Genomic DNA, 144,179 nt, shown 5'->3' with positions numbered 1-144,179 from the left:
GCATGTGTGTATGATTTTGTCCAAATGAAACCACTACTATGTATAACTACACAGTTCTAATCTTAAAAAAGAATTATAGGTTAGAAAATCATTATGAAACCTAAAAAGGCAAAAACAAATTTCTATGGAAGTTTGGCTATAGGTGGGAGACACATACTGGCCTAGAGCCTGTGTTTTCCAATGTCATTTATAGTAGGACAGGCTTTACTATATTTTTATATTTTACATGATCCAACTGACAAAGGCGGGAGCTGAGACATTAATAGACAAGCTGGGTTTACAGGACTTAGAGACCTAATCAGGTGCTTGGCTTTTTAGTTGGTCTTCCTTCCACTTCACTAGGCTCCGTCTCAGTATCACAGACCTTCCACACTCTCTAAAGTGGGTTCCTTTTCTTCACCTAGGGGGACCTCAGTATGTGGCACAATGCTCCTGTCCCTAAGGAAACCAGGGCTGTGGAAAAGTGCTGGGTGGCAGGCACATTTATTCCACGTGGTAGACATCCACTTGTGCCCCAGTCTCTTGCCTGCCTCTTCATATCAGCATGTTCACCAGATTTCTCTGGCTCTCTTCAATATCCAGCCTCTATCTTGCCTCCCTAGTTTTAATTGGAGTGTTAACAGAGGCCCCACTCCCCAGCCTCTTGACACAACATTCCGCTCTGTGTCTTCTGTTTTGACTTTTGGGGGCACCAATGGATTCACACTCTCCAATCACCTCCATGGCCATATCCTCAATCACTTCTGCTCAGGTTTCTCAAAGTCTGAGCCTTGAAATTTTCATGCCAGATAATCTTGGGTCATGTTAATCCTTACTTTCTCTGTTGCGGTGAATACTCATTTTTCAGATAATGACCTCAAGTGCCAGATGAAAGTGGACTATTTCATGGACTTTTTATTATGGCCTGTAAGTAAGATATATCTGTAAACTGCTAAGCTCAGTACCCAGCTGGCAGGAACTGCTCAGGATACATTAGGTTGCTGCCTTGCCCTTTTGGAGCTGCCATGGTGGGTGTGGTGTTAAGGCTCCTCTTCACTTCCTCCTGACAGGGCTTCCCTGTCACTGTTTTCCCATGTACCAGCTGAGATGCAGCAGCCTGGCTCAGTCCCTGCTCTTCCTCTTGTTCCCAGCCCCAGAAGCCTGAACTGGAACCTGGCTCTGACCCTCACTCCTCTTAGCAGGAACTCCTTTTATTGATTGTATTATAAAAGTTCAACAAAATGTAAACTGAGAAATTGAACCCAAGTTCTTCTGAGTGTGCCAGACCTGCCATACTCTATAGAGTGGTTTCTTTTTCTTCATTCTACCACTGAACTGCACCCTAGACCTTGATAAATATTTTAACATATACATATTTCACATATATGCATATGTATATGTATTTTCTATATGAATGTCATTTTGTGCATATTTAAGTTTCACTACAAGGCATTGTACTAGAAAGCACATAGAAAATTATACACAAAGTTGGTTTATGAAATTGTACCTAACAAGTTTTTACTGGAAGTTACATTCATGTGGAATATCCATCCATCAAACATTTTTTCTTTCAAATAAAAGAAACATAAAAATCTGTTAACTTTTGCTTTTCTATGTGACATATATGGGCTAATGATATGAGAGGGAAGTCCTGGCACCTTAGATCTTGTGTGGTGAAGGCTAGACTGTGCATGATTTGGGGTGCAGGCTGTTTGTGATGTCCTAAACACTGGTTGTTTTTACTCCCTAGATTCAGTTATTTCCTCTGTACTTGGGGTGTTGTCATAGATTTTCTAACTCTGGTCCTCCACAGCTCTTCTTTCTCTTCTCCTGGCTCAGATACTGTCATTGTCACCAGGACAAATGGTATAAATATGACAAGTAAAGGGCTTGGACACAATGAAGGGAAATTATTAATGCAAATAGCTGTTGGTCCTCTGTAAGTGTGTCATGTGAATTGAGAAAATTTTCTGTGCGCAACATCCTTTTTCCTGACAGAGAAAGCATCGTCCATGTTCCTTGACTCTTCTGTGGCTGCCTTTCTTCTCATTCTTCTTCTTGCCAAAGTTGTCCTATTGCTCTCTTTTGGTCATTGCCCTGTACACATTCTTATTCAATTGTCTATGCCTTTTCTATACAGAAAACTTTCATGTTTATAATAGTGTCCTGAATAGCCCACTTGTCGAAGAACACAAAATTTGTTATGTAATGATGTAAGAAAGATTATAAAAATAAAGAAACCAAAAGGTGTCTATGGGCTTGACCCACCCTGCATTTCTGAAGGCTGCCTTTCTTGAACCTGGGCTCTTTCACTGTCTCTGCACTGGTGAGAACTGAGGATAGTATCATGAATAACAGCAGATCTTTATTATTGTGGTTTTCTTTTTCAGAGCTGGATTCAAATGATCCTTCAGGAATGAAGAACTCTCTGAAGCTAGAGGGTGATTCTATGGATGGCTCCTTCGCCAACAAGCATGGCCGCCACATCATAGGCCACATCGATGACTATACTGCTCTCAGAGAGCAGATTGGGGAGGGGAAACAGCTGGTTGAAAAGATCCAGTCTCTCCTGAGGCCCACATGCAACTTCCTGGGCCTTGAAGCTCAGAGCTCAGAGGTAGTCACACCTGCAGCTCCTGGGTTCACCCTTTCTTTGTGCCCTTTGTCCTTAATTCTAGTTTCTTCTCCTCTATTTACTTTTGTGGCCTGCATCTCCCAATGACAGAGAAAGCATCTTCCAATAATTCTAGCCAAGCCCTTGCTTCCCTATCTCCTGATTCATTCTATGTTCTACTCTGTGGTACAGGAGGCAAACTAGATATTCTCCCTCAGAGCCACAGAGATGTCTGTGCAGTGTTGCCACCATCCTCAGTAAAGTATTTTTTTAAGAGTTGATGCCCATATGATGTTGAAATCAGCACTGTTTCATGGTTCATTATCTGTTACAGTCATGCTGGCCCATGTGGATTAAAATCAGTCAGATGGACAGGTAGTGAGGGATTTGCATCCTTGTATGTGGAAAGTGTAAGAACCTGGCAATGGGAGGGAGGCAATCTGCAAATGCTTCTCAGAGTACATCTCTGTTCAGAGACAACAAGGGCCAATGGCTGTGCTGTCTGAGCCACCAGAGACCCATGGATGTACAGACAGAGCCTTGCATCCAGGTAACCCCCACTTCAGGGCAAGACACAGACCCCTATTTATAAACCAACTAATGGGCCACAGGCGCAATGTGAGAAGTCACCTCTTGTGCCTCAAGTTCACTGGTGCAGAGGGGTCTTTTATTGCATGTGAGGAAGGGTAAAGGTCTGTAGAGGACATGACATGGAAATGAGCTTTGATAGCCTTATATATGGTGTCCAGGTGAGGAGTCATTCCAGGTAAAAGGAGCCACACTTCAGTCCTGGGACCTCAAAGGGATGAGCTAGGGTTTTCCAGGTTCAAGCAGCCCATGCTTTGTGCCTCATCAACAAAGGAAGCTTGAGTCTTGTGCAGGGCTGCAATGTCGTGAGCCCTGAGATGTCTCAACTTCAGTGATGTCCATGGCTCCCTCCCACCTTTCCACAGGCACCAGGCAGCAAATGTTTCCATGAGCTAAGAAGCAGTGCTCATGCCCTGCAGCACACCCTAAATGAGTCAGCCTCACTCCTGACCATGTTCTGGAGAGCAGCTTTACCAAGCTTCCACGGCCCCGGGCTGCCTGGCAAAGTGGTAAGAGGCCAGTGTTGTCTTCTGGTATAAGCCCTGCCCTTCTGCCCCATGAGATTCTATATTCTCAGTTCCAGGGCTTTCTGAGGGTCAGAAGTTACATAGGTTGTTAGAATGTGCTGGATCTTAATGTAGCATCCTGGAGGGAGATCCCTGGTGGATGTTTTCATTGAAACTCTGATTCCCTTACTTTGTCCTCACACCCCAAACCCCAAGATAATAATTCAAAGAGAAGAAAGGAAATGGAGAAGCACAGACGTGGATGCTCTGGTAACCTATAAATATCTGCTTCCAATAAATCTGAAATTTGAGCTAAAATTCAGGGGCCTTTGAAGCTTCTCCATTCCTCTGAGCTTCTTGGTCAAAGGATCAAAGGAAGTCACTGTGATCCTGCAGCTTCTTTCAGTCATGCTCCTAGAATCCCAACACACCATTTATCTCTGTTCCAGTCTGGGGAAAAGGCAGAGCCCCTAAAGGATTGTCCTGCTTTTGGTGGGCTAGTCTCTGAATCCCCTCACCAGTTTTTATTTCCATATTAATATAACTGGTATGTTTGGGGAACAAATTATGCTAATTACAAGGAAGCACTTTACCATCTTCAGGTTCGTACAGACATTTTGAAATGTGAACACTGTCATCAGGTAGCCCTGTGTCCCAGACATAGTATCTCTGAAATTCCAAGTCCTTCATGGATGGGAGAAGGGTGAGACCAAGCTTCTTCAAGGACTGATTTGGAGGTCTTGTTCACAGTTGGGAGTAGCTGTGGGTCTGGAGTCCAGGTCTCCTTGCTCACAGGAATGTAGGCCTGTGCTAGTCTGATTGGGGGCTTACAGGTTCTCAACATTCCTACCTGTGGTCTTTTTCTCAACTGTTCTGAACTGAGGGATTGAGAAGCTATAATGAGGGAAACTCAGTCTGCAAGTGCTCAGAAGATTATATAGAGTTCTGCTTGTGATTGGTAGGAACCACAAAGAACTGGATATGTTTGGTCTCCAAACTGTTGTCTGAGAGGCTGTCCTTCTTCCCCAGGATGAGACAATGGAAAGGGAGCTCCTGGATCTGCGAGCCCAAGTATCCAAACAGGAGAAGCTCCTTGAGAGTACAGCTGAGCGTCTGAAGACTGCTAACCAGCAGAAGGAGAACATGGAGCAGTTCATTGTCAGCCAGGGTAGGTGCCCCTGAGCTGTGGAGCAGCAGAGGAAAGGGCTGGTCTTGCAGATGTCCCACTTGTGCTGCAGATAAACAGTGACCACAGAGGCACTGGAATGTTTGGAAGGGAGAGTCTGATGCACTGGGCCAACCCTCCTGTGACATGAGCAATTGAGGTTGCAGAGGGAGCGGGGTCAAAGGGGTCAGCAATAGGCCATGATTGAGGGGTGAGAAGAAAATGCTCTAGAAAAGGCATGCCCAGCAAGTAGAGCCTAGCTGGAAATTCCTTCTTTGTGGGGCTCTTTTCTTCTTTCAGTGACCAGGACACATGATGTTTTGAAGAAGGCAAGGACTAACTTGGAGCTAAGGCAACGGTTGCACTTTACACAGTCACAGAGCCTGCTTCAAATACATCACCATCTGACATCAGATCTCTAAGTGACCCTGACCTCCTTTACCTTCTAGGAGATATCTGGTCCACCGCACAGGTCTTAGCTCCTGGATAGTCTCCTCTTGAGATTCTATCCCTTCACCCTCCTCTCCACTCCGCTTTCTACCCTGTTATTATTCTCCTCTTGTCACCATCTCTCCCCTTTAGCCCAATTTTCTCTCTTTGATGTCAGTCAAGCAAGGAGTCGGAGAAATGCAGTTCAGTTGGTCATTGAGGGAAGAAACTTTCAAAGTCTCTCTGTGAATTAGTTGTCTACCAAGAGATCTTGAGGTCATATGTGGATTCTGGACTTTCCTGAACTAGTTTATGAAAAACCAAATAAGGCATAACCTTATAAATTGACTTTAGTGCACAAAATTAGGTTAAGAACAGCAATTTTATTTTAACACCACATTTTTTTTTAAAAAACAAGAAGGAAGATCCACTTGGTCTCCTGGATATAAAAGAAAAAACTGATAATGAAAAAAAGACACTTTAAGGGAAATTTAAATATATATATATATATATATATATATATATATATATATATATATATATATATCAGATATTCTCTACATTTACTTAAATGCTGTGCTATTAATTCCCTAGAAATCCTATTAAGTGAAACTTGATGTGTAACTGATTGTTTTAAATATGAGACATGAAACCTTTAAACTTATAGGGTAAATATCAGAGCAGTTGAGCCTTCTAGGAATGTTCCTAAGTTGTACCCTGAGAGCCTTGACACACACAGTGTGATCAAGCATGGGATGTATATTAACTAGCTCTTACTTTCTAATTCCCTTTGGATCTTCTCTGAGGAATGCTTTCGTTCCTGAGCCTCTTATCACAACACTTAGAGGATTGGCTCTGTACAGCCTCCTCCTATTGCTGCCAAGTTAACCCACAGCCTCCAGTTCCTGCTGGCTCCCTCCAGTGTGCAGCCCACCCTCTCCTTATTCATGATTTCTGGTCTCTAACTCCAGGCTTAATGTTAATTGGTTGTATGCCTTTGGCTGGCCCCTTTGCCTCTGTGAGCTACTACCCTTCATCTGTTAAAGGTGGACCTAGACTTAGATAATCTCTGAGGTCCCTGCCAATTTGACTTCTCCTTAAGAAAAATGAGACACAAACTTAACAGGGGAACTTGCCTCAATATGTCCTCTTCAGTACAGGCTGTTTCTACATGTGTATGTTTCATGCTCCATATTTCGTTTCCTGGAATATGACAAAGGCCTATATTTTTCTTCAGACCACATAACATGTAGTATGAACTGGGTAATAAAAGGACAGTAGTAGGATCTGACCCTATGACATGCAGTAGGGCTATGGCTGGGGCACCAGGTATTTGGGTGCACAGGGAAGCTTATCCTCTAAGCTGGAACCTGGAATCTCCTCCAGACCTAGTGCATCCCCTTGACTCATTCTTTTTACCACCTCCCACCATGTTTATGCCTTCCTGCATGCTTTGCCCTAATTCCAGTGTCTGGGCATCATAAGTGGGGTCTAACAGTTTCATCTGAACAGGATTCTTTTGTTTACTTGCAGGTGAAATCCTTAAGGGTCCTTCTGTGTGCTCCAGCATTGAGACCCTTGCCTTCCAGGAGCCACAAAAGAAGCAAAGCCACCACAGGTCCCTTAAACACGAGGAAGCCTAGGCCTAACCCCCCTCACCACAACTGAACAACTGTCTATATGCTAAGGAGCACCTGGGCCCTATTTCTTCAAATCTGGTGCAGGTCTGAAGAGGTGATCAGAGATGTCTACTACTAGGGTAGTCAGAGAGGCAGAATGACTTCCTGGCAGTGATGGAATACCAGTAGTCAAATGCCACCAGGCCTCTCACTAGATAAAGTGCACCTAAGAGTGCATGCTAAACCTTGAGACACTGCTTCTGAACAGCCTCAGTGACACAGCACCTGTCACAACACAGTTCTCACCTCAGCAGCTCTCCTCAGAAAATCAGCTCTGGGGAAATTGTTGCCTCCTACACAAGGGTCATGTGGTCCCAATGTAGAGCTCCTTGGCAGTTCTAGAAGCACCCTAGTGAGCAGCAGGGCACTGCTGGACAGTGTCAGTGAAACTCAGCACCTTTCACAGATCCACACCTGACCAGGTAGCTCCTCTAGGCCAAGCCAGTTTGGACTTTGCACTGCACCATCAGGTCTGACCACTTTGAGTCCATGTGAGGAAGGAAATTGATGACTTGCTAAGAGGCCCTCTCCTTTCTAGCCTAGCACAATCTGCTTCCTTTATTCACTCATTCTCCAAATCTTACTGCCCCCACTCCTCCACATTAAATATGCTGTGCCATTTTGCTAACCTAACATCCCTCCGGGGAATATGAGACTGATGTCCACACCAAGCCTATGCAAAGTCTTGCATATGGCAGCCTCTACTTGTTTCTTAGTGGTGTGGTTTGTATAAATAGTTTCTTTCTTTCTTTTTTTTTTTGTCTTTGTTTCCCATTTCTACATCATTCCCTAGAACAAGTGTTAAGAATAGAAAATAAAATAAGCCATACCCAAAAAAACAAAGACTGAATGTTTTCTCTGATAAGCAGATGCTGATCTATAAAGCGGGGTGGGGGGAATAAAGGAACCTTGGATTGGACAGAGGAGAGGGGGAGGTAAAGGGAGGGGTGTGGAGGTGTGAAGGATTGTGGAATGGGAGGGACTTTCATACCCTATGTACATTTGTGACTACACTACTGGTGTTGACTCTGCATCACGTTCAGCCAGAGGAAGTGCTCCATTTGTGTACAATACTGTCATGTATAATTAATTAGAATAAATTTAAAAATTAATATTAAAAAATGATAAAAATCTTTAAAAGAATAGAAAATAAAACTGTCGTGAATAAATTTATTGGCTAATTCTGAGGCCTAAGTTTTAAAAAGTGACAATTTTTCCTCCTTGCCGTTTTTCAAGAATTTGTAAGACAAGACAAGTGATTCTTAAACTTTTGATGTGCCTTTACAAATTCACAGGGAAGGACATATTTTGCTGTTTGTTCTGCAGCATTAAAACTCAGGAGTCAGTATGGCAATGGAGAATTGGTTTCTTCCCATCCTGGGTTTGAGCAAGATAGAGAAGAACATTTTCTTTGACCTGTCTTCATCTTTGATGACTGTGAGGCATGGAAAGCTTTTATAAAAAGAGGACACAGTGTGGGGGAAAGGCAGGAAATGCCCAAGTGTGTATTCAGCTAGAGTGTGTTAATCAGGAACCTGTCTCAAAGTGTATGTTCCCCTTTGCAGTGCCCAAGAGGGCCAGGCAGTCCATCAACCTTCATCGTCAGTTTAAAGAAAAAAATTTAAAAAGAATTTGAAGATTTTCATTTCAAAGGGGATCTGTTTCACAGTCAGCTGTGGGGATCATGGTAGCGACTCCCTGGGCTGCAGTATAAAGCACTTTAGTGGTTGTGGGACTCTATTCAAGGATCTGCCTCTTTGTGTAAGTATCCCAGGTGATACTGATGCAGACACAGTTTAACAAACTGATGATTCTGATACAGGTGGGCCACAGATGACAGTTTAACACACATTATGCATGTCATTGAGTCACAATAAATTTATTTAAGAACCTTAATTGATAATGATCATTCCATAAATTTTGGAATAAAATTTTTTTTAAATAATCCTTCCGAAAATTTTTGTGTTCTTTCTCCTTGCAGAATTAAAATAAAGCTATTAGTCTATAGTTATTTCCTAGAAATAGTTAAAAATTAACACAATGACAGAACAAAAACTTATAATCATTATGACAAAACCACCACCATTACCAGCAGCAACAACAAAAAACCTTCAATAGACCTCCCTGTGTAGAGACATGGCCACTCCCTTGGGAAGATATGAAGTCAACCTGTGCTTTACACTTGAGAGTTTTAAGTATTTGCATGAATGATTTTGGCTTTGAAATACAGGAATTTGCTGGCAGATTTAGCTGAATGGTTGGAAACTGCTCAGACCCATTACTGAATCTAAAAATAATGTAGTCAATGGTAAGGACGTGCCTGTATAGTTTCACAGGGAAGGGCATATTTTGCTGGTTAAAAGATACTATTATGTATTTTAAGCGCTACAATAGGTAGCACTTTTCTGACCCTGAGTTTATTGCTGCAAGCCTGCATATTTCCTTCTTTTATTTCTGAACTTCAAGGGCTGGTATCCTTGATGAAATAATCAATGGTCACAGGACCACTCAAATATTTCTTCTTAGTAAGGCAGCTTACTATGAAGCAACTTTACCATGACAATGGCAACATATTACCTCTTGTAAGTCTGAGACTGGTGGATACAGTTCCCAGCTACTTTTGGAGAAAACTTTTAAAAGCTATTGTATTTCCCCATTTATGATTATAAGAAATAATTCAAAATATCTGTTTGAATTAATAATTTTTTAAAAGGCAACAGCAAAAGCTGGAGTTGTAGCTCAGTGGTAGAGCATTTGCCTCGCAAGTGTGAGACACTGGGTTTGATCCTAGCACCACATAAAAACAAAGGCATTGAGTCCATGTACAACTGAAATAAACAAAAGGTGACAGCAAAATATTCTTGAGGCAGGTTCTCCAGTATTTAATTTTTTATAAGTATATTCTATCCCTGTTGTGGCAGAAACACAGCTCATTCTGTAAGAGATAAAAAAAAAAAGAGGAGTGGGAGGCTGGTACAGTTCATAAAGTTCAGTTCATAGAGTGCTAACCTTTGCAAGCACAAGACCCTGGATTCAAGCCCCAGCACCAGGAAATTAAAAAAGAAAAAGGAAAGGAAAGGGGAAAACCTCAGTCATATATGACTACCACTGTCTTCCAAGTTTTTCTAGTTCAAATAAAATCCATGGAGAATTCTTTGAGGAAAATAGGGTGAAAGTCCATAAAGGGAGACAGAAAAGCAAATAGGACAGGTACCTATTGTAGCACTTAAAATACAAAATACTATGTCTTGACCTGCTGTCTTAAGACCTTCAGAATTTACAGAAAATTTATCATAGGGTTAGGGTTAGGGTTATGAAATAATACTTGCCACAGTCTGGCTGGGCACAAAATAACGGAGCCGTCTCACAGCCTTGTAGGTTCAAAACAGGAACTCCTTTATTCTCTGCACTCCTGCGAACGCCAAGCATGCAGCCTTCTTCCAGGACACACCACACACCAACCAGAAATCCCTACTCTGGAAATCCCTCCTCCTGCACTTCCCCAACCAACCAGAACTCACCAGGAATCCCCACAAGAACTCCAAAGTTGCAGGCCGAGTAGGACAGCTGGGGTCTAATATACAATTGAATACACAGCTTAACATAACCTCATCATCTCAATGGCTTGCTGGCATCACCTCTCAACCACTCCCTTCTGTCAAAAATGCCATGTGTCATCCTGACTCGGCTGTGGCCCTCAACAAATACTCTATTTTTAATGGTGAAGTAGAAGAACCTGGAGAAGAAGGAGGAGGAGGAGGAGGAGGAGGAGGAGGAGGAGGAGGAGGAGGAGGAGGAGGGGAAGGAGAGGAAAGAAAAGGGAAGAGAAAGAGGAGGAGAGAAAAAGTTAAAGAATGAAGAAGATATGCTGTGTTCTTGGAAATCTGCTAGGGGCTCCATTGCCTTCCACATACCTCCAGGATTCTAATAAATATAGTCATCTCCCCCCTCAATACAATGGCAGCCCTTTCAGAACTAAGTCCAACCACCCCATGAAATTACAATTTTCTGCCCTGAAATTACAATTCTGCATTTTTCTCCATTGGTGGCTCCTTCACCAACAAGTCTTCTAATCTAGTTCTGAAATCAGGAAAGAGGAAAACAAAAACTCATGCTTCATACAGTTTTAGAAAATTAATTTGGAGACACCTCCAGTACTGTGGTTTCCTATTGAAATAAAAGAAACCTCAACTCAAAACAGAAAAAGGAAACTCAAGATTAATCACTAAACACCAACAATTAACTTGCAAATAAGAGCTTTGTAGTTGAAACAATCAAATATTTTGTCTTTTTTCATTAGCACCTTAAAATTTATTTCCCTTCCACCCATTGAGTGGTGCCCTGATCTCCTGCCAACTGAGCCATTAACTTATGTTATTAAGTTCATGAAGTGCTTACCTTGCAAGCACAAGGCCCTGGATTCAATCCCCAGCTCAAACAACTATTTAAAATTTTAATGTGACTCACTGTTTCTTTGATTCAAACAGCAAAAATCTCATCTTCCTATTTCTTATGTTAGCCAACATCTTTTTTTTCCTGAATTTTCATTTCTTAAACTCTGTGCTGTGAAGAAAAGAAACAAATGGCCCTGAAATACTACCAGGATGGACAAAGAAGGATATGCCCAGAAAACCCACATGTGGTGCTTTGAGAAATAGCCCTGAATCTGCATACGCACATGCACATTTTGTTCATGGAATATGGCACAACCGTCATGCACTGTTCTATAGCCTTTTTCTTGCAAGTTTCACATTGTTATAACACTTGAAGTAGATTTCCTCCCCTTGGTGTATAATCAGGGAGAAAGGTTAAGAATCCAACCAAATAAGCAGGGAAGATTCACCAACTTTGCGTTTTTAAGTCAATAGATAATTTTATGGTTATTCATGGGGCACAAAATGATAATTTAGTACATTTATACAATGTGTAATGACTATAATCAGGGATGTTACCATTTCCATTCCCTAATAAACTCAACAAATTTTTAAAATACTAATTATGTTTACTGAACACAAAATTATGTTATAATAATAGGTATCTATGAAATTACCACATATTAGAAAGACAAATAATATCCTTTTAAATAATGCAAATGAAAGAAAAAAATCACAAAAGTAAGTGGAAAATTCTTCCAACTTAGTGTCAATGACAGGAATATATTCTAAAATTTGCAACCAAAGTGGTACTGACAGGAAAATATATAACTTTATGTCAACATCAGAGAAGACAGTTTAAAACCAATGATCTTAATTTCTATCTTAAGAATCTAGAGAAAGACAAGCAAATAAAATACAAAGTAAATAGCACAAAGAAATAATAAAGAGCATATATCAACCCAATGGAAAACAGATAAACTACAGAAAAAAATCAAGTTTTTGAAAAGATTAATAAAACTGATAAATACCAAGCAAGAATAATTGAGAAAAATGACAGAAAATAAAAATTATCTTTAGGTGGTATCCATAGATTCTACAAACATTAAAAGTGAGATAATCATGGACTATAATGAACAACATTATATCCAGAAATACAATAACTTAGGTGAAGTGGACAAATCTCTTGAAAAATAGATTTCTCAAGACAGCAAGATTATCCTTCTATGAAAAAAAAATTTCATTTATAATTTGGAAAAAAAATTTCAATATTTTGGGTTTTTTAGTTGTAGTTGGACACAATAGCTTTATTTTATTTATTTATTTTTATGTGGTGCTGAGGATCAACCCCAGCACCTTACACATGCTAGGCAAGCACTCTACTGCTGAGCCACAACCCCATCCCATAATTTGAAAATTTGACACAAATAAAATTCTAACTCTCAAAGATTTCACAGATTGAATTCTTTCATTTATTTAAAGAAAAAGTGATTCAAATAGTCACAAGTTAAGGGCTGGGGTTGCGGCTCATCAGTAGAGCCCTTGCCTAGCACGTGCGAGGTCCTGGGTTCGATCCTCAGCACTACATAAAAACAAATAAACAAAATTAAGGTATTGGGTGCAACTAGAAAACAAATATATTTTTTAAAAGATTCACAAGTTAGAAAATAAAAGGAGAAAAAAATCTCCCAACTCATTTCTTAGGTAGACCTAACCCTGATATCAAAACCAAATGGAACATATCTGATACCAAAAGATCTGATAACAACAATAAAAAAAATATGCACAAGTATTTTTCATAAACATTTGTGCAAAAATAAGTCCTCTACAAAAGCAAGCCAGACACATGTAACAGGAACAATGCAACCCAAACAAGTTTAGTTTGAGAATGTAAAATTTGCTCAATATTTGAAAATTAATGAATATTATTTACTTCATTAACAGAACAAGGAATGAAAAATAGATATACAATAATTTCAATAAATTTTAAAAAAGTATTTGACAAAATTGAAACTCATTCCTATTTTTTTTTTTTTTTGGAAAACTAGGAATAGGAGGTAATTTTTCTTACCTGACACAATGTGTCTATGAAGAACAAACAACTGATACAGTTAGTAGTGAAATGCTGAATGTTTCCCACCTAACTTCAGGAACAAGGTGAGGATTTCTCTCCATGTTCACTTACTCCAATGCTGGACATCTTAGTCCACAAAATAAGGAAAAATGAGGACAAGCTGAGAGGAGTAAGTGTGGAAATGAAAATAAGAAACTACTTTCATTTGAAAAAAAAATCCTAAAAAATCTTCTTCAAATTGTTTTTATTATTTTGTGATATTGACAGGGTCATAGGATTAAAAGTTAATGAACAAACACCCAAACGTGGTGACAAAGGAAGAGACCCTGCACAGAGAAGAATTAGGAGGCTTTAATGTTACCAAATAAGTTATTCTTCTCTTTACATCTGCTAAATTTCCAGTGTTAGTTGAAAAACTTCTCCCCAAGGCCAATGTTATCCAAATACTTTTAAAAATTATCTTGAAATTACTGTTTAAGTTATTATTATTATTATTATTATTATTATTATTATTATTATTATTTACATTTTGGGCTTACATTCATTTAGATTTTTTTTTTTGGTCTGATGTGTCAGTGCTCCAGCATGATTTCCTTCCAGAAGAGATTTTTTTAAAAGTTATCATTTCCTCCACTGATTTGATATATCATTAGCTTATTTGTTTATATGCCAATATAATCATATTTTTCAAGTTCAATGAATAGAATGTTTTATTCAGCTTTGTGTCACTGTGACCAAAATACCTATGAAGAACACCTTAGAGGAAGGAAAGTGCCTGTGCAGCTAAATATAAATGGAATAGTTTGTCATGCATTCTTTTCTATCTAACTCCTTTTGCACACCATAATATTTCTGAGATTCTTTTATGTTATTACTCGTATCTATAGTTTATGTTTTTATTGCGGAGTTTTATTCCATTTCAAGGATTATGATAACTTGTTTTATCCAGGCACTTGTTCATGGACATCTTGATTGCTTCCATTTGGGCACTACTCTGAGCATAGCAGTTCTGAAGTTCATGGGAACACGTAGTTTTCTAGTTTTATGCGTTTATGTCTGGTGACAGCATTGACAGGTCACATGATTAGTGTATGCTCATCTTCATAAGCAGCCACCAAACTGTTTTTCAAAGTGATAGTAACATGTATCCCTCTCAACAACAGAGGATGGAGCTGCAGTTGTTCTAAATCCCTGCCAACACTTGGCATAGTCATTTGAATTTTAGACATTGTGATGGATGTGAGTTGGTCTTCGTTTTTGTTTTCCTGATGACTCATGCTCTTGAGCAAATTTTCAGGTGTTCATTGATGCTTACATTCCCTTCTTTGTGTAGTATCTGTTGAAATATTTCATCCTTCTTTAAGTTGCTTGTCTTACTATTGCCAAATTTGAAGATGTCCAATGACCATAAATCTTGTCTGATACCTGAATACTGTTAAACTAATAATAATAAAATTTATTTTATTATTATTAATATTGTAAATATTATATGTGACTTATTTTATCATTTTCTTTTTCTTGATGGGAAATTTCAAACAGCAGAAGTTTAAGATTCAAATAATGTTTAATTTATCTCTTTTTTACATTAATAGATTGTCCTCTTTATCTCAAATATAAGAAATCATTGCCAGTATAAAAATTCAAGGCCAGAAAATTTTTTCATCTTAGTTTTCTTCTCCAAGGTTAAAGTAGCTTTTATTTCTAATGCAAAAACAATGAATTAGCACACTGAGAGATCAAGCTGAAGTCTTTCTCTAAATAGAGCACAAGGGGTAACAGCATCTAAAAGAAGAAGATAAAGAAGTATGAAAGGGAAGCTGAGGTAAATGATTCCCAATCTGACTTCTATAAAAAATAAAAAGACACATTGGGCGAGCACAGATAAGAAAAAATAACATAAACATAAGAAAAATGTCCTGGCTTGTCTTCAGATACAAAGACATATAAAACATTAAAGAAAATTTTAAATCACACATACATGTGTGTACACACACACACACACACTAAGGCATACTCCAATGGAAATTTATCATTTTAAAATGTTCTATAACCAGAGTAAAAAGAAAAAGCGCAGATTCTTCACAAATTACAGAGGAATTCACAATAGTAGTACATAATGAAAAATACAAAGTAAGATCTTATTATGTTATAAAATTACTAATAATATAACTGTGGACTTGATAGCAAATTTTTAAAAGAGGTGCATAAAATAGAAGCATGAGGTAAAGTATGTTATTAATAATCTCTTTAAAAAGTTTCACATGATGCCAACAAAATTGCAAGATGTTGGAGAAAATGGTAACTAATTATTGTGTAGGAAAACTGTGTTACCCAAGGCAATTTTTACTACCCCAGAAAGCATTTCAAACCCATGTAAAAGGGAAATATGAACTGGCCAATCTCCAACTGTTCTTTTCACCATGTATCAAAATCAGAAATCACCAACTGCACATTTCACTGTTGCTGTTTACTTAAGTTACTATTTTTATGGCTGGTCCCTAAGATCTGAGTTGGGAGAGGCAGAGGCTCTATTTTTACAGACCAACATCCCTAAATTATAGAAAAAAATATATTTTCTCTTTTCTTATACTTAATGCAGAATGACTTTTGTTCACCAAAATGGGTGTTGATATTTGATCCTCTAACAGTCAGTCAGTTCTCTAGTGGATACCCTCTGGGAGTCCTGTAATTCAATTCTATGCTGACACTTCCTAGAGAATAGGGTTAGATCCCACAGTTTGAGGGTGACTCTTATGAGGCTGTGCTCCACTTTGGATTCCAACAGCAAGCATAGGCTGTGACCTGTGCTCATGTATGTGGGGTGTGTGTTTGTGTGTGTGTGTGTGTGTGTGTGTGTGTGTGTGTGTATTTGTTTGTATATTTATATTTTATCATATAAACATTTTGTTTTATAAATCTATCTATTATATGTATAGATGGTAGGCTATAAATTGGGGTTCCTAATCCCCTCCTTACTTATGGTTAATTTGCTAGAGCAGCTCACAGAACTCAGGGAAACACTTGGGTTTGCAAATTTATTGGTCTATCAACAAAATATATTACAGAATAGATTGACATGAAGCCAGATGAAAGAGAGCACAGGTAAGGGAGAAGAGGGGCAGAGCTTCCGTGCCCTCTCCAGGAATGCCACTCTCCAGGAACCTCCCCATGTTCCACTACCTGAAAGTTCATTCAAATCATGCTAATTGCATTTTTAAGAGTAAAACTGAAACTACTTTAGGCCTGAGTTTGTTTGCTTTGTTGAATTCCGTAGCAAGAAATGTGACCAAACCACACCAAAGTCATATAAAATCAAAATATTAAAGAACAAGGCCTGAATGCCCAACGTCTTTTGGAATCAATAATGCCTCAGGAACTTTGATTTATTAAAACTTGTTCAAGGAATGTGGAAGAAAAGACTCTGGGGTATTACCATCTGTTATGGCTGTCATTGTGGTATGACATGCCTGAACCACATAGGGATAGGTGAGTCTCCTTCCTCACCAGCAATGTTACCTAACCAGTGAACTGAGCACCTGAAGCCCTCTCTCACTCTCCACCCTCCTTCCCAAATTCCCATGAAAGTCAACTTGAATGAGGTGCTTTGGACTCATTCCAGCTGTCATGACTTGTCTCACTCTGTTGGCCTCCCAAGCAAGAGTCCAGCCTCCCTCTCTGAGAAACACGTGGTTTACTCTACTCTGGATGATGTGGCCAGTGAGTAGACTGCTTACAAAAAAAGGTGATGGAATGGGGCTGTAGCTCAGTGGCAGAGTGCTTGACTAACATGAGTGAGGCACTTAGTTCAATCCTTAGCACTGCATAAAAAAACAAAACAAAACAAAACAAAAAAACAAAGGCATAAAAAAATAAACAAATAAAACTATCCATCTACAATTATTAAGAAAAAGAGAGAAAAAGCAACTGGCTGAGGAGTGCAAGCTGGCAGAGCATTTTGTAAGGTGCCCAGAGGACTTGCTCACAGGAAGCTGCTCCAAAGTTCCCGGCTCGTGAGAGATCCCACTAGGCAAGTGATGTTTGTACCTGCTCTCCTGGTATCTGCATTTTGTGTGTAGTCTTGAATGATGAGGACTGCCTCAGGGGGAGGACAGTAGATTCTTCCAGTAGGTAGAGGTCATACTATCCCAACACTGTTCCTGTCTAGACCAGGCATGTGCCTTTTAGATAGCAGGCAGCAACTACCTAGCATAGTTTCAGGAAAGATCATGTTAAAGATCATGGAGAATGTTTATGAGTATACTTTCTAAAGTCACTCCCAGGGTTTCTTTTAGGGAGTTGAAGTAGTAAAATCTGAGGGTGGGATGTAGTGTACACTGGAATACTAAAGAGGTGAAATGGAGAGAATTTTCCCTTGTTAAGTGATAAAAGCAGGCCTGGAGGGTCCTGTGTAGTTCGCAGATGCATGGAGTGTCATGGGACAGGGTCCCTGAAGAGGAACGAGTATGGTTTCTATGAAAGTCATATTGGGAGGTAAATCACTGTGCCTGGGAAGCAGCCATGTAGCAGGAGGTAGGTACAGCTGGAGCTTCCCAAAATTTACCAATTTTCTCCAGTTTCTGTTCATGTGTGGAGAAAAAGACATTTTTCCCTCTGCCCAGTTAAACAACTAGCAAGCTGCTCATGAGATCCATTTTATAGGGACTACTTTGTTTCATGGATAAGAATAGCTGGGCAGGCCATTTCTTTAAAGAAATGCATGAGATCTTTCTAAATTCATACCAATAATTTCTCTGTGCCATGATAGGCTACTGTGTTTTTAACGAGTGAGGTAGAATTGCTTAATATCTAAAGGGGCTTTTATAAATTCAGTAGTAGGAAATAGTGAAGAGCATCATGATGAAGAAAAAGCATTACTTGAGTCACTGGCCGCCAGGGAATCATCACGGGAGGGTAATTGTCAGACAAAAAGGAGCACAGAAAGAGGCCAAGATAGCTGCCAAGGTAAAAACCATCTGCTGGTGTCACTGGTTTCCTTTGCTAAACCACTCTGTATGGCCTGTTTTCTGTTGAGTATTTTTATCATCTGTCTGAGAAGTCTTGGGGACTTTCTCCCTTAAAAAAAAGTCAGTTGTTCCTTTAAAAGAACTAAAATGAGAATGACATGAATAACTTCTTTCTGCAGTGTTATCCCAAGATCCTGGACAGTTCTGCCATAGCAAAACAGCAGCTACACAAACAACACCAATATATCACATGATGTAAAAATATTGACAGGAAGAGGCCTAGAAGGCACAAGTTCTGTGGGACTTTCCACATGAAGGAAGCTACATTCACTTGATGGGAGAATGTAAAATTCAACTTTGGTTATGCATAACATCGACTCACTTCTATGGTTTTCACTCTGTACTCTTTTCTGTATCCAAATCTGCTGTCTTGCTCTTCTCTGTAACTTCCACACTGACACAGAGCCAACTCAGTGTCCAAATACTATAAAAATTATTTTTTAAACATATGATGCTGTTTCTGAAATCACACACTTTGCAGGCTGTTTTGCCCTCTCTTTCCAGCTCCCTCAGCTCCACTCCCTCTTCCTCCTGTGAGGCATGGTCTTCGTAAATCACTGGCACATGGATGCTTTTCTAACACCTATCTTTTAGAACAAGCGTAAGTCAATGTGTAAGTCTTTTCTTCATTCAACCTAAAATTTTTATACAAATTAAAAATTTAAAAAAAAATAAAACTGACAGAAGCACTGATTACAAACCCTAGAGTGCAATGTGGATGATAGGTGGGAAACAAACTGTTCTCAGGACAGTTTTCTTTTCTTCAATCTGCAGAGCTATGTGCAGGGCTCTGTATGTGGCACTTGTGGACTCATTGAAGGGGACAGTAACTAGAAGGCTTTAGATGACACTGTAAAGGGGCTTCATTGTAATAACTGTGATATGCAACCACTTTAAAGCATTCATTGAGTGTAACCTGCCTCAGTGCTTGGGCCTCACTGGAAACTGTGAACACAGAGATGGGTCGAACATAATCTTAGCTTATACAGAACTGTCAGTCTTGTGAACAGCAAGTGAAAAAATTGATAGTGGACTCATTGGTGAGTGTAGCCAGTGCTGTATCAAAAAAAAGTTGGTAGTCAGGTTGATCCCCCTACTGGTTGTTTCCAACAGGTCCCAGCATAATGATGGATGACTTCTCAGACCAACACCTGCTCTCCAGTTTGGCTCATAGAAATCCATATTCTCAAGATCTGAAGATGATTTTGATGACATCAATAGATACTGAGTATGTTCTGGCCAGCTGGAGAAAGAGGCAGGATAAGTAAGACACATAAGTTCTTCCTTGCGAAGATTATTGTGATGTTTTCTCTAGACCTCAGCATTTTCTGTCCACTTCCAAACAAACTAATATTGTCATTCCTCAAAGTTCAACTCTTGTTTTTACTCAAACTTCATTTCAAATGCAGGTAAATAATTGAAGTAATTTTCAGGTTTGCAGTCCAAATGGAGGAAGGTGTAGCTAAAAGCCTGGCTTTCTGACATTCAAGTGGATGAGAGTTGATGACTCTTGTGTTCATAGAAGCAGAATAAACTAACTCCCCTGCTTTGCTCCTCAGTTTACCCTGTGATGTGTATAAAATGTAAAATCTCCATGTATATAGAGAACTTACATTATAAGTGAGTTAAACCAAATGAATGCATTTGCTGAGCTTGGACAGGTAAAGCACTGGGCTCATTTCCTTGCAGCATGCTAGGAAGGGTATCCAATCCTTACTGAAAAGAGCTTAGTGTATCTGCTTCAGATTCAGCCGTGGTTCTCAGTAGGTGAGAACATTGATAGCAGACACCAGTCGCCTGACCTAGGGAAGGGAAGATTGCCATGAAGAGCAGAGTCAGCACTGGACATTATCTGCTTTGGACTTAGTAAGAGGGATCTGGAAAATTTCTTCCAATGAGTGTTCCACAGTTGAGGGTTCACAAAGACTTAGCGTGGCTCCCCTCCATGTTTCTATTCTCCTTTCCATGTTCCTATTGCCTGAGCCAATTGGAACTTTTATAATAAGTAAGGAATTCCTTCAGAGTCCTATACACCAACAGATGTCCCAGTGAGAGAAAAGAGGCCACAATAAAAATGGAGTATAACAAAATAATATTGAGAGAGTACAGAAAACAATTTCAAACACTCATGGTTTACTCTTTGTTCTGTATTTTGAGTGGATTTTGAAATAATGACTGCATATTCAGAGAAGAACATTATGACTATATTACATTGACAGTTTTGCATTGTTCCCTTGAGGAAAAGCCTTATGATCCACTTTATTATTAAGGAAATAATGAGGTGACCACTGGGTAGCCCTGTAGATAATTTTAACTTGTTGGGAAACCAATTTTACTTCGAGGATTCTCCACATATACCTGTAGGAGTAATGTGAAATATGGTGTTTGGAGAAGGGAACAAAGAAAAGTTGGTATCATTGGCATGAGGGTACACAAGTACTGAGACTGCCCAATGAGTGGCGGTCGACGTCTGTAGTGACCTTCTGAAGAAACCAGTGGGTCAGCCATCATGAGGCCATTGGAAGGCAGAGGCTCCCACATTCCATGACATCTCCTACCTTCTGATTCTGTTAGACTGTTACCTAGCGCCCTCAGCCCTACCTCCTCATTTCTGTCTTGAGTCCATGCTATAGACTCAGGTGTGTAAATCCTTCTTTGAAAGGTGAAAGAGTTTCAAGTGTTGTGGACTGCTGAGTACTTATTCTCAACCGTAAGTGAATCATGACAGCTTCTGTCTTCCCTTAGTCCTGATGAATGCTACTTCGGTTATTTTTTTTTTTTTTTTAAATATTTGGGTCAGAAGCACTCAAACACTGAGCCACATATGCAGCCCTTTTTTTTTTCTATTTTATTAAGAGACAGGGTCTCACTGAGTGGCTTAGCACCTTGCCATTGCTCAAGCTGACTTCTAACTCTAGATCCTTCTGTCTCACCTCTGAGCCTCTGAGATTATAGGCGTTTGCCACTGCAGCCAGCTCTTGGATTCACTTGTTTTTAACCCATAACATGTTTGGGTTTTCTTTGCAGGTCCTGGCTGTACATTTACTGTACAAACATGGCAGTATTCTTCAGCCCTTCCCCTGATGGAGGGGCTGAAATGAACCTTGACGGAGAGCCTCAGATAAAACTTAAAGAAATCATACGGGGACTACAGGCTGAATTGCAAGAATACAAACTGAATTTCCGAGATCTGGAAGAAAAATTCATCTTATGTCAATCTACCGTGAATACCCTGGCCAACCAGTTCCAAAAATATCGTAAGTTGCAGATAGGTTTATGGTCACTAAAGTGAGGTATGATTTTCTGTTTCCCCTCTGAGAAAAAGATTTTCTCCAAAACTTTTTCTCCTCTTTTCTTTCATCAAAAGGAAATCCATCATTTCCAGAAGTAAAGATATTGTTATTTTGCCTTCAGTTTACTAACAATGGAATAATGAAACACAAAGACTGTAACAACTTTTAGTTTACAGGGAAGTGTCGGGTGGGCATAGGTTAATTCCCAGTTAGTGATTTCTACTGGAGACATGAAAATGCCTTTTCAACCTCAAGAATAGCTCAAACCTTTTTTAACAGTATTCTGTTGTACCATATCAGATCCACAGACATATAACAGCCGTGTTGGTAAAGGTCTGGGACTGATGATTCTTCATTGAGTTCAGGCTTCCCCTGTGTTTGTAGTGAGTGATGTAGAAACTACTCATTGACTGACTGGACATTTCTGAATTTGATTTCAGGGAGTGGTGCAGAGGAGGAGAGTGGAAAAGAACAGGAATTACTGGCTCCCAGGTAACAATGAGTGTTAAAAGCCTGGGAAAGGATGGGTTAAATATGAGGAGGGTCCCCAGATGAACAAACCAAGAGGGACAAAGTATCTACACAATTCACATGCAAAGGCAAACACAACCTGCTGGTATGACTGCATTCCTCAACCATGGAAGAAGTCCATCTTTTAAGGAGGTGTTTTTCTTTTCTCTGTGGTTCCTGTCTGTATCCAACTAGAAGTAATCAAACTAACTAAATGTTTTTTTTTTTAATTTTTTTTTTTTTTTTTTTTTTACCTCAGAGAATCTACATCTCCTGTCTTGTATGGGTTCATTGAGTATGAGATATAAATCTGGTTTCTTTCTGGTTGATAAGACTTTTTGGCAGGAATGTCATAGCCTTGGTGGGGGGAATCCACATACACACACATATATAAAAATGCGTGCACACACACACACACAAAATCCATTTTCTGTGTATGCTGTGGCTCATGGTTGTATCACACAGGGAGAGTGGAGTCTCTGCCTTCAGTTCTTTTCTAGTTAGTAGATTGAGCCCCTCTTCCTATTTCCTGTCATGAAGACATGTGCACCCTGCCCACATCCTAGGAGGATCATTTTCTTTCTCTTTGAAAGGAGTATCCTCTTGCCCTTCTGTGACCACTCCCTTAGGCCTCTATTTAGACCAACTGGGACTCATATTTACTACTCTATTTTAATCGTACTCTTTATCCCTCCAGTCTGAGACAAGCCCCACAGGAGGTGAAAGAAATCCTGCAGGACGTATTGAATGAGGGCTGTAACACTTGCCCCGGTCACTCTGAATCATCAGATATCCACCAGGCTTCCTGCTTCAGTGCTGATCTCTTGGGTGAGCATGAAGTCTCCCTTTGTCTAGCTGCAGCTCATGACTACCCCATTAAAACACAAATGCACTCCTATTAATTATACTTCTGAGGGCCCAGTGACAAATTCAGGATGGTAAACCTAGAGCTAACAAGAGCAGGGAAGTTGTAGAGATTGTAACCTACTCACAGGCACCATTTATATGTGTGCATATCAGGGCTCTGCATGACCTTATTCTTACAACCTAGGACAACTGATCTCTCCTACAGTGTTCTTACTCATGTTTGATCCTTTGATTTCAAGCACAAGCCTATAATCCCAGCTGCTCAGGAGGTTGAGGCAGGAGGATCTTGGGTTTAAAGCCAACTCAGAGGGCATGGGATGTGGCTCAAGTGGTAGGACAGTCACCTAGCATGCATGAGGCACTGTGTTCAACTCTCGGCATCATAAAAAATTAAAAAAATAAAGATATTGTGTGTCCACCTAAAACTAAAACAATTTAATTGTTTCCTTTACTGTGAAGAAGCTTTGCGGTTTGCCATCCCATTTATTGATTCTGGCCTTCTTAGCATTCAGGCACAGAAACCAAAGCTGACATATCCATCACACTCATGATCTCTGTCACTGTAGCTGAATCACAAGCTGGTTTCCCCAACAGACAGGGACATAAGAAATGGGCATTCTGGGGGGAGGTACTAAAGAAAGAAAGAACTGGGATAGTTATGGAGCCCTCTTCTCTTTTTAGGTATCTCTGAGAAGGGCTGTCTCCAGCAGCCTTTGTGTGGGCATGTGAGCCCCAGTGTGTCAGAGATGCAAGCCTCAGATGTACACCTGGATGTAAATGCCCAAATGAGTAGTTGTCAGGGGACAATGTTGGATCACCAGTTAATCTATGGTGATGGTGGAGCCAGGCTGAGCCTTTCCTCTGCTCTCAATAGCTGTGTAGCCAACACTGACCCTAGAAAACAGTGGATGCTCTTCCCAGGTAGGAAAGGAAAGGTAACTTGTAAACTCTGATCCACGTGTTGGTTGTCAGAATATTGTGGGTGGCAGAGATGGTGGGCCTGTTCATGTTCTCTCGGTCAGACTTAAAGCTTCGATTCTCTGACACAGTGATGTGAGCTGGAGCCTGGGGCCTAGGGTTAGATACAGTCTCAGGTCCTGGGCTGGCCTTTACCAAGTGGGTATCTTAGGTGCTTTTATCTCTTTTATTGTTTATTAAAATAATTTCCATAGTACCAGTTCAATAAAAATAAAAACTTTTAATGAAAGCTTTTACTCTGTAATCTCAAATCCTCAGATAACTTCTAGTGATTTGATAAATATAATTTCACAAAAGATATTTTCATTTTATATAGAGCAATTTTTCAGTAATAGTATCAATCCTGGGCCCACAGGTCTATGTCCTGACATCCAGCTCACTTTTCTCCTTTCCTCATCTCTTTGAATTAATGTGACACCTGCACACAGAAAGTGAACAAATTGTCTCCTTGATGATTCCACACTGAGTCCATCCTCTCCATTCATCTGTCTCCATAGCCATGTTGTCATTGTCCTCATAAGGACTCAATTCTGCTCAGATGTGAAGACTGAGTTTCAGTCCCTCCTGCCCCCTTAATCTGGGTTGTGTGCATCTTGATTCTCTGTCTCCCTCAATGTCAGCTTCTGGAGCCTCTGGTTCTCATGTCAGGTGCCACACTCATCTGACAGATGTGGGCACCCTTGCCCTCATTACAAACCTCTGAGGGTCATGCAAGAGAAGAAACACCTGTCCTTCATGTAGAGCACTCCCTGCCATGGGCTCAGTGTGTGCCACTGGTGTGTAGTTCTTGAAGCACATGTGATAACTTAAGGAGGCTCACCATCTTTTCTTCCTGCTGGACTCTCTAGGATGCTCCCACAATCCCAGTCAAGACTCAGCCTACCGGCTCAATTGGGTGATAGTGTTCTGGTGTCTCACAGGGAATTTTTGAACATCTGCTTTTCAAACATCTCTCTTTTTTTCCTTCAGGTTTCTAAATTATTTCTGACTTCTAGTGGCCAGAATATTGATATTATACAATCCCACATGTAAATGTTCATAATTATCTGTTCATCAGATGTATCCATTTTATGTTAGGCATATACAGTAGTTCTATTAGTAATAATGCCTGTATATAAAATAAGTCAGTCATAGTAAGATTTAAAATATCCCAGGGATGATTCTTCCCTAGTTCTCTACTTTCATATAGTTTTCCTTCTACTGTGATTTTGCTTAACTTTAATAATCTCTATCTGACTAAAAGCTCTGTCTAGATCTGTAGTGGTATCATTGCCTTTTATACTGGGGAGCTATAGGTGTGTATAACTTCCATATTTCTTGAATATTTTCAAGAATTGGAAGCACACTTGCCTCCTGTCAAGTTTATCATACTGGATATACCAGAATCATCAACAAAATGAAAGTATCAGTCTCAATGTCTTTATTTTGATGTGGTGCTGAGGATAGAACCCAGGGCCTCATGCATTTGAGGCAAGTGCTCTAACTCCAAGCTACAACCCCAGCCCTGAAAGTATCAGTCTCTATAAGCTACACATCAATCCTTAGACTTTCTTGTGCAATGCTGCTTTCTTGATTAGGTGACTCTTTGGGGTCAATAGGTGTGTCACAGGATAATAGTTCCTGTTTTGTTTTCAGAACTGAATTTGGATACCTGCATTGAACTGCAGAACCTTCCCACGCTTGAGGGTGATGCCCTTGGAGGCTTGGCTGTCAAAACACCTGGATGTGAGCTGCGTGTCCTCACTGATACCAGGAGTGTCCTGAAACAGAAGATCATGAAAAGAAAACAACTCTTCTGCAAGTGGAGAATGGCATGCAGATTCCCAGTACTTCAAGCTTCGGGTAGAGTGGTGACAACTTTTGTGGCTCTGGGATGCACTTTCCCATTTTAGCTCTCTCTATGAGGATGTAGCTCCTTCTGCTGTGATTTCTCTTCACCATTGGTTCTTTCCAAAACAGATGGAGACTGTCTGGTCTTATGTCTCTATTTTATGGTCTCCCACCCTGAGAGGCCCTTCCATCTCCACCTCCTGTTTGCATTCTGAAGTCTGCTCTGTTCCTACATCTGCTGTCCTGATATTCCCTGTAACTGCCACAGGAAAGCCCAGCCTGATTGGGGGTCCTAATCCCATGAAGAGCATCTTTCAGACACATGCCACCTTCCCTGGAATCACACACTGTCTAGGTTTTTGATCTAACCACCTTCCTTGACTCCACTGCCTCTTTCTTCTGGGAACATGGCCTTCATAAGTCTCTGGCACATGGCTCCTTTTGGACCCTCCTTGGCAAACAGGACTAAGTCAACCCTGGATTCTTATCTTGTACACACAAAGGAAAATTGTGAAAACTGATGAGAAAGATATGACAACTGAACTTTATCTGGGCTATAGGTGGCAGACCCAAACAGGTCTGGAGTCATTTTGTCTTCACCCCTTAGCCCACTCCATTTTCCATGACTCCTTTTTCTGCTCATTCCTGATCTAAATTGTAATAACTTTCAAGATTTCCTGCAGATCTTATTCCTGTCTAGCCAAGGTGACTGAAGAACCCACAGGGGCTCTGTGTGGAAATGGGTGAAATAGCACTATGTAATGACTCCTGGATGTTTTTGAATTGTTTGCAGAAAACCATGAAAATGATGATGAAAAAGACCAAAATTCACTGAATTCCAGGTAACAACAAATAATCTGGAGATTGTAAGAAAGGGCAAAATAAGGGGTTCAGGATAACCTGAAAGAATAGACCATGAGGTCAAAAGTAGACACATTTGATGACCAAATGTAAAACAGACTACTGTTGGCACTGGTGATGTTGACTAAGCCCAGTGTGATGGAGCCCTTTAGCAAGGTTATCTTTTATCTTTCTGGTGCTGGTACAGTGAGTGTGACTGAGAAGAACTGCGCAATCAGTCTTGGGCATTTCTTCCTTTTAACAAAAATCACTTGTTTATTTTTAAGTTGAATAATCAGAATTAGAGGCATACTATCTTTCTATACTATGGCCTGATAATCGTAGAAAGGTATGTCATAGCAAGAGAAGCAGAAATACACTCCCTTTCTACCCCTTTCACCCCCCCCAACAAAGTATTATAACAAAAAAAAAAAAAAGGGTAGAAAAAGTTCTAGAAGGCACACATTCTTTGGGCACTCTATCATGTACCAGGCTGTATTTGCTGGCCATCTATATGTAAGTGTCAATATCAGTCATGCCCTAGGTTCAACTACAGCTTTGCTTCTCATTGTATGATCCTTCTGTAGTTGTACTTTATAGATGAAGTTGAGCCTCCTTTCTCATCAGCTTGTAATCTGGCCAGTACACTGGACACTGGTGGCTCTCCCTCTCTCATACCATGGCACCTGAACTATGTTCATCAGATGAAAATAATTTTATGGATCACTTTTGAAGGGAGGGATCTGTTTGGGGACTCCACCCTTCATCTTTAAATCAGGACCAACTGGGAGGCTGTAGCTTCTAAACCACCTTGATTTTTTTTCTGTTATTCTTCCTTGTCTCAGCATTCCCAATGGTGAACTTCTGGAGAAGGAGGATGCCCTCCTGCTGAGGAAAACTTATTTTCTACCCTCGGATCATCCTAATTCCTCTAACACACAAGAACTTTTCAGAAGCTCTGTCATTCCATCAGCTGAGCCTAAAGTCAGTCCTGCTGCAGATGAAGCCAGTGAGTACTCCTATCATAATTCAGATGAATCTAGCTTCTCTCCCTGGGAAAGCACAAATTCTCTGCACTCAACTCTACTGTGTAGACTGAGATATATGCATGTAGAGGCAGGAGACCCATTTTGTTTCAGAGTAGGTACAGAGGTCAGGTGGAACTTAAGCTTTGCTGTTTTCCTATGGCCTGGTCAGGTTTATTTCATTGTTGCCTTTTCTGTGTCAGCCATATATTTGCATGTAGGTTGCAATTAAGAGGGAGCACATCATGAGCACTTCAGAGACTCTGACTGATTCTGTCTTTAAAGTATGTCTGCTGTGCTTGGCATGGGGCTCAGGCCAAAAATCCCAGTGGCTTAGGAGGCTGAGACAGGAGAATGAATTCAAAGCCAGCCTCAGCAACAGTGGGGTGCTAAGAAACTCAGTGAAACCCAATTTGTAAATTAAACACAAAATAGGGCTGGGGATGTGGCTCAGTGGTCAAGTCCCCTGAGTTAAATCTCTGGTGTCCCCCCCTAAGAAAAATATGATGTTCACCATTTCTATTCATGATCTTTTCTGCCTGTGGATCAAGATCAATAAATTCCTTTTTTTGTCCCATGCCCTGGTGTCTCTGTAGAATGTTCCCTCCAGAAATAGTGAGTAAGATTAATCATATTTGGATAATAAACATGAACACACTGTTACTTTAAAGCCCTCTTTGTCAATCGGATAACTTTATTTTAGGAACTTTTGTATGGGTACCACCCACCCAAGAAATACCTAGGCACATGTACAAAAGGTGACATGTCCATTGGACACATGATTTCTGTCACTGTGCCTGGGTCGCTAGATTGGGTCAATTTGCAGGGACATAAAAAATGGGTTTTCCAGGAGTGGTTAGCAAAGGAAGAATTGGGATTGTTACTGAACCCTCTTTTCCTTTCAACTTCCTCAGAGAAGGCCCAAGGGCCTTTGAATGGATATGTGAGCCCATACATATCCTAGATGCAAGTTTCCCATGCACAGGTGGAGTCAAGAGCCCAAAGGAGTAGTTGTCCATCAGATAAATATAGAGATCCCTCTTGTGTGTATTACACATTGTTTATACTTGTGCTTTCTCATATATAATGGGTATACATGAAGTATATCATTATTATGCATATTTTTTAATTCCTTAGGATGAGTTTTCCTTTCTTTAATAATGTGTTTGTTTCTCCTTTGATTTTGCTTGATTTTTATTATCTCTTTCTTCTCCAAAGCACAACCTACCTGCACTCTGATTTTCTAGTGTTTGGCAAATATATCTGGGTGCTATTGGATTTTACAAATCCTGTCTTACTTGCACATACTTACAGAGCATGTCCTCAATGATGCCACAGGTGTCAGCCAACAGAGGATAATTACAAAAAAAATTCTGATGAGCAAGAGGAAACTAGCATGCAGATTCCCTGGCCTTCAGGCTTCAGGTATGTTGTCTCTGGGATGCACTTGACTCCTTTTAACTCTATAGAAGATTGTAGCTCCAACAGCAGATGGAGCCTCTGTTTGGTCTTATCTGTGTTTCCCATGGCCTTGTGGACCTGACCTGCCCTTCCATCTACATTTCCTGTTTACATTCTGAACTCTGCTCTGTTCTCACACCTGGTCTCCTAATATTCTTGATAACTGCCACAGGGAAGCCCAATCAGATTAGGGTCCCAACCTTATGAAGAGTATCTTTCAGACACATGCTACCTTCCCTTAAATTCTATACTTTCTAGACATTTTTGCCTTCTGTACCTGACTTCCTTGACTTCATTACCTCTTTCTGCTGGGAATGAGTCTTTCCTAAGTTACTAGCACATGGATCTCTCTCTGGGGGTTTTCATATGGAACAAGTCTAACTCAAACCTGGGTTGTTATCTTTTTTAAATATTTTTTTTAGTTGTAGTTGGACACAATGCCTCTATTTCACTTATTTATTTTTATGTGGTGCTGAGGATGGAACCCAGGGTCTTGTACATGCGAGGCGAGTGCTCTACCACTGAGCCACAAACCCAGCCCCCTGGATTGTTAACTTAAACATGCAAATTAAAGTGTCATTTTTTATTATGTTTTTTATTACTTTTTAGTTATTCATGAGAGTAGAGCCCATTTTGATATCATATAGAAGCATTGAATATATCTTAATCTAATTAGGACCCCAGGCTTTTGATGTACATAAAGGTGACATTCTCTGCATTGTGTTCCTATAAGTACATAGTAAAATTATGTCAGGTTCATTCCTTTTCTTACCATTCATTTCCTTTCCTTACCATACTCTTTTTCCTTCATTTCCCTTTGTATCATACCTGGAACTTTTATTCTTCCCCTCTTCCCTCCTTAGTGTAGATTAGCTTCCAAATGTCAGAGAAAACATTTGATATTTGTATTTGGGAAGATTGACTTAATTCACTTAGCATGGTAGTCTCCAGATTCATCCAAATACTGGCAAATATCATAAAGTTATTCTTCTTTATGTCTGAGCAATACATGTGTATTTATGTGTGTGTGTATATATATATATATGTGTGTGTGTGTGTGTGTGTGTGTATATATGGATGTATATATATATATATATATATATATATATATATATATATATATATATATATATATATTCACACACATATATAAATATATCTCAAAACCTAGGTTTACTCCATAGCTTAGCTATTGTGAATTGTGCTACTAAAAACATAGATGTGACTATATCACTATAGTGTGCTGAGGATAGCCTCTTCAACAAATGGTGCTGGAAAAACTGGAAATCCATATGTAGTCAAATGAAATTTAGTCCCTCTCTCTTAACACTGAACTGAAAGCATATCAAAGACCTTTGAAGTAGACCAGAAACCCTGCATCTACCAGAAGAACATGTAGGCCCAACACTCTAACATCGAGGCTCAGGAACTGAATTCCTTAAGTACACTCCTAAAGTTCAAGAAATAAAATCAAACACCACAAATGGGATGGCATCAACCAAAAGTCTTAAAACTGACGAACAATCATCCTGGATAAAAAGCTGTATTGCAAGTCCAGAAGATGGTGATATAGTAGCAAGCTGCATTACCTTGTCTCATGAGCATAGCAGCAGGAATACAGACACTTACTGAGGTTGATGCAAAAGGAATTTCACAAAATATAATAGTGTACATTCAATTGGACTAGGGAATCAGAAATTTGAGTACAAAAACAAAGAATAAGAATATACAGATGCCAACGCACCTTCCACATGGGTACTGAAAGCAGGAAAGATTCCCCACAAAGGGAGAGGAGAACACAGAGATACACAGATTGAGTACAGAAAAACCTGAGATCAGAAAAGCTGCCTAAACTTGGTTGATCCAGAGGTTGCAGTATATAAATTCTTAGCAATTAGAGAAATGTAAATCAAAAGTGTACTGAGAATTCACTCACCCCACTCAGAATGGTAAATATTAAAAATAAAAGCAACAGTAAATGATGGCAAGGTTGTGGGGAAAGAGATTCACTTAATACATTGCTGGTGGAATTGCAAATTGGTGCAACCATTCTGGAAAGCAGTGTGGAGCTTTTTTACAGTACTTGGAATGGAACCGCTATTTGACCCCATTATCCCACTCCTCACTTTATACCCAAACAACTTAAAATCAGCATACCACAGTGACATAGCCACTTGAATATTTAATAGCAGCTCAATTCACAATAGTCAAGCTATGGAACCAACTTAGGTGCCCTACATCAGATGAATAGATAAAGAATTTGGTATACATACAAAATGGAATACTACTCAGCCATCAGGAAGAATGAAATTATATTATTCACCAGTAAATGAATGGAACTGGAAACTATCATGCTTTGTGGAATAAGGCAGTTCCAAAACCCAAAGGCAGAATGTGGATGCTAACTCACAACAAGGGAGTGAAAGATTAGAGGTTCATTGGACTAAACAAAGGGAAATGAAGAGAAGGGGGGAACATGTAATAGGAAAGACAGGAGAATGAATAAGACACATCTTTCCTATCTTCATGTATGAATATACAAACAATGAAGTTCTTCATCATGTACAACCACAATAATGGGGGATCCTATTTTCAACAAGTTATAATTATTCTATGTATGTATAGTATGCCAAAATATGCTATTATGTAAAAATAATATTTTTAAAAAGAATTTTCAATAAAAATACTGTATTCCTAGATTTGGGGTTGTAGCTCAGTGGCGGAGCACTTCCCTAGCATGTGTGAGGCACTGATTGGATCCTCAGCACCACATAAAAGTAAATAAAGTAAAAGTATTAAACAAAAATAGCTCTGCCAAAAGAAAAAATATACTGTATTGATATATATATTGTAATTCCCAGGATGTTAATATATTAGCCTACATAGTTGTCTCCTACTATCTAATTCTTGAACTAGTTTTCTATTTCAGTTTGTTTTTTCTTATTGGTACCACTGTTAAATACAAAACACCCCACAATAAGTAATGCTGGAGAGCTCTAGTAACAAAAAGCATGATATTGTCACAAAAATAGACCCAAAGAACAATAGGACAGAATAGAAGACAGAGACAAATCCACATACTTAGAGCCCTGTGGTACTTAACAAAGGTGCAAAAATATACATTGGAGAAATGAGCCTTTTTAATAAATGGTTCTGGGACAAGTGAATAACTATGTAGAGTAATAACACTAAAACCCTATTTCTCACCCTGCACAAAACTCAAATGAAAATGGATCAAACACTTAGGAATTAGACCAGAAACCTTACAACTGTTAGAAAAGAATGTAGGGCCAACATTCTACATATAATTGCTGGCACCAGCTTCCTCAAAAGCACATGAACTGAAACTATGAATAAATAAGTGGGATGCCATCAAACTACAAAACTTCTTCCCAGCAAAGGAAAGAAAGAAGAGTGTGAAGAGAGAGCCTACAGAATGGGAAAAATATCTCTGGCCAGCTACTCATCTGGTAAGGGATTAATACCCCAAATATATAAATAACTCAAAGCACTTCATACAAATATATCCCAAATAACCCAATCAATAATGGGCAATAGAAAAAATGAAATAGAAACTTCTAAACAAAAATTTACAAATAGCCAAATGGATGAGAAAAGGTTCAACATCACTAGCAATTAGGGAAAGCAAATGAAAGCAATACTAAAATTTTATAACCAGAATTGCAATGTTCAAGGATATAAATATGCAGGCAAGGTTGTGGGGAAAATGTACACTTGTATATTGTTAATGGGACTGCAGACTAGTACAAGTCCAGAAACCACTATAGAGATTCACCAAAAAACATCCTATGAGGATCTGCCCACTCCTTGGTATTTTGCCAAAACTTCTAAAATCAGCATACTACAGTGACAGCTACCTCAATGTTTATTGCAGCACATTTCACAATAGCTAAATTATGGAATCACCTTAATAGATAAATAAATTTTATAATTCTGATACATATATATGATATGTGTGTAAACAGACACACACACACACACATTGGGGTTCTTCAAAGGCGTAAAAGAAAATGAAATAATGGCATTTACAGGTAAATGGATAGCAATGAGAATATCATGCTACGTGAAATAAGCCAAACACAAAAACTCAAAACTTGAATGTTTACTCTCATGCAGAAACTAGAGTAAAACAAAGGAAATGGGGAGGGCAGGATAGGATATCATACAAATAAAGTAAAGGGCAGTAAGGGAGAAGATTGAGAGGTAGAGTGCAGAGATGGGTAAGGAGAGGCAATGCAGGTGATTGTTTTGTTGTTGTTGTTATAGATGAACACAATATATTTATATATATTTTTAACCTGGTGCTTAGGATTGATCAAAGGGACTCAGGCATTTGAGGCAAGTGTTCTCGACTAAGCCACAACCCCAGCCCCAGAATGAATTCTTAAAAAGTTGTTACGTGGACATATAAATACACCACAGGGAACTCCACCTTTATGCATAGGTAAAAAGAAGCAATCAAATATAAATTAATAGATGAGCAAAAAGAAGTCTAGTAGAGTAGATGAAAAAGATTTGGGAAATGTTAGGGGGAATGGGAGAAAAAAGAGAGAGGGAATGGGGCAATCATGAACTGAAGTCAAATTGCATGTGTGTATGATTTTGTCCAAATGAAACCACTACTATGTACAACTACACAGTTCTAATCTTAAAAAAGAAATATAGGTTAGAAAATCATTATGAAACCTAAAAAGGCAAAAACAAATTTCTATGGAAGTTTGGCTATAGGTGGGAGACACATACTGGCCTGGAGCCTGTGTTTTCCAATGTCATTTATAGTAGGACAGGCTTTACTATATTTTTATATTTTACATGATCCAACTGACAAAGGCGGGAGCTGAGACATTAATAGACAAGCTGGGTTTACAGGACTTAGAGACCTAATCAGGTGCTTGGCTTTTTAGTTGGTCTTCCTTCCACTTCACTAGGCTCCGTCTCAGTATCACAGACCTTCCACACTCTCTAAAGTGGGTTCCTTTTCTTCACCTAGGGGGACCTCAGTATGTGGCACAATGCTCCTGTCCCTAAGGAAACCAGGGCTGTGGAAAAGTGCTGGGTGGCAGGCACATTTATTCCACGTGGTAGACATCCACTTGTGCCCCAGTCTCTTGCCTGCCTCTTCAGATCAGCATGTTCACCAGATTTCTCTGGCTCTCTTCAATATCCAGCCTCTATCTTGCCTCCCTAGTTTTAATTGGAGTGTTAACAGAGGCCCCACTCCCCAGCCTCTTGACACAACATTCCGCTCTGTGTCTTCTGTTTTGACTTTTGGGGGCACCAATGGATTCACACTCTCCAATCACCTCCATGGCCATATCCTCAATCACTTCTGCTCAGGTTTCTCAAAGTCTGAGCCTTGAAATTTTCATGCCAGATATTCTTGGGTCATGTTAATCCTTACTTTCTCTGTTGCGGTGAATACTCATTTTTCAGATAATGACCTCAAGTGCCAGATGAAAGTGGACTATTTCATGGACTTTTTATTATGGCCTGTAAGTAAGATATATCTGTAAACTGCTAAGCTCAGTACCCAGCTGGCAGGAACTGCTCAGGATACATTAGGTTGCTGCCTTGCCCTTTTGGAGCTGCCATGGTGGGTGTGGTGTTAAGGCTCCTCTTCACTTCCTCCTGACAGGGCTTCCCTGTCACTGTTTTCCCATGTACCAGCTGAGATGCAGCAGCCTGGCTCAGTCCCTGCTCTTCCTCTTGTTCCCAGCCCCAGAGGCCTGAACTGGAACCTGGCTCTGACCCACACTCCTCTTAGCAGGAACTCCTTTTATTGATTGTATTATAAAAGTTCAACGAAATGTAAACTGAGAAATTGAACCCAAGTTCCTCTGAGTGTGCCAGACCTGCCATACTCTATAGAGTGGTTTCTTTTTCTTCATTCTACCACTGAACTGCACCCTAGACCTTGATAAATATTTTAACATATACATATTTCACATATATGCATATGTATATGTATTTTCTATATGAATGTCATTTTGTGCATATTTAAGTTTCACTACAAGGCATTGTACTAGAAAGCACATAGAAAATTATACACAAAGTTGGTTTATGAAATTGTACCTAACAAGTTTTTACTGGAAGTTACATTCATGTGGAATATCCATCCATCAAACATTTTTTCTTTCAAATAAAAGAAACATAAAAATCTGTTAACTTTTGCTTTTCTATGTGACATATATGGGCTAATGATATGAGAGGGAAGTCCTGGCGCCTTAGATCTTGTGTGGTGAAGGCTAGACTGTGCATGATTTGGGGTGCAGGCTGTTTGTGATGTCCTAAACACTGGTTGTTTTTACTCCCTAGATTCAGTTATTTCCTCTGTACTTGGGGTGTTGTCATAGATTTTCTAACTCTGGTCCTCCACAGCTCTTCTTTCTCTTCTCCTGGCTCAGATACTGTCATTGTCACCAGGACAAATGGTATAAATATGACAAGTAAAGGGCTTGGACACAATGAAGGGAAATTATTAATGCAAATAGCTGTTGGTCCTCTGTAAGTGTGTCATGTGAATTGAGAAAATTTTCTGTGCGCAACATCCTTTTTCCTGACAGAGAAAGCATCGTCCATGTTCCTTGACTCTTCTGTGGCTGCCTTTCTTCTCATTCTTCTTCTTGCCAAAGTTGTCCTATTGCTCTCTTTTGGTCATTGCCCTGTACACATTCTTATTCAATTGTCTATGCCTTTTCTATACAGAAAACTTTCATGTTTATAATATTGTCCTGAATAGCCCACTTGTCGAAGAACACAAAATTTGTTATGTAATGATGTAAGAAAGATTATAAAAATAAAGAAACCAAAAGGTGTCTATGGGCTTGACCCACCCTGCATTTCTGAAGGCTGCCTTTCTTGAACCTGGGCTCTTTCACTGTCTCTGCACTGGTGAGAACTGAGGATAGTATCATGAATAACAGCAGATCTTTATTATTGTGGTTTTCTTTTTCAGAGCTGGATTCAAATGATCCTTCAGGAATGAAGAACTCTCTGAAGCTAGAGGGTGATTCTATGGATGGCTCCTTCGCCAACAAGCATGGCCGCCACATCATAGGCCACATCGATGACTATACTGCTCTCAGAGAGCAGATTGGGGAGGGGAAACAGCTGGTTGAAAAGATCCAGTCTCTCCTGAGGCCCACATGCAACTTCCTGGGCCTTGAAGCTCAGAGCTCAGAGGTAGTCACACCTGCAGCTCCTGGGTTCACCCTTTCTTTGTGCCCTTTGTCCTTAATTCTAGTTTCTTCTCCTCTATTTACTTTTGTGGCCTGCATCTCCCAATGACAGAGAAAGCATCTTCCAATAATTCTAGCCAAGCCCTTGCTTCCCTATCTCCTGATTCATTCTATGTTCTACTCTGTGGTACAGGAGGCAAACTAGATATTCTCCCTCAGAGCCACAGAGATGTCTGTGCAGTGTTGCCACCATCCTCAGTAAAGTATTTTTTTAAGAGTTGATGCCCATATGATGTTGAAATCAGCACTGTTTCATGGTTCATTATCTGTTACAGTCATGCTGGCCCATGTGGATTAAAATCAGTCAGATGGACAGGTAGTGAGGGATTTGCATCCTTGTATGTGGAAAGTGTAAGAACCTGGCAATGGGAGGGAGGCAATCTGCAAATGCTTCTCAGAGTACATCTCTGTTCAGAGACAACAAGGGCCAATGGCTGTGCTGTCTGAGCCACCAGAGACCCATGGATGTACAGACAGAGCCTTGCATCCAGGTAACCCCCACTTCAGGGCAAGACACAGACCCCTATTTATAAACCAACTAATGGGCCACAGGCGCAATGTGAGAAGTCACCTCTTGTGCCTCAAGTTCACTGGTGCAGAGGGGTCTTTTATTGCATGTGAGGAAGGGTAAAGGTCTGTAGAGGACATGACATGGAAATGAGCTTTGATAGCCTTATATATGGTGTCCAGGTGAGGAGTCATTCCAGGTAAAAGGAGCCACACTTCAGTCCTGGGACCTCAAAGGGATGAGCTAGGGTTTTCCAGGTTCAAGCAGCCCATGCTTTGTGCCTCATCAACAAAGGAAGCTTGAGTCTTGTGCAGGGCTGCAATGTCGTGAGCCCTGAGATGTCTCAACTTCAGTGATGTCCATGGCTCCCTCCCACCTTTCCACAGGCACCAGGCAGCAAATGTTTCCATGAGCTAAGAAGCAGTGCTCATGCCCTGCAGCACACCCTAAATGAGTCAGCCTCACTCCTGACCATGTTCTGGAGAGCAGCTTTACCAAGCTTCCACGGCCCCGGGCTGCCTGGCAAAGTGGTAAGAGGCCAGTGTTGTCTTCTGGTATAAGCCCTGCCCTTCTGCCCCATGAGATTCTATATTCTCAGTTCCAGGGCTTTCTGAGGGTCAGAAGTTACATAGGTTGTTAGAATGTGCTGGATCTTAATGTAGCATCCTGGAGGGAGATCCCTGGTGGATGTTTTCATTGAAACTCTGATTCCCTTACTTTGTCCTCACACCCCAAACCCCAAGATAATAATTCAAAGAGAAGAAAGGAAATGGAGAAGCACAGACGTGGATGCCCTGGTAATCTATAAATATCTGCTTCCAATAAATCTGAAGTTTGAGCTAAAATTCAGGGGCCTTTGAAGCTTCTCCATTCCTCTGAGCTTCTTGGTCAAAGGATCAAAGGAAGTCACTGTGATCCTGCAGCTTCTTTCAGTCATGCTCCTAGAATCCCAACACACCATTTATCTCTGTTCCAGTCTGGGGAAAAGGCAGAGCCCCTAAAGGATTGTCCTGCTTTTGGTGGGCTAGTCTCTGAATCCCCTCACCAGTTTTTATTTCCATATTAATATAACTGGTATGTTTGGGGAACAAATTATGCTAATTACAAGGAAGCACTTTACCATCTTCAGGTTCGTACAGACATTTTGAAATGTGAACACTGTCATCAGGTAGCCCTGTGTCCCAGACATAGTATCTCTGAAATTCCAAGTCCTTCATGGATGGGAGAAGGGTGAGACCAAGCTTCTTCAAGGACTGATTTGGAGGTCTTGTTCACAGTTGGGAGTAGCTGTGGGTCTGGAGTCCAGGTCTCCTTGCTCACAGGAATGTAGGCCTGTGCTAGTCTGATTGGGGGCTTACAGGTTCTCAACATTCCTACCTGTGGTCTTTTTCTCAACTGTTCTGAACTGAGGGATTGAGAAGCTATAATGAGGGAAACTCAGTCTGCAAGTGCTCAGAAGATTATATAGAGTTCTGTTTGTGATTGGTAGGAACCACAAAGAACTGGATATGTTTGGTCTCCAAACTGTTGTCTGAGAGGCTGTCCTTCTTCCCCAGGATGAGACAATGGAAAGGGAGCTCCTGGATCTGCGAGCCCAAGTATCCAAACAGGAGAAGCTCCTTGAGAGTACAGCTGAGCGTCTGAAGACTGCTAACCAGCAGAAGGAGAACATGGAGCAGTTCATTGTCAGCCAGGGTAGGTGCCCCTGAGCTGTGGAGCAGCAGAGGAAAGGGCTGGTCTTGCAGATGTCCCACTTGTGCTGCAGATAAACAGTGACCACAGAGGCACTGGAATGTTTGGAAGGGAGAGTCTGATGCACTGGGCCAACCCTCCTGTGACATGAGCAATTGAGGTTGCAGAGGGAGCGGGGACAAAGGGGTCAGCAATAGGCCATGATTGAGGGGTGAGAAGAAAATGCTCTAGAAAAGGCATGCCCAGCAAGTAGAGCCTAGCTGGAAATTCCTTCTTTGTGGGGCTCTTTTCTTCTTTCAGTGACCAGGACACATGATGTTTTGAAGAAGGCAAGGACTAACTTGGAGCTAAGGCAACGGTTGCACTTTACACAGTCACAGAGCCTGCTTCAAATACATCACCATCTGACATCAGATCTCTAAGTGACCCTGACCTCCTTTACCTTCTAGGAGATATCTGGTCCACCGCGCAGGTCTTAGCTCCTGGATAGTCTCCTCTTGAGATTCTATCCCTTCACCCTCCTCTCCACTCCGCTTTCTACCCTGTTATTATTCTCCTCTCGTCACCATCTCTCCCCTTTAGCCCAATTTTCTCTCTTTGATGTCAGTCAAGCAAGGAGTCGGAGAAATGCAGTTCAGTTGGTCATTGAGGGAAGAAACTTTCAAAGTCTCTCTGTGAATTAGTTGTCTACCAAGAGATCTTGAGGTCATATGTGGATTCTGGACTTTCCTGAACTAGTTTATGAAAAACCAAATAAGGCATAACCTTATAAATTGACTTTAGTGCACAAAATTAGGTTAAGAACAGCAATTTTATTTTAACACCACATTTTTTTTTAAAAAACAAGAAGGAAGATCCACTTGGTCTCCTGGATATAAAAGAAAAAACTGATAATGAAAAAAAGACACTTTAAGGGAAATTTAAAAATATATATATATATATATATATATATATATATATATATATATATATATATATATATATCAGATATTCTCTACATTTACTTAAATGCTGTGCTATTAATTCCCTAGAAATCCTATTAAGTGAAACTTGATGTGTAACTGATTGTTTTAAATATGAGACATGAAACCTTTAAACTTATAGGGTAAATATCAGAGCAGTTGAGCCTTCTAGGAATGTTCCTAAGTTGTACCCTGAGAGCCTTGACACACACAGTGTGATCAAGCATGGGATGTATATTAACTAGCTCTTACTTTCTAATTCCCTTTGGATCTTCTCTGAGGAATGCTTTCGTTCCTGAGCCTCTTATCACAACACTTAGAGGATTGGCTCTGTACAGCCTCCTCCTATTGCTGCCAAGTTAACCCACAGCCTCCAGTTCCTGCTGGCTCCCTCCAGTGTGCAGCCCACCCTCTCCTTATTCATGATTTCTGGTCTCTAACTCCAGGCTTAATGTTAATTGGTTGTATGCCTTTGGCTGGCCCCTTTGCCTCTGTGAGCTACTACCCTTCATCTGTTAAAGGTGGACCTAGACTTAGATAATCTCTGAGGTCCCTGCCAATTTGACTTCTCCTTAAGAAAAATGAGACACAAACTTAACAGGGGAACTTGCCTCAATATGTCCTCTTCAGTACAGGCTGTTTCTACATGTGTATGTTTCATGCTCCATATTTCTTTTCCTGGAATATGACAAAGGCCTATATTTTTCTTCAGACCACATAACATGTAGTATGAACTGGGTAATAAAAGGACAGTAGTAGGATCTGACCCTATGACATGCAGTAGGGCTATGGCTGGGGCACCAGGTATTTGGGTGCACAGGGAAGCTTATCCTCTAAGCTGGAACCTGGAATCTCCTCCAGACCTAGTGCATCCCCTTGACTCATTCTTTTTACCACCTCCCACCATGTTTATGCCTTCCTGCATGCTTTGCCCTAATTCCAGTGTCTGGGCATCATAAGTGGGGTCTAACAGTTTCATCTGAACAGGATTCTTTTGTTTACTTGCAGGTGAAATCCTTAAGGGTCCTTCTGTGTGCTCCAGCATTGAGACCCTTGCCTTCCAGGAGCCACAAAAGAAGCAAAGCCACCACAGGTCCCTTAAACACGAGGAAGCCTAGGCCTAACCCCCCTCACCACAACTGAACAACTGTCTATATGCTAAGGAGCACCTGGGCCCTATTTCTTCAAATCTGGTGCAGGTCTGAAGAGGTGATCAGAGATGTCTACTACTAGGGTAGTCAGAGAGGCAGAATGACTTCCTGGCAGTGATGGAATACCAGTAGTCAAATGCCACCAGGCCTCTCACTAGATAAAGTGCACCTAAGAGTGCATGCTAAACCTTGAGACACTGCTTCTGAACAGCCTCAGTGACACAGCACCTGTCACAACACAGTTCTCACCTCAGCAGCTCTCCTCAGAAAATCAGCTCTGGGGAAATTGTTGCCTCCTACACAAGGGTCATGTGGTCCCAATGTAGAGCTCCTTGGCAGTTCTAGAAGCACCCTAGTGAGCAGCAGGGCACTGCTGGACAGTGTCAGTGAAACTCAGCACCTTTCACAGATCCACACCTGACCAGGTAGCTCCTCTAGGCCAAGCCAGTTTGGACTTTGCACTGCACCATCAGGTCTGACCACTTTGAGTCCATGTGAGGAAGGAAATTGATGACTTGCTAAGAGGCCCTCTCCTTTCTAGCCTAGCACAATCTGCTTCCTTTATTCACTCATTCTCCAAATCTTACTGCCCCCACTCCTCCACATTAAATATGCTGTGCCATTTTGCTAACCTAACATCCCTCCGGGGAATATGAGACTGATGTCCACACCAAGCCTATGCAAAGTCTTGCATATGGCAGCCTCTACTTGTTTCTTAGTGGTGTGGTTTGTATAAATAGTTTCTTTCTTTCTTTTTTTTTTTGTCATTGTTTCCCATTTCTACATCATTCCCTAGAACAAGTGTTAAGAATAGAAAATAAAATAAGCCATACCCAAAAAAACAAAGACTGAATGTTTTCTCTGATAAGCAGATGCTGATCTATAAAGCGGGGTGGGGGGAATAAAGGAACCTTGGATTGGACAGAGGGGAGGGGGAGGTAAAGGGAGGGGTGTGGAGGTGTGAAGGATTGTGGAATGGGAGGGACTTTCATACCCTATGTACATTTGTGACTACACTACTGGTGTTGACTCTGCATCACGTTCAGCCAGAGGAAGTGCTCCATTTGTGTACAATACTGTCATGTATAATTAATTAGAATAAATTTAAAAATTAATATTAAAAATGATAAAAATCTTTAAAAGAATAGAAAATAAAACTGTCGTGAAGAAATTTATTGGCTAATTCTGAGGCCTAAGTTTTAAAAAGTGACAATTTTTCCTCCTTGCCGTTTTTCAAGAATTTGTAAGACAAGACAAGTGATTCTTAAACTTTTGATGTGCCTTTACAAATTCACAGGGAAGGACATATTTTGCTGTTTGTTCTGCAGCATTAAAACTCAGGAGTCAGTATGGCAATGGAGAATTGGTTTCTTCCCATCCTGGGTTTGAGCAAGATAGAGAAGAACATTTTCTTTGACCTGTCTTCATCTTTGATGACTGTGAGGCATGGAAAGCTTTTATAAAAAGAGGACACAGTGTGGGGGAAAGGCAGGAAATGCCCAAGTGTGTATTCAGCTAGAGTGTGTTAATCAGGAACCTGTCTCAAAGTGTATGTTCCCCTTTGCAGTGCCCAAGAGGGCCAGGCAGTCCATCAACCTTCATCGTCAGTTTAAAGAAAAAAATTTAAAAAGAATTTGAAGATTTTCATTTCAAAGGGGATCTGTTTCACAGTCAGCTGTGGGGATCATGGTAGCGACTCCCTGGGCTGCAGTATAAAGCACTTTAGTGGTTGTGGGACTCTATTCAAGGATCTGCCTCTTTGTGTAAGTATCCCAGGTGATACTGATGCAGACACAGTTTAACAAACTGATGATTCTGATACAGGTGGGCCACAGATGACAGTTTAACACACATTATGCATGTCATTGAGTCACAATAAATTTATTTAAGAACCTTAATTGATAATGATCATTCCATAAATTTTGGAATAAAATTTTTTTTAAATAATCCTTCCGAAAATTTTTGTGTTCTTTCTCCTTGCAGAATTAAAATAAAGCTATTAGTCTATAGTTATTTCCTAGAAATAGTTAAAAATTAACACAATGACAGAACAAAAACTTATAATCATTATGACAAAACCACCACCATTACCAGCAGCAACAACAAAAAACCTTCAATAGACCTCCCTGTGTAGAGACATGGCCACTCCCTTGGGAAGATATGAAGTCAACCTGTGCTTTACACTTGAGAGTTTTAAGTATTTGCATGAATGATTTTGGCTTTGAAATACAGGAATTTGCTGGCAGATTTAGCTGAATGGTTGGAAACTGCTCAGACCCATTACTGAATCTAAAAATAATGTAGTCAATGGTAAGGACGTGCCTGTATAGTTTCACAGGGAAGGGCATATTTTGCTGGTTAAAAGATACTATTATGTATTTTAAGCGCTACAATAGGTAGCACTTTTCTGACCCTGAGTTTATTGCTGCAAGCCTGCATATTTCCTTCTTTTATTTCTGAACTTCAAGGGCTGGTATCCTTGATGAAATAATCAATGGTCACAGGACCACTCAAATATTTCTTCTTAGTAAGGCAGCTTACTATGAAGCAACTTTACCATGACAATGGCAACATATTACCTCTTGTAAGTCTGAGACTGGTGGATACAGTTCCCAGCTACTTTTGGAGAAAACTTTTAAAAGCTATTGTATTTCCCCATTTATGATTATAAGAAATAATTCAAAATATCTGTTTGAATTAATAATTTTTTAAAAGGCAACAGCAAAAGCTGGAGTTGTAGCTCAGTGGTAGAGCATTTGCCTCGCAAGTGTGAGACACTGGGTTTGATCCTAGCACCACATAAAAACAAAGGCATTGAGTCCATGTACAACTGAAATAAACAAAAGGTGACAGCAAAATATTCTTGAGGCAGGTTCTCCAGTATTTAATTTTTTATAAGTATATTCTATCCCTGTTGTGGCAGAAACACAGCTCATTCTGTAAGAGATAAAAAAAAAAGAGGAGTGGGAGGCTGGTACAGTTCATAAAGTTCAGTTCATAGAGTGCTAACCTTTGCAAGCACAAGACCCTGGATTCAAGCCCCAGCACCAGGAAATTAAAAAAGAAAAAGGAAAGGAAAGGGGAAAACCTCAGTCATATATGACTACCACTGTCTTCCAAGTTTTTCTAGTTCAAATAAAATCCATGGAGAATTCTTTGAGGAAAATAGGGTGAAAGTCCATAAAGGGAGACAGAAAAGCAAATAGGACAGGTACCTATTGTAGCACTTAAAATACAAAATACTATGTCTTGACCTGCTGTCTTAAGACCTTCAGAATTTACAGAAAATTTATCATAGGGTTAGGGTTAGGGTTATGAAATAATACTTGCCACAGTCTGGCTGGGCACAAAATAACGGAGCCGTCTCACAGCCTTGTAGGTTCAAAACAGGAACTCCTTTATTCTCTGCACTCCTGCGAACGCCAAGCATGCAGCCTTCTTCCAGGACACACCACACACCAACCAGAAATCCCTACTCTGGAAATCCCTCCTCCTGCACTTCCCCAACCAACCAGAACTCACCAGGAATCCCCACAAGAACTCCAAAGTTGCAGGCCGAGTAGGACAGCTGGGGTCTAATATACAATTGAATACACAGCTTAACATAACCTCATCATCTCAATGGCTTGCTGGCATCACCTCTCAACCACTCCCTTCTGTCAAAAATGCCATGTGTCATCCTGACTCGGCTGTGGCCCTCAACAAATACTCTATTTTTAATGGTGAAGTAGAAGAACCTGGAGAAGAAGGAGGAGGAGGAGGAGGAGGAGGAGGAGGAGGAGGAGGAGGAGGAGGAGGGGAAGGAGAGGAAAGAAAAGGGAAGAGAAAGAGGAGGAGAGAAAAAGTTAAAGAATGAAGAAGATATGCTGTGTTCTTGGAAATCTGCTAGGGGCTCCATTGCCTTCCACATACCTCCAGGATTCTAATAAATATAGTCATCTCCCCCCTCAATACAATGGCAGCCCTTTCAGAACTAAGTCCAACCACCCCATGAAATTACAATTTTCTGCCCTGAAATTACAATTCTGCATTTTTCTCCATTGGTGGCTCCTTCACCAACAAGTCTTCTAATCTAGTTCTGAAATCAGGAAAGAGGAAAACAAAAACTCATGCTTCATACAGTTTTAGAAAATTAATTTGGAGACACCTCCAGTACTGTGGTTTCCTATTGAAATAAAAGAAACCTCAACTCAAAACAGAAAAAGGAAACTCAAGATTAATCACTAAACACCAACAATTAACTTGCAAATAAGAGCTTTGTAGTTGAAACAATCAAATATTTTGTCTTTTTTCATTAGCACCTTAAAATTTATTTCCCTTCCACCCATTGAGTGGTGCCCTGATCTCCTGCCAACTGAGCCATTAACTTATGTTATTAAGTTCATGAAGTGCTTACCTTGCAAGCACAAGGCCCTGGATTCAATCCCCAGCTCAAACAACTATTTAAAATTTTAATGTGACTCACTGTTTCTTTGATTCAAACAGCAAAAATCTCATCTTCCTATTTCTTATGTTAGCCAACATCTTTTTTTTCCTGAATTTTCATTTCTTAAACTCTGTGCTGTGAAGAAAAGAAACAAATGGCCCTGAAATACTACCAGGATGGACAAAGAAGGATATGCCCAGAAAACCCACATGTGGTGCTTTGAGAAATAGCCCTGAATCTGCATACGCACATGCACATTTTGTTCATGGAATATGGCACAACCGTCATGCACTGTTCTATAGCCTTTTTCTTGCAAGTTTCACATTGTTATAACACTTGAAGTAGATTTCCTCCCCTTGGTGTATAATCAGGGAGAAAGGTTAAGAATCCAACCAAATAAGCAGGGAAGATTCACCAACTTTGCGTTTTTAAGTCAATAGATAATTTTATGGTTATTCATGGGGCACAAAATGATAATTTAGTACATTTATACAATGTGTAATGACTATAATCAGGGATGTTACCATTTCCATTCCCTAATAAACTCAACAAATTTTTAAAATACTAATTATGTTTACTGAACACAAAATTATGTTATAATAATAGGTATCTATGAAATTACCACATATTAGAAAGACAAATAATATCCTTTTAAATAATGCAAATGAAAGAAAAAAATCACAAAAGTAAGTGGAAAATTCTTCCAACTTAGTGTCAATGACAGGAATATATTCTAAAATTTGCAACCAAAGTGGTACTGACAGGAAAATATATAACTTTATGTCAACATCAGAGAAGACAGTTTAAAACCAATGATCTTAATTTCTATCTTAAGAATCTAGAGAAAGACAAGCAAATAAAATACAAAGTAAATAGCACAAAGAAATAATAAAGAGCATATATCAACCCAATGGAAAACAGATAAACTACAGAAAAAAATCAAGTTTTTGAAAAGATTAATAAAACTGATAAATACCAAGCAAGAATAATTGAGAAAAATGACAGAAAATAAAAATTATCTTTAGGTGGTATCCATAGATTCTACAAACATTAAAAGTGAGATAATCATGGACTATAATGAACAACATTATATCCAGAAATACAATAACTTAGGTGAAGTGGACAAATCTCTTGAAAAATAGATTTCTCAAGACAGCAAGATTATCCTTCTATGAAAAAAAAATTTCATTTATAATTTGGAAAAAAAATTTCAATATTTTGGGTTTTTTAGTTGTAGTTGGACACAATAGCTTTATTTTATTTATTTATTTTTATGTGGTGCTGAGGATCAACCCCAGCACCTTACACATGCTAGGCAAGCACTCTACTGCTGAGCCACAACCCCATCCCATAATTTGAAAATTTGACACAAATAAAATTCTAACTCTCAAAGATTTCACAGATTGAATTCTTTCATTTATTTAAAGAAAAAGTGATTCAAATAGTCACAAGTTAAGGGCTGGGGTTGCGGCTCATCAGTAGAGCCCTTGCCTAGCACGTGCGAGGTCCTGGGTTCGATCCTCAGCACTACATAAAAACAAATAAACAAAATTAAGGTATTGGGTGCAACTAGAAAACAAATATATTTTTTAAAAGATTCACAAGTTAGAAAATAAAAGGAGAAAAAAATCTCCCAACTCATTTCTTAGGTAGACCTAACCCTGATATCAAAACCAAATGGAACATATCTGATACCAAAAGATCTGATAACAACAATAAAAAAAATATGCACAAGTATTTTTCATAAACATTTGTGCAAAAATAAGTCCTCTACAAAAGCAAGCCAGACACATGTAACAGGAACAATGCAACCCAAACAAGTTTAGTTTGAGAATGTAAAATTTGCTCAATATTTGAAAATTAATGAATATTATTTACTTCATTAACAGAACAAGGAATGAAAAATAGATATACAATAATTTCAATAAATTTTAAAAAAGTATTTGACAAAATTGAAACTCATTCCTATTTTTTTTTTTTTTTTTGGAAAACTAGGAATAGGAGGTAATTTTTCTTACCTGACACAATGTGTCTATGAAGAACAAACAACTGATACAGTTAGTAGTGAAATGCTGAATGTTTCCCACCTAACTTCAGGAACAAGGTGAGGATTTCTCTCCATGTTCACTTACTCCAATGCTGGACATCTTAGTCCACAAAATAAGGAAAAATGAGGACAAGCTGAGAGGAGTAAGTGTGGAAATGAAAATAAGAAACTACTTTCATTTGAAAAAAAAATCCTAAAAAATCTTCTTCAAATTGTTTTTATTATTTTGTGATATTGACAGGGTCATAGGATTAAAAGTTAATGAACAAACACCCAAACGTGGTGACAAAGGAAGAGACCCTGCACAGAGAAGAATTAGGAGGCTTTAATGTTACCAAATAAGTTATTCTTCTCTTTACATCTGCTAAATTTCCAGTGTTAGTTGAAAAACTTCTCCCCAAGGCCAATGTTATCCAAATACTTTTAAAAATTATCTTGAAATTACTGTTTAAGTTATTATTATTATTATTATTATTATTATTATTATTTACATTTTGGGCTTACATTCATTTAGATTTTTTTTTTTGGTCTGATGTGTCAGTGCTCCAGCATGATTTCCTTCCAGAAGAGATTTTTTTAAAAGTTATCATTTCCTCCACTGATTTGATATATCATTAGCTTATTTGTTTATATGCCAATATAATCATATTTTTCAAGTTCAATGAATAGAATGTTTTATTCAGCTTTGTGTCACTGTGACCAAAATACCTATGAAGAACACCTTAGAGGAAGGAAAGTGCCTGTGCAGCTAAATATAAATGGAATAGTTTGTCATGCATTCTTTTCTATCTAACTCCTTTTGCACACCATAATATTTCTGAGATTCTTTTATGTTATTACTCGTATCTATAGTTTATGTTTTTATTGCGGAGTTTTATTCCATTTCAAGGATTATGATAACTTGTTTTATCCAGGCACTTGTTCATGGACATCTTGATTGCTTCCATTTGGGCACTACTCTGAGCATAGCAGTTCTGAAGTTCATGGGAACACGTAGTTTTCTAGTTTTATGCGTTTATGTCTGGTGACAGCATTGACAGGTCACATGATTAGTGTATGCTCATCTTCATAAGCAGCCACCAAACTGTTTTTCAAAGTGATAGTAACATGTATCCCTCTCAACAACAGAGGATGGAGCTGCAGTTGTTCTAAATCCCTGCCAACACTTGGCATAGTCATTTGAATTTTAGACATTGTGATGGATGTGAGTTGGTCTTCGTTTTTGTTTTCCTGATGACTCATGCTCTTGAGCAAATTTTCAGGTGTTCATTGATGCTTACATTCCCTTCTTTGTGTAGTATCTGTTGAAATATTTCATCCTTCTTTAAGTTGCTTGTCTTACTATTGCCAAATTTGAAGATGTCCAATGACCATAAATCTTGTCTGATACCTGAATACTGTTAAACTAATAATAATAAAATTTATTTTATTATTATTAATATTGTAAATATTATATGTGACTTATTTTATCATTTTCTTTTTCTTGATGGGAAATTTCAAACAGCAGAAGTTTAAGATTCAAATAATGTTTAATTTATCTCTTTTTTACATTAATAGATTGTCCTCTTTATCTCAAATATAAGAAATCATTGCCAGTATAAAAATTCAAGGCCAGAAAATTTTTTCATCTTAGTTTTCTTCTCCAAGGTTAAAGTAGCTTTTATTTCTAATGCAAAAACAATGAATTAGCACACTGAGAGATCAAGCTGAAGTCTTTCTCTAAATAGAGCACAAGGGGTAACAGCATCTAAAAGAATAAGATAAAGAAGTATGAAAGCGAAGCTGAGGTAAATGATTCCCAATCTGACTTCTATAAAAAATAAAAAGACACATTGGGCGAGCACAGATAAGAAAAAATAACATAAACATAAGAAAAATGTCCTGGCTTGTCTTCAGATACAAAGACATATAAAACATTAAAGAAAATTTTAAATCACACATACATGTGTGTACACACACACACACACACTAAGGCATACTCCAATGGAAATTTATCATTTTAAAATGTTCTATAACCAGAGTAAAAAGAGAAAGCGCAGATTCTTCACAAATTACAGAGGAATTCACAATAGTAGTACATAATGAAAAATACAAAGTAAGATCTTATTATGTTATAAAATTACTAATAATATAACTGTGGACTTGATAGCAAATTTTTAAAAGAGGTGCATAAAATAGAAGCATGAGGTAAAGTATGTTATTAATAATCTCTTTAAAAAGTTTCACATGATGCCAACAAAATTGCAAGATGTTGGAGAAAATGGTAACTAATTATTGTGTAGGAAAACTGTGTTACCCAAGGCAATTTTTACTACCCCAGAAAGCATTTCAAACCCATGTAAAAGGGAAATATGAACTGGCCAATCTCCAACTGTTCTTTTCACCATGTATCAAAATCAGAAATCACCAACTGCACATTTCACTGTTGCTGTTTACTTAAGTTACTATTTTTATGGCTGGTCCCTAAGATCTGAGTTGGGAGAGGCAGAGGCTCTATTTTTACAGACCAACATCCCTAAATTATAGAAAAAAATATATTTTCTCTTTTCTTATACTTAATGCAGAATGACTTTTGTTCACCAAAATGGGTGTTGATATTTGATCCTCTAACAGTCAGTCAGTTCTCTAGTGGATACCCTCTGGGAGTCCTGTAATTCAATTCTATGCTGACACTTCCTAGAGAATAGGGTTAGATCCCACAGTTTGAGGGTGACTCTTATGAGGCTGTGCTCCACTTTGGATTCCAACAGCAAGCATAGGCTGTGACCTGTGCTCATGTATGTGGGGTGTGTGTTTGTGTGTGTGTGTGTGTGTGTATTTGTTTGTATATTTATATTTTATCATATAAACATTTTGTTTTATAAATCTATCTATTATATGTATAGATGGTAGGCTATAAATTGGGGTTCCTAATCCCCTCCTTACTTATGGTTAATTTGCTAGAGCAGCTCACAGAACTCAGGGAAACACTTGGGTTTGCAAATTTATTGGTCTATCAACAAAATATATTACAGAATAGATTGACATGAAGCCAGATGAAAGAGAGCACAGGTAAGGGAGAAGAGGGGCAGAGCTTCCGTGCCCTCTCCAGGAATGCCACTCTCCAGGAACCTCCCCATGTTCCACTACCTGAAAGTTCATTCAAATCATGCTAATTGCATTTTTAAGAGTAAAACTGAAACTACTTTAGGCCTGAGTTTGTTTGCTTTGTTGAATTCCGTAGCAAGAAATGTGACCAAACCACACCAAAGTCATATAAAATCAAAATATTAAAGAACAAGGCCTGAATGCCCAACGTCTTTTGGAATCAATAATGCCTCAGGAACTTTGATTTATTAAAACTTGTTCAAGGAATGTGGAAGAAAAGACTCTGGGGTATTACCGTCTGTTATGGCTGTCATTGTGGTATGACATGCCTGAACCACATAGGGATAGGTGAGTCTCCTTCCTCACCAGCAATGTTACCTAACCAGTGAACTGAGCACCTGAAGCCCTCTCTCACTCTCCACCCTCCTTCCCAAATTCCCATGAAAGTCAACTTGAATGAGGTGCTTTGGACTCATTCCAGCTGTCATGACTTGTCTCACTCTGTTGGCCTCCCAAGCAAGAGTCCAGCCTCCCTCTCTGAGAAACACGTGGTTTACTCTACTCTGGATGATGTGGCCAGTGAGTAGACTGCTTACAAAAAAAGGTGATGGAATGGGGCTGTAGCTCAGTGGCAGAGTGCTTGACTAACATGAGTGAGGCACTTAGTTCAATCCTTAGCACTGCATAAAAAAACAAAACAAAACAAAACAAAAAAACAAAGGCATAAAAAAATAAACAAATAAAACTATCCATCTACAATTATTAAGAAAAAGAGAGAAAAAGCAACTGGCTGAGGAGTGCAAGCTGGCAGAGCATTTTGTAAGGTGCCCAGAGGACTTGCTCACAGGAAGCTGCTCCAAAGTTCCCGGCTCGTGAGAGATCCCACTAGGCAAGTGATGTTTGTACCTGCTCTCCTGGTATCTGCATTTTGTGTGTAGTCTTGAATGATGAGGACTGCCTCAGGGGGAGGACAGTAGATTCTTCCAGTAGGTAGAGGTCATACTATCCCAACACTGTTCCTGTCTAGACCAGGCATGTGCCTTTTAGATAGCAGGCAGCAACTACCTAGCATAGTTTCAGGAAAGATCATGTTAAAGATCATGGAGAATGTTTATGAGTATACTTTCTAAAGTCACTCCCAGGGTTTCTTTTAGGGAGTTGAAGTAGTAAAATCTGAGGGTGGGATGTAGTGTACACTGGAATACTAAAGAGGTGAAATGGAGAGAATTTTCCCTTGTTAAGTGATAAAAGCAGGCCTGGAGGGTCCTGTGTAGTTCGCAGATGCATGGAGTGTCATGGGACAGGGTCCCTGAAGAGGAACGAGTATGGTTTCTATGAAAGTCATATTGGGAGGTAAATCACTGTGCCTGGGAAGCAGCCATGTAGCAGGAGGTAGGTACAGCTGGAGCTTCCCAAAATTTACCAATTTTCTCCAGTTTCTGTTCATGTGTGGAGAAAAAGACATTTTTCCCTCTGCCCAGTTAAACAACTAGCAAGCTGCTCATGAGATCCATTTTATAGGGACTACTTTGTTTCATGGATAAGAATAGCTGGGCAGGCCATTTCTTTAAAGAAATGCATGAGATCTTTCTAAATTCATACCAATAATTTCTCTGTGCCATGATAGGCTACTGTGTTTTTAACGAGTGAGGTAGAATTGCTTAATATCTAAAGGGGCTTTTATAAATTCAGTAGTAGGAAATAGTGAAGAGCATCATGATGAAGAAAAAGCATTACTTGAGTCACTGGCCGCCAGGGAATCATCACGGGAGGGTAATTGTCAGACAAAAAGGAGCACAGAAAGAGGCCAAGATAGCTGCCAAGGTAAAAACCATCTGCTGGTGTCACTGGTTTCCTTTGCTAAACCACTCTGTATGGCCTGTTTTCTGTTGAGTATTTTTATCATCTGTCTGAGAAGTCTTGGGGACTTTCTCCCTTAAAAAAAAGTCAGTTGTTCCTTTAAAAGAACTAAAATGAGAATGACATGAATAACTTCTTTCTGCAGTGTTATCCCAAGATCCTGGACAGTTCTGCCATAGCAAAACAGCAGCTACACAAACAACACCAATATATCACATGATGTAAAAATATTGACAGGAAGAGGCCTAGAAGGCACAAGTTCTGTGGGACTTTCCACATGAAGGAAGCTACATTCACTTGATGGGAGAATGTAAAATTCAACTTTGGTTATGCATAACATCGACTCACTTCTATGGTTTTCACTCTGTACTCTTTTCTGTATCCAAATCTGCTGTCTTGCTCTTCTCTGTAACTTCCACACTGACACAGAGCCAACTCAGTGTCCAAATACTATAAAAATTATTTTTTAAACATATGATGCTGTTTCTGAAATCACACACTTTGCAGGCTGTTTTGCCCTCTCTTTCCAGCTCCCTCAGCTCCACTCCCTCTTCCTCCTGTGAGGCATGGTCTTCGTAAATCACTGGCACATGGATGCTTTTCTAACACCTATCTTTTAGAACAAGCGTAAGTCAATGTGTAAGTCTTTTCTTCATTCAACCTAAAATTTTTATACAAATTAAAAATTAAAAAAAAATAAAACTGACAGAAGCACTGATTACAAACCCTAGAGTGCAATGTGGATGATAGGTGGGAAACAAACTGTTCTCAGGACAGTTTTCTTTTCTTCAATCTGCAGAGTTATGTGCAGGGCTCTGTATGTGGCACTTGTGGACTCATTGAAGGGGACAGTAACTAGAAGGCTTTAGATGACACTGTAAAGGGGCTTCATTGTAATAACTGTGATATGCAACCACTTTAAAGCATTCATTGAGTGTAACCTGCCTCAGTGCTTGGGCCTCACTGGAAACTGTGAACACAGAGATGGGTCGAACATAATCTTAGCTTATACAGAACTGTCAGTCTTGTGAACAGCAAGTGAAAAAATTGATAGTGGACTCATTGGTGAGTGTAGCCAGTGCTGTATCAAAAAAATGTTGGTAGTCAGGTTGATCCCCCTACTGGTTGTTTCCAACAGGTCCCAGCATAATGATGGATGACTTCTCAGACCAACCCCTGCTCTCCAGTTTGGCTCATAGAAATCCATATTCTCAAGATCTGAAGATGATTTTGATGACATCAATAGATACTGAGTATGTTCTGGCCAGCTGGAGAAAGAGGCAGGATAAGTAAGACACATAAGTTCTTCCTTGCGAAGATTATTGTGATGTTTTCTCTAGACCTCAGCATTTTCTGTCCACTTCCAAACAAACTAATATTGTCATTCCTCAAAGTTCAACTCTTGTTTTTACTCAAACTTCATTTCAAATGCAGGTAAATAATTGAAGTAATTTTCAGGTTTGCAGTCCAAATGGAGGAAGGTGTAGCTAAAAGCCTGGCTTTCTGACATTCAAGTGGATGAGAGTTGATGACTCTTGTGTTCATAGAAGCAGAATAAACTAACTCCCCTGCTTTGCTCCTCAGTTTACCCTGTGATGTGTATAAAATGTAAAATCTCCATGTATATAGAGAACTTACATTATAAGTGAGTTAAACCAAATGAATGCATTTGCTGAGCTTGGACAGGTAAAGCACTGGGCTCATTTCCTTGCAGCATGCTAGGAAGGGTATCCAATCCTTACTGAAAAGAGCTTAGTGTATCTGCTTCAGATTCAGCCGTGGTTCTCAGTAGGTGAGAACATTGATAGCAGACACCAGTCGCCTGACCTAGGGAAGGGAAGATTGCCATGAAGAGCAGAGTCAGCACTGGACATTATCTGCTTTGGACTTAGTAAGAGGGATCTGGAAAATTTCTTCCAATGAGTGTTCCACAGTTGAGGGTTCACAAAGACTTAGCGTGGCTCCCCTCCATGTTTCTATTCTCCTTTCCATGTTCCTATTGCCTGAGCCAATTGGAACTTTTATAATAAGTAAGGAATTCCTTCAGAGTCCTATACACCAACAGATGTCCCAGTGAGAGAAAAGAGGCCACAATAAAAATGGAGTATAACAAAATAATATTGAGAGAGTACAGAAAACAATTTCAAACACTCATGGTTTACTCTTTGTTCTGTATTTTGAGTGGATTTTGAAATAATGACTGCATATTCAGAGAAGAACATTATGACTATATTACATTGACAGTTTTGCATTGTTCCCTTGAGGAAAAGCCTTATGATCCACTTTATTATTAAGGAAATAATGAGGTGACCACTGGGTAGTCCTGTAGATAATTTTAACTTGTTGGGAAACCAATTTTACTTCGAGGATTCTCCACATATACCTGTAGGAGTAATGTGAAATATGGTGTTTGGAGAAGGGAACAAATTAAAGTTGGTATCATTGGCATGAGGGTACACAAGTACTGAGACTGCCCAATGAGTGGCGGTCGACGTCTGTAGTGACCTTCTGAAGAAACCAGTGGGTCAGCCATCATGAGGCCATTGGAAGGCAGAGGTTCCCACATTCCATGACATCTCCTACCTTCTGATTCTGTTAGACTGTTACCTAGCGCCCTCAGCCCTACCTCCTCATTTCTGTCTTGAGTCCATGCTATAGACTCAGGTGTGTAAATCCTTCTTTGAAAGGTGAAGGAGTTTCAAGTGTTGTGGACTGCTGAGTACTTATTCTCAACTGTAAGTGAATCATGACAGCTTCTGTCTTCCCTTAGTCCTGATGAATGCTACTTCGGTTATTTTTTTTTTTTTAAATATTTGGGTCAGAAGCACTCAAACACTGAGCGACATATGCAGCCCCCCTTTTTTTTTTCTATTTTATTAAGAGACAGGGTCTCACTGAGTGGCTTAGCACCTTGCCATTGCTCAAGCTGACTTCTAACTCTAGATCCTTCTGTCTCACCTCTGAGCCTCTGAGATTATAGGCGTTTGCCACTGCAGCCAGCTCTTGGATTCACTTGTTTTTAACCCATAACATGTTTGGGTTTTCTTTGCAGGTCCTGGCTGTACATTTACTGTACAAACATGGCAGTATCCTTCAGCACTTCCCCTGATGGAGGGGCTGAAATGAACCTTGACGGAGAGCCTCAGATGAAACTTCAAGAAATCATACGGGGACTACAGGCTGAATTGCAAGAATACAAACTGAATTTCCGAGATCTGGAAGAAAAATTCATCTTATGTCAATCTACCGTGAATACCCTGGCCAACCAGTTCCAAAAATATCGTAAGTTGCAGATAGGTTTATGGTCACTAAAGTGAGGTATGATTTTCTGTTTCCCCTCTGAGAAAAAGATTTTCTCCAAAACTTTTTCTCCTCTTTTCTTTCATCAAAAGGAAATCCATCATTTCCAGAAGTAAAGATATTGTTATTTTGCCTTCAGTTTACTAACAATGGAATAATGAAACACAAAGACTGTAACAACTTTTAGTTTACAGGGAAGTGTCAGGTGGGCATAGGTTAATTCCCAGTTAGTGATTTCTACTGGAGACATGAAAATGCCTTTTCATCCTCAAGAATAGCTCAAACCTTTTTTAACAGTATTCTGTTGTACCATATCAGATCCACAGACATATAACAGCCGTGTTGGTAAAGGTCTGGGACTGATGATTCTTCATTGAGTTCAGGCTTCCCCTGTGTTTGTAGTGAGTGATGTAGAAACTACTCATTGACTGACTGGACATTTCTGAATTTGATTTCAGGGAGTGGTGCAGAGGAGGAGAGTGGAAAAGAACAGGAATTACTGGCTCCCAGGTAACAATGAGTGTTAAAAGCCTGGGAAAGGATGGGTTAAATATGAGGAGGGTCCCCAGATGAACAAACCAAGAGGGACAAAGTGTCCACACAATTCACATGCAAAGGCAAACACAACCTGCTGGTATGACTGCATTCCTCAACCATGGAAGAAGTCCATCTTTTAAGGAGGTGTTTTTCTTTTCTCTGTGGTTCCTGTCTGTATCCAACTAGAAGTAATCAAACTAACTAAATGTTTTTTTTTAATTTTTTTTTTTTTTTTTTACCTCAGAGAATCTACATCTCCTGTCTTGTATGGGTCCATTGAGTATGAGATATAAATCTGGTTTCTTTCTGGTTGATAAGACTTTTTGGCAGGAATGTCATAGCCTTGGTGGGGGGAATCCACATACACACACATATATAAAAATGCGTGCACACACACACACACACAAAATCCATTTTCTGTGTATGCTGTGGCTCATGGTTGTATCACACAGGGAGAATGGAGTCTCTGTCTTCAGTTCTTTTCTAGTTAGTAGATTGAGCCCCTCTTCCTATCTCCTGTCATGAAGACATGTGCACCCTGCCCACATCCTAGGAGGATCATTTTCTTTCTCTTTGAAAGGAGTATCCTCTTGCCCTTCTGTGACCACTCCCTTAGGCCTCTATTTAGACCAACTGGGACTCATATTTACTACTCTATTTTAATCGTACTCTTTATCCCTCCAGTCTGAGACAAGCCCCACAGGAGGTGAAAGAAATCCTGCAGGACGTATTGAATGAGGGCTGTAACACTTGCCCCGGTCACTCTGAATCATCAGCTATCCACCAGGCTTCCTGCTTCAGTGCTGATCTCTTGGGTGAGCATGAAGTCTCCCTTTGTCTAGCTGCAGCTCATGACTACCCCATTAAAACACAAATGCACTCCTATTAATTATACTTCTGAGGGTCCAGTGACAAATTCAGGATGGTAAACCTAGAGCTAACAAGAGCAGGGAAGTTGTAGAGATTGTAACCTACTCACAGGCACCATTTATATGTGTGCATATCAGGGCTCTGCATGACCTTATTCTTACAACCTAGGACAACTGATCTCTCCTACAGTGTTCTTACTCATGTTTGATCCTTTGATTACAAGCACAAGCCTATAATCCCAGCTGCTCAGGAGGTTGAGGCAGGAGGATCTTGGGTTTAAAGCCAACTCAGAGGGCATGGGATGTGGCTCAAGTGGTAGGACAGTCACCTAGCATGCATGAGGCACTGTGTTCAACTCTCGGCATCATAAAAAATTAAAAAAATAAAGATATTGTGTGTCCACCTAAAACTAAAACAATTTAATTGTTTCCTTTACTGTGAAGAAGCTTTGCGGTTTGCCATCCCATTTATTGATTCTGGCCTTCTTAGCATTCAGGCACAGAAACCAAAGCTGACATATCCATCACACTCATGATCTCTGTCACTGTAGCTGAATCACAAGCTGGTTTCCCCAACAGACAGGGACATAAGAAATGGGCATTCTGGGGGGAGGTACTAAAGAAAGAAAGAACTGGGATAGTTATGGAGCCCTCTTCTCTTTTTAGGTATCTCTGAGAAGGGCTGTCTCCAGCAGCCTTTGTGTGGGCATGTGAGCCCCAGTGTGTCAGAGATGCAAGCCTCAGATGTACACCTGGATGTAAATGCCCAAATGAGTAGTTGTCAGGGGACAATGTTGGATCACCAGTTAATCTATGGTGATGGTGGAGCCAGGCTGAGCCTTTCCTCTGCTCTCAATAGCTGTGTAGCCAACACTGACCCTAGAAAACAGTGGATGCTCTTCCCAGGTAGGAAAGGAAAGGTAACTTGTAAACTCTGATCCACGTGTTGGTTGTCAGAATATTGTGGGTGGCAGAGATGGTGGGCCTGTTCATGTTCTCTTGGTCAGACTTAAAGCTTCGATTCTCTGACACAGTGATGTGAGCTGGAGCCTGGGGCCTAGGGTTAGATACAGTCTCAGGTCCTGGGCTGGCCTTTACCAAGTGGGTATCTTAGGTGCTTTTATCTCTTTTATTGTTTATTAAAATAATTTCCATAGTACCAGTTCAATAAAAATAAAAACTTTTAATGAAAGCTTTTACTCTGTAATCTCAAATCCTCAGATAACTTCTAGTGATTTGATAAATATAATTTCACAAAAGATATTTTCATTTTATATAGAGCAATTTTTCAGTAATAGTATCAATCCTGGGCCCACAGGTCTATGTCCTGACATCCAGCTCACTTTTCTCCTTTCCTCATCTCTTTGAATTAATGTGACACCTGCACACAGAAAGTGCACAAATTGTCTCCTTGATGATTCCACACCGAGTCCATCCTCTCCATTCATCTGTCTCCATAGCCATGTTGTCATTGTCCTCATAAGGACTCAATTCTGCTCAGATGTGAAGACTGAGTTTCAGTCCCTCCTGCCCCCTTAATCTGGGTTGTGTGCATCTTGATTCTCTGTCTCCCTCAATGTCAGCTTCTGGAGCCTCTGGTTCTCATGTCAGGTGCCACACTCATCTGACAGATGTGGGCACCCTTGCCCTCATTACAAACCTCTGAGGGTCATGCAAGAGAAGAAACACCTGTCCTTCATGTAGAGCACTCCCTGCCATGGGCTCAGTGTGTGCCACTGGTGTGTAGTTCTTGAAGCACATGTGATAACTTAAGGAGGCTCACCATCTTTTCTTCCTGCTGGACTCTCTAGGATGCTCCCACAATCCCAGTCAAGACTCAGCCTACCGGCTCAATTGGGTGATAGTGTTCTGGTGTCTCACAGGGAATTTTTGAACATCTGCTTTTCAAACATCTCTCTTTTTTTCCTTCAGGTTTCTAAATTATTTCTGACTTCTAGTGGCCAGAATATTGATATTATACAATCCCACATGTAAATGTTCATAATTATCTGTTCATCAGATGTATCCATTTTATGTTAGGCATATACAGTAGTTCTATTAGTAATAATGCCTGTATATAAAATAAGTCAGTCATAGTAAGATTTAAAATATCCCAGGGATGATTCTTCCCTAGTTCTCTACTTTCATATAGTTTTCCTTCTACTATGATTTTGCTTAACTTTAATAATCTCTATCTGACTAAAAGCTCTGTCTAGATCTGTAGTGGTATCATTGCCTTTTATACTGGGGAGCTATAGGTGTGTATAACTTCCATATTTCTTGAATATTTTCAAGAATTGGAAGCACACTTGCCTCCTGTCAAGTTTATCATACTGGATATACCAGAATCATCAACAAAATGAAAGTATCAGTCTCAATGTCTTTATTTTGATGTGGTGCTGAGGATAGAACCCAGGGCCTCATGCATTTGAGGCAAGTGCTCTAACTCCAAGCTACAACCCCAGCCCTGAAAGTATCAGTCTCTATAAGCTACACATCAATCCTTAGACTTTCTTGTGCAATGCTGCTTTCTTGATTAGGTGACTCTTTGGGGTCAATAGGTGTGTCACAGGATAATAGTTCCTGTTTTACTTTCAGAACTGAATTTGGATACCTGCATTGAGCTGCAGAACCTTCCCACGCTTGAGGGTGATGCCCTTGGAGGCTTGGCTGTCAAAACACCTGGATGTGAGCTGCGTGTCCTCACTGATACCAGGAGTGTCCTGAAACAGAAGATGATGAAAAGAAAACAACTCTTCTGCAAGTGGAGAATGGCATGCAGATTCCCAGTACTTCAAGCTTCGGGTAGAGTGGTGACAACTTTTGTGGCTCTGGGATGCACTTTCCCATTTTAGCTCTCTCTATGAGGATGTAGCTCCTTCTGCTGTGATTTCTCTTCACCATTGGTTCTTTCCAAAACAGATGGAGACTGTCTGGTCTTATGTCTCTATTTTATGGTCTCCCACCCTGAGAGGCCCTTCCATCTCCACCTCCTGTTTGCATTCTGAAGTCTGCTCTGTTCCTACATCTGCTGTCCTGATATTCCCTGTAACTGCCACAGGAAAGCCCAGCCTGATTGGGGGTCCTAATCCCATGAAGAGCATCTTTCAGACACATGCCACCTTCCCTGGAATCACACACTGTCTAGGTTTTTGATCTAACCACCTTCCTTGACTCCGCTGCCTCTTTCTTCTGGGAACATGGCCTTCATAAGTCTCTGGCACATGGCTCCTTTTGGACCCTCCTTGGCAAACAGGACTAAGTCAACCCTGGATTCTTATCTTGTACACACAAAGGAAAATTGTGAAAACTGATGAGAAAGATGTGACAACTGAACTTTATCTGGGCTATAGGTGGCAGACCCAAACAGGTCTGGAGTCATTTTGTCTTCACCCCTTAGCCCACTCCATTTTCCATGACTCCTTTTTCTGCTCATTCCTGATCTAAATTGTAATAACTTTCAAGATTTCCTGCAGATCTTATTCCTTTCTAGCCAAGGTGACTGAAGAACCCACAGGGGCTCTGTGTTGAAATGGGTGAAATAGCACTATGTAATGACTCCTGGATGTTTTTGAATTGTTTGCAGAAAACCATGAAAATGATGATGAAAAAGACCAAAATTCACCGAATTCCAGGTAACAACAAATAATCTGGAGATTGTAAGAAAGGGCAAAATAAGGGGTTCAGGATAACCTGAAAGAATAGACAGCAAATATAGCAGAAATTGAAACAAAAAAAAAGCATTGAAAAAATTTAAAAAACTAAAAGTTGGTTCTTTGAAAAAATAAATAAGATCGACAGACCCTTAGCCATGCTAACGAAGAGAAGAAGAGAGAGAACGCAAATTACTAACATACGGGATGAAAAAGGCAATATCACAACAGACACTACAGAAATACAGAAGATAATGAAAAAGTATTTTGAAACCCTATATTCCAATAAAATAGAAGATAGTGAAGATATCGATAAATTTCTTAAGTCATATGATATGCCCAGATTGAGACAGGAAGACACACACAATTTAAACAGACCAATAACAAAAGAAGAAATTGAAGAGGCCATCAAAAGACTACCAACTAAGAAAAGCCCGGGACCGGATGGGTACACAGCAGAATTCTACAAAACCTTCAAAGAAGAATTAATACCAATACTTTTCAAGCTATTTCAAGAAATAGAAAAAGAAGGAGCTCTTCCAAATTCATTCTATGAGGCCAACATAACCCTGATCCCAAAACCAGACAAAGACACTTCAAAGAAAGAAAACTACAGACCAATATCTCTAATGAACTTGCACACAAAAATTCTCAATAAAATTCTGGCAAATCGAATACAAAAGCATATCAAAAAAATTGTGTACCATGATCAAGTAGGATTCATGCCTGAAATGCAAGGCTGGTTCAATCTATGGAAATCAATAAATACTATTCACCACATCAATAGACTTAAAGACAAGAACCATATGATCATCTCTATAGATGCGGAAAAAGCATTTGACAAAGTACAGCATCCCTTTATGAGCAAAACACTAGAAAAACTAGGGATAACAGGAACTTACCTCAACATTGTAAAAGCTATATATGCTAAACCTCAGGCTAGCATCATCCTAAATGGAGAAAAACTAAAGGCATTCCCTCTAAAATCTGGAACAAGACAGGGATGCCCTCTATCACCACTTCTATTCAATTTAGTACTTGAAATACTAGCCAGAGCAATTAGACAGACAAAAGAAATTAAAGGCATAAAAATAGGAAAAGAAGAAATTAAATTATCGCTATTTATGGACGACATGATAATATATTTAACAGACCCAAAAGGGTCTACAAAGAAACTGCTAGACTTAATAAATGAATTCAGCAAAGTGGCAGGATATAAAATTAACATGCATAAATCAAAGTCATTCCTGTATATCAGCAACAAAACTTCTGAAATGGAAATGAGGAAAACCACTCTATTCACAATATCCTCAAAGAAAATAAAATACTTGGGAATCAACCTAACAAAAGAGGTGAAAGATTTATACAATGAAAACTACAGAACCCTAAAGAGAGAAATAGAAGAATATCTTAGAAAATGGAAAAATGTACCCTGTTCATGGATAGGCAGAACTAACATCATCAAAATGGCGATATTACCCAAAGTTCTCTACAGGTTTAATGAGTTGCCAATTAAAATCCCAACAGCATTTCTTGTAGAAATAGATAAAGCAATCATGAAATTCAGATGGAATAACAAAAGACCCAGAATAGCAAAAGCAATTCTAAGCAGGAAGTGTGAATTGGGAGGTATAGCGATACCAGAGTTCAAACTGTACTACAGAGCAATAGTAATAAAAACAGCATGGTACTGGTACCAAAACAGGTGGGTGGACCAATGGTACAGAATAGAGGACACAGAGACCAATGCACAAAATTACAACTATCTTATATTTGATAAAGGGGCTAAAAACATGCAATGGAGGAAGGACAGCATCTTCAACAAATGGTGTTGGGAAAATTGGAAATCCATATGCAACAAAATGAAACTGAATCCCTTTCTCTCGCCATGCACAAAAGTTAACTCAAAGTGGATCAAGGATCTAGATATCAAATCAGAGACACTGCGTCTGATAGAAGAAAAAGTTGGCTACGATCTACATACTGTGGGGTCGGGCTCCAAATTCCTTAATAGAACACCCATAGCCCAAGAGTTAATAACAAGAATAAATAAATGGGACTTACTTAAATTAAAAAGTTTTTTCTCATCAAGAGAAACAATAAAAGAGGTAAATAGAGAGTCTACATCCTGGGAACAAATTTTTACCACTCACACTTCAGATAGAGCCTTAATATCTAGAATATACAAAGAACTCAAAAAATTAAACAATAAGATAACAAATAACCCAATCAACAAATGGGCCAAGACCTGAACAGGCAATTCACAGAGGAGGACATACAATCAATCAACAAGTACATGAAAAAATGTTCACCATCTCTAGCAGTCAGAGAAATGCAAATTAAAACCACCCTAAGATACCATCTCACTCCAGTAAGAGTGGCAGCCATTATGAAGTCAAACAACAGTAAGTGTTGGCGAGGATGTGGGAAAAAGGGTACACTTGTACACTGCTGGTGGGACTGTAAATTGGTAAGGCAAATATGGAAAGCAGTATGGAGATTCCTGGGAAAGCTGGGAATGGATCCACCATTTGACCCAGCTATCGCCCTCCTCGGACTATTCCCTGAGGATCTTAAAAGAGCGTACTATAGGGATACTGCCACATCAATGATCATAGCGGCACAATTCACAATAGCTAGACTGTGGAACCAGCCTAGATGCCCTTAAATAGATGAATGGATAAAAAAATGTGGTATCTATACACAATGGAGTACTATGCAGCAATAAAAAATGATAAAATCATTGAATTTGCAGGGAAACGGATGGCATTAGAGCAGATTATGTTAAGCGAAGCTAGCCAATTCTTAAAAAACAAATGCCAAATGTCTTCTTTGATATAAAGAGAGCAACTGAGAACAGAACAGGGAGAAAGAGCATGAGGAAAAGATTAACATTAAACAAAGACGATTGGGGGGAGAGAGAGGGAGAGAGAAGGGAAAACATATGGAAATGGTAGGAGACCCTCAATGTTACACAAAATACATAGAAGAGGTTGTGAGGGGAAAGGGGGGGAAACAAGGGAGAGAATTGAACAACAGCACAAGAGGTAGAGAGGGAAGATGGGAGGGGAGGGGAGGAGGGATAGTAGGGGATAGGAAAGGTAGCAGAATACAACAGTCACTAATATGCCATTATGTAAAAAGGTGAGTGTGTAACCAATGTGATTCTGCAATATGTATTTGGGGTAAAAATGGGAGTTCATAACCCAATTGAGTCAAATGTATGAAAGATGATTTATCATGAGCTTTGTAATGTTTTGAACAACCAATAAAAAAAATGTTCAGTAACCAGAGTAAAAAGAGAAAGCGCAGATTCTTCACAAAATTACAGAGGAATTCACAATAGTAGTACATAATGAAAAATACAAAGTAAGATCTTATTATGTTATAAAATTACTAATAATATAACTGTGGACTTGATAGCAAATTTTTAAAAGATTTGCATAAAATAGAAGCTTGAGGTAAAGTATGTTATTAATAATCTCTTTAAAAAGTTTCACATGATGCCAACAAAATTGCAAGATGTTAGAGAAAATGGTAACAAATTATTGTGTAGGAAAACTGTACCCAAGGCAATTTTTACTACCCCAGAGAGCATTTCAAACCCATGTAAAAGGGAAATATGAACTGGCCAAGGCTCCAACTGTTCTTTTCACCATGTGTCAAAATGAGAAATCACCAACTGCACATTTCACTGTTGCTGTTTATTTATGTTACTATTTTTATGGCTGGTCCCTAAGATCTGAGTTGGCAGAGGCAGAGGCTCTATTTTTACAGACCAACATCCCTAAATTATAGAAAAAAGTATATTTTCTCTTTTCTTATACTTAATGCAGAATGACTTTTGTTCACCAAAATGTGTGTGGATATTTGATCCTCTAACAGTCAGTCAGTTCTCTAGTGGATACCCTCTAGGAGCCCTGTAATTCAATTCTATGCTGACACTTCCTAGAGAATAGGGTTAGATTCCACAGTTTGTGGGTGAATCTTATGAGGCTGTGCTCCACTTTGGATTCCAAGAGCAAGCATAGGCTGTGACCTGTGCTAATGTATGTGTGTGTTTGTGTGTGTGTGTGTGTGTGTGTGTGTGTGTGTATTTGTTTGTATATTTATATTTTATCATATAAACATTTTATTTTATAAATTTATCTATTATAAGTATAGATGGTAGGCTATAAATTGGGGTTCCTAATCCCCTCCTTACTTATGGTTAATTTGCTAGAGCAGCTCACAGAACTCAGGGAAACACTTGGGTTTGCAAATTTATTGGTCTATCAACAAAGTATATTACAGAATAGATTGACATGAAGCCAGATGAAAGAGAGCACAGGTAAGGGAGAAGAGGGGCAGAGCTTCCGTGCCCTCTCCAGGAATGCTACTCTCCAGGAACCTCCCCATGTTCCACTACCTGAACGTTCATTGAAATCATGCCTATTGCATTCCTATGAGTAAAACTGAAAATACTTTAGATGGAAGTATATAGTGTGTCAATGTCTAGGTCAATCCTGACATGCCTGGTCATGTTACTGGAAAGCAGAAAACTGTTCTGTACTGGGGCAGAGTTGATCATGAGTCCTTGACAGCCTGTGGATTTCCAGATTTGGGCATGTGGGGAGTGGTGCTTCTTGTAGTAGACTTGACATGTGTTGGGGATGAGTTGAAGTCAGAGCTCTAAATTAACAGTCAGCCTGAGAAGGGCAACTGCCAAGGCATTTGCAATAAGAAAAAACTGCTACTGTTCTATTGACTGGGTCCTCCTTTCTGTGGGGAGCAGGCATTTTCAGGAAGTGTCCAAGTGGGCCTGCAGGAGAGATGAGAGGACCTGTCCAAGAAAGAGCAGTGCCCTTCATTCTTTCATTGGTTTCTTTCTCTTGCTGTTGTCTGCAATCTTCCATTTTTCAGGGTAAGGATAGGAAAATATCTTCAATATACAAAGATCAGAAAACCAAAAAAGATGTCCCATGCTAAAATTAAAAAGACACCCAAGGTGAAAGTAAAACCAAATCAAAGAGATGTAAAAATATAAAAGCTACCTACCCCTATGTATTCTGTAACATCAGCTTCTATTCTAAACAGTGCATCTTTAGGATACTTCCCTTTGCTCTACTCAACGTCTTGACAATATCAGCAGTGACTGCTATTTTCTTTAGGCAAAGAATAGTGTAATCTACTTAGAAATTATATATATATATATATATATATATATATATATATATATATATATATATATAATTACTATATATATAATAGTATTCTAAATAAACCATTTGTGACAGTCACTGACAAGAGTATCACTCTATACTGACTAGACTAAAAACAATTGTCCTTTGGGGCTGGGTCATGACTCTGTGGTGGAGAGCTTATCTGACATGTGTGAGGCCCTGGTTTGATCCTCAGCAACACATAAAAATAAATAAAATAAAGTTATTGTGTCCATCAACAACTAAAAGGCTGTTTAAAAAGAGGAAGAAACACAATTGTCTCTCATGAAACCTTATTTTAGGGGGTACTCCTATAAATCGGTAGTCCACCTAAGGTTGTTTTTTTTTTTTTTTTAAGAGAGAGAGAGAGAGAGAGAGAGAGAATTATTTATTTATTTTTTAGTTTTCGGCGGACACAACATCACTGTTTGTATGTGGTGCTGAGGATCGAACCTGGACCGCACGCATGCCAGGCAAGCGCACTACTGCTTGAGCCACATCTCCAGCCCCCCACCAAAGGTTTTGATTGAATGCTTTTCATTCTCATTCACTTTTGTATATCAATTCTTTTAAATATGATTTTCTCTTACATTTTCATTAGTAAGTAAATTTGCTTTTCCTTAGAATCTTTGTCAATCTGATTTTTAAAAATTAGCTTTCTTGGGGCTGGGGTTGTGGCTCAGCAGTAGAGCACTTGCCTAGCATGTGTGAGGCCTTGGGTTCGATCCTCAGCACCACATATAAATAAATAAATCAATTTAACAGTATTGTTTCCAACTAAATCTAAAAAAATAAATATTAAAAAATTTTAAAAATCAGCTTGTCTTGTTCTAAAATTGAAAAAAATCATGTTGATATTCCTTTTGAAATTATAGTCTTTTATGAATCTTTTAGGCAGAAGAAAAAATTTAATGATATTAAGTCTTTCTAAGAAAAATCAATTCAAGTCTCTTTTTTGTGCATAACTTGGTATGTTAAATTATCCTTCCAATAGATTTTGCACATCTCTCTTATATTTTTTCTCTAATTATTTGGTTTGTTGTTGCTACTATGAATGGATCCTTTCTTCCTTCACATCTTGTGGTAGTTGCTGTATGTGTAGCAGTAGTGATAATAATAGAAAAATGTACTGAATATTAACCATGTGCAAGTCAATTGTTATAGTAAGGACCTAGCAATGTCCCCTAAAGAACTCAAGTGTTAAACAAAGCAACCATGTTCAGAGGTGAAACCGTTGGATTACAACAACTGGATTGATCCATTTGATGAATTAAAAATTTGAATGAACTCTTGGTTGGTGACTGTCAGCAGGTGAGTCATGATGGGAGGAAGAAGGTCAGAGAGAGCATGACCTTGGGCTCTATATGTCCTGGTCCCATCCTCTCTCTCTCTCTCTGCTTCTTAGCTCCCATGTGCTGAGCAGCTTTCCTCCATCATATCCTTCCCCCATAATATTTCTGCCTTGGAGCCAGCCAGTGGTAGTCTAAACACTCTGAAATTGTGAACCCAAATCAATCTCTCCTCTAAAAGTTATTCTTTCAGGTATTTTTCATCAAAGCTCATTAACATAGCAATGTTGTGTTTTAGGTCAATCAACTCAATCTTTACAAATAAGGCATCAGCCAGGTCTTATATGCAGAGAGTAGAATTCACTCCAGTAATTATATAATTAATTACATATAATTATGTTTTGTAATTAATTATATAATATAATGCAATTATATTACATTAAGGAATATATTCAAGATATTTCCATAATTTATAAAATTTCCAGGAAGGACAGAGACCTCTGTTTGGATTCTGCACAGCTAGAAAAAAATGGAGCCAGGAGGAAGGTCCAAACACAGCACAGAAGTATTCTGTGGACACTGCCCCCCCAACTTGTGCCACTTAACACCTTGCTGCCAGGAACCCAACTTCAAGGGATCCTACCTCCTGGATGCACAGAGCAGTTCCACTGGACACTCACTGTCTTAAAAGAACTCAAATTACCTACATGCCACTCCTACCCTGAATTGCCCATATGCACATGTAGGTTTGTCTCACATGAATTCATCTCATTGAAGAATCAGTTCCAATTGGAACTCTTACTTCAGATGAGACTGGGAAACTGCACTTGTCTATGCAGCAGTAGAAGGCATGATAAATGGAGAAAAAGACATCTGCCATAGTAGACATTAGACTCATTATGTACTTTTGAAACAAATTTATATACTGTTCAGTCCCCATGAGGATCTTGCATCCCTTGCTGGCAGCAACCTTGGTTTTAGGGGTTAGGTGAGTGGCTCCGAGTGCTGGGGGAGGTAGAGCTGAGGCTGAGAAGGTCCAGCAGTCAGCTGAGGGCCAAGTGCACACCCAGGGAGATAGGGAAGCTGAAGACAAATTGTGAGGTAAGGGTGGAGATGGGCTTGCAGCTCCCCTAAGGGGCCTGAAGGGCTGGCTGGCCTGGAGGGGTAGGATGTGGCCAGCACCTGGGACAGGTGCTCCATGCAGCTGAAGGCCTTCTCCAGCCTCAGCTGCTCACTCCTCATTCCTGCTAAGCCAAGCAGATGGTAGCAGAGCACACGATGCCCTTTTAACAGTGCACCATCCCTGGACCACGGTAGTCCTTCACCACACAGTCCTACTCCATGGCTTCCATGAACCAGGAGCCCATGTCGGACTTGTGGTTGTCTTCCACCAGATGCCTTTGTACTGGTAGCATCCTTGCATGTGGTTTGGGCATTCGGAGGAGACATTCAACAGGACTGTGATCCCTAAGGCATTCAGCATGTCTATCCAGGAAGCGTGGTAGGCACCGTGGAAGTAGAGGAACTGAAGACTCTCCAAGGGACCCCTCCGCCTGGATGCGCAGAGCAGTTCCACTGGAGCTGCAGCCCAGGTGACAGAACTCAGTGGCACTGGTGGGATGTCTGCCGGGTCGTTGGTTTTGGAACAGAATTCTGGGTAAGCAGAGGAAAACTTCTCACAGCCACTTTTGAGCAAGCAGATGTCTGCTCACTGGGGCTTAGGATGGAGTGTCTGCACTACTAGGGTCCTGGTGCAGTCCTCCCTGAGCCCTTGGCAGGCGAGCTCCACTCAAAGTAGAGGATGACAGCCAAGTAGAGGATAGAGCACAAGAGGGCGCACTTCCTCTTGGGCGTGCAGGATGGACTCCGGACTCCTGGAGCCTTTGTTCCGCCTATTGTCCTGGGTGTTGTATCAAAGGAGGTGCACCGAACCTCTGATAGGAAAGGTGTGCAAAAAATCGAGCAGCAAGCGTTTGCTGGCGCTCCCCAGCCCCAGGGTTGGGGGCTGCCCCTGCTGTCAGCCGAGCTGCCGCCAGGCACTGCACCATCCACCCCGCCCCTCAACCCATCGCAACCACCAGCTCCCAACCTCTGCCTTGGTGGTTCTCACTTAGCTTCATCAGCCTTTTGAGCACATTGCCGTCCATCTCTCCCAGTTAATCAATCGTCACCATGGAGTGTAGGAACTGGGGCGATTGATAGTCACCCAGGCCAACCAGGCAACAGGAATGGGCGAACCAGGATTAAGAGAAGGAGCCTTCAGAAGTGACAACCAACTTGGCCCCCAGAGGCTTGGGCGGCCAGACCCCTATTGGGTCACCTTCCTCCTGCATGTTCAGGTTACATAGCAGTCCTAGCAGCCTCAGGTGCCTTGCATGAGCTTGCACTCACTAGGGGGTGGCAGCGGAGTGTGTGTGTTGAAGGGAGAGTAGTGCTGGCTCCTTCCTGTTGTTGCCTCAAATGTGTTTTGCTGCTCCTACACATTGGGCTGCAGCCTGCTCATTGCTGCTCTTCCCCTAGCACCCGCCAGAGCTCTGGGCACTGCATCCACTTTTTATGGGAGGAAGTTTGATAATTGGTTTGGCAAGATGCTTGTCATCTATGTTGTCACTGAGATAATTGTTTTTCATATCATACATCATTACAAGAGTATTCATAGTACTAAGTTATTGTAACATCATAGGATCAGTTCGGATAACTTTTGTATTTGGTATTGCTCATTGTGCTTTTCAGTCTTACTTGGTCTTGTCCTCATAAAGTTTAGTGAACTTTTTGAGAAATTCTTTTCTGTGTTCTTGTTTTTCTTTATGGTGTCATCATTTTCTCCTGTCTTTATTTTACCTGGAAAAAGATAATAAGGGTAGGCCTTTATTATCTTTTTCCATCCACTTTGTTCTAATTTCTTCCTTCTTGTTTTTTTTTTTTTTTTTTTTTTGGTTGTTGCTGTTTTGCTTTGTTTTGTTTTTGCAACTACTCAAGGTGGATGATCAGAATCAACATTGATTTTATTATCCATGTACCTTTTTCTAATGTAAGCAAGTTGAAGTAGAAGCAGTACTTTAAGAACTTCTTAAGATACATCCTATTGCTGTTGATTAGTTGAATGTCAGTTATCTTCTGCTCAAAATTATTTCCAAATTTCCTTGTAAGTTTTATCTTTACCCCATATGTATATTTTACTAAAATGCTTCTCTTCATTTCAAAAATTTTGGTGATTTTCCACATGGTTCACTTTGTTGACTCATCATTTAGTTCTGTATTAGATCACTTTCCAACACAGTGACAAAATACCTGAGATAAACAATTGAAAAGAAGGGAAGATGCATTTGAGATTTCCAGGAATCAAGGAAAAAGTGGGAATGTCCAAGAGTGCTGCCTGTACATGGGTCCACTGCCCAGAAACCCCAGCCTCTTTTTGCTTTTCTTTCAACCCACTGTTCAGCCACGCAGCTCCCAGGGAAGCAGGGCACCCACGCAAGGGCACCAATGGCTTTTCTGAAAACAGTAAGCCTCACCCAATCATGGGGCTTTGAGACAGGCAGACAGGATGAACCATGCCAACACAGGTTGACCATTCATGGAAGCATATGTGGTGAACCTGGGCCTGTCTGTTTTGCTGGGTGAGAAAGAGCATTGTGACCTGATGGTGACATAGAGGCTTGAAGTCATTCACGGGTGAACAGAGATGTTTGTTGCCACGTAGCCTCTCCAAGTGCTTTAAAAATGCCCTCCTTTCTAGCCAAGTTTGAAAGGACCTCTAATCTGGCACTCAATGACAACACTGTTCCACAACACTGCAAATGAAGTAACTTTTTCCTTCCCTGCTCCCCCAGCCGTTCCCAAAGAAGTACATCCTTCTTTCTCCAAAACCGTTGCTCCATCTGGAATGGCTCCTTAAAATGGCTTTAGTCCAGGTCAGGCTTCAACGTGGCTCCCAGATGCTCTTCACAGGAGCTGGCACGAGGCAAGGACTCTGTCCCACCTCCACCTCTCCTGCACTTCTAGAAGTCAAGGAGAACTGAACAGTGGAGTCCCCATTTAAATCAAAAGAGGGCCTTTGAAGAGAGTCTCCTCACAGGAATTCAATTTTTCAAAACTATATTAGTATACTTCCAGTAATCTGCCTAAAATTAAGAACTACAATATATGCGAAAGAGAGGAGATGGTGCTTCCAAGTACAAAGGATTCACTTCAGGTCTATGCCTAAGTAATTGCTTTCCCCCATGATCTTGCCAGATAATTCACTGAAGAAAAATCTGAATTGTACCAGAGTTTCCAGGAGCACCTTATGTAATGTGGCCTCTGTCACAGAGAGTAGGCCTAGAAGAAAAATGCTCCAAAGACCCCCCCCCCAAAAAAAATGTTCTATGGTTGTGGTCAATGTGCCCAGGATCCAGGAGCACAAATAAATAAGAAATAGTCCTTTCCCTTCCTTTCTCTTCCCACCCCATCCTGCCTCTCAGTGACAACAAAGTCAAGATCTTCAGCTGACCTGTGCACATCTTCAAGACACCATTCAGCTCCTGGCCACTTGCACATTTGCCTGCTGTGGTGCTGCACTCTTTGTGATCTCAGGTTGGTATGTGCTACATCCACTGGCCCTGGACTCCATGTACATATCTACTCTAAGCAAATTCTTAATTATTATTAGAAATAAATTATCATTAGTGCTTCTCAAGTTTCATGATCAGAGTCAACACTGATTTTATCCCTGTGTCTTTTTCTAATGTAAGCAGGTGGAATTATGAACTGCTTCATCTGCCTCCTATTGCTTTGATTTGTTGAATCCTTGTTATCTGTCAGCTCAAAAGCATTTCCAATTTTCCTTGTAATGTTTTTCTTTACCCCATATATATATTTTATAAAAAGTCTTTGCTTTATTTGAAACTTCTGATGATCTTTGACTTATTTTTTATTGCTAATTCATAATTTAATTCTATGTTCAAATCATCTATTCTCAATAAATCCTCGAGGAAATTTTGAGTCTTGCTTTATGACTGCATTTGGTATCTTGCCTTCACTATTTCAAAATACCTGAGATAAACTTTTTTCCCTTGTACTTTTTCTATTTTCTATTATTATATATTAAACATATATGTTTCCAACTATATATATGGCAGTGGATTTTATTTAGTTATTGTCAACATTTCTCCATATAATGTTCTTTTTTACTAGGTCTGTGTTCATTTTTCATATATGTTTTATATGTATTTTCACATGCATATTCTTTGAATACTCATGGTTTTTTATATATATTCATACCCTAACTTTAACCTTTACACTACACAATATTTAATACTAATCCTAAACTTACCCCATTCCTAATTGAACATTAATACAAAAGCATATATAGTAATATGAATATTCTTACATACATATTCAAATATCCAATTGATAATTGTATACATAAATATTTATATATGTTCACACATAATTTATCTGTACATTAGGAAATTAATAAATGTGTATTTATACATCTCACACCTTTTCATATCTCAAAACACATATATTTCTATGTATTTTAATGCACATTTTAACATGTATATTCTTATAATTACTCATGTTTTTCAATATACCTATTCATTGCCTAATGTTTATGTGTAATTTGACTTGCATTCAAATATCATTGGTATATTTGCATATATACAATTTATATACATATATATACATATATCTGCTTTCACAAATTAAAAATGTGTCTTCCTAAATCTCATATTGAACTCTTCAGAATTTCAAAACATCAAAATTGCACATGTATTCTTAAAATATTCATATATTTCAATATACTTATTCATTCCCTAACCCTAACTATATACAAAATTTAGTACTAACCATAATTTTGCCCCTATAACTACCCTACATTCAGATAAAAGCACATATACTTATATGAATACTCATATGCATTCATATTTACATACACATTTATCACTTATATTTGCAGAAGTGTTATTATATATACATATATAAAATTTATCTTTGCATTTGCATATTAAAAATTTGTATTTATATCTCATATTAACTCTTCCCTATTTCAAAACATATACTTATGTTAATTTTTATGCAAATGTTACCATGCAAATTCTTAGGTGTATTCATATTTCCAACAAGTATATTTATTCCTTAAAGATAAACGTAAATGTAAACCAAAATTTGAAAGTGATAATAACCCTATATTTACTTATATAGTTAAACCTACCTTTAAATAAATGCATATATAATAATTTTAATATTCATTTGTAAATAATTATGTATACAAGTATCAATGTTATATTAGAATATGTATAAGTATATATTCATATATATAATAAATCTGTGCAGTCCTGTATTCATATGTGTCATGTTAAAACCTTTCTTAGTTCAGGGCTGAGACTGGGGCTCAGTGGTAGTGCAATTTACTGGCATGTATGAGTCACTAGGTTTGATTCTCATCACTGCATATAAATAAATAAAATAAAGGTCTATCAACAACTAAATTTTTTAAAATAATAAATAAAAAATAAAACCTTCCCTAGTTCAAAACATATATATTTATTTATATTTTCATGAGTTATTCTAATGAGTATTCTTGGTTTTCCATATGCATTTCTTTTACTAACCCTAATTATTACCCTACACAAAATTTAACACTAAACCTAAATATAACCTTATACCTGAATTTCTACATTAATATAGAACATACATAAAATTGTGAATTTACATGTGTAATGAGACATATATATTCAATTATAAAAAATATATTTGCATATATATTATATATGCATATTTATTTGTGCATTCACAAATTTAAAAATGTGTATGCAAACGTCTCACATTAAGCTCTTTTCTATTTCAAAAAAATATATTTTTATATATTTTCACATGTACATTCTTAGAAATATTCATGTTTTTTGATATACAGATTCATTCCATAGCCATATTGCTAACTCTTGCCATAATTTAATACTAATACTATGCATACCCCTTTAAGTAAATCTAATTTTGCATAAAACCTTGTGTATTTACATAAATGTTTTTGTGTATTTTGATACATATATTCAATTATCAATGGTATATTTGCATATTTTTGTATTAATATATATTTTCTATTTCTGCATTTGCAAAATAAGAAATGTATATTCATACAACTCACATTAAACCTTTCACTGTTTTAAAGCATATGTGTTTATATATATTTTCATAGGTATTTTCACAAGTATATGCTCATTAATATTCATGTTTTCTGAAAAACGTATTCATTCCCAAACATCAACCCTAATCCAAGCCATAATTTAATACTAACTCTCACAACACCCTTATACCTAAACCTATTTACATAAATATATGTGCAGTAATATGAATGTGTATGTGTATTTCAACTTAGATATTCAATTACAAATGGTATATTTACATATATATTATTGGTTATGCATATATAAAATTTATCTCTACAATTGCAATTTTAAAATGTGTATTTATAAGACTCACTTCCCTATTTCAAAACATATACCAGGGGCCGCGGCCCCGCCGCCCGCCGCGGGCGCCCACCAAGCACTTTGCAGACTCGCTTCCACCCTGCGGGCCAGTCCGGGCGGCGGGGCCCGGGCACGGGGCGGCCGGTTCCGGGGACAGGCCATGCAGTGACGCCCCCCCCACCCCCAGTCCACCTTTGCCCGGAGCGCGGGCAGCAGCCAAGCGCACCCAGCCGGCCCCGGGGCAGGAGCGGTGCTAGGCAGGGGTGGGGTGGCCCGGCTCGGGGATCGGGAGCCTGGGAGGGAGCACCGAGCGGAGGACGGGGGAAGCGGCGCCCAAGTTTGCTTTGGACTCCCCGGGCGCTGCGGCGGCTCCAGTGTTCGAGGACTGTTGCTGCCGCCGCCGCTGCCGCCGCCGCTTCATTGCACATTCAAGTGGAAAATTTTCAGGAGTCAGCAGAAACATTGTGTCCAAGAAAGACTGAGTCGCTGTTACCACCAAACCCAGGAGGAGCCTCTCCCTGGAAAACTTCCCTTTGGTTTATTTTCTTGAAAAGGCTCCAGGCTTCGGCTTGGAAAATCCAACCGCCAAAATTGAGCCCAGTAGCTGGAGCGGCAGCGAGAGCCCTGCCGAAAACATGGAAAGGATGAGTGACTCTGCAGATAAGGCGATCGACAACGATGCCGAAGGGGTCTGGAGCCCCGACATTGAGCAGAGCTTTCAGGAGGCCCTGGCTATCTATCCACCGTGTGGGAGGAGGAAAATCATCTTATCAGAGGAAGGCAAAATGTATGGTAGGAATGAACTATAGCCAGATACATCAAACTCAGGACAGGGAAGACGAGGAGCAGAAAGCAGGTGTCTAGTCATATACAGGTCTTAGCAAGAAAGAAAGTTCGAGAAATTCAAGCCGCCATTAAGCTAAAGGATCAGACCGCAAAGGACAAGGCCCTGCAGCACATGGCAGCCATGTCATCAGCCCAGATCGTCTCCGCCACTGCCATTCACAACCAGCGGGGGCTGCCTGGAATTCCACGCCCCACCTTCCCAGGGGCACCGGGGTTCTGGCCTGGAATGATACGAACAGGGCAGCCAGGATCCTCCCAAGACGTCAAGCCCTTCGTGCAGCAGGCCTACCCCATCCAGCCAGCGGTCACGGCCCCCATTCCAGGGTTTGAGCCTACGTCAGCCTCAGCTCCCTCGGTCCCTGCCTGGCAAGGGCGTTCCATTGGCACAACCAAGCTTCGCCTGGTGGAATTCTCAGCTTTTCTTGAACAACAGCGAGACCCAGACTCGTACAACAAACACCTCTTCGTGCACATTGGGCATGCCAACCATTCTTACAGTGACCCATTGCTTGAATCCGTGGACATTCGTCAGATTTATGACAAATTTCCAGAAAAGAAAGGTGGCTTAAAGGAATTATTTGGAAAGGGCCCTCAAAATGCCTTCTTCCTCGTAAAATTCTGGGCCGACTTAAACTGCAATATCCAAGATGATGCCGGGGCTTTTTATGGTGTAACCAGCCAGTATGAGAGTTCTGAAAACATGACAGTCACCTGTTCCACCAAAGTGTGCTCCTTTGGGAAGCAAGTAGTAGAAAAAGTAGAGACGGAGTATGCAAGGTTTGAGAATGGCCGATTTGTATACCGAATAAATCGCTCCCCGATGTGTGAATATATGATCAACTTCATCCACAAGCTCAAACACCTACCAGAGAAATATATGATGAACAGTGTTTTGGAAAACTTCACAATTTTATTGGTGGTAACAAACAGGGATACACAAGAAACCCTCCTCTGCATGGCCTGTGTATTTGAAGTTTCAAATAGTGAACATGGAGCACAACACCATATTTACAGGCTTGTAAAGGACTGAACATGATTATTTATATATATAGATATCTGTATATACACACACCTATGTGCACACACACACTCTCCATTATTGAACGACTGACTGTAAACCTTACCACGTGGGTGGTGTCCTGGCCCCGAGGTCACCCCAAATTTTCTAAATCCTGTTTGAGTGAAGTCATTTTTTCATGTGTTCATACTATCATTGTAGCTGTGAAGTTCTGGTACAGTTGTAAAGAGAAATCGAGTTGTTTCTATGTGTTCTTCAAATCTGCATCCCATAATTCCTGGGGAAAGGAAAACCTAAACAACCCAGGTCTCTCTCTGCAGAGACCTGTTTCTTATTGTGGTAGAAAATATTAAGACAGAGCATTGCCCATGGGACATTTACTGCCTTTACACAAATGTACTTAGTTCTCTCTCTTTTTTTTTTTTCCAACATGAAATTCTTGTTTTAAGATACAAGTAAAATTAATCTTTAAATATAAATGTAAATTAGTACACAAAACTAAGAATCTTTAGACTTATCTTTGTAACTAATTAGGGTGGAAGTTATAAAAAGAATGTAATTCACTAAATTATTTTTTAAATGAAACCTTTCTTTCTTTTTGAAACCAAATGTTAAACTATAGCCTTAAGAAATGCTTGGTAGAAATATCCTAATGAGACAAATTTGTACTTCTTTCCTCAAGGTTAAAACTAATCTTCTAATCCATTAAACTCTTGAACAGGTATTACAGAGGAAGAAAACTTCACCCCTTATCCTTAACATATATAGTATATTTAAAAATGTAAAATTGTATTGTAAAAAACAAACAAACAAACAAAAAACATATACCAGGGGCATAGTGACACAAACCTGTAATCCCAGTGGCTCTGGAGTCTCAGGATGACCTGGAGTTCAAAACCAGCCTCAGGAAAACAAGGCAATAAGCAACTCAGTAAGACTCTCTAAATAAAAATTGACATAGCAATAGGGATGTGGCTCAGTGGTCAAGGGTGGCCCTGAGTTCAATCCCTGGAAACACCTCCCCAAAAACCAAACCCATATATAGGGATATATATTGCCATACAAATATACTCATGTACATTCTTATGAATATTCATGATTTTCAATATATATACATATATTAATTCCTAACCCTAACCTTAAAAACAATAGTAATCCTAAATTTAACAATATACCTAAAAATATTAATATAGCATCATATATAATAATATGAATATTTTTGTTAATTAGACACGTCCATTTCATAAGTATTATTACATATTAATATACATTTATCTGTGTTTATAATTTTTAAAAAATGTGTATTCATGTCTTCTATTAAACCCTTCTCCATTTGAAAAATGTACACTTACATATATATTCATTTGTAATTATATTTTTGTTTTTGACTTACATATTCATTCTCTAACTTTAACCCAAGCTATAATTTAATATTAACTCTCAAAATATCTCTGTAGTTAATTTTACATGAATGTGTATGTAGTAATACGTTTATGTATATTTTGACTTATATATTCAATTTTCAATGGTATATTTGCATATATATCAATATATTTTATATAATTTATCTCTGCATTTGCAAATTAAAAATGTGTATTATGATTCAAATTAAACCCTTGCCTTTTTCAAAACATATATTTTCATACATATTTTCATGTGTACATTCTTATGAATATTCATGCCTTTGATATATATATATATATATCCCTATGTCTAACCCTACAGTATTCCTAAATTTAGTTCTATACATACAACTACATTAATATAAAGCATATGTAATAATATGAATATTCATGTGTAATTAGACATAAATTTAATATCAATGGATAAAGAGTGTGGCATAGGGAGGCAACTTACACGATGATCAGAAAGCAGAGAAAGAGAGAAACTCTTTTCTCCAGATTCAAAATGTATACCTCATACACATGCCTCCAATGACAACTTCCTCCAGCCACACCCCACCTGCCTTGAGTTTACCACTCAACTAATTCACTGATTAGATCAAGACAAACATTCAGTCATTTCTCCTCTGAACCTTCTTGCACTGTCTCACATATGAGACAGTGATTTTCTTTGCCTTCAACTTCATTGATTGGCATGAGACAGACAATCTTTTGCAAGGCCTCACTGACAAGATGTAGTTCAACTTCATCTATTTGTGCTTATCTTCCCATGTTAGCTCTCAAAATATTTTGTGAGTGCTACTCAAGAAAATATGAAATGGTGATCAGTTCTGCTAACACTGAGTATTTGTTTCACTAATATCAAATTTCTACCCTGCTGCTCTGTTTCCATGCTTTTCTGTATATATGATAAACTTGAGTCACAGGGTAATATTTTTGAAGCCATTTTACAATGCCAATCAAACCTGGCATTTTTTATATTAATGATACGCAGGTCAGTCGAGGGGATACCACTATAAGCTGTAATTCACATGTGCACAATCTGGGATAATTCTGTGACTATCAACTGGTTGGTGGTAATGAGATACATCCCAATTTCAGACAAGCTAAAATGTGAAGAAAAGAATACTCTGGCAGACACCCGCAGAATCACTTTGATGCTTCCTTCTATCTTTCTGAAAGTGATGAGAAATGCAGTATGGTGAGCATGGACAGCACCCTGGAGAATGTCCTGGAGGAGGCCACCTTCCTGTGCACTGGCTGTGCCAAGGATTTAGGGCTCCTTCAAGCACTGGTGCAGTGGGGTCCTCGAGATGAGCAGGTGCAGGGGACCAACTGCAGTGCTTGATGGGCCTTTTTGTTGTCTGCTTTGTGGACACTGTGGTGACTTTAGCAGAGTGCGCCCATAAGACATCAACTGGCAAGGCAACGAGGAGAACATGGCCCTAATAACAGCTGTGCCTGCAGGACACCCCACCATCACCAACTACCTATTGAAGTATTTCTCTGGTCTTGATCTTGAAAGAAGGAACATGTTCAGCTTCACTGCCATGATGAAAGTCACCATGCAGGGCTAAATGGAGTGTGCCAGAGTCCTGATGCAGGGGCAGATATACATGGAAGGGAGACCCGTCATGAAATATCCCCCCAGAAGTGAGCCGCTTACATAGGCTGGGTGGAGGCTGTGTGCAACTCCCTCCTGAACATTTTGGGGAAAAGTACAGGCTAGAGCTGCTGCTGGCCTCTGAGGAAGTTCTGAAGCCTACAACCTCCCAAAAATGCTTGCAGAGACTCACTGAGTTTGTGTGGCCCATGCTGACCTAGCACTCCAACTGGGGCCTGGAGGATGGGAGCATCCTAGACCATATGATCAGGATGAGCATCAGCTTTTACAGTCCAATTGTGGCCATCATCTGCCAAACTGTGTGCCCCGAGGACCTTTCCTGTGTGGGAAAAAGGCAGCAGGCAGTAAGGAAATCCTAGCAGCTAGGGGGGAACCAGGACACCCTTGCCCAAGAGAGGGATGAGGAGGAGGGTGCTGAACAACAATAGCAGACTTCTGAGGCCATGAGAGCCTCCAGAGAGGAGATTCCAAGAGTCAGCACCCCATCTCTTTACCTTCCAGGGGCCCAGGGGTCAGCCTCTGCCAGGTGGAAGGCCAGCCTCCTGACCCTCAACCTCCTGCATCAGAGAAGTGAGTGGCCAGGTATTGTGGTCCTCAGCATCCACATCAGCAGGGTGCAAGCAACCACCTTCCAGGGGGACCAGAAAGTCTTCAAGGGCAACACCAAGACAGCACCCACCTGCAGATCCCCAAGTGACAGGACAAGAGTCCAAGAAAGAAAAGAGGAAGGCAGAAGGGGCAGAGAGGAAACACCAGGCAGAAGCACAGAAGGAAAGGCGGGCACCACGCTGGAGGAAAAGGACATGAGGGGGTCTGTTGAGCAGAGGCCCTGTGTCAGGCTAGCAGCTGTGGACCTGGTGCAGAGTCTCAGGTAGGAGGTGGGTGGGTTCATGCAAGAAGTTGAGACATGCAGGGGAGGGGAGAAACACAGGGAGGGGGCCCCAGGATGGATGCACAGAAGGATGCACAGGGCTCCTACAGTGTGCTCTGCCAGTCCTGCACAGCCTCTCCTAACAGACTTCTTCCCAGAATCTAGGAGGTGATGAAGCTGTTTCTAACTGGGAACAACACAAACTGATTTGTCTAACACCCATTCTCCTAGCAATCAATACACCTAAAGGACAATTTACCTAAATGACACCATTTAAAGAACATCAATTAAGAAATTTAAAAAAAAAATTTATCAAAAGGCAGTATTTTTGCATTATTTTGTATTTTTATTCATTATTCACCAATCTGCACCATTTTACAGGTGATGTGGCTCTTTGTATTTAAAGAAGTTTAAATACATGTGCCCCAAGACCCTTGGATTAAAATATTTGTGGTGGCTGTATGAATACACACAGAACTCATGGGTTCTCTATCTTTTTACCATTGGTTTTGGCTTTTACCTTTTCTTTCTAATTGTGGGTGCAAATTTGCACTATATTTTCCAATTAATTTGATTAATTGATGCTGTATATTTGTTTTTATTTGATGAAAGCTTTGGCTTTTACAGCAAAATGATCAAGTGAAACAATTCAGATTTCAGTGTATCTTATTTTAAATCTCTCTTGGCCATACAGTAATAATAAAAATCATTGTCAAAATTTATGAAATAATGCATAAATAAGCTTGCATTTCTAGCTAGATTCATTTTTAAACAGAGACTTTGGATACACTACTTAGTAAATTTTTAAATAGTTATAAGAAAAAAAATGAGTTTTAATAAGAGGGGTAAGTTTAAAAAGTGATTAGTAGAAATAGAAAATTAAGTCATATGCCCTTAGATAAGTCAAATCTTTATATCCTTAAAAGGTAAAAACTATGCAAAAAGGATGAGAAAACCAGAGTGATGAAGTTGGTGAAGTTGGCAGGAGGATGATTTTTAGAAACAGGTGGTTAAAGTTGAGTATTATAAGTTAGATGTTTTAGGCAAATTTCTAAGAGTATTCGGCACTTTCAGTGCAGCTGTCTCTTCCAGGCTCAAGTGGAGTTTACTTATACTTTTCCTTTGATAATTGTCCCTAATGTTCAGTTCATCCTCATGCCAGCTTTATAAAATTTCCAGGATGTGAGGTCTTTGGCAGGACACAGATGTGATTTGCCTGGGTCCTGAGCTCTCAGTGGAGTTTTCTGTCTATGTGTTTATCTCCAAAGCACTGAGAAATTTTTAGTGGATTTTAAAGTATCTGTCACATATGCACTTTATTTAAATGTTAATTTAAATACTGGTCACATGAATTGAAACTATTGTACACTGTTTTCAAGCTGTTTACAATAACCCTGGATTCATGCTGACATGTACCTGTCTGTCTCATGATGCAGGCAGGGGCTGGCACTTGGTTCTCCTTGCTGCTTCCTATTGGCACTCCTGGGTGTGGAGCTTATCAAAGATTTCACACTATCCCTTCACTATTTAACAGATCATAAGGCTGCACCCAGGCTGATGGAGAGACTGCTGAGATAAAAATACCATGCTGCAAAATCAGATTTTAGCACATTTCTCCTAAATCCCAGAAAGGCACCAGGATGAATGCCTCAGAGTTCTGGACCCACCTTTAGAACTACTGATGTTTGTTGGATTTGGAACACCCCTATAAGTTGAGGTTGGTCACATCACCTTGGAAAACAGGGCTGCAAATGACCTCCATTATCTTTGGAGTTTTTCTATGTCCCTGGCATTGTGGCATCTTCATACCATGTCTATGGAATCCATAGCTTCACCTGTCTTACCACAATCCCCTCCATCATCAGCTGAGGGCCCAGCCAGGCAGTGCCAAATGGCCTCTGTTTTCTAATTCTCAATATTGGATGCCCTGGGGCCCACCTGGCAGCTTTGCAACATTTCCCACCCTTACTCCTAATGCAGAGACTGTTGCTGTGTTGCTCTGGGGGAACTGAACAACAGTGTTTGAGTTCCCAGGAGACTGCACTGCAGATTGTGTTGAGAACTGCAGATTCTATTCTCACTGATTTAGAGGTTGTTCTTCCTAGACACCCATCCTGAGTTCCTACAAGAAGCTCTAACTTTGTAAGAATGCCTAATTGTCATTGGAACAGCCAGTGTTAGGCAGATTCTTCTCTGGCTAATTTGGCATCTGGCTGCCAGCAGATTGTCTAATAATCCTGCCTGTTAAGCACCATGGTATACGGGCACTGGGAATGGCATGGAGCCCCATCCTGATAAGCCATGGCTCTTTGCTGCTACCTGACCAGAAATGCACATTCCTCGTCCCATACAGCCCTCTACCTCTCCATAACCCATTGTCAGAGTCTCCAGTGATGGGAGGACTGTCAAAGGTATGGCAGGTGATTTCTTCAGTTTCTGAGTTATTGTGAGGTGTGTGACCTGGGACTTCTCTTCATGTTTGTTCTAGTCTTGTCCAGATGCACAGAATATGCCTGACCAGCATGAGGCATAGCCCATAATACTGCTGAGTCCACAGAAAAGCTCTGAAGATACATGCATTTAGAAAATCCACTAAATCAGCAAACCGAGGTCAGCCCAACAGTTTTTTTGGCAGACTTGAAGATGAGCCTGCCATTTTTCCTGTTCGGTGGAAGCAGTCATTATCTGATGAGTAGTGTGAAGTGAGGAGAATGATACATGCTTGGGAAAGCTCTAACAGTTCTTAGCTGTGATGTAGGTTAGGGACAGAAGAATGTGACTGTGAATCCCAAAGAAGCCAAGTGCAGGAAGAGTGGTGCAGAGCATGGTGCAAACTCTCTCCAGTTCCTCTCTCCAGAATCAAATCACTTCTGGGCTACCTGGGAAGTCCTTCTCTTTGATATCCACAGGTGGGGTCCAAGTGGCTTCTGGATCAGGTGCCCAGCACTTCTCAGTCTGTGTGGAAGCATATTTGGTAGTAAAGTTGTTATACTGCAAGGACAATGTCTCTTCCCTTTTCTTCTCACTAAGGGGGAGGAGATTCCCCTTATTCTTTAGTCTCTTTGGAGAGGGCTGCAGTACAGCAGGTGGACACTCTGCCTAGGCTTGGGGGGGGGGGCAGTGCAAGATGTCAAGGAGCAAAGTTTGGATGTTTTTCAGCAGTTGGTCTTTGGACTCATACCTCTCTCAAGTTAGGGATTTGTGGAAACACAAGGGCAGACATCCTCAAGTGGAATCCTCCTGCCCATGCTCCTCAGATTGGTAGTGTCCCTATGATAAAGGTGAGGGAGGCAAGTGGGGGGTCAACTGGGCTTGTGATCAACCCCTAGGTCACCCTGAGGAGTGCTGGGGCATAGGTAGGCCAGTCAGTTCTTAGGCAACATTGTTAATTTGACCTCTTTCTGGGTATGGGATTCACAGAGATGTGATTTTATGGTCCCTGAGATGGAGAGAAATTGCCCCTGGTCTCCCTGACAGTCCAGCTGACACCATTTGCATGTGTTTTTATTTCTTTGAACAGATGCATCTAGTCCCAGACTGTCTGCCCTCCATTCATCATCTTTCCAGGGGACAGGTGCTGATGAGTGGTGACCTACCACAGTCTTCCCTCCAGCTTCCAAGTTCCTTCCCTAAAATCCTCCTCACTTTCTCTTTTCTTCCCCTGTTCCTTTTATTTCTTGGCCCATTTTCTTCACCCAATTTGGTTAAACTCCTTGCTCATTTTTGGCACCAGCTGTCCTGAGGTCTAAAAAAAGCAGAAAAATAGGGTTCCTAAGAAGCATTATGGTGGGCCTGACACCCTATTAGGTCAAGACCTCTGAGTCCCCAAGTATGAGTGAGCATCATGCACCTCATGCTCCTGTGCTGGGGTTCTGCATCTCAGCACCTCACCCTACCCTGCTTTTAGAAAGGGTGGCCTGGTCTACAACTCTCCTGACATGTGACAGCACAGATGGCACAGGCTTGGGGTTTCTGCTTCCATACAAAAAGTTTATTAACTCTAAAAGCAAATTTCAAGTAGATAAGTATCTTCTCAGGGATTTATATATAAAAACAATTAGAGAAAAGTTGAAGTACATTTTAATACTTTTCAGAGCATGAGTAAATTATGATCAAATTGGACAGAAGAAATAGTTCTAAAACATGGTTAATGCTGCTGATTTTAAAGCAAGATTCCTGAATCTTGCTTCTGTGTGAGCAGAGGTTGCTCTTTGACAACACAGATGGGCCCTTCATCACTTTAACCTCCATAGCTGGTTACTCTAATGCTGGAGGCTGCACAGTGACACTGATGTAGTTTTTCTACTTGCTATGTGTTAAACTGTCCCACACCAGCCCACCACCACCCCAACAAGAAGAGCAGGGAGAGCATGGAGCTGCTCCTGCCTCTGCTTCCTATAGAGAAATGCACATGAAATATCACTGACATCATGGACATCATGGTGTAGCTTCTCAGGTTACCCAAACAGACTCCTGGCAGCACTAGGAAACCTCAGAATGTGAAGAATTGCAATGCCATTACCACCTCCACTTTGGGCACTCCTGAGACACCAGGCTCATTCCATGGCTCAGGAGAGTTTGTGACAAAATAGGATTTGTGATGCCTTTGCCTATTCCTTCCTAGGTGTCAGCAGATAACAGGTCTCTGGGGTAGAGGCTGCTGTGGATGAGACAGAGGACCGGGAGGGTGCCAGATCTCAGACAAGAAATTATGCAAAACCTGCTGTTCCAGACAGTTGGGAAGTATCAGGACTTCCAACTTCCATGAAGAAATGCCTCTTGGAGGCGGGGGAATGAGCCCAAAGCAAGGAGAAGGTAGCCCCTGCATGCTCCCCCCTATAGATGAAAGACCTTTTTGTATGATTTGCCTTCACCTAAGTTTGCTTGAGTTATGCATTGATGCAAGTCTCCTGGGCCCTTTCCCCATGTGCACCTGCAGGGTCATACTGGCTCCTCTGTTAGCACTACAGTTATTTCCCACATGGCTCAGAGTGATTGGGCACTGCTGTAAAATCCAGCCCAGTTGGTTGTTACATGATGAAGTGCTTTTCATTTACAGTATTTCAGATGGTCTCACACATCCTGCACTGGTTGGCTTAGGGTCCTAGTCCTCTAAAGAGGGTGGTAGTTTGGATTTTGAACCTTGTGCCCAGTTTTTGGTTTCCTGCCAACTAGGTACACATGAGTCTGGCTTTGAGGCAGGCAACCCCTTGGAGGGCCTCGGTGTTCTAAGGAAATAAAGGATGGAACATTGGTCATGCAAGATTCTTATAAAACAGAAAACATCAATCATGATAGATCCTTATATTACAACTAAGTCAAGGTCATTGAGACACCAGGAAACTTTGCAGTGGGATGCCATTAGCCACAAAGAACTTACAACAAGCACAGTTATTTCTAAAATGAGAATTGCCTAATTTGCCACTTCTGCATGCATTTAGAACTTGTTTTATGCATCTGTATAATAACTCTTGAGTCAGCTAGTCATTTCTGTGCCCTTGAGTTCACTTGTCTTCATTAAGATTTTAAACAAGTGGCTTAAAAAATGCTTCCGCATTTTTTTAATTTAAAGAAATGGGAGAGGACTAAAAGACCAAAATCACTCTCTGCACTGATTTGACTTGATTTTCAAGGGACATTGAATGCCAGTGCTGCACACTAAATTCCTTCACTCTGACACAGTTTGCAATAAGACTGTGCAAAGTACAGCCCCTTTTGTACTTCAATGAGCACAGTGTGTCACTGGGTGATTGTGTGCAGAAGCAACCAGGTACATACACATGCATGAACACTATGTGTGCACAGATGACTTCAAGGGAGACCAAACTGCCTGCCTGACCATGGCTTCCCAAGGGAGTGTCGCTTTTGACCCACTTAGTCAGAAGAATCACAAGCTTAAGAATTCCCTGGGAGTCCAGGTGACACATGTTGTGGCATAGGCCTTAGTAAAAGATGACCCAGGCAGTTTGAATAGAACTGCTTTGGCTGGTCTGAAATCTCTTCCTTAATCAAGGCACCTTAACACCAGTTTGAAGTTCTGAAATCTGGTTTAGAGCACACAACTATGGCTAGACTTGATGGAAACCAAGTGTGTGATACCATACTCCCAGAAATGGTAGCAGCAAATTCATGAGCCCTTAGTATATTTAGACTCTTATTTTGAATCAGATGCTTCATTCAAATGAAGGGTTAAAGCTAATCTTTATGGAACTTTCTTAGTTCAGATGACAGATGGCATTTACTGTGTTTTTAACAGTGGTGGTCAGCTATGTACTGCTATGCCCTACTTGGTGGTATAAGCCATTATCATCTAGAAAAGTCATCTGAGACACATCAATTTGGAGAAGCAATCCCCCATAATACATGAGAAAACTTAAATATAGACAGTGAAGAGAGGAAAGGATAATTCAAAATAATACAGTAAGAACAAAATCAAGCTGAGAGCCCTTGTTGTCATTGTTTTCAATTTGCCTAAGCAAATAAGTACAGTGTTGTCAATACAATATTCTTTGTAAGAAAATTAACTTAAGATTGCCAAAACATAAGATCAAGAGTTAGAGAGAACTCGTGCCACACTCCAGCCCTAAATTGTTGGAAAAAGCATTGAGTGTAAAGGTGAGTACCTCAATTCTTATTTCTGCCATTTGCTAGCAAATATGACATTGCCACAACCTTTCTGGGTCTGTGACATAAAAACTTTCCATCTCTAAAAGGCAATAAAATATAACAAGACTAGATTAGTTCATGACACACCTTAGTTCATCCTAAAGGGAAAATATTAAAATTCTTGGGGATCTGGTCTTCTTCTAGACCCCCTCTTTCCTGTGGTGATGAAGATGTACATGCTGGATACCAGGCTGGTGAACATTTCTGATACCCAACTCGCATTTCTGGGAAAGAGTATCACAAGTTCCTTTTGAGTTTAAATCAAATCCTACACGTTAACAAGAACCAATGTTTGCAGAGTCTTTACTGTGTGTCAATTCAACACAAGGTACCAGCAGGCAATTATAAAAGAAATGCTCAATGTTGACTCATCCTGTGGATCCAAACGATATAGCTGGACTGCTGAGGTGAACGTACACTAATCAACCCGGTAGCAGATTAAGGGGGGCTTGCCAAGTTCTGGAGTGAGATAATAAATGATGTAGGAATTCAGGAAAGAAAGGATACTGGTGGAGGAGTGGGGTCGGATGAGATGGAACGGGGTTGGGTGTAGAGTTGCAGAGAAAGTAGACCCTGAATTAGAGACTTGTATAAGGAAAACTTGAATCAGTCTCAAGAAATCTGTAAGTTTCTCATTATTCAGGTTTTAACCAGTTACTAGCTCAGAGCAATACATGTGCACAATTATCTACCTGGAATGCAGGAATGCCAGCAGCTTATCCAGCAGGTGAAATTTCCCACTTAGCCTAAACCAGGTGGTCTCAAACTACAAAAGACTTTGGCTCTACACCTGGAAAAAAAGAGCCATTTCTAATCATGTGCCCTGAGTCAGGGAAAACTTTTTGAATAGAAAAGCCAATCACTAGGCAATGAGAGAGAGAGAGAGAGAGAGAGAGAGAGAGAGAGAGAGAGAGAGAGAGAGAGCCCAAGCTCTTTCTAATGCATTATGTCCCTCAGTCTCATCTATTTGAGGCATTATATACTTATTTGCTTGCATGACTATTTTGGTGCTGCTTAACACCAATTGCAGAGCCTGGAGCATCCCAAATGGCTAATACATATTTATCTGAGGAACAAAACCACTCTTTAGGAAACTGAGGCATAGAGAGATTTCGAAGGTGAATAAGATCCAAAAATAAAATCCTAAGGCTCTTACTCTAAATAAGTAAATGAGAAGTAGGTAAGGTGTGTATAAAAAGGATTCTCAAGGTATAGAGTGGCAGTCAATATTCTGGAAGGTTTCCTTCAAAATCTACTTTCCTAATGCCTCTTCTCTTAAAAAAACTAAAAAAGTTGTAATGTGGATCTGATTAAGATTCTGATAAACTTAAAAGTTCATAGTGCTACTTGGCAAAGACTCCTTAAAACAAATACAGCAAATCGTTTGCATTCTTTGTATACTAGAGCCTCCATCACCACAAAATTTTATGAGCATGTATCCAAAAACCTCCAATTTGAATAAAAATGAAAACACTACAAATCAAATTTGTAGGTGATAATAAAAGCAGTGCTTAGAGGGTTACATACAGAAGTCAGTGAGATGAGGGGGAAGCAGCAAAGGACACTGAGAAGGAGCATGCAGGCAGGAGGAAAAGCAGGAAAAAGTGCTACCCCAGAAGCTGAGTGAAGAGTAGTTCAAGGAAGACGTGATTTACTGTGTCAAGGGTTTCTGAGAGGTTAACTGAAATGTGAATTGAACATCACTGGGCATCACAGAGATCACTGGTGAACGTGGCATAGTGGCTGAGTGGGCTCAAGATAAAAAAAAATCTAATCATGAAGAGTCAGATCAATCCAGATTGCGACAAATTCTTAAAACTAGCACTTTTATTCTCCATAACTCTCAATATCATGAAAGACACAAAAGCTCCCTGCCCTCAAAAAAGGCTAAAAGCATTTCTAGATTGTAAAAAATTAGAGATGGCAAATGCAATACAGAATCTTGGATTAAGAAAGAAAAAGATAAAATAGCCATAAGGGATATTACAGGAACATCTGAAGAAATCTGAATATAAATAACATTAGAAACCAATAATATAGAGAAAGTGAAAATAAACAAAATAGACACAGTAAATACAGGTAGTTCTTTTGAAGAATTCTGCTATGATTTTTGTTACAGAAGTACTATTGAAAGTAGTATAGAGTACTATTAAAAAATAATGTGGGGAAAAAGGACACCGCTTCATCATCAAACAAATATGGGTGATCCATGCACTTTCAAAGGTGGAAAAAGATATTCTGGAGTTTAACTTTCTTTGACATCTCATTTTCAAATGCATTTAAAATTGTGAAGATAGAGAGAAAAATGGACAAACAAATCAAAAACAAAAACAAAAACCAACCAACAAACAAAAAAAACCCAACTCTTCATAAATATTTTTACACATTTCATAGTATATCCCTCTAATTGTTACTAACCTTCCAAATGGCAATAAGGTCCATTGAGAATTAGAGCATATTCATTTGGAATTTTCTTATCCATCACTTTGTTTTGAGAAGGAAGTCTATAGTTTAGGAGTGGTTTGTTATAATGATTACAAATTTCTGAAATTTCCTTTTTTACTGTTATTGTGGATTTCAGAGGGCAAACAAAGTAAATAGAGGACAAAAGGCATGAGTGGGCATTTAAAAGTGTTTGTTTTGTTGCAGGCAATAAGAAAAACTAGATAGTAGGCCGGGGTCCATCCCTCCACCAACAGGATAGACACTAGCCAGAGCCTAGCCTCTGGCACAGGACAGCCTCTTCCAACCAGTCAATTATCATGGGAGTTCTGCTCAGTGGCCAAGATTCACCCACATGGACCTGTGTGGGACCCAGGCTCACAGTAGGCCCAGGTCAACTCCTCCATCAACAGACACCCGATGGAGCCCGGCCTCAGGCACAGGACCACCTCTTCCAACCAGTAGACTACCATGGGAGCCCAGGCCTGGAGGAGATTGGTCCACACAGACTTATGCAAGACCCAGGTCCAGGGCAGGTCTGAGTTCACCCCCGCCGACCTGGAAGCCTAAGCCTAATGCACTTCCATCTTGGGACACTGCAGTCATCGCCATAGCCTTCCCCACACAGTATCCCCTAACTTTTTGACAGTGCTTAGAGGCAGTTACATCTCAGAGCAGGCATCCCCAAAAAGACTGTGAGGCCCACCCTTTCATCCCCATTTCTGTAAGACATTGCTTCTGTCTTGGAGCAACTTAATTATTATTTTGAGTTATCTCAGCTGTTGTTGCCACCACCTTTAGCATACATGGAGGGACACTGGCAAGGTCTGAAAGCCCAATATCAAGGTCAGGTACAGAAAATCTGCACAGGTACGACAAGAATATAAGGAAGAAACTGTAATATCTCAGACCCACACTGCAAGAAAGGAAGACACATAGACAACATAAAAAAACAAGGGAGGAAAGTGTCCCACCAAACCAGGATACTATAATAACAGAACCCATGGACAGTGAAGTTGATGAAATATCAGAGAAGGAGTTCAGAAGGTTCATAATTAAAATGACCTGTGAATTAAAGAATAATCTCAATGAGCAAATATAGGCAAAAATTGATCATTCCAACAAAGATATATGAGAGCAAATATAGGAAGCTAAAGATTACTTCAAGAGAGAGACAGAGTATCTGAAAAAAAAAGTCAGAAATCCTTGAAATGAAGGATACAATAAATTGAATAAAAAAAAACTCAATAGAAAGCATAACCAACAGACTAGATCACTTGGAAGAAAGAATGTCTGATAATGAAGACAAAGTATACGATATGGAAAATAAAGTTGATCACATAGTGAAGATAGTAAGAAACCATGAACACAACATACAAGAATTGTGGGACAGCATCAAAAGACCAAATCTAAGAGTTATTGGGATAGAGGAAGGCACAGAGTTTCAAACCAAAGGAATGCACAATCTCTTCAATGAGATAATATCAGAAAATTTTCCAAGCATGAAGAATTAATTGGAAAACCAAATGCAAGAGGCTTACGGGACACCAAATGTACAAAATTACAACAGATATACACCAAGGCACATTATAATCAAAATGCCTAGCATACAGAATAAAGATAGAACCTTAAAAGCTGCAAAAGAGAAAAATCACATCACATACATGGGGAGACCAATTCATATCTCAGCAGATTTTTCAACCCAGACCTCAAAGCCAGGAGATTGAGGAACAACATATATCAAGCCCTGAAAGAAAATGGATGCAAACCAAGAATCTTATATTCAGCAAAATTATGCTCTAGATTTGATGATGAAATAAAACACTTCCATGATAAACAAGTTAAAAAATTACAACTAGAAAGCCTGTACTACAGAACATCCTCAACTAAATATTCCAAGAAGAGGAAATTAAAAACAACGATGAAAATCAATAGAGGGAGGTATTACACTAAAGGAAAATCTAATCAGAGAAGAAACCAAGCTCATTAAATACCCAAAATAAACAAAAATGGCTGGGAGTACAAGTCATGTCTCAGTAATGTTAATGGCCTAAACTCACCAAGCAAGACATAGACTAGCAGATTGGATCCAAAAAAAAAAAAAAAAGACCCAACAATATGATGCCAACAATATGCTGCCTCCAGGAGACTCTCTTATAGGAAAAGACATACACAGACTGAAGGTGAAGTGTTGGGAAAAATCATATCACTCACAAGGACAGTGGAAGCAAGCAGAGGTTTCCATCCTCATATCAAATAAAGTAGACTTCAAGCCAAAGTTCATCAAAAGGGATAAAGATGGACATTACATATTGTTCAAGAGAACCATATAAAAAAGAAACAATTGAAAAAAGTGACAGAACAAAAAGTTGGTTCTTTGAAAAAATAAGTAAAATTGACAAAAACCCTTAGCCATGCTAACAAAGAAAAGGAGAGAGAAATGGTAGTAGGACTTAGAGACATGACCTGCCTGGAACATGCTAAGCAAGTACTTTGCCACTAAGCTACATCCTCAGGTCCCAATGTAGCAAATAAAGAATTTGACACAATAAGTGAGATTTCACATTAAGCCCACCAAGACATCTCAATTTAAGAAACAAATGGAAAAAAAAACAATAAAATAATAACAGTTGGTGGTAATTCAGAAAAATTGGCATTCCAATAAATTTCTGGAAAATGTAATATGGCATACAGTGTATACAGTATACAGTGTATACTGAAACATTCAATGTTTCAGTAATGCAACATAGAATTATCACATGACCTATCAACTCTACTCTCAGTTCTATACTCAAATGACCTAAAAATATACACACAAACACTTGCATATGATGTTCATGGCAGCACCATTCATGTTAGCCAAACGTGAGAACAATCCAAATCCATGAACAAAAGATTGGATAGTCAAAATGTGCTCTGTATACATATACATGCCATGTAAACTAAGCAATGCACATGCTACAACATAGATAAATCTCAAAAAAGTTAAACTAAGTAAACAAAGCAGTGTAAAATATATATATAATATATATATATATATATATATTATATATATATATTTTTTTCCATATATATATAGCATAATTCCATTCAGGTGAACTATCAAGGATATGTAAACTCACAGACCCAAATGAAGTGCTGGTTGCCAGGCTCTGGGAGGGCAGGGGGAAGAGTGTTCACTTAATGGATACATGATTTTGTTGTAGTTATTAAAAGATTAGGAAGAATATAAAAGTATTCAACAGCAATAATATGAATACTATTATCAGACTTTAAACTCAAAATCAAAGAAACAAACAAAAAACCCAGAAAATAATGAAAAAAAAAAAAAAAAAACACCTGAAAGTCTACTTAGTTGTAGAGAATATCAGCTCTTGGTGAAATAAAGGCACTGAGGATCTATACATTCCCTTATGTACTCTGGATCCCTGACTTAAATCTTGGCTGGTAACTCCAGGAATTTGAAGCTTACTATATATCAAGACGTATTTCAGTTTCCTTATATAATTTAATCCTTACCTTTCTCCAAGGTCTTACATTCTGCTTGGAGAAATTCTCATTTTTTATATTAATTTGCTATCAGTGATTGACCTAGTATTACTTAATTACTAAGCCAATCCATAGCTCTTTATATTTTTACATTGAGATAGCCTCTTAATAAGTTGCTCAGGGACTCACAAAGCTGCTAAGGCTGGCCTTGAACTTATCATCCTCATTCTTCGGCCTCCTGAGCCACCTGAATTACAGTCCTGTGCCACCATGTCAGGCAGAATCATGCTTTTACAGATGACTAAATTAAGAGAGATTTTTCAAAGTTTGCCCACTATGCAGACCAGGGATATGACTACTTATATAAATTCCAAATTATTCATTCATCTATGATGATAAAAATTTTGTTCTGGGTTGTTTCTATATAAAAGAGGAGGGAAGAGGCAATATTTCCAAAGGGGCACAAGGAACATTTTGGGTGTGATGTCAATGTTCACTGTCTTGATTATGGTGATGATTTTATTATTAGATATAAATATATAAAAACTCAATGTATTGATAATTCTATATGTGAGGTTTATTGTATATCAGTTTTACTTTTTTTGTTAATTAATGAAAGATCTGAGGAGTTATACCAACAAATATAGATGACAAACAAGGACAGGAAAACATGTTCAACATCGTGGATCACACTGAATTGCAAGTAACGCATCCATAAGCATGGCTGAAATTCCAAAATCTGACAATACAAACTGCTAGGCAAAGGAAGAGGAACAAGACCAATTCTTATTTATGGCTAAGGGAATCACAAAAGTGTACAGTCCACCTGGAAAGAGAGTTTGGCAATTTTTTTTAAAGCCGCAGTATTGCCATATATCTACAGACCACTTCACGTACTAGGTATTTATTTATTGGAGTTGAAAGCTGGTGAAAGCTGGAGTCCACACAAAATTCTGCATGCAAAGGCTGATGATTTTTTGATTGGGGATGTGGCTCGTTGGTAGAGCACTTGCCTAGCAAGCATGAGAATTCAGGTTTCATCCCCAGTCTCTCTCTCTCTCTCTCTCTCTCTCTCTCTCTCTCACACACACACACACACACACACACACACACATACACAAAATGTAATTTATTTATTCATATTTTGCAAGAACAGAAAGCAATAAAGTTATCCTTTGGTAAGTATTTACATATTATTAATCAAAATGAACTCATCAATAAATTGAAACATGATTCAGCCATAAAACATTAATAAGCAAACAAATATGGAAAGATGAGGAGGCATCTTAAACACACCTTGATTAGGAAAATAGCTAGGATAAATTGCCACATCTATGTTATTCTGAGTATATGACCCAGACAATAATGAGATTTATGATTGCCAGAGACTCAGGGCAACTAGGAAAGGGAAAAATGGGAGGTGTTTGGAGTACTGAATCTATTCTGTAACATACTATAATGGTGGCTATTCTAGATTAGGTTTTTTCCAATACTTAAACAACTGCATAGCTTGGCATCATTGTGAACAAATGTAATCACAGCAGATTGGGAAGCTGAGAAGAGACAGGAAGATCACATGTTCAAGGACAGACTCAGCAACTTAGAAAGGCCTTAAGCAACTTTGAGAAACCCTACCTCCAAATCAACCATAAAAACCCCATTCATCATGAGTTCTTTATTGTCTTCCTCATTTTCTCTTCTGCTTTCTTCTAACCTCCCACCATTGCTACCTTCCTGGCTTTATTTCTAGGACAAGATATCCCACAACCCTCTCCATATTTTCTTCTCACAACCAAAGTATTTAGACATCAAAACTCATTGCTATTGGGATTCCTTACTTGGAGCCGCTTCATCAGACAGATCTGAAAAATTCATATTTCCATGCACGAATAACATTAGTTTGTTTAGTTCAGTTATTTTATGTAAGATCATACCTATTTGGGGTACATGAGAGCCTTTAGACTTGTTTGCTATGAATGCAGTGCACAGTAACCCAGGTTCCTCTGACCTCAGAAAAGGAGAGCTAGAAATTGAGAAGGGTTTGATGTGTGGAGATACTCCATTGTTTGGGGCATAAATATTCATGATTGTTATGTCTTATTGATGTATAATTCCCTTAAGCAGTATGTAATATCCTTCTTTGTCCCTTCTGATTAACTTTTTAAAAGTTTTTAGTTGTAGATAAACACAATACTTCTATGTGGTACTGAGGATCAAACCCAGTGCCCCACACATGTGAGGCAAGCATTCTACCACTGAGCCACAACTCTAGCCCCTATTTCTAGTTTTTAGCTTGAATTAGTTTCTCACTTGATTGACTATTCTTTTAGTGTAGTTCCTACAAAACCAAAAATCTGGTTTTCAATTTTTTTTTTCATTTCATCTTTATGGTATATTTTGTTTAGAATGTTCTGTAGTGCAGGCTTTCTAGTTTCAAATTCTTTGAACTTTTGTTTGTCATGGAAAGTTTTTATTTTATCTTCAAATTTGAAGCTTAATTTTGCTGGATTTGGGTAAACCCTTCTCGATATCAAGAATCAAATAGACCACAATTTAATAATACTGGGTAGATTTAACATGCTTCTGTGACCACTGGATAGATGCTCCAAACAAAAACTAAAGCCAAAGAACTAAAAAATACAATTGACAATGTAGACTTAACAGACATAGACTATTTTGTCCCTCAATGACTGAATACACTTTCTTAGCAGCCAATGGAGCCTTCTGTAATATAGACCATGTTATGTAAGCTATCACATATGTTCACATACAGTTGTAATATTACCTTAATATATTTTTAGCATCCATAGAATTATTTATATAGCTCTCTTTCCATTGATATTAATTTTTGGGTTCTTGCTTTTTTCTTGATTAGATTTGTTTATCAAATTTTAGCTGTATTATTTCTTATTTTATATATTTTAAAATAACTGACATGTGGGGGTGGGGTTTTATATATCTTATGATGATTGATTTCTAATGTAATAAATCACACAGAAAACTCAGTCCTCATGATTTCAATTTTTTTAAAGTAATGGGAATGCTTTTTATACTAATTATATTGGTTACATACACGTTGAAACTGATCAAATTGCATACTTCAAATTTGTGCATTTTATTTTACTTTAATTTTAATAAAGTTATGAGAAAAAAAAGAAAAGGAAAGCTAGAAACACAAAAAGTTTTTATCTAGATGCTGCATGTTTACCATTTTTTGAGAATGGAAGAAGTATTATCCTTTCCTTTAGGAATGCCCTCTGAGCAAGACAGGCTTCATATACAACACCAAAATGACCAGTCTACTAAGAGATGAGCTAAAGCTCTCTGTCCATATAACCTCATCTTGAAAATCTCAGTTCCAAATCTGAGTGGAAGAGAAGCAGTGGAGACTCTAAGGAGGCATTGGAGGAATGCATTTTGACATCTGACTTTTACTGCTTCATAACCAAGAAACAGATATTTATTCCTAATGTGCTACAGAACTTCTCTAAACTTCCATAGTACAACGATTTATGTGAATTCTGATTATATTATTTTAAATTTATATTATAATTATAATTTATAATATCACAAATGTTATTGTCTTACATGAATGATTTTTCCAGAATAAAGATTCATAAGGTGTAATAATTTAAAAGGTCAATATTTTCTAGCTTTACATTACTTTTTAGAACTAGAGATATTTAAAAATCACTTTTGGAAATTCCTAAGCTTGGAGACTCATCTGCTAAAACACATGAAATAAGAGACATTGCATTCTTTAAAATGGTTCTTGGTACACTATATCAGAATTACTTTATCTTGCTCTTTACTACATCTTAGATATTCAATGGAGGTGAATTTAAATTTTTAAAATATCCTAGTGATGCAGGGAGACAGCAAAATAGTATAATAAACTTAAGTTTGTAATAAAATAAAATATACTATTTTTTTCATGGTTTGGCATACTGATGATATTAGAATACACAACCCAAAATTCTGGTTACAGTTTAGGATTTCATATATCAGAAAACATTGTTTATTTATATCTAATATGGATCTGGAATGCCAATAATTTAGTTGATCTTATAGCTTTAGTGTTTTTCCTTATGAAGACACAATCCTTGAGAAAGAACATAGAATTTGACAACAGAATTTTCCAATACTAGTGTTTGCTTTTATGTAAATACATTGAATTTTGTAATTTTAAAAATACCAAATATATGAATACACAGTAAAACACTAGAATAAATTTAAATTTGTGATCAAATAAAAACATGCTACTTTTTATGACATGACAGAGTGCTATTATCACAAACAACCACAGGCTCATTTAAATGAATATTGCTAACTTCCCCCTCTATTATAAAACTTTTTTTCTTTGATACCTAAATTTTTTTAGAATTCTTTTCTTCTACCAGCTGTTTTATGAGCTTTAGAGTTATTCTTTACTAATGTATAATCATGTAAATATTTCATAAAATTCTGATAACTTTCAATAAGCAGAATTAACTGAACATAACTTTACTAGGTACATATATGAATCTACCACAGTGAAGAACATAATCAAATAAATTAACAAAAGTGGGGTCCCAGTTAGAATGAGATATATTCTATTCCATGCTTGTATAATTATACCAAAGTGCATCCTCCTGTCATGTATAAGGTACTCAAAAATAAAAAATGCTTATTTTATTTTTTAATAACTTTATTTATTTTTTTTAATATTGTGCCAAGGATTGAACCCAGAGGCTCACAAGTCTTAGGGAAGCATGCTATCACTGAATGATAACTCCAGCCCCTTGCTTATTTTAAATATATAAATGCTTCTAGAACTAAAATTGATTTAGTATAATTTTAATGAATTTTCTGCAGTAAAGAAGAGCAATTTACAATAACCTAGAGAAACTGTATTTTCTTTTTCCATGAGAACTATTTTCTCTTCTATTTTTCATCCAAATATTAATTGATGGTGTTCTAAGTTAAATTTTTTTCAAAAAAAAAAATATTTTCCAAGTGCAGTTTCAATCCAGTCACATTTACCTATTCATGAAGGTACATAAACCAAAACCTTCAGGAATTTGTTTGATTTAGATTAAAAAGAAAATGGTAACTAGATCATAAGAGTGGAGATATTTTGCACACTGGTTTGCAACTATCTAAATACAGCCGTCGGTAGGAGAATGAGTCTAAGTGTGAAAACATGGGCAGATTTTATAAAGAAGAAACAATACCTTGGGTGTTTCAGTGCCTCAATGAATACGATGTAAAAAGAGTCACATAAAGAATATATGTTTGAATTTTTTTCCACAAAGCTATGCATATCGGAAAAAGTAACATCTAACCCTGCAGTGGTTTGGCAAAGGTAGAATTAATCTACGGTGTCTTGAGCACATGAGGAAAATTTCATTAAGATAATAACTGCTTAATTAATATTTTAATTTGAAAGCTAGTCAAGGAAGCCTGCATCTTCTGATTTTTACTGATTAAAATAATCTACATAAAATTAATAAAAATTCCAAGGAACATAACTTGTAGATATAGAATGTCTGTTTATAAAAATGTTTTAACATTTAAAAGTAGCTACAATGCAAAAAAAAAAAAAAAAAAAAAAAGAAGAAAAACATTCCTCCAGAATCCCTTCACTACATAATCACCCCATCATTTAAATATATGTCCTTTTGGTAATTTTAAGCATGCCTGTGTTGTGTAGTTATGGAATAAATATAAGTTTAAAATCTTAAAAAAAAAAAAAAAAAAAGAATGTCATACAGGCGGCGGCCGGGCTCTGAGTGGCTGTGGCGGGGCGGCCCCGGGTGGGGACGGGGCGAGGGCCGGGCCGGGGCTACAACGGGAGTCGGCGCCGCCCCCTGCCCACCCTCCGCCGCAGCCGGCCCGGCCCGCGCCGCTCCCTCGCAGCAGCCGCCCCCAGCTCCGCCGCCTCGGCCCGCGTGGACGCCCCGGGCGCCCCCCGACGACGGCCCCGGCCCACTGGCAGGCGGGCGAGCGGGCGGCCGCGCCCGCCGGCACCGCGGGGGTTCAGTGGCCCAAGTAAACGGAGCTCGGCGATCGGCGCCGGAGATTCGCTAGCCCAGCGCCCTGCGCGGCCGCCCGCCGCCTCCCGCCAGCCGGTCCCGACCCGCCGAGCGACCACCGAGCCGCGCCCGAGCCAGCCGCGCGGCAGGAAACGATGAAGGGGGACACCAGCCACCTCAGTGAAGGAGAGGGCGCCAGCGGAAGGGAGGACTCCGTCATTCTCACCAACGGGGCCAGCAGTGACCAGTCCTCAGACTCCAAGGACGCCCCTTCGCCCCCCATCCTGGAGGCTGTTCGCTCACCAGAGATCAGAGGCCGCAGATCCAGCTCCCGCCTGTCCAAGACGGAGGTCTCCAGCCTCATCAGCTCCACTCGGGATCTGACAGGGGAAGCAGATGGTGAAGGAGAAGATGGGGACAGCTCTGAGGCTCCTGTGATGCCAAGACTCTTCCGGGAAACCAGGACCCGCTCTGCAAGCCCAGCAGTCCGGACCCGAAATAGCCACGACAGTGCCCCCAGTCCGGAGAGGTACAAGTCCTTCCCACATCCCACCCAGGGCCGCCAGGGCCTCGGTCACGTGAACGAGTCTCCCGTGGAGTTCCCCACTACCAGGTCCCTAAGGCAGCGGTCAGCAGCCTCGCCAGGTACTCCGTGGCCATCCCCGTCCACTCCTTACCTCACCATCGACCTCACGGAGGACGATGTGACACCACAGAGCAGCAGTACCCCCTGTGCCAGCCTAGCTGAGAGCCAGCAGGAGACCTCGCAGGTGTGCGAAGAATCCATGGCCGTTGGAACCGTGAAGCACGAGGGCAACGTCAAATATGTGAATGACGTCAGGAACATCAGGAAGAAAAATATCGAAGAGCGGGGTCCATTTGATTTAGTGATCGGTGGAAGCCCATGCAATGACCTATCAAATGTGAATCCTGCCCGGAAAGGCCTGTATGAGGGCACTGGCCGACTCTTCTTCGAATTCTACCACCTGCTCAATTACTCACGCCCCAAAGAAGGGGATGACCGGCGGTTCTTCTGGATGTTTGAGAATGTTGTAGCCATGAAGGTCGACGACAAGAGGGACATCTCACGGTTCCTGGAGTGCAACCCAGTGATGATTGATGCTATCAAAGTTTCTGCTGCTCACAGGGCTAGATACTTCTGGGGAAACCTACCTGGGATGAACAGGCCTGTGATAGCATCAAAGAATGATAAGCTCGAGCTGCAGGACTGCTTGGAATTCAGTAGGACTGCAAAGTTAAAGTGCAGACAATAACCACCAAGTCCAACTCCATCAAACAGGGGAAAAACCAACTTTTCCCTGTTGTCATGAATGGCAAAGAAGATGTTTTGTGGTGCACTGAGCTCGAAAGGATCTTCGGTTTTCCTGTGCACTACACGGATGTGTCCAACATGGGCCGTGGTGCCCGCCAGAAGCTGCTTGGGCGGTCCTGGAGTGTGCCAGTCATCCGACACCTCTTAGCCCCCCTGAAGGACTACTTTGCATGTGAATAGTTCTACCCAGGCCTGCTGGGGCACCAGGGTTCCTGGGACAGAGCCAGGAACCAGAAGGCACCCTGATCCCTAAAGGCATCCCAAGTCTGCCATCAGCTGAGCTGTGTTGGGTCTCCCCCTCATACCTTAGTCCTCCTGCTCACTGGGAGCAGAGCCACCTGATCCTCTCCTGCAGGGGGTGGCCAAGGTGCCACCCCCGTTGTGCACAATTCCGTCCTGGCTGCTCTGAGCAGCCAAACACGGTGCTCATTTTTTTCTTCTAAAACTTGAAGTAGATAGTAAAATGACTTTTTTCCTCCCTCTTGGGTTTACCACTCAGAGAAACAATGGCTAAGATACCAAAGCCACAGACCCACAGCCCTCATATACTCAGGTTAGAATGCCAAATCACCCAAGAGTGTTAGTGCAAGACTTTTTAAAAGTGTCTACAGCTCTGTGTGTAGTTGTAGATGGTGAGGGACATTTTAAAGGCCCAGCATGAATGTTTTTTCCCTAGGGCTACCAGAAGAGGAAGTGATACCTCTTTGTGATACCACATTCCCTTTGTCTCAGTCCAAGGCCATTAGCCATTAGAGTATTTCTCACCATGATGGTGATTCAGCAGGGATGACATCATCATCATCATCTCATTCAGGGCAAATTTCTGCCCCCCATAAACCCAGGGGCAGGAGCCCCCCTTAGCTAAATCCCTCCTGGAATCTGCAATAGAAGCCTCTGGGGCACTCAGGAAGGGGTGGGCTGGAATTGTATATAAGCTGCCATATATTATGTAGGAGAAGTTGGCTTCTCAGTCATCTCCCTCTTTCCTGTGTGCGGGGCATGAAGGAGGGGGCTGAGCTAGGTAAGACCCCCCTCATCGTGCACCGACAGGCACAGGTCCCCAGATGAGAATCTGGATGCTCACATTCCTCATCCTTTCTGGACATTCAGGGACAGAAGCATTTCTCACACTTGCCCCTCATCTAAGAGATGGCAGGGGAAAGCTGCAATAAAAGCTGCATCCTTCAGAGATTTTAAAATCCTTTTTTATTCCATGATAACGTCATATTTTTAAGGGGAAAGAGAGGTCAGACAAGCTGCATTTCAGAAATGCTGTTGTAGTGGTTTTTAACACCTTTTACTCCTCTTATCTGGTGCTATTTTTAGAAACAGGAACAACCTTGACAACATTGGCTTTTTATACACTTTTTAAAAATACTCTCAAGACTTCTATTTTTATGTTTAACATTTGCATTATTTTTTTTTTTTTTTTTGGTAACTGGAGCCACATAACAAGTATGGGGAAAAACCGTGCTTTCTTTTCAACTATTTTTGCTAATTTTTAGGCTGAAAGATGAGGGATGCCTAGAGTTTGCCTTATTCTGTTTAATTAAAATCAGTATTTCTCTATTAAAAAAAAGAATGTCATATAACAAATATCTCAGTATCATACAAACACAAATTTTCCATTTTTTTTTAAACTTGTTTATGGGAGACAGTTCTTTTTTTTTTTTTTTCCATTGGTGATGGATATTCTAATTGCAATGTGCCAGGTTGAATTTGATAGGTTCTGAATTTGATAGGATCTGATTTAAATGAAGGTCATGTGGATGGAGGAAAAATAAATGTATACTCTTACAATCCAGCTCTTGAATAAAAAAAAACAAACAAACTTGGAAACGGGCATGTTTGGATTATTTCCCTAGAAGATTCCTATATCTTTTTGAAAAACAATTTTAGTTGTGGATGGACACAATACCTTTATTTTATTTTTATGTACTTCTGAGGATTGAACCCAGTGCCTCACACTTCTAGGCAAGCACTTTACCACTGAGCTACCACCCCAGCCTAATATTCCTATTTCTGCTTATCCAAATATGAAATCCACAGTTTGTGGTAAATAATTTTAACATATGCAGAAGTATTTCAGGTACTATAGATCCAAGCCAAATAAGACACCATTTTTAATTTTAAGAAGTCTGTGGGGAAGATTAAAAATCAAACACTGACCATTAAATAATATAATTTATGATACAAAGGAAAACATATTATATACAGGCTCAAAGACAAGGGTAAGACCTGAGCAATTTCATGATGTAAACAAAAGTAAACAAAAATATTCTTCTGAAGAATGAGGGATGTTTAAGTTAAAATTCATTTTTACTTACTTTTTATTTACTTTTTTTTTCTTTTACTTTTTGGGATGCAACAAGGGCTTTCTTTGTGGTAGGACAGCACAGAAAAAGGCCCACACCAGCACTTGACTTGAAATTAAGATCAAGAATAAGACCCTGCTTTATATTCAATTTTTTCTGTTGTTTTGGAAAATGATAATTGTAGAGATTATGGAGGGTAATAGATTGACTGAAAGCATGTCAATAAAAATCCCATTGTGATCAAATGCTCCTGTTTTTCTTCCAATAATCCCCATAAAAATGAACAAATATTTCAGTTTTATTTCCATAAGAAATACCTTCTATCCTCAAGCTGGCATTGGAATCTCAGCAGACACATTTCTGCTTTGCCTTTACATTGCTACTGTCTTTGTGGGCCCCAAGCCCAGGCTTACCGACCTCCCCATCAGCCACATGGCTCTAACACACATCCTCATGCTCCTGACCATGGGACTTTTGATATCAACAGACTTTTTTGAAGTGTAGAACTGTTCATGTGGGTTCAAATGCAAAATGCTTTTCTTCCTGGCCAAGGTCATGAGGGGACTCTCCACATGCACCACTCATATGCTGGGTGTGCTTTAGGCCATCACCATCAGCCTCAGTGGCTCCTAGTTGGCCTGCTTCAAATTGAAAACCACAAAGACCATCCTGTGGCTAATTGTTTTCTTATTGATCCTCACCATGTCCACCTATACCAATGAAACAATTGGAACCCACACACACTTCTGTTAAGAAAATAAGTGGTATAATAGGTATAGAAAAGAATTTGATGATTGCTAAAATTTTTAAACATAGAATTACCACATGACTTACCAATTTCATTTCTAGCCATATTTCCAAATGAACTGAAAACAGATATTCAAACACCAAATAAAATCTAGCCTGGTCTTCTATTTCTCACTGACCACTGTTCCTTTCTGCTCATGAGCTACAAGTACAGGAGCCTGTTTCTTGCACTGATGGCATTCAGTGATCATTAGTTTTGAGACCGCATGGTTCTTTCAAGCAGATACATAATAATTCTCTTTCATAGACATAAACAAACAACAATCATGTTTTTTCAAAGCTCCTGATTTTCTCCATGAAGCTCCCCAGAAAAAATAACCACTCACACCCTTCTGCTGCTCATCACTGCCTTGACATACAGTATTGTTTGGACTCCATCACTTCACTATTAATAGGCATAGTGTGGACAATTTATCTCATCCTGACATGTCTTCAAAGACTTCTGATCAAGGTTATGGTATGCTCAGTCCTTTGGTGCTGATCAATGCTGACACACAAATAATAAATCTATGCAAATTAAATCTAGAAAAAAGGTCAGCTTCTGACAAAACTGATTAAAAGCAACTTTGTCACTCTTATTAAAATAATATTCTCTATTTCAGAACATTTTACCTCTTATAAAAATCAATAATATAGGATTAAAATTTTCTATTAGAACAAAGTTATCTAAATAGCTAGCAAATAGCTTGTGGATATTTTTTCTGTATCTGGATCAGTTTTTCAACATTTGCATTAATTTTCATTATATCTGACCCCATTTGCATATCATAAATTTCTATAATTTTTATGTACTTTATATCTTAGACATTTATATTGGGTCTATGTTTTTGTCTTTCTGCATGACAGTTCATGATATTTCTTTCAATGAAATTCTATTAGAGGAATATTGATACTTTTTTGTCTATTAATATGTTCATGCTCATATTAAAACTACTCAGGAGTCTGCAAGAGTATTGCAAGTTTTGGGGAACCATGGGTAATTTAGTGAGACTTTGTGAACAAAACAGGTAGGAGATGTATCTCATTGGTGGACCACCTTAAGGTTCACTTCCATACACCAAAACTACTACAACAACACCTGAACAACAGAAATCCAACAAATAACATGAAAGAGTACTTCATGAACAAGAGAATACCTTCATTATTTTAAAAATAGAAGTTGTAGTAAGCCATTGTTGTAAATTGTGGCCGCCATTAGAAGATGGCGCCGGCTTCCACTGTGGCCTGTGATAAATCAAATTCCTTTGTGGAGAGTTGGCACGCTATCTCTTGCCACCCTATAAGAAAGACCCACGCGGCGGTTTAAGATTGGTACGTGGGAGGCTTTATTAGGCTGTGCTTGGGCCCTCGAGGAGGAGGAGAAAGAAAGGGAGTCACTAAAAGATACTTAAATCAAGGCCTGAATAAACTGCTGAAAGAAGATTCCTGAGTTGCGTCTTCCTTGCGGGCAAGGGGTCGCGACAAGAAGTGTTGGGCACCTTGTGAAAAAATGGGAAGCCACATGCACTTCTGTTAAAATATAAAATGGTATAGTAGGTATAGAAATAAATTTGATGATTGCTAAAATTTTAAACATAGAATTACCACATGACCTACCAATTTCATTCCTAGCTATATTCCCAAATTAACTGAAAACAGATATTCAAACACTTTAACGTGAATATCAATGGCATCGCCATTTCCACCAGGAAATATATGAAAATCCAAATTTCCTTCAAGAATGATAAACAAATGTATCTATGTATTTATATGTATCCATGTCTAAGTAAGCACATGTACATATAGATATATTCATATAAACAAATATATATCTCTATGTAGCATCTATATAAATGTATAAATATTACTCTGCCATAAAAATGAAGTACTGAAACAGGCACCATGTAGACAAAATCTCAAAAATATTATGAAATGTAAACAAAATCAGACATGAAATTTTACCTGTGCTATAACTACATTTACATTATATATCCAAAACTGGAAATCATAGAGTTAAAAAGAAGAGAGTTGGTTGCCAGGGGCTTGTAAGGCATGTAAGTGAATGGTTGATTAACAGATTACATAATTTATTTTCAGTAATTAAAATGTTTAATAGAAGGTAATTTTGGTAATTAAACCACAACATTGTAAATGTCACTACTTATTTTTTGATGGACACTCTTATGAGAATTCAACCTCAATAACACCAATAAGAAAAAATCTTGAAAACACTGAAGTCTATACAATTATAGCTAGAGGTGACAGAAATCAACTATGGAATTGGACATAACTTCCTTATCCTTGTATTTGAACACATGACCAGGGTAATTGCATTATGTAGAACTACAAAAATAGAATCCTAAATACAATAAGTCATACTCCATGTATGTGTAATATGCCAAGATATATTCTGTCATCATGCATATCTAAAAAGGACAAATAAAATAAAATAAAGAAACTATGAAGTTATAGTCTCCCACATGTACTCTGCATCACCAAACTAAAGCATAAATGGTTGCACTGAATACCAGACTTCAAGAGCCTTCTCTGTGTCAGGCAGTATTGATGATTCATTATTTACTTTATCCTTATCTTTCCAGTATCTTGAGTCCTGATTGGAAGACTTCTGATCTTACAGATGAGTACATTTAGTTTGAGGAATGACTGATTGTTCCAAGGTCACCATCTATGCAGACTAAGGCTCTGACAGTCAATTTGTGTGATTTACAATATACTGTATCATGTATTACAATACAAAGTCAGTCTGTGTTATTGTTGTTGTTTTGTTTTGGTTTGGTTTGTCTTTTTTCCCCTGATAGGAAGAGAAAGTAAGAGGTATAAATTACAACAGGGGACCAAAAATAATCTGCATGATTCTTGAAGGAAATTTGGATTTTCATATATTTCCTAGTGGAAATGGTGATGCCATTGATATTCATGTTCAGTGATTATGGTCACTGTTACACTGGTAAATAGGTATGTCCAATCATGACAAAGTGCGAATTATATATGTATAGTTTATTGTATTTTAGTATTACCCTAATAAAATTGTTTTAAATTTGAATGAAATAAATAATAATGTTTCTAAAAAAAAGTATCTTTGGAAAGCATAGGAAAAGATGGCTGAATATTATATGTCATTAAGGAATTACAAATTAAACACACCTATAAAAATTTACAAAACTTCAAATCTGACAATATCAAGAGCTGGCAAAGATGGGGAACAAGAAGAACTCTCATACGTTGCTGTTGGGATAACAAAATTGGATAGCCACTCTGGAAGACAGTTTGGGTAACTTCTTAAAAATCACAATATACAATTAATATGGCCCACTAATTATATTTCTCAGTATTAATTCAATGGAATTGAAAACTATGTCCACACAAAACCCCCACATACAAATGTCTACAGCTTCTTCATTCATGATTGCCAAGAACAGGAAGCAGGTAAGAGAGACTTCAGTAGTTATTTACCTGCTATTAATGTAAACACTGTGATACATCCATACACTGAAGAGTCATTCAAAATTTTAAAAATAAATAAAATTTACTATCAAACATGAAAACACATGGAGGCATTATAAATATATATTGCCAGAAAGAATATATTGTCTGAAATGCCATATTTGTGGGATTCCAAATTTATGACTTTCTGGAAAAGTTAAAACTTAAAAATGTTAAACATTGCCAAGAAATCAGGGGGAGTAGAAGATGCTAAAGAGGTAAAGAACAAGGACTTCTGTCGTGGTGAATCTACTCTGTAAGATGCCATCATGGTGAAAATTGACATTATTCTTTGTCAATGCTTAAAAAAATGTAAAATTAGTGTTTTAATAAATAATTAAACTATTTATTGTCATTAATAATTATATAATAGCATCACTATTGACAAAATATTTTGATTTTGTGCTTACAACAAATGTTTCTCAGTAATAGACAAAGAAAAAATAGTGGAAACTCTGAATAAGGGAAGGCATATGGGAACATGGTACTAGGTGCTTCATTTTCCTGTAAATAACTGTCCTTAGAATAAAGTCTGTTCATTAAAACAATGAGTGAAGGCTTGGTTATTTTCCTAGCCTCAAACATTTCCTGCCTTAGGACTGGCCCTCAACAATATAATCTGTACTGAGAATAAATATTTCCAACAACCTTGTTTTCTTTCTTTCTTTATCTCCTTCCTTCCTTCCTTCCTTCCTTCCTTCCTTCCTTCCTTCCTTTCTTTCTTTCTTTATCTCCTTCTTTCTTTCTTCCCTTTTTTATCTCTTTCTTTCTTTAACTTTTTCTTTCTTTATCTCTTTCTTTTTTTCTCTTTCTTTCTTTCTTTCTTTTTGTATATTTTTCTGTGAAGTGTTTCTAGTCTCTTCCTGCAAGAAAGCCAAGAAAATCTATGTTTATAATTTTCATTATCTTTTTAGAGAACAGTGAATATAAGCCCTTAGTGAATAAACTAGTACCTTACATTCAAAAGATGCTTATACATCAATAAAAAAATGATTATTTATCACTCTGCTCCATAGGTAGTAATTCTTTAAATATTAAGGAAAATATGTTCTAAACCTATTTTTCTACATATGAGAAAATTATCTGAGATTTTTTCAAGTCCACCTCACTTTCAATATGCTACCTATAAAACGAGAGTACTTTCTTTTTCTACTCAATAAATCTCTGGTTGAAATAAATAAAGATACTCCAAGTAAAAAAGGTGTGCTGATACACATTAAGGGCAGATAAATTATGGGTGATATTACTGAGAAACACAGTCCTATTGATCAGATAAATAGTAGGCATTTGGTGATACTGAGAGCTCCATATTTTTTCTCCATTGTTTTAATAACTTAATCATTTCCATGTAGATCTTGCATTGCTGAGTCATGGTAGTTACTAACTAACACTAACCTACCAGAAACAGATAACAGGGTCTGTGAGTCATTTCTGTCCAGATCAAGTTCCATTATGCTCACAATAATATTTAGTAGAGTTGGACATGACCAGGGCCAGTCAGGACCTTCCCTTGCATTTCTCAGCCAAGGTTAACAGAAAAGAGCTTCTCATTTTGGTTTCTAGATGGGAAAGAGAAAATCCTGCATGATTGGCATCCACGGTTCCTTTTTTTTTTTTTTTTTTTTTTTTTCCCACAGTTCTTAAACTACCTGCTCATGGCTAAGCTGGACTGTACAGTAGTTGAATTAATTATCTTCAAGCACAGACTGGTTCACAGTGACAATGTATGTCTGCTAAATATTCCATATGATAAGGGTGAGAGAATGAGAAGATGGACTACAATGGAAAGGGGAAATTGGAAGAAAAACTGCTCCCTCAGGAAGAAGGTGCTTTAACCTGTCTCCATTCTCAAATGGGAAAAACCATTAGTCAAATTTCTTCCTTCCTTTCTCTCTTGTCTACTTTCTTCCTTCTTATCTCTCATTCTCCATCCCTTCCTTGATTTCTTTCTAAGAGAAGATGTCTCAGCCCACTCTTTAGAAACTAGTCATTTGGAAGATAAAGCTCTATGGGAGGCATATCCATTTATATTGGGTGTCATTACTCTAAGTTGTTTTCAATTGAAAAACCTGAAAAATATATACTGTAAGAGTATACGCACTCACATGAAGCATTAATTTGGGGTTTTTAAAAATTTATTTTCTAATACAACAAGCCATACATATCTAGGTTATAGTGAGAGGTCTTACATTGTTTTGCTAGGAACAGAACAACAACAACAAAACACAACAGCAATAAAAACCAAGTTATTTTCTATCACATTACTGACTTTTCTGTAATAAAAGCAGATATAATAATTTAAAGTTATTTTTTCTTGAAAAATATTTAAACTTTCAAAGAAATTTTCACTGATTTTTCACTCAAATATCAAAGGATGATTTTGTTCACTGATAACTTTAAAAAAAAAATGTTTTTCAAAGACAATTCAAATTCATTCAATGAATGACAACAAACTTTGGGTGTTCAGGTAAAGAAAAGCATTTTTTATAGAAATTTTTGTAATTTTAAAGGAGAAAGGTAACTGGATCATCAGAGGACAGCTTTGCCCCAAATATGTGCATCCATACATTGATGTCAGGATGGTCAAAGCTTGGGAAAAAAGGAAATTTTTCTTGAAGAATACTCAGTGCCCTGGGTACCTACTTCTTTGTACCCATGAGTCTTTCAGGCATGGAGTGACTATTCTGTAAGAGGTGCCAGAGTTAGTGAATATTTAAGCATTATTCAAAGTGTAGCCATTTATCTGAGAAGACTTTCTTTTATTACTGAATTTATTCATGAGAAATAGTCATTTTTTCCTTCTTGGTCATAGACGTGTCAAAGACAGTTTAACAAGTTGAACTTGACAGTTTCTTCTACCACAGCGTGGTTTATTAGTTTCCCTTGAAATGAAGCATTTTATGGAATTTATTACAAATATGTGTGTAAACTATTGCCTTCTACTTTGTCCTCAGTAGAAAGAGAACTGATGACCTATTTGCTTAACTTTGTTGCTTACAAAACATCTCTAGGGTTCACATTTGAATTTCCAGCTAAATTCAGCATGACTATTTATGAAAGTGTTCCTCTTATTTCCCTATTTCTTAACACTGTGATAATATCTTATATTCTCCTACTTTATAAACACCTAAATATCTTAGTGTAGTAATTATCCCAATACACACATGAAAACTGTCGATTCCACTTTTCATGAAACTTAGCTTTTAATTCAGAATTATTTCATAATCTTCATCCTGCTCTTGTGGGGCTCTGTCACCTCCCTTGACTGATCCTCATATGTTTTATTTACTTCAAAGGTTTTTACATTTATTGTAGGAGCATTATGTCAAGAGTATGAATAACATTAATTTCCATTAGAAATAAATTTGATAATATTGGAGAGTTAGAGTGTTAAAATATTTTATCCCATCATTTCATACTTCCATGTAGAGACTCTGATAGAAATTATAGCTACTTTAAGTGTTGTATGGATCAAAAATTTAAGATGTGGGCTAAAAACCTTGAGTAAAATACCCAAATTGGAGTCATGGCTGTGTTATTTAATGAAATTTTACCAAGTGACCACAAAACCCTGGATACACACACACACACACACGTTTAAAGAAAGGAGTCTTGGAGGTGTCAGTCTTCTCCTGGGGAACACAAAAAATGTCTAAAAAAATATTGTTATTTGATGACTAAGATTTGTCAAAGCAGTATAATGTATAATGTTAGGGTAGGCATTTCTCCTCTAAAGCATGAAGTCTTGAGTGTATTACATTAATTCTCCCAAGCCAGGGTTTATCACAAGCCTAACAACTAAGAAAAAAACCAGTATCAGAGGAATTCTCAGCCCAGTTCTACAAGAAGTTGAAAAAAGAATGAACATCAATTCTTCTAAAATCATTTTATAAAATAAAAAAATAGCAAAACCTTCTAACCTCATTCTATGAAACTAATATCAACCAGACCAAGAACCAGATAAAGACACATCAAGGAAAGAACATTTCAGATCAGTATTCCTGAGGAATAAACATGTAATAATTCTCAATAAAATTATGGCAAGCAGCATACAAAATCATATTAACATGATCAGTGGGGTTTGTCCCATGGATAAAGGGTTGGTTCAACACATGGAAATCAATAAACACATTTTTTTAAAGTAAATAGATGTAAAGACAAGAATCAGAAAATTATCTCAATAAGTGCAGAAAAAGCATTTGACTAAATACACAGTCAAAACACTAGAAAAGGGCTGAGGATGTGGCTCAAGAGGTAGCATGCTCGCCTGGAATCATGCGGCCTGGGTTAGATCCTCAGCACCACATACAAACAAAGATGTTGTGCCCGATAACTAAAAAATAAATATTAAAATTCTCTCTCTCTCTCTCTACCTCTCTCTACCTCGCTCTCTCTTAAAAAAATAATTAGAAAACTATGTATAGTAGAAATATATCTTAACACTATCAAATATAAAAGCTGTCTATGGTAAACACAAGGTAAACTTTTTCTTTCTTTCTCTCTCTCTCTCTCTCTCTCTCTCTCTCTCTCTTTCTTTTTGCATAGGGAGACTTTACATAAAACAGAAAACTGGGAGAGCATGAACAAAAGATTACCAACAGGAATGTGGACTTCTAGCAAAACAAAAACAAAAGAACAAAAAGGGCAGGGGGAGGGGTGTTGGAAGGACAGAAGGGGATAGCGAGAGCTAGGAAAAGGCATACTATTTTTTTTTTCTTCTTCCCATTTTTTTTTAAACCAACACAAGGAAACATACAAGCATACACAACCGTTTCTATGAGTAGAACCATAAATAGGGCAGAATCGAACATTCTGTTTTTCTCTCTTCCAAAGGCAAAAAAAAAAAAAAAAAAAAAGTCAGGCTGGAGGCTGCTCCCCACAGAGCCCCCTTCCACAGCGATGTGTAGATGTCTATGAAGGGGCAGTCAGGGCGCGAAGGTTTGTGCAACACTGGACAGCATCACTGGGAACAGAGGCAGTGCAATGGGGGAGGGGGTCATGCGCTTGCCCCACCCCATGAGCAGGGGGTCCCGCTTGTTGAAGTCCAGGGCGCCCTCTCTGAGTTGTGGGCACCCACGGGGATATCCCTGGGGACCCTACCCTCTCCAAGACCAGTTGCCAGGGCTGCATCCTCTCCAAGTCGGGGCGCCCACCCCTTCCTCCGTGAGCCCGCCCCTCAAGGAGGGGGTCCACGCATGCACCCGGTGCTCAGGCTCAATATGCAGGTTCCTGATGCTGGAGCAGCAGCTGGCAGCTGATGTTGACGTGGCTGAGGATTTTCTGCTTGAGCTGCGCCACCTGCAGACTGGCAGTGGATGCCAGCTCCATATTCTGGCTCTTGAGCGTCTTCACTTTCTCCTCCAGGCCCGCAAGATGCGCTCCAGCTTGCAGTTGTGGCATTTGGAGGCTGTGATGCAGTTGAGCAGCCGCTTGAGTTCCACCTTGATGTGTCCTGCGTGTCCATGTCGATGGGTGACAACCCCTGGCTCTCCCGGAAGTTTGGCATGTCAGACATCCTCTGTGGCTAGTTCTTGAGCACTGCCAGGTGCTGCCCCAGTGCCGCGGCGGGGGTGGGGGTGGGATGCTCTGTGGCCAAGGCGACCATCGCAATGCCCCCAGCATCCCCAGCGCCACCTGAGTAGCTGCTCAAGTTCCCATAGACCGCTGCCTCAGTCGCCGCCACGGAAGGTGCTGCGCTGGATGTCATGCCAGGGGGGTCCTCCTGTGGCATCCGCAGCAGCGGCTGCACCCGCGTCTAGCTGGATCTGCTTGTGCAAATCCTCCAAGGCCTTGACAAAGTCCTTGGTGAACTCCTGCTCCTCACTGGCCGCCACTAGGGTAGAGGAACTAAGTACTCATCACCGTGGTGGCAACCAGCCCATTGGACTGTATAATGAGGTGCTCGAGCTCAGGAGAGGGGAGCTTGAGCAGCTCCAGGTCCGGCGAGGAAAGCAGGCCGTGAGGTACACACCTGGCTGGGGGCGCCGTCTGCATGCAGGGGTGCCGTTGGTGCCTCGACTACCTGCTCGCTCTGGCTCAGCCTCAGCGCACACTTTTTCCTCTTGGTGCCGGCTACCACAGTCCGCCCCACCAGGGGAACAAGTGGTCTGGGGACACTAAGTTGCTGCTGCTGCCACTGGCGCCACCAATAGGCCGCTCAGCGCCCCATCGCCATAGAACAGTGTTTCCATGCTCCACCTCCCATGATGCTGCGCTGTTGGGGGTGGAGGAGAGTGGCCCGGGGCCTCCCAGGGGGCCACGCCCCCCATTTCCCTGTCACTGGGCCCTATGTCCACCCAGGGCGCCTCCGCTGCTCCTGGCTCTCTGATAGTGGTGGCTTTATTATTATTATTATTATTATTATTATTATTATTATTATTATCATTATTATCATTATTTTAACATATTTTAGTTGTCAATGGAGTTTTTATTTTTTTTATTTATTTATTTATTTATTTATTTATTTATTTATATGTGGTGCTGAGGATTGAACCCAAGGCCTCAAACATGCCAGGAAAGTGTTCTACCACTGAGCCACTCCAGCCCCAGAAACATTATTCTTAAGGGAGAAACATTTAAAGCATTCCCTCTAAAATTCAAAAAAAGTAAAAGGATGCCCTTTTTTTGCCACTTCTATTCAACATTCTCCTTGAAACTCTATCCAAAACAATTAGAAGAAAGAATTAAAGATAAATGAATAGAAAAAAGAGGAACTCAGACTATCACTATTTGCTAATGACATGCTTCTATATTTAGAAAATCCAAAAAATTTCACCTGAAAACTTTCTTGACTAATAAATAAATTCAGCAAAATAGCACAATATGAAATAAACACCCATAAACCAAATGCATTTCTATACTTAATCCATGAATCCACTGTTTAAAAAAATTAGGAAAACCACTCCATTAACAATGGCCTCAAAAAAGAAAAAGAAAGAATAAAATAAAATACTTGGGATCAATCTTAAAAAAGAGGTAAAATATCTCTACAATGAAAACTACAGAACACTAAAGATAGAAATGGAAGATCTTAGAAGATGTAAAGATGTTCCATGCTCTTGGATAGGCAGAATGATCTTGGACAAAATGGCAAATCTAACAAAATAGTTATACAGATTCAATGCAATTCTTATTAAACTCCCAACGACATTCCTAATAAAACTAGAAAAAGCAATCATGAAATTCATTTGAAAAATAGAAGAGACACAATAGTCAAAGCAATTCTCAACAAAATGAGTGAATCAGTAGGCATCACAATACTAGACCTTAAACTATACTACAGAGAAATAGTTAAAAAAAATGTACCCAAAGACATGTAGACCAGTCCATACTAGTCAAAGGTGCCAACAACATAAATTGGAGAAAAGATAACCTGCTCAACAATTGGTGCTGGGAAAACTGGAAATCTATATGTAAAAAGATAAAATTAAACCTCTGTCTCTCACTGTGCTCAAAAATCAACTCAAAGTAGATCAAAGACTTAGACAAGAGAACAGAGACCCTGTGCCTAACAGGAAAAAAAAAAAAAAGAAGGTTCACATTCTCATCATGTTATCTTAGGACCTGACTGATTTCTTGAATCACAAGAAGTATAAAACACAAACAGTATAATTAGGAATCAATAAATGGGATGGATTCAAACTAAGAAGCTTATTCTCCACAAAGAAAACAATCTATAACAATAAGAGAGAGCCTACAGAATGGGAAAATAAATCTTTACCACACACACATGGTAATCCCCAAGATATATAAAGAACACAACAAACTTTAATGCCCAAAAAAGAGACATAACCCATCAATAAATGGACTAGGGAACTGAGCAAGACACTTCACAGAAGAAGAAATACAACTGATCAACAAACATAAAAAAGACTATCATCTTTAGCAATTAGATAAATGCAAATCAAAGCTATTTCAATATTTAATTTCAATGCAGTTATAATGGCAATTATCAAGAAAACAAGCAATAATAGTGTTCATGCAGATATGAGAGAAAAGATACACTCATACATTGCTGGTGGCCACATCAATGTAGAGTAGGTCAACTCACAGTAACTAAACTAAGGAACCTATCTAGGTACCCTTCAAGATATTAATGAATAAATAAGATGTGATATCTTTGCCACCCTGTAATTCACTTTTTAGTGGTTTTCAGAACAAGAGATTCTGCCTTTCTTTTTAAAATAATCTCTTCCAGAAATCCATGTCATTACATTTCCCTGGTTTTGTATCTTCTTAACTGGATGCCCTCACTCTCTGTCTCCTTCTTAGACTTTTCTTCTCTGTTGCTAAATATAGGTTTCTCTGAGCCCCAGCTAAGAGAAACACTCCTTGTACTTGTATATCTTCACCCACACCCAGGGTCATGCTCAGTCTCATGGCAGTATTTTCCGAATTCCCTTCCCTCCCAAATATTCATTTTCTTCCCAGTCCTCTCCTGACACCTTCAGACATGTTCATGTGGATATCTAGGAGAAATCACAAACATCAAAACAAAAGCCATCCTCAAGAATAGCACTCTTTTCCCTGTCTTGTGTGGTCTTTCTGCCCCATACAGGATTGGGCATCAGCAACTACCCTAGAGTGCTCAAGTCAAAAATTCAACAATTGTCCTTGGCCTTTCCACCATTACACTCACCCCAATCCATCCCCAAACCCTGCTTATCTTAAAGACAATATTATAAATATATATATATATGTGTGTGTGAGAGACAGAGAGTTACATATATTCAAAATTATAAATATATAAGTATACAATTATATGTATATTAAATATCTATAAAATATATAATTATAAATAAATAAATCAGGTTAAACTACTTTTATTCCTAGTATCAAGTCATGCCATCATGTTATGTCATGCATTTTCTATTGATAATCATACTCATGGGGACAAGTTCTGCCATTTAGGCCACAAATTCTCCTCATATCAAAGGACTCAAAAGCTGCTTTTGCCAAAAAGCACTGATTATTCACTTAGGCCTACAGATGCCCAATGGACAACTACAAGTGAGATAAAACTTGGCATCTCTGAGATATATTTATTCTATTTATTGGCTCATAATAATCACAGCATAGAAAAGAGAAAGAAATACCTGCAGTATTAGTAAGGACTCCTGAAACATCCCAGGCACAACAGGTGTAGGAAGAGGTTGTGACTGAATTGAAACCTTTACCCTACTTCTGAATAAAAATGTGAAAAAAAATACACACACACACACACACACACAAACATACACTGGGTAGTGAGTGTAATACTCCCTTTCTTACCTGGATGATTAATTTTGTAATGAAATTAATGAAGATTTGTATAAAAAATTAAAAAGCTGCTTGTAGAACAAGTATTAAAGGGCTTTCTAAAATGTTTCATATCCAAACCAGTCAATAAGGAGGCAGATACTTTGGTGGACACTAGAAACCTAAATGGTTTTGCAGATGTGTAAATATTCATAATCAGTCTCACTTCATCTCTTTAAACAAAAACAACAAAAAACTACCACCACAATGTTCTAACATTTGTTTGATGGTACACTAAGCTAAAGCCTTAACAGTATTTTTACTTCATTAGATCATTAGAAATTAAGCACTCTTTGGAGTTAATTGGCAAATTAAAAAAAAAAAACTCATTAAATTAAATGTTATTTCATTTTATACCCTTTCACACTTTTTGAATAAGCATTATCTTATAAATGAAGCTACATCACAAGTTAATAAATTTATACATATTTATTTGCTATCAAGTTAAAATGATTATTTCTCCATGAATTATGCTGTAATTGATAATAATTAAGAAGAAGCTTAATTTAATTTACCTCCCCATCCCTAGTACAAATTTCTCTCTAGCACTTCTGACACCTTCATCTATCATACTGTGATGTGATGTGATCCAATCTGAAACAGTAGTGTAAAACTCTGGATGGTATCTTCCAGAATGGTTCTATAAAACTCTGCACTAACATTTGCTCAGCCTAACAATTTCTTAAGATAATGAGATATTTATTCTTCATTTTTTTTTGTTTCACCCAAACTTGAAAAGCATCTGTAATGATTAAAATAAATATAAAGTGAAAATCTAAATTACTTTTCATAAAACAAAAAGTGATAGCAGTCATCACATTTTCTAAGGTCATTAATAACTTTAGAATTTTTAAATATGACTTTTACATATTTTTCATGTTTGTATTCCTGTTTTAATAACAAAAGTATAAATACTTGCTAAATAAGATTAAAAATAGTCTACAACAGTGTTTTTGTAGGCCTAGGTGGACAAATGAAAAAACTGGGCTTAAAGAGGAGATTCCATATGTTTCAAGTTAGGGGAGGAAAAAAAAGTTTATGCCACAATTACTTTCATAATTTCAATTAATATCTATTTAGCAATTGTCTTATAAATATCTCTTTTGAAAAACAAAACAAAGCGCATGCGGGAAGATGGCGGGCCCGGCGTCCTGACCGCGGCGGGTCACCCTCGTCCCCTCGCGGCGGCGGCGGCGGCGGGAGCTCACGGGCTCGTGGGGCCGCGGCGGGCGGGGTGGCCGAGCCAGGCGGCGCCCTCCAGGAGGCCGTGAGCCTGCTCCCTGACGGGCACCGGGGAGCCGGCGCGTCGGGGGTGCAGCTCGATCCCGCCGCAGAAGGCGGGAGAGCTCGCAGGCGCGAGGGGCGCGGGGCGTCCCCTGGGCAGCATGAGTCAGCAGCGACCCGCGAGGAGACGGCCGAGCCTTCTCGTGGACCAGGCGGCGGAGACAGACGGTGCGCCGCCGCTGCCGCGACCCCATCAACGTGGAGAGCCTGCTGCCATCGAAAATAAGGATTAATTTAGAAGATAATGTACAATATGTGTCCATGAGAAAAGCTCTAAAAGTGAAGAGACCTCGTTTTGATGTATCACTAGTTTACTTAACTCGAAAATTTATGGATGTCCTCAGATCTGCCCCTGGGGGCATTCTCGACTTAAACAAGGTTGCAACAAAACTGGGAGTGCGAAAACGATGACATTACCAATGTCTTAGACGGAATTGACCTCGTTGAGAAAAAAATCTAAGAACCATATTCGATGGATAGGATCTGATCTTAACAATTTGGGAGCAGTACCCCAACAAAAGAAGCTGCCAGAGGAACTTTCAGACTTACCAGCAATGGAAGATGCTTTGGATGAGTTAATTAAGGATTGTGCTCAGATGATAAAGAAAATGAAAGACTAGCGGTATGTAACATATCAAGATATTCATAGCATTCAAGCCTTCCACGAACAGATTGTTATTGCAGTTAAAGCTCCGGAAGAAACCAGATTGGATGTTCCAGCTCCCAAAGAAGACTATCACTGTACACATAAGGAGCACCAGAGGACCCAGTGATGTGTATTTATGTCAAGTGGAGCAAAACCATTCAAATGGCAAAACATCTGACAGGGTAGGGACCTCTTCATCTAAAAGCAAACATCCAGAACACCCTGAGAAAGGGGAAAATCTTCAGCAAGGTGAAGACGTGCTTGAAGTGAACAACTGATAGCATTTGAGCATTAATGGGTTGAAATTTTTTACCTTTTCTTTTTGGAACATCCTGTGTGGATGAATTATGCATCAATTTGAATCTCAGAGCAATAAGTCATCCAGGAAGTGCTCTCATTCTCAGTCAGTAGCAGCATTAAGGCCAGTAGTGTCTTCAAGTAGCTCCCTACTTAGATAACTGGGTAATTATGGTTTCTGCATTCAAAAACTTTTTTTATAATTGTTCACTGCATTTCGTCAGTGAAATAGACATCTTGCCTCCTGAAATAACTTCTTCACAAAGAGTATCACGAAAACAGATGGTCAGGCCTGGCACAGACAGTTCTTCGTGGAGTCTGCCTTCCTTAAAGGACTATGTCGTATATCACAAAAATAATTGCCTTACACTGGTTCACGTTTGCAGTTGAGTGTTGTACATTGGCCAGGTGTACGCACGGATCTAAATGTGGTGTTTTTGTATATATCTGTATAATGTTTAGATAACTTATGAAATATGTCTAAATGACACTTTTTGCCCTTGTACAGCCAAAATAATGTATATATGAAAATTGACAGACAAATGCTCTAATTTCCTTGGAACCGATATAACTTATTAGAATCCTCTGGATGAGGGTTAGAGGAGAGTTTTTCCAAACTTCTACATGTAGAAGTCTCACAAATGTGCTATACGTTTAAATTCATAATACCAATTGAAGTAATTTAATGTGGATCCCAGTGCTAAAATTGGAGTCGGATGCTTCTTGATGTTGAGCTGCCTACAGAGTTATTGTGTCCCAGCAGATTGGTGGCATGCCCCAAATCCTTGGGGCTTAGTATAGAAATGCCATCAGGCCTAATTCACTGAGACATGAATTCAATCATGGTGAAATTGGAAACAAGTTTTTTGCAAGCAGATTTTGTAATATGTGTCTGTCTGCAGCCTTTCTCCTCAGTCAGAGGGGTTTTATTTACCATGAGTTGTACCCTCCCCTCTCTCCAGCTCTAGTCCCACCTTTCCAAGACCTAGCTATTTCTACCTCAGTGTGTAAGTCATTTACCACTCTGTGCCTCAGTGTACTCAGTAGTTTACCATTAGACTGACTCCTTGAGGGACTTTGTCATAATCATTATTATATCCCAGCACCTTGCACTATGCCTGGCCCATGGGAAGTGCTCAGTGAATGTCTGACGGATCGGTGAGTGCATGATTGCAGAATGAGGTGGATGAAATCTGGCTTGTCTGTCACACAGGATTCTGTGAGCATCTGAAGCCTCTCTTGCTTTCAAGGAAAAAATTGAAGCAACTTGAAATTAAGACTGTGTATAAAAAGATTTACAATAGGGATCCAAAATCAAAATATTACAAAATAGTGGATTCACATACTCTGAGCTCAGCAGCTTTGCCAGTCCTGACCTCTGCTGGACATCAGCTCCTCCCCCCACAGTCCCTGCTTTTTAATTTCTATATGCTTGGGGACTGCTAGCCTTGAGGCATCTTCTCCCTCTGACTTAGACAAAAAGTTGTCTTTTGAAATCAGCCAAAGAAAAGCTACAGGGGGCACTGGTCACTGGAGTAATTGGTAGTATGGTTTGACAAGATAGGGAACACAGGAGGAACAGCAAGGGTGGGATAAAAATTTCAAAAAAGTTGTGAACATGAAAATGAGAATTCAGGCAGGAGGTTGTATATGTGTAGGTCAGGTGCTCTTGGAAAGATCTGAGCTCTGTGTAGTAGATTGGGCAGATATTAGTTGACATGTGATCTTGTAAATCATGAGAGTAGAAGAGGTCATCTAAGGAGAATGTAAAGAGGAGAGACCCAGAAACAGCTGTGTTTAAGGGGAATACAGAAGAAAGAGCCTTTCCTGAGAAGAAATAACAGGGAAATAAAACTAAAGGAGATAGTGTCCCAAAACCAAGGAAGCATTGCCAAAGGTGAGCAGCAATTCCTGACTTGTGAAATGTGATGAATGTTCTGCCTTATACATTGTTCTGAGGGTAAAATGAAATCATGTCAGCAAAAGTCTTATGTAAATTGTAAATGTGTTACATAAATGAAGTAGCTCCGCCACTCCAAAACAAAACAAAACAAAACAAAAAAAGCTTTTTCATACACTTACAAAAAATTCTTCATAAATCTTTACATAAGTGCAGCCGCTTGGCAGCATAAATATATTTTACCCCAAGCTTATATCATTTCATGATTCTTTTGGAAATTGTCATCCTTGACACATTAATAAATAGAATATTGTCTTTAGATTACATATAAATAGTTTTAAAATATATAACAAATATTCTTGTTAACCACATAAATTTCCAAATGAAGAAAACCTGTCTAGCATTATACAAATATCTTGAATGTGAGATAAGCAAGTACACCTTGAAATAATGCTTAACTAATCACAAAGTGACAATTGCTACTATTAGACAAAAGTAAATAAAACTGTCATGATAAGATAAAAAAAAGAGAAATAAGCAGTGATCACTGTTTTGTCATTAGAGAAAGTAATATCCAAAACAGCTCAATAAAAAAGGAGGGAAAGCCCACAGCTGTACAAGTAAAGAAGAGGCCTGGTCAAATCAGTACTAGAAGCTAGACACAATTCAGGGATAAGAGTGACACCTAAACATCTATTGAAGAATGGAACAATGGGCTGCAAATAGAAGGCAAGTGTTTTTAGGTTCAGGCTATGCCACATACTGAAGAATAATATCACATGGGCACTGGCTGAAAAATAACCAAGCTATTCTCAAAACTGCTCTTTATTAAAGACTGAGTTAGGACTATTAAGTGAGGATATTCTTTTCAAATCATTGGTAGTCTTACTTAGGTCACTTAATATGCAAATGGTCCCAGCAAGTATAATCAATTGTGTCTGAAACTTTACTGTTTAGAGCAACTTAAATTCTAAGGACACAGAGAAGCCCAGGAAAATGTCATGCAAACATGGAGACAGAAGATGGCAATCTACATGTCAAAGAGTGCACTTCAAAGGAATTCATTCCAGAAATTACCTTGATATACAAATTTTAGAATTAGGACAAATAAATTTCTGTGTAATCTCATCTGTGCATTGTCTTACAACAGCCCTGTGAAACTAATGCAGCCCATTTGGACACACATACACTGTCCCTGCCCCCTGGCTTAATGAATATACAATTGGATCACATCACCTTGTAACAGCATTGAAAGGCTGACCTGCTGCGAGAAAAGACATTTCTTACTATAATATTCTAAGGTATGCAAAAACACAGCTCCTGACCTGATGGGGATATAGAGATTTATGGTATGGCACAGTAATACAAAATATATACTCTTTTACCTCCTTCATTAGTGTAACTCTCACTTCTTTTTGTGTCAAAACTTTCCTGGTGAGGATGTTTGTATATAAGTTTTGTAAAAGAACTAGGAGGCCAATGGAGTTGACTGGTACATAGGCTACCTGGGGCATGTGGCTAAAACAAAAACAGTAACATCACAAAAGAAATATTCAGTGCCCAACAAATACTGACAATGATGTGAAAATGATTTTTCTGTTATTTCTACATGTATGTAATCTGAATATCACACCTATTATGTTGTCAGGAGAAATAATACAGTCCAGATGGAAAGGGCATGTAGGTCATTCAAGTGGTAAAGTTCTAAAAGTTTAGAGAAGTCCCCATCTTGGGTATTTGTTCTGGCATATTCTGGCCATCTCTGGGTTTTTCCTGTGGAGACAATTCTCCAGAAGGCACAGCTAACCTCAGACCACAGATGTCATTGTGGGTTTTGTGGTGTACTTGCTCTTTCCACAGGAGACAGAATTAAAATGTAGCTTTTTGATGGTCTACAGGAAGCTCTGCAAAGACTTTGTCTTACATGTAGGACAACAATTAACATAACCATCATGGCTGTTTCCACAGGAGTCACTCCCACTGAAAATTTTTAATACACAGATTAGAAATAGATGAATATATGCATAGGCCTCCATACATTGGATTACAGAATAAGGTCTTTGGATAACTATTTCAGAAGAAAAACTAGAATCAATATTTAAATATCCACCCTACCACACATGTCCTGATAACCTAATTCTGCCATTTCAGGTGCCCACAATTACTACCCTCCCCCCACACACACACACAGAGAAGGGGAAGGTCAAAAGACTTTCCACCTGTGATCAAAGATAAGGACTTGCCTGGATTGCTCTTCTCTGGACTGCTCTCTTTTACCTGTAAATACCTCCTGATAAATAGTCATAGATCCTGGTGTGAAGGCTGAGACAACATGTAAATATTCTCAGGACAGTTTTGTGCCTAGAACCCTGGAAGTTTGCATACATCATAAAAACATATTTTTTTATTTTGGGCATCTCCATTTAAATGAGCTGAATAATGCACCCTCTCTGGAATGTGTGTGCCTGGTTATCAGAGTTCTAAGTTTGGTTCTAATGCTGAGAAATTGAGGTTGATCCTTCAAAGTTTCATTACCTTGGCCATTTCAAGACCACCACAAAACATTCTTTATAGTGCTGAATTTTTATCTTTTTATCTGTATAAAAATACACAAATGGATGTGGTCTTTTAGTCTCTTGGGAAGTTGTCAATACATCTTATAAAAGGACTATAAGGCCAGTAGAGTTGACTGGAACATGGGCTACCTGGGGCAGGGAGCTAAAACAAAAAGAGTAGCAACAGAAAAGAAATATTAAGTCCCCAATAAACCCTGACAATGATGTGTGCACACTTTGGTGAAGACTTCCAGCAGGTGTGGCAGGTGCCCTAGAGTAGACTTGGACCTGGATGGCAACATTAGAGCTTGATTTTTTTCTGAGTTTAATCTGGAGGCAGAATAAGAAGATCAGAACAGAAGAGACATCATAGAGCACAGACATGTGTACAACCCAACTGTCCCTGGGCTCCCTTGCTCTCTGGTGAGGCATTTTTTGAGAGAAATACCTGTGGTGGCCACGTGATGGCAGTTTGCACAGACCAAAGTAAACCTGGGCATTCTGTCTGGCTCCCGCCACTCACCTGGATCTTGGGACCTGGGCGCTCACCTGCCTTTCTACAAAAGTCAAAAATACTCTGCCCAGGGGTGCATCCATAATTGCAGCTGGATACTCTGAACTTTACAAAAAAAAATCAAAACAAAACAAACAAACAACAACAACAAAAAACAGCATTACTAACTGCCCACCTCTGGCTGCTTATTTTGATGCAAATAGAGCAGATTTGATTCAAAACAGAGTTCTGTATCTTGTTCCCCAAATATCAGGGATGCAAAAAAATCACATATTACAGACAAGACTTATTGTTAAGAGAGAGCTCTTCAAGGAAAAAAAGAATATTTGGCTTTCATTGTGAATCCAGGAAAACTAATTCCAGATTTTTTTAATTCTATGAATAACTCCATATACATGCCAATAAATAAATACATAACCAGGCACCCTGCTCCTCTCTGCCCTAGTTAAATGTGGGCTACCTTGAGATTCCCTGCTCCCTTGGATCCCTTCACCTGCATATCAATACAGCAGGTGTGCAGTCCCTTCTGCTCCTCTTTGCAGCATCCTGAACTTCTACCTAATTATTTTCAGGCCTGAACACCTTTGGCAGACTCCACTTGGGGAGAGATTCAGAAAATTCTGGAATAAACCTAAAGACATTTCATCATCACGCTATGACACTATCAATTTCTTTCTATGTTCCTATTCACTATTTTTTAATTTGTTTTATTTTAGTTGTCCTTCTTAATTAAATATGACATAGAATTTATTTTGGTAAAATTATATAAGCATAGGAATTCTTATTTATTATTCATAATTATTTGGGGCTGGGTCTATAGCTCATCAGTAAAGTGTTTGCCTCATACATGCATTCAATCCTCAGTACCACAAAAAATAAACAAAATAAAGATATTGTGTTCATTTAAAAAAATGATTCATAATTATTCTAATTATACTATGTTTAAGTATAGAAATGCATTTGGTTTATGGGTGTTTATTTTATATTGTGCTATTTTGCTAAACTTATTTATCAGTCAAGAAAGTTTTCAGGTGAAATTTTTTGGATATCCTAAATATAGAAGCATGTCATTAGAAAATAGTGATAGTTTAAGTTCCTCTTTTTCTATTCATTTATCTTTAATTCTTTCTTCTAATAGTTTTGGATAGTTTCAAAGAGGATGTTGAATAGAAGTGGCATAAAAGGGCATCCTTTTACTTTTTTTGAATTTTAGAGGGAATGCTTTAAATTTTTCTCATTGGATTCTTAACCATAATTCTTGCAGATTTTAGAGTTATAAACAAATATCTTTATCTCCCTGGTTTTCAGAATCTGGTATGTGGAGAGAGTCACAGAAATTCCCTTCTTCAAGGTAATGTGGGTTTCTCTTATGGACAGTATTTCGTGACTGATTTTCTCCTGCAGATAACAGATAGTTCAATGAGGAATGTGACATACCCTCTCCACTTAAGTCAGGCAGGGATTCAGGTTAATTTCTTTGTGAAAAGGAAAGCATGTGGGGGTCAGCACAGTGGGCCCACTGTATAGAATTATTCTCTGAACCTCAGGGTCCCACCACTCACCTCTGTCCTCTATTATTTAGTAAGAAGTAGGTTAGCCCAAGTCATAGTATGATTGATTCTTGGTCCCAAAGACTGGGCCCCAGAAAAATATGTTTCACCAGAGAACTGGATAGAAATATGGATTTTCAGGCTTCATCCCAGCCTTACTATATGAGACTCAGAGTGGCTCACAAATCTTAATATTCATAATCCATTTAGTTGCGTGCTTGGGGCTGAAAATCTATGCCCTGATTTGGTCTCTCCTCAAATAACAAGGTTTTTTTGTTTTTTTACTACTTTATAAAAAAATATTATGGTCTCAATAAGTTACACCTCACTAATCTGCATCTAAAATTGTCTAGTTCCAGCCCTGGTGTACAGACCCTGAGATCCAAGGGGCTGGGTGTATGGAACCCAATTGCTCAGATCTTCAGGGAATCCTGTTGCAATATCCCCATTTAGACTCTCAACAATACCACCCACAGCTAATAGTCAAATCCCTGTAAATGTTTTGGTCTTTACTTCTCTTCCAGAGAAGAAAGCAATACCCAATCTGTTGTTTAGGAAGATTAAAGGGGGCTGAAATTTTGGCTCAGTGGAAAAGTGTTCTCCTATCATGCATGAAGCACTGGGTTTGATCCTCAGCCCCAATTTAGAAATAAAATTAAAGTTTTGTGTCCACCTAAAACTAAAAAACATATTTTTAAAAGTTAAAAAAAAATCTCTAAAGGCCATGTAACTGCACTATAACCATGATTGGGTGGACCATGGTTTTCTTAAATGAATATTCTGGATCACAATGTGCAGATCCCCACAGTTGCCCAATAAAACCACTAGATGGAAAGAGTGTTTTGTTTTTATTCTTTGCTAGTGGTGGGTGCTTTGCAGGTGGATCTGATTTATCTTTGTTGCTCCCATCAGAGTCTCTGAAGTGTTCCTCACTGAGGGAGATTTTACTGCAGATATCAGGAAGTGATATTAAGCCAGAGTATTTGACTACAGGGAACAATGGCTATAGGATTTTAATAGAATTTTTTTTTTTTTTCAGAATGCTACAGGTCCTCCTCCCCATACACAAGAGGCTGACAATTTCTCCACAGCCTGAAGTCCTGGTGGTGGCAGAGCTATGGTCACAGGCCCTAACAATACCGATCTGGAGGAGGAAAGTGGAGACAGGATATTTTCTTCTCATGAAAAGTATGCTATGGGTTTCTTAATCTAGTGGCTACAGATACCTGAACTAGAAAATGACTGTAATACTGGAGAAATGAAGAACTTGGAGGTCAAGCAAACTGTCTGGATGTTTTGGGCAAAGGAAAAGGAGGCCATGCTGTCACCATGCCTGGGTGACACCAGAAGAGCACATGGTTGGGGAGCTGTTTCCCATTCAGTTTCTTCAGATGGAGGTACTGAGTCCTCTGCCTTAGTCGATGATAACGGTAGCGAGGAGGACTTCAGCTATGAAGAACTCTGTCAGGCCAATCCTCGGTATCTACAGCCAGGCGGGGAACAGCTGGCCATTAATGAGCTGATCAGCGATGGCAGCGTGGTCTGCGCAGAAGCTCTCTGGGACCATGTGACCATGGATGACCAGGAACTGGGCTTCAAGGCCGGGGATGTCATCCAGGTCCTGGAAGCCTCGAACAAAGACTGGTGGTGGGGCCGGAACGAGGATAAGGAGGCCTGGTTCCCTGCAAGCTTTGTCAGACTTCGAGTCAATCAGGAAGAGCTGTCTGAGAATTCTAGCGGTACACATGGTGAGGAGCAGGAGGAGGATACCAGCACAAGCCACCACAAGCACTCTGAGAACAAGCACCAGATGCGGACAAATGTCATCCAGGAGATCATGAACACTGAACGGGTGTACATCAAACACCTCAAGGACATCTGCGAGGGCTATATTCGACAGTGCCACAAGCACACGGGAATGTTCACTGTTCAACAGCTAGCCACTATTTTTGGAAACATTGAAGACATTTACAAGTTCCAAAGAAAGTTTCTGAAAGACCTTGAGAAACAGTATAACAAAGAGGAACCTCACTTAAGTGAAATAGGATCCTGCTTCCTTCAGCATCAAGAGGGCTTTGCCATCTATTCTGAGTATTGCAACAACCACCCAGGAGCCTGCGTGGAGCTCTCCAACCTCATGAAGCAGGGCAAGTACAGGCACTTCTTCGAAGCTTGTCGCCTGCTTCAGCAGATGATTGACATCGCCTTGGATGGGTTCCTCCTCACGCCAGTGCAGAAGATCTGCAAATACCCTCTGCAGCTGGCAGAGCTGCTCAAGTACACCACACAGGAGCACAGTGATTACAACAATATAAAGGCAGCCTATGAGGCCATGAAGAATGTGGCCTGTTTGATCAATGAGCGTAAACGCAAGCTGGAGAGCGTCGACAAGATTGCTCGCTGGCAGGTGTCCATTGTGGGCTGGGAGGGATTGGATATTCTAGATCGAAGCTCAGAATTGATTCATTCAGGAGAATTGACCAAAATCACTAAGCAGGGCAAGAGCCAGCAGCGGACCTTCTTCCTGTTTGACCATCAGTTGGTGTCCTGCAAGAAGGACCTGCTACGCAGGGACATGCTGTACTACAAGGGTCGCATGGACATGGACGAGATAGATCTTGTGGATGTGGAGGATGGGCGGGACAAGGACTGGAACCTCAATGTGAGAAACGCCTTCAAGCTGGTCAGTAGGACCACAGACGAGGTTCACCTGTTCTGTGCCAAAAAACAGGAAGACAAGGCAAAGTGGCTGCAGGCCTGTGCGGATGAGAGGCGTCGGGTGCAGGAGGACCAGGAGATGGGAATGGAAATTTCAGAAAATCAAAAGAAACTCGCCATGTTAAATGCTCAGAAGGCAGGACATGGAAAGTCAAAAGACTATAGCGGATGCCCTGTTGCCCCACCGCACCAGAACCTGCATCCCCTCCACCAGCGCCACATCACCGTGCCTACCAGCATCCCCCAGCAACAGGTGTTTGCCCTGGCAGAACCCAAGAGAAAGCCTTCCCTCTTCTGGCATACCTTCCATAAACTCGCCCCTTTCAGGAAGTGAGCAACAGGCCCATACTTCCCCCGAGGGACTGTGAAGAGGAGAACCATGTTCATTTCTTTTGTGTGAAATCCAGGGAAATTCACTTCAGACATCCTGCTGCTTTCGTGGAAAGGAGGAGAAGGTCATGACACATAGCGCTGCCCTGCATGAGAAGCCCCAAGGGGCACTCGGAGGTGGCTGGGACTTTGGAACCAGGGTCAAGTTATACAGGAATGCTGCTGTGGTAGCTCCACAAGCCCCACTAGTGATGTGGACACTCCTGCAGTTTCAGAGCACCGAGAGCTTTTCAGTGCTAAGGAAATGACTCAATTAGAGGATTGAGTCTGTATTTGATTTTGAAGAGAATCAACGATGGGGAGTAGCTATAATGCTGCCTCTCCCTACCATGTGTCTGGTCACACTTAGAAGGTGAGCTTTTACTCCCTCTGGTAGTATTAGGGGATCAACAGCTGCTTGGAGATGACCAGGGTGTTCCCTGGTGTCACCTGTGTCTGCACAGTTGCCAAATGCAGGCCTCATCTTGCAAGGTGCCTCTTCTTCAAGCTAGTCAGGAAAATTACATCCGTCTCCTGGCAGCACAGCTTGAGATGTGGGGACACTGAGGCATCCTCCAGGTCATGCTACTTTCAAGGCCAGCTTGTTTGTCCTTGGCAAGTCGGATCCTCACCTGCCTGTGTGCCTTGTGTAACGCCCTGAGCAGAAATCACATCTCACTCATTCATCCTAACCAAGAAACAGCATTCGAACAACTGTTTGCAATATAGAAGCTCATTTACTTAATTTTTTAATGACACGAGAATGCACCAGTTGGAAAGCATTCTTTAAAACATCCTGCCCATCTTCCAACAGTTGTCTCCGATGTCTTCATCAGTAAAATCGCAACTCGGAAGAACCCATGAAGAAAACACAGGGCAGAACAATCCTGCTTCTCTGGGGTTTAAAGCTGCCTTTGTCCTATAAACTGAAAACAGTGGAGATTCATTGCCTGTGCAAGACACCTTAGCAAAATATCTAGGCTCAAAGATAGGAGTCTTTTTTTAATGGAGGCCACACAGGTTGATGCCTGCAGATAATAATCTCCTTTTCTTTGCCTATACTGAGAAGTATGATGAAAGTAACTTTTAAATAGTCTGGAGAAGACAGGCTCTGCACTCAGTGTGCTAACTAGGGGATATTGTGTCACATAGTTTGTGGATTTCTGTTTGAGAAGCTCATTTTTTTGTATGCTATTCTTGCAAAGTTTCTTCCCCCAAGTTTCTTCAGACCCAAGCTTGAGAATAAACAAGTCTACAAAGTTAAAGAGGAAGATGTTAACTTTAAGGATGTAGTTCCTTCCTTCTCCCCTGCCTTGCCATATGCAGAGTTATTCATGCATCAAGAAAACATAACTCTGGACCTCTCTGCTGGACCCTTAGGGCATTTTGTGACTATTCAAATGCCTGCTTACATTGGCTTGCTGAGAGTTTGCCTTGCCCTGTGGTTTACAGCCTCAGGGTTGCTTCTTTCTCACCATAGGTCCCTTGACAGAAGAGGTGCTATGGCTTCATGCATTGGTTGTGTTTATATGTGTGTGTCCATGAATAACTGTTTCAACCTCAGTTGCATTTATATAACTGACATTTTTACTAACAAAATGTAATGATATATTTTGAAAACTACTTTTCTGTGCTAAATAGAGTTGTTTGTATGTACAGCAATTTTGAATAGGTTTTTGTTGTTTTTAATGTAATATAAGAGAATTGCTTTAAGGTAGTAAAGAATATCATTTACTTATGTTACATTTTCAGTGAGGATGCATTCGAGTAAGGAGTCAGAGGGCTTCCATTTGCTAGTATTGACCAATTAGCAGTGAGCAAAGGCTTTAAGGTTTTGTGACCAGTCTTAACATGTTTCCCAGCTGAGTCCTAACTTCCAGTTCCCATCTACCTCCATGGACTCCCTAACAGAGAATCCTAAACACCAGGACATGTTTTGATTAAGTCAGGGTCAGTTCAAGACCTGGGATTGTGAGAATCAGTTTTATGAAGCGTGATGGTCATTTGATGATGTCATTTGATTATATACCTGACCTGGGTGGATTCTACTTGGATTCTGAGGTGATTTTGAAAACTGCTAACATATATATTTTTTTAAAGGCTAGAACATCCTTTGACTTCTTAAATATGTCTAGCTTGGGTTTTACTACTAAAAGAACAGAAGGCCTCAGGTATTCTTGTTTTCAGCTTGCCATACTTCCTTTTTGATTTAAGTCATGTTCTACTTGGAGAGAAAAAAAGAGGCAACAAAAAGCCCCTGCCTATGTGAATTTTATTGGGAAACCCCACCTCCACCCACTGCCCAATCTCTCTATCTTCTCCACCCCCAACCCTGGGTGGGCCTTTTTATTTTTTGGCCTTATAAATATGTACAATTTTTATGATTTTATGTACCAGTTTAAAAAATAAACTTAAATTTCTTTTAAAAGTCAGGCTTTGATGACTTCACTGGTTGACAACATTTGGATGAATTTCATTAGTGTATCACAATTTGCTAACTCGGTGAAAGACAGTTGAAATGGCCGTGAGCAGCTTTCTCAGTTTTGATATACCTAAATGGATGAGAACCCTGCAGTGAATTGTAAGCAATTCTAAACAATATTTGAAAAGTCCCAGAGAAGGAACATTCTTTGTCTTTGGCCTGCTAACAAGGAAGAGGGTAACAAGCAGTTTGCCAGCACTGTCAAGGGATACTGTGCGCATGGTTTGTTTTCAGTAAATCTGGGTTTTGTCTCCGGTTGGTAGATATGATTTTGTTATTGAAAACATATCACCACCATCAATGCCATATCCAAATATTGTACCCTTTTATACCTAATCTATTTGAAGACTAATGCCACATCCTATGTTGTTATTGTATAGCAAAAGTGTTTTATTTCAAAATTTACTTCACAGTTGAAATCTTTTGTAAAAACCAGGTGATTCAGCATCTGGCCAGGTAGAAATCTCTGCATGCCTAAATTGCTGATATTCCTGAATACAAATCAACCTACTTTCCTAGTAAGAATAGAAGAGCCTGATTGCCCAGAGCTGGGGGAGTATACTGCATTATTCTTGCATGAAGGAAAGGAAAACCAGTGAAGTGTCTGTAAAAGGACAGTGCCAACAAGTGTGAATAAACATCTTTTCAATGAATGGCTTACAGACCAGGGATGTTGGACCCAACTTATAGATTAAACTGCTAGCAAAGTTTTCCCTGTAATATGCTTCACCTAACTATTAGCAACAATTCTTGCTAATCTTGTTTATTTTCAGGATGTAATGCAAATGGAGTACAAAAAATTTGGGGGAAAAGTGGAAATTTTTAGCTGGTCTTGGAAGGATTTAAAAAAACAACAGAAGCTTAAATGTTTCATGTAAATTTACCTAGTAGAACATACTTTTTATTACTGCTTTTAGTTATCACATTGGCATTGTCATTTGTATTTAGAAAATACTTTAAACCAACTCTGTAATTTAATAATTAGTCTTTTTGTACATAATAGAACCCATTGTGTATGACTTGCTTACCCACTTTGCAAGGCTTTGGTAATTTTTAACTCATCCATATAAAGATGATGTTGTCTGTATAAGTCAGTGATGCTTCCAAACTGGTGGATTAGCTTTGACAGCTAAAGTCTGGTCTACAAGAATACTGTAACTTGATATGTATTTTTGTTGAAATTCTTTTTGTAAAAGAAAAAATTATTTACAATGTTATTTGAATGATTTATTGTAAATGCTGTGAATCTATATTTGTTGTTTTGTATCTGTATATTAAAATTAATTTCCCAAAAAAAAAAAAAAAAAAAAGAAAAGTATGCTATGGTTTTATGAACACCCAAAACATATGGCCTGCCTTCTTTGATGCTTTAAAGTATTGATTGAGAAGGTAAATGAGAAGGTGGAAAGATAACTCAAATTTGAATCTTGGGTCCAAGTCTAGCTCTACTCCAGACTATTGTGGCCTTTATCTGCTCCTGTGCCTCTTCTGCAACCCACATTTTCATCCATGGCAGAAGAGGCTGTATGCAACAGGAACAGTGCTTGCACAATTCCCACATCCCAGGAGCAGTGCTCCTCCTTCCCTCCCACTTCTGGCAGCCCTTTGTGTTTCCCAGCACGAAGATGGAAGGGCTTAACAGAAAGCAGGGGCTTGGGTGCCTCCCCATGACTAAAACCCAGGGGTACAGGTTACAGACACAGTTGCCCTGGCCCCTTTGAGAAGCTTTATATGTTTGACATTGTAGTAAGAGTGCCTTGGGTTTGTTTTAATCAGGTATGGGAGACTCACATAAACACAGGGACTGTCACAGAGATCTACAGTTTTCCATAAGCAGAAGTGCAGAGCCATTTGGGAAGCTTCAGGATTGGTCAGGAGATGAGCATGTGGAAGGTGATGGAGAACATGGGAAAGAGACTTTCTTGTATTTGTGCAGGAAGATGAGACAGCATAAGTGAATTTAGGGTTAGTATGTTATAATTTTAGTTAGCTTTAGGGGGCATGGACCATCCCTGGTATTCTGGTACACGACCATGCTGTGATTAGATCAAACAAAGACTGGCCTTGGATGGTAGGAGCACAATAGGGAGGATAATGGTGGTATGGAAATTATATTGTTTAATTTGCACATGGTGAACAAATTGGGGATTTGGCTAACTATCGCTAAGAATTAGTTCTCTCCAAAAGGTCATAACTGGGTGCACTGGCCCGTGCCTGGGTGCAGTGGTACATGCCTGTAAACCAAGTGACTCAGGGGACTAAAACTGGTGGATTGCAAGCTCAAGGCCAGCCTGAGCATTTTAGAGAGACGCTGTCTCACAGTAAAATTTAAAAAACACATATAGGGATCTTGTTCAGGTATAGTAGAACAACTGTAGAATCCTCCATAGTTAAATCCCCAGTACCTTCCTCTGCCCCCAACATACACCCACCCACCCAGACACACACAAGCAGTCTAAGAAGTCATTCCCTTCATGGCCAGCAAAGCACCATTGTCAAAGAAAGAGAGTCCCAATAGAAAAAGGCCTTGGTAACACAAATACTGTTTGTTTATTAACACAAAAAAAGATAGTGACTCTGTAGGTGTTTCTGGCAGCCTGCTGTCTGCTCCCTCAGGCAAGGGTCTGTGTTTATAATCTTCTAGGTCACATGCTTCATGGACCCTAAGCAACCTTTTGGGTAACAGCAGCAAGACTCCTTGTTTTAATTGAGTATCTTCCGGATAGGCATGAAGCTTGGCCAGCAGAGCAGAGAATTCTGATGCCAGTCAACAATCTCGCCTCTGTCCTTTGATCCTCCATTTGTTACCAAGTGATACCTGTCTGGGATAAGCTCAGGATGTTTGGGACAATGACATACTACTCAGGTAGAGAGAAGAGGACAGTGACCTGGATTTGCATGGCATTGCATCTCACTGGAGGTTTATTCTCTCAGATGGCACTTGGAAGGGGAAAGTGAAGCACTGCACAGAACACTCTGGAATGTGCAGGATCAGAAGTGAAAGATTTTCTTTGTAGATGGCAAGATAATGTCAGAGGCCACCAGCTCCAACATGGGGCTGCAGATTCTGATAGCCTGCATGTTTGTGTGTGTGTGTGTGTGTGTGTGTGTGTGTACGTGTGAATGCAGGTGAAATACTCAATGACTCAATGTGCATTCTTGGGATAGAAGAGGTGGAAAGACTACTTACTCAATGGGGTTCCTGCTTAGGAAGAATCCTGTCTGTTGTTCAACCAGGGGCATCTGTCTCAACATTGATGACTGACCTGGGACTGGTAAGCTTTGGGAAGGATGGTAGAACCCTTTGACAGAGGTTTAGTGGCACCACAATCAGGCCCAAATTAATAATTCTCCTGCTTGAAGGCTTTAGGTTTCTTCTGATAATATGCTGTGTGTCTCCCTCTGCTCCTTCTTTTGTTTCTTTCCTCCCTTTCTCACCTACTGGGAGACAATAACTGTGCTTAAAGCACTGGAGAGAAAATAATAAATTAGAAAAATACTAGTTCTTTTTTGTGTGGAATATATGGTCTACCCAGGGTTCCTGAGCCTTGGCGTGGTTAAACTTAGAGACCAAAGACTTGTTTTTGGTAAGGGGCTTGACCATCATGATGATGTTTAGTAATCCTATTCCCTACCTTGAAAATCAGAAATGCCTCTAGAAGGCCCAATGTCCACTGGGTGTGACCACTGCCATGGCTGAGAACTCTGAGCAGTGAGGCACAAAGCTTAGTCCACACCTGCAGTGGAGTTTGCATGGATGTCTCTGTGTCTACTTGGGGTCTATTCACGGTCTGCTACTGCTCACAGATTCTGGGTTAGTGGGACTTGCAGGGGGTTTAGTGCACACCTGTTGTGAGAGAGTAATTGACCAGAGGCTATCAAATAAAACCTCCATCAACAAAGGCACCATCTTAATATTGTAAGATTATCATGCAGATATTTCTGTTACAGCAAAAGTCAGTGGAGGTATCTGTGCTTTATAGTACTATGGTGATCACTCAGTAACTATAGCTATTATCATTTGAAAAAAAAAAAACTTTTTAGATGATGCAATTGTTCAGACTGACACACAGCAAATACTGAGTCTGACTACCACAAAACCTGAGTCTCTTTGTCTTTTTTTCCCTTTTTTTTTGTACATAAGATCAAACCAAGGTGCTCTCTACCACTGAGCCACATCCCCAAATCTTTTTTAGAGTTAGGATCTTCCTAAGTTGCTTAGATTCTTGTGAAATTGCTGAGGATGAATTTGAACCTGTGGTCCTTCTTCCTCACCCTCCCCTGCTGCTTGGATGACAAGTGTGTACCACTGTGCCCAGCTGAAGACTGAGTCTTCCAGAATCCTGAGAGAATCTGAAGTACTGCAGTAGAAGAGATTTCCTCATACTTTATTAACTGTCAAAACCATCATTCCCTGGGAAGAAGCATGCTGAAGGCTGAGCCAAGGATGAGACCAGGGAAAGGTTTCACTTTCTGAGCTTTCATAGTGTGGCTGGGGATGAATCTGCATTTTCCTGGGTGACACAACTGTATCCTTATGAGAGTTGCTGGTAGGATGGACTCATCAGTTCAAATGCTTTTCATTGACACCATTTTTTCAACCATTCTTATTTTTTTTCCAAATGTATCAACATTATGGATTTGTAAAGTGTGCAGGGCAGCTATGTTTCATCAGGTACTGGATCAGTGTTCTCTAAAACAGATGTCATATATATGCAAGCAGAGCCACATGTTGGACACAACGACACACAGTGCTTCCCCTGGTCTGTCTAGTAAATGCTATATAGTATGTTCAGGGGTGGGTGAAGGGTAGTGTGCTTCATTATCATTTATGCACACCCTCTGGAGGCTCAGGGGCCTCAAGGGTCATGGACAGGACTCCTGGTGTCTATTCAGTGTAATCATTCAAACCCACTACATGTGTGGATTTAACAACAGGATGTGTTGCATTTTGCTGTTCGATATCTTTGTTTCTCAGTCATCTGGTTTCAAACATGTAAACTCTGCATTTGATATAGAAAGCTAAATTATGTCATGCAGGACATTTTAAAAGCCAGAATCTGATGCCTGAAGTATGACAAAAACAACTCTTGAATGTTTTTATGGACACCAAATCCTGAGTAAAATTTTGTATCTAACTGCAGAGCAAGAGACATTGACTTCTGGATGTAGTGGTGCATGCCTCTCATCCATGTAGCTCGGGAGGCTGATGCAGGAGAATCGCAAGTTCAAATCCAGCCTTAACAAAAGTGAGGCACTAAGCAACTCATTAAAATTGTGTCTCTAAAGGAATACAAAATAAGGCTGGGATGTGGCTTAGGGGTTGAGTACCCCTGAATTCAATCCCTGGTATAGTACAAGAATAAAATGAATAAATGAACATTGACAAAGGACCATACTATCCATCTGAGGTTATGGAAAAAAACTTTGATGTGATCATAGACTTTAGTCATAAGATAGTTTTATTAATGGGTTGGTTTGGTACAAAAGTGGCCTTTAAGTTCAAACATAGCTTTTGAAAAAAAGATTATTTTAATTCAATCAATACAGAGTGATTGAGGAAGGGGCAAGTGAACTGGAGAGGTTCACAGGAGGAAAGAGGGCCAAGGTTCCAGCTGTGCTTCCTGCTCACTTCCATGGGCTCCTGGGTCATGGCTGGTTGGGCCAGTGTGGGGTTTCATGCAGTCAGCTCTCCAAAACTATCTCCAGGCAACTGTAATTTTTCTTTCCAGTCTGAAGTTTCTGGTGACCAATAAGGTGTGATCCCACAAAAAATGACTTTTACAGTCTATAGGTGTGTGAGGGTGGTTTGAAGTATGAATTACCTGTTGCGTGGTAACATTCGAAGCATACCTAACACTTTGCCAAATTCATTACATTTATATGGCTCTTATCTAGTATGAATTTTTTGGTGAACAATGAGACTTTTTCTAATAGAAATACCTTTGCCACATTCTTTGCATTTGTGTGGTTTCTCCACACTATGAATTCTTTTGTGTTGAGAAATGTGTGATCTTTGATAAAAAGCTTTGCCATATTCTTTACACTTGTATAAGTTTTCCCCAGTATTAATTCTCTGGTGTTGAATAAGGCATGATCTTTGATTAAAAGCTTTGCCACAGTATTTGCCTTTGTATGGCTTTTCTCCCATATGAAGTCTCTGGGGTTCACTAAGGAATGATCTTCAATTAAAAGCTTTGCCACATTACTGACATTAATATGGTTTCTCCCCAATATGAACTGTCTGATGTTTACTAAGGCTTGATTTTTTATTAAAAGCTTTGCCACATTCTTTACACTTGTATGGCTTTTCTCCAGTATGAGTTATCTGGTGTTTAGTAAGGTTTGATTTTTGATTAAAAGCTTTGCCACATTCTTTACATTTGTATGGCTTTTCTCCAGTATGAATTATCTGGTGTTTTAGGTATGCATTTTGATTAAAAGCTTTGCCACATTCTTTACATTTGTATGGTTTCTCCCCAGTATGAATTCTCTGGTGTTGAGTAAGGTGTGATTTTTGATTAAAAGCTTTGTTTACATTTGTATGGTTTCTCCCTAGTATGAATTCTCTGGTGTTGTATAAGGTATAATCTTCTATTAAAAGTTTTGCCTCATTCTTTACATTTGTATGGCTTTTCTCCAGTATGAATTCTTTGGTGTTTAGTAAGATATGAATTTTGATTAAAAGCTTTGCCACATTCTTTACATTTGTATGGCTTCTCCCCAGTATGAATTTTCTGGTGTTTACTAAGATTTGATTTTTGATTAAATGCTTTGCCACATTCTTTACAATTGTATGGCTTTTCTCCATTATGAATTATCTGGTGTTGAGTAAGGCTTGACTTTTGATTAAAAGCTTTGTCACATTCTTTACATTTGTATGGCTTCTCCCCAGTATGAATTTTCTGGTGTTTACTAAGGTTTGATTTTTGATTAAAGGCTTTTCCACATTGTTTACATTTGTATGGTTTCTCCCCAGCATGAATTCTCTGGTGTTGAGTAAGGTATGATTTTTGATTAAAAGCTTTGCCACATTCTTTACATTTGTATGGCTTTTCACCAGTATGAATTAGCTGGTGAATAATAAGTCCTGAGTTTCCACTAAAAGCTTTGCCACATATTTTACATTTGTATAGGTTTTCTCCAGTATGAATTTTCTGATGTTGAGTAAGGAATGATTTTTGATTAAAAGCTTTGTCACATTCTTTACATTTGTATGGCTTCTCTCCAGTATGAATTCTCTGGTGTTGAATAAGGTGTGATTTTTTTATTAAAAGCTTTGGCACATTCTTTACATTTGTATGGTTTCTCCCCAGTATGAATTGTCTGGTGTTGAGTAAGGCTTGATCTTTGATTAAAAGCTTTTCCACATTCTTTACATTGGTATGGCTTTTCTCCAGTATGAATTTTCTGCTGTATACTAAGGTATGTTTTTTTTTTTTTGAGAGAGAGAGAGAGAGAGAGAGAGAGAAAGAGAGAGAGAGAGAGAGAGAGAGAGAGAGAGATAGAGAATCTTTTTTTTAATATTTATTTTTCAGGTTTGGGGGACACAACATATTTATTTTATTTTATATGGTGCTGAAGATCAAACCCAGCATCCTACACATGCCAAGTGAGCGTGTTACGGCTTGAGCCACATCCCCAGCCCCTAAGGTATGATTTTTGATTAAAAGCTTTGCAACATTCTTTATATTTCCAGATTTTCTCTACACTATGATTACTGTAGTTTTTAAAAATGTTTGAACAACATTTATTATCTTCACTGTAAAGCCTGTGGTTTTTAGTAATGGACGAATTTTGAATAAAATGTTTTCTACATCTTTTAGTTATGGAAGATTTATCACTGCTCTGATATACAATTGAGGAATCTTTAAATGTTTTTACATATTTTTGTAACTTGTAGGGATTCCCTCCAATATTAATTCTCTGGTGTTCAGAAATGCTTGCAGTTTTAATAAAAGTGCTTTCACATACCTCATATCTGTAATTTGTTTTTTGGTTATGAAATCTTGGATAAATAAATTTTGGGAATGGGTTAAAACCTTTCTCACTTTTACCATTGTAAAGCTCTTTAAAATGATCATATGGATGTTTTCTAGGATTTCAATAAGAAGTAAATTTTAATGAGTTTTACAGAATTAATATTGTATTACACCAAAAACAAATGTACTGCAAATTACCTAGGGTAGAAACATGTGTATAGATATTGAAAGTTTTATCATAAATATAGAGTTCTCTCCAAGTATCTACATCTGCTATGGCTTAAATAATAAGACAATTTGTATATACTGTATAGAAAATCAACTCCTTATTACTTTATAATAAAGACAGATTAGAATACTGCAATTTTATATTATTGATCTGTAGACTTTTATCTAATGTGCACTCATGTAGAGGTTATTGAAAGTTATAAAACATAATTGATTTTTAAGCATTTTATTACTGTATTTATTTTTTTTTTTCATTAAAATGCCTATTTCTAAACACAGCATCTCTTTTATGTTCAAAACACTAGAAAAATTACGGATAACAGGAAATTACCTCAACATGGTAAAAACTTTATATGCTAAGCCTCAGGACAGCATTGTTCTAAATGGAGAAAATTTGAAGGTATTCCCTATAAAATCTGGAATAAGACAGGCATGCCCTCTCTCACCACTTCTATTCAACATAGTTCTTGGAACACTAGCCAGAACAATTAGACAGACAAAAGAAATTAAAGGTATAAATATAGGAAAAGAAGAACTTAAATTAGCACTATTTGCCGATGACATGATCCCTTGCAGACCCAAAAAGTTCAACCAAGAAACTTCTAGAACTAGTAAATGAATTCAGCAAAGTGGCAGGATATAAAATCAATACCAATAAATCAAAGGCATTCCTGTATATCAGTGACAAATTCTCTGAAATGGAAATAAGGACAACTACTCCATTCACAATATCCTCAAAAAAAAAAAAAACAAACCTGGGAATCAACCTAACAAAAGAGGTGAAAGGTCTATACAATGAAAACTACAGATCCCTGAAGAAAGAAATAGAATAAGACTTTAGATGTGGAAGGATTTACCTTGCTCATGGATTGGTAGGATTAATATTATTAAAATGGCCATATTACCAAAAGCACTTTACAGATTAAATGCAATTCCCATCAAAATCCCAATGACATTCCTTGCAGAAATAGAAAAAGCAATCATGAAATTCATCTGGAAAAATAAAAGACCCAGAATAGCTAAAGTAATTCCAAGAAGGAAGAGTGAAACTGGTGGTATCGCAATTCCAGATTTTAAGCTATACTATAGCAATAGTAACAAAAATAGTAACTAGCAATAGTAACAAAAACATCATGGTATTGGCAGGAAAACAGGCTGATAGTTCAATGGTACAGAATAGAGGACACAGAGACAAATCCACAAAATTACAACTACCTTGTATTAGACAAAAGTGCTAAAAACATGCAATGGAGAAAGGATAGCATCTTCAACAAATGGTGCTGGGAGAACTGGAAATCCATATGCAACAAAATGAAATTGAATCCCTTTCTCTCACCATGCACAAAAGTCAACTCAAAATGGATCAAGGAGCTAGGAATCAAACCAGAGACTCTGCATCTAATAGAAGATAAAGTTGACCCTAATCTTTATCCCATGGGGGCAGGCCCCAAATTCCTTAAAAAGACACCTATAGCACAAGACTTAAAACCAAGAATCAACAAATGGAGCGAACCCAAACTAAAAAGTTTTTTCTCAGCAAAAGAAATAATATGTGAAGTGAATATGGAGCCTACATCCTGGGAACAAATTTTTACCCCTCAAACATCAGATAGAGCTCTAATCTCTAGAGTATACAAAGAACTGAAAAAGTTAAACGACAAAAAAGTAGATAACCCAATCAACAAATGGGCCAAGGACTTGAACAGACACTACTCAGAAGAGGATATACAATCAATCAACAAACACATGAAAAAATGCTCACCATCTTTATCAATCAGAGAAATACAAATTAAAACTACTCTAAGATACCATCTCATTCCAATAAGAATGGAAGCCATTATGAAGTCACACAACAATAAGTGCTGGTGAGGATGCGGGGAAATAGGTACACTCATACATTGCTGGTGGGACTGCAAATTGGTGCAGCCAATTTGGAAAGCAGTATGGAGATTCCTTGGAAAGCTGGGAATGGAACCACCATTTGACGCAGCTATTCCCCTTCTCAGACTATACTCAAAAGACCCAAAAAGAGCATACTACAGGGACACAGCAACATCAATGTTTATAGAGCACAATTCACAGTAGTTAGAATGTGGAACCAACCTAAAAGCCCTTCAGTAGATGAATAGATTAAAAAATGTGGCATTTATACACAATGGAATATTACTCAGCACTAAAATATAACCAGAGCATGGCATTTGCAGGGAAATGGATGGCATTAGAGCAGATTATGCTAAGTAAAGTTAGCCAATCCATAAAAAAATAAATGCCGAATATCTTCTCTGATATAAGGGGGGTGACTCAAAATGGGATAGGGAGGAAGAGCATGAGAAGAAGACTACCACTAAATAGGGAACAGAGGTGGGAGGGAAAAAGAGGGAGAAGGGGAATTGCACTGAAGATAGAAGAAGAACCTCATTGTTATACAGAATACATGTATGATGTTGTGATGAGAAAAAAAAATGTGTCACATTAGATTAGATAGAGATAAATAATGGGAGGGGAGGGGAGGAGTAGGGGGGATAGGAAGGGCAGCAGAATAGAATAGACCTTATGATTGCTGTATGTGTATAGGTGATTCTATGACCAGAGTGATTCTGCAATCTGTATGATTAGAAAAATGAGAAATTATACCCCAATGATTCAAATGTATGAATTGCCAAGATCATTGTAATGTCATGTGTAGCTAATAAAAAATAAAATAAAATTTAAAAAACTTGCCTATTTCTAAAGCTGAGCAAACTGGTTGAATCTTTATTTTCCTGAAGATATTGTGAAGGTATAGCTTCATAATGGCTTGCAAATATCACATATATATGTAATTTGATACATGTTTTTGAATTTGAAAATATTTTGAATTGTAAGTTTTTTTACACAGAATACAAAGTAGTAAAAAGTTTAAGATTACAATAATGTAATTAAAAGTTTTAACCAAATAAAAAGTGACTGGCACATTTGAACAGTCAATCTTTTGAGATGTTTATAATAATATATCCTGATGAATGCTTCGATAAATAAATTTGGGGCATTTGTGTAATTTTGTGTAATTTTCTGTATAAATAATTTTCATGTTTTTTCTAAATTTAAAAAATTTTTAAAATTTCCTTCTCTTTCAATTTCTATTCTTTATTTAAAATTAAGCATTACTGTCTTGTTATACATACCTTCTCTTTATCAAGTTTTGCAAAAAACATTTTATTTCTTGCTCTCCTGAAAATTCTTGGTTTTGATTAGAAGTCATACCTGAAAAAAAATTAAAATAGAAAGTTATTCCACTTACTACACTATGATGAATATACTCTGCAAATATATAAAATTTTATAAAGTTGGGGGGATAGTCAGAGAACAGTATAATTCAAAGCCACTTTTACTCAAGAACTATACAGAGTTTACTAGAATACACTGACAAAAGTTGTGAAAACTTTGAAAATCATCTTAAAAATTTATAGCACCACAGATGAGGACAACATTCAAACTGACTACTATTACCACAACAATGTCAAATCACAGCCCTTCACTTCAAAATACTCAGACTCCACCTGTGACACAAATGTTGCAGGAAATGAATGTCTCTTACTTATTTGTTATCTCTTTGGGGATTGTTTCTTAAGATTGAATACAGGAGTATTCTATCACTAAACTATATCCAAAGACACTTCTGTATTTATGCTTTTTTTGAGACACTTCTATCAGAAAGATGCTGAAATTTATTTCAAACTGGCATTCCACTGCCTCAGCTTCCCAGTTATATGGAATTACATTGACATATCATTGCACATGACCTGTTTTTGTTTCCTTTGTAACTTACAAATATTTTCCAAAATGACTTTAATGATGTAGTTTAACAGATTTTAAATATAAAAATTTCAATGAAAATAATAGCTCCTATAATAAAGGGTATTATCAACTCAAGCAAACAAAGAATATAACACTAGTAATTGAGACTTAAAAAGTTGATGTTGTTAAATAACTAAGCAATGCCAAATAACTACTTGAAAGATATTTAATAAAATAAATAACAATGTAGAAAATTGAAAGAAATTCAGAAAAAAAAATAGCGACAGAAAAAGCAGAAATTATATACTAAAAATATTTTTTATAAAACAATGCCTCAGGCTGGGGACACAGCTCAGATGGTAGAATGTTTACTTCACATGCAAAAGGTGGGGCTTAATTCCTGGCACCACACACGCACACACCCACACACACACAGTCTCATACATTTAGAAATTTGAAGAATATATTAAAGGCCAGAATTAATTAAAAGACACAGGTAGGTCTGGATAATGTAGTGTATGACTCTAATCCCTGCATCTGGGGAGGCTAAGGCAGGAGGATTATGAGTTCAAAGACAGACTCAGCAATGGTGATGCATGAAGCACCTCAGTGAGACTCTGTTTCTAAACAAAAGACAAAACAGGCTGGTGATGTGGTTCAAGTATTGAGTGTCCCTGAGTTAAATCCACAGTACCAATAAATAAATAAATAACACAAGTTAATAAATTTATAATCAAACTTTTGAAACTCTTCAAGAAAAAATTTTGATATGACTAGGAAAAAGAGAAATTTTAATTATAATGATATTGTTTTATGGTTAACCATTGATTTCTTTGCAGAAGGCTTTCAGAAAAAAATTGGAGCATAAAGGTATGTGTGTTGAAAGAAAAAGTAAATATGAACCTAGAATACTTTATCCACCAATACCATTTTTTAAACTTTAAGAAAAATACAGGCTTAAGATATATACATATTCAAAAATGACTTTACTTCTTGGCCTGCTCTAAGAGAAATAATCAATGGAATCTTTCCAATAAAATAAATCTGCACAACAGAAATGATAAAAAATTTGAAAGCTTATGTGAAAAAAATATATATATACATATACAAATATATATTTTATTTTACTTTCATTGTTGTACATAAAACATTTGATTCTACTATAGAATTTGGAAAAATAAAGCGTAAAAATTATCATAATTCTTTGTTAATCAGCATAAGTTAGAAAATCAGTTGTGAAATCAATAATAAATCATGGCAACACAGTAAAGATACTGATTATCTTAGAAAACCAAAGTTAATTCAATTTGAAACATAGTGCAAACTAAGAAATTTTTAAAATTTCTTCTATAGTAATACATGACAGTAGAACATATCTTCACATATTATACATTCATAAAGTATAACTACCTATTTTTTGTGGTGGTAAATTTTGTAGAGTTACACTGGTTGTGTATTCACATAAGAACATAAGAATGTTATTTCCAATTTATTCTACTGTTTTTAAGTACTTTTATGTAATTCTAAATAATGACAAAATAAACATCAAAGATAAAAAATAGGAAAAAAATGAACTATCACTATAAAAATTTATGAACTACAAATTAAGGCAGTTTTTTAATAGTAGAAAAAATTATAAGAAATAAACAAAACTTGAAAACTACAGAAGTAAGTTCTTCCTCATCAGTAACTTAAGTACAAATAAACTCTTTTGAAAAAACCTAATCAGAACACAATGTGAC

The 144,179-nt window shown here is 39.1% G+C and overlaps 1 protein-coding gene and 6 pseudogenes across 1 annotated transcript; 4 read left to right on the top strand and 3 right to left on the bottom strand.

The window, feature by feature from the left end:
- Window positions 1-68,053: 68,053 nt before the first annotated feature.
- Window positions 68,054-74,990, bottom strand: LOC143404070 (dual specificity protein phosphatase 4 pseudogene; annotated as a pseudogene).
- A 23-nt stretch (window positions 74,991-75,013) lies between these two features.
- Window positions 75,014-76,599, top strand: LOC143403574 (transcriptional enhancer factor TEF-1 pseudogene; annotated as a pseudogene).
- A 22,432-nt stretch (window positions 76,600-99,031) lies between these two features.
- On the top strand, window positions 99,032-100,413 carry LOC143403813 (DNA (cytosine-5)-methyltransferase 3B pseudogene; annotated as a pseudogene).
- Window positions 100,414-112,052: 11,639 nt separating this feature from the next.
- Window positions 112,053-113,029, bottom strand: LOC143405253 (transcription factor JunD-like; annotated as a pseudogene).
- Window positions 113,030-117,520: 4,491 nt separating this feature from the next.
- Window positions 117,521-118,343, top strand: LOC143403847 (transcription factor E2F6 pseudogene; annotated as a pseudogene).
- A 7,943-nt stretch (window positions 118,344-126,286) lies between these two features.
- Window positions 126,287-127,965, top strand: LOC143403467 (spermatogenesis-associated protein 13). Its single transcript, XM_076861517.2, has one exon. It carries the CDS (start codon window positions 126,455-126,457, stop codon window positions 127,931-127,933), a length of 1,479 nt encoding a protein of 492 aa, XP_076717632.1. The 5' UTR covers window positions 126,287-126,454; the 3' UTR covers window positions 127,934-127,965.
- Window positions 127,966-136,664: 8,699 nt separating this feature from the next.
- LOC143404069 (uncharacterized) lies at window positions 136,665-138,429 on the bottom strand (annotated as a pseudogene).
- Between the last annotated feature and the right edge of the window lie 5,750 nt (window positions 138,430-144,179).

This window comes from Callospermophilus lateralis, chromosome 7, assembly GCF_048772815.1.
Source record: "Callospermophilus lateralis isolate mCalLat2 chromosome 7, mCalLat2.hap1, whole genome shotgun sequence".
NCBI lineage: Eukaryota > Metazoa > Chordata > Mammalia > Rodentia > Sciuridae > Callospermophilus > Callospermophilus lateralis.
Note: the sequence above shows the minus strand (reverse complement) of the source record. Positions and strands in the feature narration are given on the sequence as shown.

Excerpts from the sequence above, each read along its gene's own strand:
- LOC143403467 (XM_076861517.2), top strand. The coding sequence starts at position 126,455 with ATGGATGACCAGGAACTGGGCTTCAAGGCCGGGGATGTCATCCAGGTC.